This window comes from Pipistrellus hanaki (genome assembly GCF_964339955.1).
Source record: "Pipistrellus hanaki genome assembly, chromosome: 5".
In the NCBI taxonomy this organism is placed as follows: domain Eukaryota; kingdom Metazoa; phylum Chordata; class Mammalia; order Chiroptera; family Vespertilionidae; genus Pipistrellus; species Pipistrellus hanaki.
The window spans coordinates 72,292,851-72,416,526 of record NC_140507.1 but is presented as its reverse complement, the minus strand read 5'-3'; the positions used below and the strand labels follow the sequence as shown (position 1 = coordinate 72,416,526).

Genomic DNA, 123,676 nt, shown 5'->3' with positions numbered 1-123,676 from the left:
GTGTGGCTTAGTGCCAATAAAACTTTATTTATAGACACTGAAATTTGAATTTCATATTGTTTGCATGTGTCATCCTATATAATAAAGAGCTAATATGCTAATTAGACCGAACAGCAGAACCACCGTCCAGACGACCTTCTGGACAAAGCCGGGGCTTTGAGGACCAGCTGGGCTGTGAGGGGCTGCCAGGGGCTGCGAGGGCCGAGCCCCTTTCATGAATTTCGTGCATCGGGCCTCTAGTGAAATATAACCGCCCCCATCATTTAAAAATATAAAGTCATTCTTATTTCAAGGGCTGTACAAAAAGATGCAGTAGGCTGGATTTGGCCCATGGGCCATAGTTTGTCAATCTATATACTACATATCCAATAAACGTTTTAAAATATTTTAAAAATCAATTTCATAGAGGAAGGAAGGGTAGATAAAAACATTAATGGTGAGAGAGGATCAGGGATCAGTGCCTCCTGCATGCCCCCTACTGGGGATCGAGCCTGCAACCCAGGCATGTGCCCTGACTGGGAATCGAATGGGTGACCTCCTGTTCATAGGTAGATGCGCAACCACTGAGCCAGGCCAGCCCGGCTCCAATAAACGTTTGTTGAGTGAAGTAACATTTCGTGTCCTGTTAAAACATATACCAAATTGATTAGCATGACAATGATGTGCTGTGAATAAACAAATGGGCATTGACGTATTTCTTATTAAAGTCACACATACTGAAAATGCTGCTGAATTAAGTAAAAGTCACATTGGATTTTTTTAAAGTAAGTCCTAAAGGACTTTTAGACAGCTTTATTGAGATAGAATTAACATACCATACAACTTACCTGTTTAATGTATACACTATTTTTTTTTACAAGTTCACATGGCTGTGCAACCTATCAACTTTAGAATACAATAAATTTTATAGTATTTTATCCTCCCCCAAAATAAGTCCCATCCTCATTACCAGTCAGTCCCCTCTTCCCCACTCCTCCAGCCCCTGGCAACCACGAGCCCACGTTCTGTTGTGGATCTGCAGGGCTGGCTCCTTCTTAGGCCTCCTTGGCTTGCAGATGGGTAACTTCTCTCTGCGTCCTCAGTGTGCGCATGTGCCCCGGTGACCCTCTGTGAGTCCAAATTTCTTCTCCTTTTTTAAATACATTTTTATTTTTAAAATATATTTTTATTGATTTCAGAGAGGAAGGGAGAGGGAGAGAAAGATAGAAACATCAATGATGAGAGGGAATCATTGATTGGCTGCCTCCTGCATGCCCCCCGACCAAGGACTGAGCCCACAACCTAGGCATGTGCCCTTGACCAGAATGGAACCCAGGACTCTTTAGTCCACAGGCAGATGCTCCGTCCACTGAGCCAAACCAGCTAGGGCTGCCACAGCTTTTTTATCCCCTCATCTACTGATGGGCACGTAGGGCTGTTTCCAGATCTTAGCTATTGTCAATTGTGCTGCTATGGACATAGGGGTGCATGCATTCCTTGGGATTGGTGTTTCTGATTTCTTAGGATATAGTCTTACAAGCCATTCTGACAACTGTGAGGTGATACTTCATGATCGTTTTAATTTGCATCTCTGATAGTCAGTGCCTTTGAGCATTGTTTTTCTTTCTTTTTTTTTTTTAATATTTTTTAAAAATATATTTTATTGATTTTTTACAGAGAGGAAGAGAGAGGGATAGAGAGTTAGAAACATCGATGAGAGAGAATTATCAATCAGCTGCCTCCTGCACACCCCTCACCGGAGATGTGCCTGCAACCAATGTACATGCCCTTGACCGGAATTGAACCCGGGACCTTTCAGTCCGCAGATCGACACTCTATCCACTGAGCCAAACCGGTTTCGGCTGAGCATTGTTTTTCATATATCTCTTGGCCATCAGTATGTCCACTTTGGAGAAGTGTCTATTTAGGTCCTTTGCTATTTATTTATTTATTTATTTATTTATTTATTTATTTAAAATATATTTTTATTGATTTCAGAGAGGAAAGGAGAGGGAAAGACAAATAGAAACATTAATGATGAGAGAGAATCATTGATTGGCTGCCTCCTACATGCCCCCTACCGGGGATCAAGCCTACAACCTATTCATGTGCCCTTGACTAGAATAGAACCCGGGACCCTTCAGTCTGCTGGCTGATGCTCTATGCACTGAGCCAAACCAGCCAGGGCTCTTTGCCCACTCTTTAAAACTATATTTTTATTGATTTCAGAGAGGAAAGAAGAGAGAGAGAGAAAAACATTAATGATGAGAGAGAACCATTGATCGGCTGCCTCCTGCACACCCCCTCTTTGCCCATTCTTATTATTTTTTTAAAGTATATTTTATTTTATTTTATTTATTTATTACTTTTAAAATATATTTTATTGATTTTTTTTTTTTTTTTTTTTTTTTTTTTTTTTTTTTTTACAGAGCGGAAGGGAGAGAGAGATAGTTAGAAACATTGATGAGAAACATCGATCAGCTGCCTCCTGCACACCTCCTACTGGGGATGTGCCCACAACCAAGGTACATGCCGTTGACCAGAATCAAACCTGGGACCTTTCAGTCCACAGGCCGATGCTCTATCCACTGGAACTGAAGCCGCAAGGAACCCCAAGCAGCCCCTGGGGTCATGTTGATAAGACTGCCCAGAGCTCTCAATGTCCTCCCCGCCCCCAGAGGCCACCAATGAAGCAAGGAGAAGGGTTCTTTTTGGCACCTTAGATACAACAGGCTGAACTCCAACAGTTAAAAAAATAGGATCAGGTTTAATGCTGAAGCTGCTGTGAGGCCACAGAGGCATCTCAGGGCGGGACCCCGGGGCCCTGCGATGCCGAGCGGCGAGTATGTACAGGCGTCCTCGAAGGAAGGGGTCGCGCGGCGTCCTGCTGGGCCGCCGCCAGCCTGGCCGTCCTGTGGCCGGATTGTCCGTGTGTCCCTCCAGCCCGGGCTCGGGCCCCTCCTCCGGCCCCGCTAGGAGGGGTTCAGGAGTGAGTTCTGAATCTCCTCCAGGACCTGGCGGAAGAGCTCCTCCCGGGACTTCATGCCGTCCAGGTACACTGCAACCAGAAAGGCGTGCTCAGGGCGGGGCCTCCGGGGCTGGTGCCAGGAGGCGGCGGCCGGCGCCCAGGGAGCCGGGCGCACAGGCCCGGGGGAAGCTGACAGAGCCTCCGGGGTCCACAGCAAGAGGGACTGGCAGTGAGACTCGAGGAGGGACTCTTCGGCTCCCCAAATGGTCCCCCCGGGGAGGGGCTGGGCTCAGTCTCCCCAGGGCCAGGCCTCCTCCTGCCCAGGGCCTTACCGACTTCCACACCGTTGGCCTCCATCTCCTGCTTGTACTTCAGGTACATGGGCCACACGTGGCCATCGAAGAGGCCGGGGGGGTCGGGGACCATGTAACTCCGGGTACTGGGGAGGAGATCGGGGGAATGAGTGATGCCCGAGTTGCCCAAGGTGGTGCCGTGAGCAGAGCCTGGGGATGTGACCTTGCCCACGGATGGTACCACAGGGGCCATGGCTGGGGTCTGGGTGCCCCCGCTTCTGCCGTTTTCACCCCCTGAGCCTGGGAGGTGCCTCGGGCAGGGCAGAGGCAGGCCCTGCCTCCAGGCGCCTGGCTGGGGCTGCTGGGACAGAAGTGCCTGCTGGCCGCCAATGTGGCGTCAGGGTGGCCTGTGTCCCGGGGGCAGCGGTGGGTTCCTGGTCCCCCGGGGACCCAGCGGGGACCCGCTCACCTCCTCCTCCACTTGCACTCTTCGTAGGGGACGGTCAGGAAGTATCGCCGGCTGTACAAGTCCACCAGCGGCCTGGGGGGCGGGGGGACACACACGGTCAGCCTACGGGCCTGGCTTCACAGGGGTCAGGGGCACAGATCCCCACCGCCGCGGCCTCCAGGGGCTTTCCTGGCTGGGGAGGAGGGCTGGGGTGGGGCTGGGGGCTGGGCTGTTCGTGTCGGGGTCAGAGAGGGGACCAGCACTGGCCAGTCTCCTGCGAGGCCCAGGAACACCCCCACAGCAGCCCCCAATTTGGATGGGCCAAGAGAGGTGCTGCACCCTGGCCAGGGCCACACAGCGAGGCTGCTCTGCCTGGGAGGGCGGAGTGCAAGAGGGAGGACTCTGTTTCCCCAGGACGTGGGGGTTTGCCCCAGACCTCGGAGCTGAGCCCGACCCTGGGGGGGGGGGGGGCCGGCCGCCGCTCACGCGTAGCTGTACAGCAGGAAGCCTTCCAGAATGAGGACGTGGGTGTCTGAGCTGTCCGGCTGGACCCCGTGGGCGCGGGCGAACTTCCGGGGGTTGCTGATCCAGGCCTGCACGGTGCTCAGCATGGCCTCCATGTCCAGCGACTCCAGAACTGGGGGCGGGAGAGCGGCGTTGGCAGAGTGGGGGAGGGGGGACGGTGCAGGCGAGGGGCGCGGGGCCGCCAGCCGTCCTTACCATCCCACTGCTTGAAGCCGTCCTCCCCAACGGCGATTTGGTCTTGGGGCTGAAACAGAGGAGCCCGAACCCCGGGCTCAGTGCCCGCCTTCCCGCCCCCCCACCGCCCCGGGCTGACGGGAGCTCGGTGGGCCCCTCGGCTCCTAGAGGGCCCCCCCACAGGGCGAGGGGCCCGGGGCCCGGCCGGCCTGCCCTGACCCTCTGCCGCCGATGCTTACGGCTCTGAGGTGCCCGGTGGGGCTCAGGCTGGCCCTGGGCACTCCCCTCCCCCCCTCAGGACTCTTGGGACCAGGAGGAAGGAGACTGTATATCCATCACCTCATTAACCCTCACCCTCCAGAAAGCATGGAGGGTGGGCTCAGCCCATTTTGCAGATGGGAAAGTGGAGGTGCAGAGGCAGAGAGGGCCTGGAAGGCCACAGGGGCACTGGCCTGGTGGCACCCCCCCTTGGGGAACTGCAGTGTCTCCATCGGTCTAATGCCAGCCTGACGTGCCCGGTGCCTGGCAGCTGCTCAGGAAGTGAGAACGCCCATCCCTTGCTCTCCTGGCTGGGAGGGGTCTGTGCCCAGCCCGCCGAGGGCAGCCGAGGACAGGGCAGCCTGGGGGACCCTCCTGAGCCCAGGCGGGGCAGCCACCTTGAAGAAGTCGTCCTGGTGGATCACACAGCAGTTGGGCAGCACCTTGAGCAGGCTGTTGGTCAGGGTGGTCTTGCCGCCGTTGGTCATGCTGTGGGGACATCGAAAGGGTGGGGTCTGAGCCGCTTCTCCCGCCCTCACCCCCACACCCCAAGTCAGACGCAAACACAAACACGGAACTGTGGAACCTTAGAGCTAAGAGGATACTGTTATTGGCCTAGAATCTCAGGAGGCCTTCTAAGCAGCGCAAAGGAGCAGAGAGCTTGGAAACAAATCGCCAACAGTCTTGGCTGCAGGACCATCCTGAGCTCAGAGCTCATGTCAGCGTCTTTGCAAACCCGGACGAGGGAGCCGGAGGAGGAAACGGAGATCCAAGCACGCTTTAGCCCCAGTAGGCCTTTTTTTTAAAATTTTATTTTAAAGGTCAGAGTGTTAAAACGAGTGCAAACCGGTGGAGGAAAACATTTGCAATAGAAACACCAGTAGTTCACTGCAAAAGTAAAAGAGGCGCTCAGCTTTATGAGCAGGAAAAGAAAAAGAAAAAAAAGCAATGGTAAAAGCAGGGTGACCGCTTGTCCTGCTTTGCCAAGGCTGTCTCTGTTATTAGCACCGGAAGTCCCGAATCCTGGGGACCTTCAGCGGCAGGGAAAGCAGGGCGGGGGAGGGGGTCCCCTGTGGCAGAGGGAGCAAGACTCCGGGCTCCCGGAGCTGACAGAGGACATGGAAGGGCAGCTGAGAGACCTTTCTGGAAATCGGTGTCCCTTCGACCTTCTGTGTTTACTCTAGGAATCAGGGGCAGAGAGCCAGGTGTGGGACAGGGGAGAGCTGCAGCCGTTACAGGGCTGACAGGAATGGGGACCCTGGGACATTAAGGGGGAGCAGTTTAGAACATCCCGGGCATTCATTTGGGTCCTTACTAGAGGACACACCTGGCACTCATGGTGGCTAAAGAATTGGCAGGGCCTGGAACAAAAGGAAATGCTTTAAAATTTAAACTGGCCCTGTCTGCGGAGCTCAGCTGGTTGGAGTTTAGTTGGAAACACCATGGTTATGGGTTCAATCACGCCCCCCCCGCACACCCCCCCCCCCCCCCCCGCACACCCCATCAGGACACATACAACAACCAACCAGCTAATGCATAATGAAGTGGAACAACAAATCTCTCTCTCCATCTCTCTCTCCTTCCTCTCTCTAAAATTTAATTAAAAAGAAGTCTGAACCAAGTGAGGGAATGGGGCCAGGGCAGCTCCCTTGCTTAGGCGAAATGCTCCCCTAGCATCTTCTTAAAAGGCCTGATTATTGGCGATAAAATGGAGATTTTTCATTTTATTTTTCATATATATATATATAATTTCAGAGAGGAAGGGAGACGGGGAGAGAGCTAGAGACATCAATGATGAGAGAGAATCATTGATGGGCTGCCTTCTGCACGCCCCGCACTGGGGACTGAGCCCCAAACCCGGGCATGTGCCCTGACCCGGAATCGAACTGTGTGACCTCCTTGCTCATAGGTCCACCACTGAGCCCACACCAGCGGGGCAAAATGGAGGCTTTAAAAACCCCTGGGGAGCGAGGCCCCCGACTGCCAGATGCTGCCAGAAATCCCGCCGGATGCCATTCTGGGGGGCCCACCTGCCCGGGTGTCTGCCTCCAGGTAGGTGTCTCCCCACCTTCCCGGCCCCGCCTGCTGGAAGAATCTGTCTGGGCTTCGTGCAGTCTTCTCTCCCCACTGGCGTTGGGTTTACACTGAGCAGAGTGGGGGAACGTGATTTCCGTTTGGAAATTTAAAATCGGGCCTTGTGTCCAGCCAGATGGGCCGCCCAGCCACCAAGCGCACAGGCCCCGCTCCCGCAGCCTGGGGCCCCAGGCAGCCTCCATTCCCCCCCTGCGCTGCTCTGGCCTCTGCCCACCCGGAGGCGCTCACCCTCCGATGCCCACGATGCACTTCATGTCCAGGCGGAGGGGCGGCGGGGAGCGGCTCGGCCTGCCGGATCCCGGGCTCTGGGCTGCTGTGGGCTCACTGCGCGGCGCTGCGTCCCGGCTTCATTGAGAAAACCGGGCGCCTTTATAGCCCCGCAGCCCGGGGGGCAGCCCAGAGCCGCCACGAGGGAGGCCCCGCGCGGCCAGCTGGCAGCAGGGCCCAGGGGTGGGGGCAGGCCCCCCTCCCCGCACCTGTTCCCGCTGGCTGGAAATAGCTCCACGTCGCCTTTTGCCTAAATTAGTCAAGGGCCAGCCGGGCGGGAGGGGGGCGCGGGTGGCTGTCACCCCGGCTGCCTCCTCCCTCCTGCCTCCTCCTGCTCCCTTTACTCTCCTCTGCCCCCCTCCTCCTCGCCAGACCGCCCACCCCTCGTGGCAGATAAGGCGCCACACAGCCTCCCTTCCTAAAAATATCCCGCCCGCCTGTCCTCGGGCCTGACCCTGACATTAAGACTGGTTCTGGTGGCGCTGGGGAAAGGGACCCAGTGCCTGCCCGCTACCCCCCACCCCAACTTCATCACCAGCTACAGCAGCAGTGCCAGCTCCCACCCCAAACCCCCCTGTGCTGGGAACTTCCCTCTCCTGGGCCAAGACGGGCTTGAGTTCCGAATGGCCAGTGCCAAGGTAGCTGTGCTCCGGTGACCGGCCCGTCAGGAACGCTCAGCGTGACAGCGGCCGCTCACCCGGGGATCATGTGAGGCCGGAGGAGTCACTGGGTTTGGCCTCCCGCCTCTCAGCGGCCTGGGGAGGGTGGGTGGGGCGTGACCTTGCTGCATGGAGCTCCGCGCCCCTGGACGCGAGGGACACCCTCGCCCAAGTTCAAACAGCTGCTCCCGGACAGCGCTGGGAGGTCCATCTGGACCGAGGGTTCTGCCCGCCCTGCGATGGGCCCAGCCCCCCAGCCGTCCTGTGTGACCTTGGGTGAGCCGTGTCATCGCTCTGTGCTCAGTGTCCCCCCAGTACCACGAGGGCTACCCTAGTGGGGCATAGGCTGTTTTTTTTTTTTTAATATATTTTATTGATTTTTTACAGAGAGGAAGAGAGAGGGATAGAGAATTAGAAACATCGATGAGAGAGAATCATTGATCAGCTGCCTCTTGCACACCCCCTACTGGGGATGTGCCTGCAACCAAGGTACATGCCCTTGACCGGAATCAAACCTGTGACCTTTCAGTCCACAGGCCGACGCTCTACCACTGAGCCAAACCGGTTTCGGCGGCACAGGCTGTTTTTATCGTTATTGTGATCTATATCAAATGGGGATTTGGTCTCAGTCCCAGCACTCAGCTTCTGAGTCCCCTGTAACTGGCTCAGGGAGATGAGGGGGTACCTTTTGTGATAATAGGTGGACTTTTGTCTTGATTCCTGAAACAGCTGCAGAATGAACGATAAAGACGAAAGAGGCGTCTTTTGCTATTGATCACAAGTCCTTGTGACCACCCCCTGAGCGTATGCGGAGGCTGTGGCCTTGGGAAGGCCCTGGTACTGCGGGACTGCAGGAGGAAGCGGATGGCGGGGGGGGGGGGGGGGGGGGGGGCAGCGTGCGGTAGAGGGTGGAGCTTTCAGGGGAGAGGGGCTGGGGATTCAATCAGCCCACCCGTGTGACGCAGCCGCCACAGAAACCCTAAGTGAAGGGGCTGGGGCGCCTCGCGGTGGGTGAGCACAGCCGCGAGCCAGGAGGTAGTGCCGGGAGCGGCAGCCCTTCCCCAGACCTGGCTCCGTGCGCCTCTGCCGTCTGCTGTTCCCGAGCTCCCGTCCTAATAAAAACTGCTCATCTAGCGAGTCAGCTGTTTTCCCGAGTTCTGTGAACTGCTGCAGCCAACGGTCAAACCCGAAGTGGGGGATGTGTGGGAACCAGATTTGTAGCCAATGGGACAGAAGTGTGGGTGACCTGGACACCCGCTACCTTTGATCGGCTTCTGATGGGATAATTGTGGGGTTTGCACTACCTCTGAGCAGTGTCAGAATTAAGTTAAATTATGGGACATTCAACTGGTGTCTGCCAATAACTGCAGAATTGTTTGGTGTGGGGAAAAGCCCCCACATCTCACGTCAGAGGGTTGGTGTTGAGTGTAGAGAGGAAACAGTTTTCTCATCCAGTAGCAGTAATAATGATAGTGATGCTATAGTAATTAATAGGATGTATAATTATTCATGCATATATAATTAATATATTATTATTAATAGCATTAATTATTAGTATTAACTGCTGACTGGGTTGGATTCCAGAAAGGATTAGGGGCAGGAAATGAACTTGAATCCAGAGAGGCAGAGTCAGAAGGGGCATTGGGAATAATCCATTGCCCCCCCTCTCCAGCTGGAAGCCACACAGGACAGATGATGGCTCAAGGTCACCCAAGGTCACCCAAGGTCACCCAAGGTCACCCAGGGCATGGAGCTGCTGAAATTTTCTTCTCTGAAACTCACCCAAGCCCGGCCAGGGCCACAGCCCTTAGAAATAGGCAAAACCAGAAACTTCTGTTCTCAGTTACAGTTTATTTCACATAAAAATCCCCCCAAGTTTATGGAAATGATGTTCTCACATCACAACAGTAACCATAATGAATTGTTCTTTTATCTTTAAAAACCGCAAAACTTGCCATGGGGAGGGTGGGTGTGTGGACGTTGGCTTTGGGACAGGGCTTAGGGCGAGGCCATTCACTGTTCCTTATGACAAGGGACCCGGGTCCTTTGCATCTGGGCCCAAACTGCCCCAGGATACAAATCTTTGCCGACGCCAGTTCAGAGGGAGGGGCAGCAGCCTGGCCGGGCGGGGTGGCCGTGTGCAGAACATCTCACGCCTGCGGGGAGGCTGCTCAGGGCTCTCTCTGTCCTGGAAGGACTGCTGTGGCCGAGCTGGGGTCCGTGGCTCTGCTTGCCCAGGGGTTGTCTGTGGTGCTGGTGGCCGGAGGGGCGGCGGCGGACCACGGCGAACCTGTCGGACTGTGTGGCCGGAACCTTTAGCCTGCAGAGTCCTCGAGGGCTGATGGGTCAGCACCTTTGTCCGACTAGAGCAGTGGTTCTCAGCCTTCCTAATGCCACGACCCTGTAATACAGCTCCTCATGTTGTGGTGCCCCCCGACCATAAAATTATTTTCGTTGCGACTTCATAACTGTAATGTTGCTACTGTTAATGAATCGTAACGTAAATATCTGTGTTTTCCGATGGTCTTAAGCTCTACAGCAGCGGTTTGCGACCCACAGGTTGAGAACTGCTAGCAGGGTGGCCTAAGACCATCGGAAAACAGATATTTACATGTCAATTCATAACAGTAGCAAAATTACAGTCATAAAGTTGCAACAAAAATAATTTTATGGCCGAAACTGGTTTGGCTCAGTGGATAGAGCATCGGCCTGCGGACTGAAAGGTCCTGGGTTCGATTCTGGTCAAGGGCACGTACCTTGGTTGCGGGCACATCCCTGGTAGGAGGTGTGCAAGAGGCAGCTGATCGATGATTCTCTCTCATCGATGTTTCTAACTCTCTATCCCTCTCTCTTCCTCTCTGTAAAAAATCAATAAAGTATATTTTAAAAAAAGGAAGAAAAAGAAAAGAATTTTATGGTTGGGGGTCACCACGACAGGAGGAGCTGTATTAAAGGGTCGCGGCGTTAGGAAGGCTGAGAACCACTGGTCTGTAGCCTCTGCAGGCATTTACTGATCCTGGGATTGGGTAGAATGAATTGCTTCCCATTCCTGGCTCTCCCCCTCCGCCCCCCACCCCTTACAGCAAGGCACCTGCCTTCCAGGCGCTACTGCCTTCACTGCGGTGGGAGTTCGGGCCTTTCAGGACCAGGTCGGTCTCAGATGAACAAAGCCGGCCACCTGAACCTGCGCTTAGGGCCTGGGACAGAGGGCCTTTCGCCGGGCGGGCGGCCTAGAGAGGCCCGTCCCCCAACCCCTGCCGCCTCAGGCTCCAGGTGATGAACCTGGCCCCTGCCCGTCATGTGACATCCGGGAAAGAGAGCAGAGCTACAAATCAAAGACCCCACGGGGCCCCCACACGTCCTGGCCTCTTGAGGGCCATGCTGGGTCCCAGAACACGCAGGCCCAAAGTATCCCAGAAACCTGGCGTTTTCCAAGGCAGGAGCTGCTGGCGTTGGGACAATTCCTTGATGTGGCAAAGCGCTGGGCATCCCTTTTCTTAGTGCCAAATGCCACCAGCTCCCTCTTGTTGTTGGGACAGCTCCACACGCAGCCCCTGCCATGCCAGGCCAAGAGGCATCAAACATTTCCACCGAGGCAGAGAACCTCATGCTCGGAAACCGGGCTGGCTCAACTGAACCTCGGTGACAGCCAGCTAAGAAGCCAGCTTCAGAGCCAGAAACAGGCGCCCGGGGTGTGTGCCTGCCCAACTTCTGCCCAGATTCACAGAAATAGAGACTCTTAGGGTTGGAGCGGGCACAGAGGACCGTTTCCTGCAAGCACAGTCCAGCTTTTTCTCAAATTCTCCCAGAGACGGGGAACTCACTACCGCTAGAGGCCACCTGACCGGTGTTTGGACCACAATACAGAAGTCTGTCTCCTCTGAGCACAAGGGGCTGGAGCATCCAGCCCCCTGGAACGTACATCCCCAGGTGACCTTCGAAACAAACCAACACCAACACCCGGTTTCTTCCTCTTTCTTGGTCTGTGTTTCCAGGATGAGCCTGTTTCAGAGTCAGCTTCTCGGCCTCTGCTCTTGGCGGGAACCCACGGGGCACACCCCAACTCCGTGCTGGGGGGGGGGGTTGGAGAAGTGGGGACTGCGCGTTCCCTTTGGAGGGAGGGTCGGTGGCATGTGCAGTGACGGGGCTGGAGAAAGTTCTGGGCTGAGAGGGTGTGTGACTGCCACAAGGATGACCGGCGGCAGCTGCACTTGTGCTGTGGGCCCCAACGCTCCCTTGTCGACGACAGAGGAGGAAAAGGGGGCCAGTCAAACGGAAAGCCGTGAGGTTGGAGATGCCCGGGTCACAGCTCTGTCGGGGGGCTGAGCTTCCCGGCCAGATGCCCAGGATTGCGGGAGCCATTCTGGGAGGAAAGGCACAAGAACGAATTCCAGATCTGGCCAGGGAGCCGGGGGGCATCTATGGCTCCCTCCTGGGCCAGGGTCAAGCAAGAGAAGGGCCTTACACCGGTACGTTGCGGAGTGGGCTGGGGCTCTGTGGCCAGAAGACACACGGCCACGCCCTGTGCTTCTCTCTCTTCGTGGCTGTGAGCTCATGAGTCTGAAAAGGCGGAGGGGCTGAGAACTGGATTCTTTCCCAGAATGCATTTCTACTGCATCATTAAAAAAAAAATGTTTTCAAGCAGCTAAGAAGGATGCTGGGTTTCAGAGATGGTGGAGGAGACAGGCACCCTCGAGGACTGGGATTCAGGATGAGGTGGGATGAGATCCAGGGCCAGAGGGCATCAGACAGAGGTTTCTTGGCATCTGGTATTTTCTTCTGTGTTTTTCTCTGTTCTCTCGTCACCTCAGGACATGCTGGAGAGGGGAAAACACAGGCCACATTATTATTAATTGTATTTTATTTGATTTTTTATAAGAGTTTGAGTCAAATTGGTGACATATGCTGGGAAGCACACTCTCAAACGCTCCCTATTATTATTATTTATTTTTAAAAATGTATTTTATTGATTTTTTTTATAGAGAGGGAGAGAGATAGAGAGTTAGAAACATAGATGCGAGAGAAACATCGATCAGCTGCTTCCTGCACACCTCCTGCTGGGGATGTGCCTGCAACCAAGGTACATGCCTTTGGCCAGAATTGAACCTGGGACCTTTTAGTCTGCAGGCCGACACTCTATCCACTGAGCCAAACCTGTTAGGCCCTATTATTATTTTTAAAGAAAGTGGAACTACTGTTCCATGTACTTGGAATCCAAAAGAATGATCTAATCTGGCTTTGGCAACACCCTCAGTAGCAAGAGTGGCACCTGTCCTTCAAGGCCTGCCATCTGCTACCCACTTTCCAAGTATGGTTCTGAAGGGAACCTCTCTCTTGGTGCCCTGGCAGAACAGACCTCAGAGCTGGTGCTTCCAATCAGACTGGAGGGAAACTTCAACCCATCTACCCCCAACCCTGTCCCACATCCATCCATCCATCCATCCATCCATCTACTCACTCATCCGTCCATCCACATACCCATCTAACCACCCACCCACCTGTCTGTCCATTCATCTATCTGTCACTCTGTGTAATTCCTTCTTTTATGTCTTTAATCCTTTCTACCTGAGGATACCCAGGAGGGGGGTCTAATTCTGTTCATTATTGGATCTGTCGACTCACTTTCATGGTGGATGATTTCCTTGTGTATGTTATGTCTCCAGAAGGCCTGGAATGAGATGGTCTTTTAAAAAATGCATTGTGAACTTGCATTCACTTAGTATCCCCTTGGCAGTACTGGTCTAAGGTTGTTTTCGGTGTTTATTTCTTAGCGTGGGGCTTCTTGTGTCACCTGCGTAGCATCAGGGCAAGTGTCACAGATGTGGGAGAAGGTGTGGTCAAGGATTAACCCTGCACATTCCAAGGAAAAGTGTGGCTCCTGCCTGGCTCCTGGGAGGCCACCTCTGAGTCCTGGGAAGGCCCTGCCTGATGGGAGAGACTTTGCTTACCTGGGGCCTTGACTCGTGTCCGGTAGTCTATGCCAGTGATCGGCAAACTCATCAGTCCACAGAGCCAAACATCAACAGCACAACGATTGAAATTTCTTTGGAGAGCCACGTTTTTTAAACTTAAACTTCTTCTAAAGCCACTTCTTCAAAATAGACTGGCCTAGACCGTGGTATTTTGTGGAAGAGCCACACTCAAGGGGCCAAAGAGCCGCATGTGGCTCGAGAGCCGCAGTTTGCCGACCAGGGGTGTGCTAACAGTGGGATTTAGGGTGGGAGGTGTCAGAGTGACCTCTGGAGGGGCTGGAGAGGAAGGGCAGTTGGCTGTGCGTGTGACTGAGCCCGGGAAACTCCAGTGAGTGTCCCCGGTTGGTAACACTGTGTGTCGCCCACATTTTTACGGGAGAAGGAAGGGCTGTCCTGTTGCTGCCTTGCACCTGACTCCATCCTTCCCCTGGAGTAAGCCGTCACCACGAGCAGAGCATCTTTGCTGAGCTCTGAGTCGTTCTCGCAAACCACTGAACCCGGGGGTGGTCTTCAGGACCCCGACCCCGAGAGGGCTTTCCTGGCATCCAGAACCCAGCGGGCACACTGAGGTGGCTGAGGGCAGACCTGTGCCCTTCGGCTGGGGTGGGCTCCACTCAGAACGTTTCAGAAAACGGCGCCAAGACCACCCTGCTTCCTACCCACCTTGTTTCCTGATTTTCTGTGGCCGGAGCGGACCTGCGGAAGAGGGAAGGAGTCTTAGCATTGCTTGCCTATTAGGGGGAGCCTGGGCATTTGCCTGGGAGCCCCATGAGGGCTGACCCAGCCTCAGCTTCATCGGGGACAAAGCCAGTGTCAGCGTGTGTCTGCTGCGTGACAAATGAGCCGGGACAGGCAGTCGTGAGATGGGCCGAGGCCTTCACTGATACAAAGCAAAGCCATTGATGCTGCTCGGGACCCACCGGGTCTGGAGAGGCCAAACACAGCCACAGGGACTGGCACAGAGGTCACCTACTGAGATCTTCCTCTGAGAGCAAAACTCGGTGGTCCCTGTGCTTGGCTTGTCCTGGATACAGGGAAGAGGAGGGAATGGTCCCAAGATAGACCCATTGCCCTTGGGGACCTCAAGGGCAAGAGAAGGAGGGTCTCACCGGGGTCACGTGCAGGAGGCAGACCCGACAGAGACAGGGAACGTGGGAAGGACTTCCAGAGGCGAGGGGGGGGCTGGGCCAGGCCATTTGTCTACACGTCCCTGGGCGAGGCGCTCATTCCGTGGGTATTTGGTGGATTTTAACATAGGAAGGAATGGGAGTGACTGCTTAAGGGTCTCCCCCTGGGCTAATGGGAGGTTCTGGAACTAGGAGAGGTACTGAATGCACTAAATGGTGTACTTTATTTTTTTATTTTTATTTTTTAGAACTAAATTATTCTTTTTTAAAAAATATATTTTATTGATTTTATACAGAGAGGAAGGGAGAGAGATAGAGAGTTAGAAACATCGATGAGAGAGAGCCATCGATCAGCTGCCTCTTGCACACCCCCTACTGGGGATATGCCCGCAACCAAGGTACATGCCCTTGACCGGAATCGAACCCGGGACCCTTCAGTCCCCAAGCCGACGCTCTATCTATTGAGCCAAACTGGTCCCGGCTGTACTTTATTTTTATTTAAAAAAAATATTTTTATTGTTTCAGAGAAGAAGAGGGAGAGGGAGATAGAAACATCAATAATGACAGAGAACCACTGATCAGCTGCCTCCTGCACACCCACTAGTGGGGATCGTGCCCACAACCCTGGGCATATGCCCTGACTGGGAATCGAACCGTGACCTCCCAGTTCATAGATCGATGGTCAACCACTGAGCTACACAGGCCAAGCTAAATGGTGTGTTTTAAAATGGTTCATTGGATGCTGTGTGGGTTTCACCTCAATTAAAAATAAACGAGTGAGGAGAACCCAGGAGAAGGGAAGGGCCTTATGCCGACAAGTAACACGTTCTGTTTCCACGCTGTCCAGCACAGGAGCCCTCAGCCCTGACCCATGGCCAGGGAGATGGAGGAGCGAGCTTCCAAATGTTATTTACTGTTCATTCGTTTACATTTAAATAGTGGCCTCTGCGCCGAAACCGGTTTGGCTCAGTGGTAGAGCATCAGTCTGCGGACTGAAGGGTCCCGGGTTCGATTCCGGTCGGGGACATGTACCTTGGTTGCGGGCACATCCCCAGTGGGAGGTGTGCGGGGGGGCGGCTGGTCGATGTTTCTCTCTCATCGACTTTTCTAGCTCTTTATCTCTCTCCCTTCCTCTCTGTAAAATATCAATAAAATATATTAAAAAAAAAAAATAGTGGCCTCTCAAGTGGCCCCGATGGGACAGCTCAGGGTGGAGGGAAAAGTGACCCCAACATGGAGCATCTACGGGGCTGGGGGTGGGGGTGGGGGTGGGGTAAGCATCCTGCTGGCTGGTCCATGCCCCTGTGTGTGCTTCGTCATCCTGGTAACATCGGGATCATGGGAGCACGCTAACATCGTGACCACTGTTATCGGCCGTTCTGGTGGCCCGCAGGCCGGCGGTGTCAGCTCTCGTCCGGTCACCGGCCCGTTTACCTGTGCTCCGCGGGCGCCGCCTCCGGCCTCTCCTCCGGCCTGGGCAGGACCAGCTCCGGCTGCGGCCTGGCGCTGCGGACACGGAGAGGAGACAGGGATGACGAGGTGGTTGGATGGAGGGGGATCTCGGCTCCCACGGGCCTCTCTGACCTGGGAGCAGGGAGGTTTTTGCTGCCCCCAGGAAATTCGGGGCCCGGGAGGGTGGTGAGGAGTGGTCTCGCAGGGGTTGATGAAGATGAGGCAGCTGTGAGGGAGGGGGACGGGGGAGGGGCGAAGACCCTGAACCATTCCTTCTGAGCGTTTATCTTGGCGTGTCCCCCAGAGGCTTCTACGCATGGGCTCCACGGATGCTGGCTCCCCTGTGCTAGACGCCAGAGGTGGGTGTCCTGCTTGTGTTAGTCTCTATTCCTGTTCATGGCTAACGCTTGGCAGATAGGAGGAGTACAACGTCACCCGGCCCTGACTGCAGGACCCGCTTCCCTCACTGCGTGAGGGGCCCCTCTTTTTGCCGTTTAAAGAGACCCCTGGACCAGGAATCTCTCAGTCGCCTCTGGGTCCCTGGATCCTAGCACAGAGCCAGGCAATGATACCTGCTTCCCGCCTGTGGAAAGCCCAACTCTCTCACAGATTTGCTGTGTGGCCATGAGCAGGTACCTTGCCCTCTCTGAGCCTCACATACCCCGGCTGTAAGATGCTGTTAGTGTCCTGGGCCTGCCTGGCTTTTGAGGGGCAGGAGACGTGAAAGTATCCAGGCGATGGGCTAAGTAAGGGCTCTGTAATTGGGTGGGACCAGAATAGTCTTGAAGGTCTGGGACATACTGGATCTTATAATGAAACATGAGCCAGTAAGGTATGAAATGGGCATGTCTGGGTCTGTTGTGGTGAGTGTGGGGCTTGTGTTTCCTCTGTAAAGGGAGACCTAATAGATATCATCGTGACTAGAGGCCCAAGGCACAAAGATCGGTGCAAGAATGGGTCTCTCTTCCCCTGGCTGCCAGCACCGCCTTCACTCTGGCCGGAGCCGCCTCTCCGCCTTCCCACGCTGCTCAGTGGCCCAGGGCAGCCCGAGGTGGAGTGGGGCACTTGCATCCTCCTGTCTGTGTATGCAAATTAACCCACCATCTTTGGTTGGGTTAATGTGCATACTCACTCCTGATTGGTTGGTGGGTGCCACGAGGTACAGTCAATTAGCATGTTACTTTCATGAGTGTAGATTACCATGAGCCCACCACTTTTGCAAGTGGGCTACACTGCTCCTGATTTTTCACTGTAACCCCCAAGCTCACTGTGAACTTTGTATCTGCCTAATGTCATTCTGTGACTCAGTAGGGAAATCTGGATTTGAACTCGGGTCTGATCCCACGTTCTCCCTGAGAAGTGCAGGGCCTCTAGTGTGAGGTTGGTCCCTGCAGAGCCAAAGCCATTGGCTGCTCCCCACACGCAGGCCCAGCTCAGCGCCAGCCCCCGCCCAGCCCGGACAGGGCCACTCTGCACAGACCTTTCTCTCCTGGCCTTGAGCCTTTCCTCTTCGTACCTGGAAGAGAGGGGGAGCAGCCTGTCAGACAGCCCTCCTCCCGTCCGCACACTGCCCGGGCGTTCTGGACATACACCAGGCTTCAGAGCAGAAAGCACAGCCGCAGGGGGCAACCTGCCGCCTTTCCACGTTTCCTGCAGCTGCTTTGCAAGCCCCCGGGCAGGGAGTGTCTGTATTGCTGATGTATCCCAGCACCTGGTGTTGATGCGACTCAGCAGACATTTGGCCTGACCCAGTGACTGAACTGGGCCGTGATAAAGCTACACACTCACTGATGTGGGTAGGTCTACACACCCCTCCATTGGGGCAAAATACTTCTGTAAAGGGCCGGAGAGTAACTGTTTTCAGCTTTGCAGGCCAGTCTTGGTTGCACCAACTCAATTCAGGTATAGCTTGAAAACAGCCCTAGGCCATCTGTTAAAAAAATGGGTGTGGCTGTGTGCCAATAAAACTTTATTTATAAAAACAAGCTATGGGCTGTGTTGTGCTGGCCTTGCCTAGCACTAAGTCCCCGGGCCCACTGTACTTCCCAATTTCACACGTTTGTTCACTGGTTCCCTCGGTCCTGCTGCTCTCCCGCTCACGCCTGGTTCTTGGGCAGCTGAGTGGGAACCTGAGGAGCCCTGGGGCATTGAGGGTGCAGGTGGGGGCACTCACAGGGCGTGGGGACACTCACTGTAGCACGCAGTCCGGGATCTGCACATGCTCCATGGGGATGAGCTGCTCCAGCTCTTCCAAGCTGTGCACATACTGGATCTTGTTGATGAACTTGACGCTGCCAGGAGGAGATGTGGTCACCCGGAGCCAGAATAACCCAATTCGAGGATGCCCTGAGCACCTTCGCTCAAATCTCCCTCCCCACCCAATGCCAGTCGCCTCCCTCTACCCCTAGTGGGGTGGACAGAGCAAGGCCTGGGGTCTCCCTGGCAAGAGGAGAAGGGTCCTGGCCCTGACCCCCACCAAGCTGAGGCGCTTGTTTAAAGGAAACAAAGAGGCAAGAGGTTCTAACAGACTGAGCGTTCTCTTCATCCACCTGAGAATGCTCCTCTGCGTTCCTTTCCCAAGAATGCTCTCCTGGCCCTCGTCCCCGCTGGGGACACCAGCTGTCACGGGCGCAGGAAGGCAGCGTGGGACTGTGACTCACCCTCCATTCTTTCGGGATGAATGGCTTCATCCTGGCCAAACCCGGACGCAGGCTGCTGGACCGGGCTGTGCTTTGTCACCAGCACACTGCTTTGAACTCACCGTTATTAAAACGTATTTTTTCAACTTAAATCTAGTCTTGGTGATGTGTAAAATATACTTTTTTTTTTCCAAGGGAAAAGAAAATATTTTAACAATGTGAAATGTAAGGCCAAGAGAATACAACAGCACAATAAAGAAGAAAACAGCCCCAGCTGGTCTGGCTCAGTGGATAGAGCGTCAGCCTGCGGACTGAAGGGTCCCGGGTTGGATTCTGGTCAAGGGCACATGCCTGGGTTGTGGGCTCGATCCCCAGTGGGGGGCATGCAGGAGGCAGCGAATCAATGATTCTCTCTCATCATTGATTTTTTTTTTCCATTGATGTTTCTATCTTTCTCTCTCTCCCTTCCTCACTGAAATCAATAAAAAAATTTTTAAAGTTTGCTAAATAATAAGTTTAAAAATAAACAATAAACAGAAGAAAACAATAATAATAATATAAAAAAGATACAGCGATAAGTCTATAAGAATATCAAGATTTATATCATAGAGCACCGGCCAATAGACTGAAGGGTCCCAGGTTTGATTCCGGTCAAGGGCATGTACCTTGGTTGCGGGCACATCCCCAGTAGGGGGTGTGCAGGGGGCAGCTGATTGATGTTTCTCTCTCATCCACGTTTCTAACTCTCTCTCCCTCTCCCTTCCTCTCTGTAAAAAAATCAATAAAATATATTTTTTAAACATTTCAGCTCCAGCTCTCTGGCATTCAGTGGTGAGCTATGCAGCTCACAGTGCCCACAGGGAAAAATAAAGCAGTTTTTTCGCAGAGGCCCCTGGTAACTGATTGGGAAAGACAGTTTTCCCATGGGGAGTCACAGGGCAGCCTTGTGTACCGGGATGAACAATGCCAACTGCTTTTCTGCAGTTCAAATGCATTTTTTTTATTAAAAAAATTATCCTCACAGCACGAGGCCTCCCTCCAGTTGGCGTGACAGAGGGTAAAGGGTGAATAGGCAGAGAGCGAATCTCAGACCTGTCTCACCAGGCTTGTCTGCTCTGTGCCTGAATGTGCCCGGGTTCCACAGGCTCAGGGCGGACTGACTGGATTTGTTAGGAAGGATTTCTTTGTGGTGCTCAGAGCCCACACCTGCTGCTCTGAGTGCTGGTCTAAAAATACAGGCAAAACTTACGTCATGAGAGTGTGGTCCCACCCACCATGCCCATCACTGCAAGCAGATACCCGCATCTCCACTGTGAGCCGCTGCCTGCCTGTGAGCTGAGCTTCCTGCCTCGTGTTGGGGCGGGGGAGGGGGAGCGCGGTCACCGGGGAGAATCCCAGCTCAGAGGCAGCACATCCCCAGCCTTTGATGAGCACGGAACACGGGGTTTTCTTGGAAATTATATCACAGAACCTCAGGGTTGGATTGCAGGTCAGAATTGGTCTCCATTTTCCTCAGCTTTTCTGTTACAGATTTTTAAAACTGACTTTTAGAGAGAGGAAGGAACAGGGAGAGAGAAACATTGATGTGAGAGTATAGCTTGGCTGCCTCTTGCACGCCCTTCTGGGGAGCCAGCCCGAAGCCCAGGCCCTGACCAGGAATTGAACCTGTAACCTTTAGTGCCCCAGATCATGTCCAACCAACTGGGCCACACTGGCCAGGGCCACTTTCCTCAGCTTTTTTCTCCCTCTCTCCTCTTTTTTTATTTTTTTAAAATATTTTATTGATTTTTCACAGAGAGGAAGACAGAGGGATAGAGAGTTAGAAACATTGATGGGAATCATTGATCAGCTGCCTCTTGCACACCCCCCACTGGGGATGTGCCCGCAACCAAGGTACATGTCCTTGACCGGAATCGAACCCGGGACCCTTCAGTCCGCAGGCCAATGCTCTATCCACTGAGCATACCGGCTTCGGCTCCCCTCTTTTTTTCTTTGAAAGCTCAAAACAAGATCCTCAAACTTTGCCATGGGAATAGCAACCGAGAGTGAATGAACGATCTGCCTTGGAGGATGGGATATGGAGGCCAGAGGCAGTTCCGTTTTGCCCAGTGGGTTCATTAGCACAAATGATCCATAGTTAGTGTTATTCACCTGCTCTCACTGTTATGAGTCCTTGAGCACAGAGTGTCTGAAGTGACCTCCTTGCAAATCCTTCAAGGCAAAGTATGGGCCCCACTCTTTTTTCTTTCTTTCTTTCTTTCTTTCTTTCTTTCTTTCTTTCTTTCTTTCTTTCTTTCTTTCTTTCCTTCTCTCTCTCTCTCTCTCTCTCTCTCTCTCTCTCTAATTTCAGAGATGAAGGGAGAGGGAGAGAGATGGAAACATCCATGATGAGCGGAAATCATGGATCGGCTGCTTCTTGCACACCCAACACTGGGCATTGAGCCCACAACCTGGCATGTGCCCTGACCAGGAATTGAACCGTGACCTCCTGGTTCCTAGGTTCACGCTCAACCACTGAACCACGCTGGCTGGGCTGGGCCCAACTCTTAAACGCATCACAGATTCTTAGTTGGGAAATGTGGAAATGAAGGATTTTGGCTCAATTCAATGTTCGGCATGACATTAAGTTAAGTGTACATTCGGTTTGATGTGATTGACTAAGGTATGTAACGCCAAATTTTGTTTTCCTTGCTCTGTTTTTCCAGGTGCTTCTATCTCGTGCAGCCGAGGGCAAGCCCAGCAGGCCTGGAGGACCCAAACCCTGCACATTGCAAAGAAAGAACTGGCTCTTGGTACTCGTGGGAGATCAGCTACGAGCTCAGAATTGTCCTGCCTGGTAAGATGTCAGGTTACCCGGGGCCTCAAATCCTGCCGTGTAGTCTATGCCAGTGGTGTGGTGTACGGCGGGGGCCTTGAGCCATGTGACGTCAGTGTGATCTCTGGAGTCGCTGAAGACCGAGTGAGTTCGGCCACCTGGTGCTCCGTTCCCGTGTGACTCAGCCTGGGAAAACCCTGGACACCGAGGCGAGCTGCCTAGCTGTCACCTGTGCTTGCCGGGAGAAGGGCTTTTGGCACAACTGGGAGGGGCTCACTAACTGGAAGCTCATTTCCGGTTTCTCCTAGACTCCCACAGGCACGGGTTTCCTTTGCCAATTTTAACCTTCATCCTTGCGCAGTAATAAGCCGGAACCATGGGTATCACAGCTCTTCTGGGTCCCGTGAGTCCTTCTGGTAAATCATGGATCCCAAGCGGGGGCGCACGTGCTGGTTCACTGAATTATTGGCCAGAAGGTCAGACCCTCTGGGCATCCTAAATGGCTCCTCCACAAATTCTGGAGTGAATGGAGCTGGGCTCCCGTCTCGGGGAGTGTGGGGGGCTAGTGGCCTTGCTGTGTGACTCTGGGTGAGTTCCTTGACCTTTCTGAGCCTCAGTTTCCTCCTCCGTGAAATGTACACGGTTTACACCAGCGTCTCAGGGTTAAATGTTAAAAGGGATCCAACATTCAATTTGGGATGATTGGTTATTATTATTATTCAATATGGGAGAGCTGATTATTATTTTTCTCGTGTTTGCCGCTTAATAACAACGCCCGTGACTGAAAAGTGTGTAAGTTAATAACACGCCCTTAGCACGGAGGAGCTGGGAAATGCAGATTAAAAAGAAAGACACCACCCACGCGGTATCCGGAGGCAGGTGGCAATCTCACCTGATGAAGGGGCGGGAGATGGCCAGCACGGTGCGGATGAACCAGGACGGGTGGACGATGATCAAGGACTTCAGGTTTTTCCGTAACCTGCGTGGGAAGGCGGGGGAAGCAAGAGGGGCTCCTGGGGCGAGCCCTGGGGAGGAGGGGCTGCCTCCTCCGTGCTCCCTGGAGTCGCCACCACCTCACGGGAGAAGGCAGAGTCTGGGGAAAGCCAAGCCCCTCGGTGGAGTTTGCAAGTGGCGGCGCTGTCCCTCTCCTAAATTAGAGTCTGAGCACTTTTAACTTGTCATGTTGAATTGCACCCCCCTTTCCCGCTTCCAAATTCATAGCCCCTAGGTCCTGAGAACGGGACACGCTCTGGAAAACAGGGTCTTTGCAGAGGGAATGATGTCAGGGGAGGTCAGACCAGAGCAGGGTGGGCCTCTAACCCATGATTAGTGGTGTCCTTGTGAAAAGAGGACATTTACCGAAACCGGTTTGGCTCAGTGGTAGAGCGTCGGCCTGCAGACTGCAAAGTCCCAGGTTCAATTCTGGTCAGGGGCATGTACGTTGGTTGAGGGCACATCCCCAGTAGGGGGTGTGCAGGAGGCAACTGGTCGGTGTTTCTCTCTCATCGACGTTTCTAGCTATCTCTCTCCCTTCCTTTCTGTAAAAAATCAATAAAAATATACATGTTTAAAAATGGTGATGTTTCTCAGTCATCAATGTTTCAATCTCTCCCTCTCCCTTCCTCTCTCTCTAAAAAATCAATAAAAACATATATATTTTTTTAAAAAAAAAAGAAAGAAAAAAGAAAAGAGGACATTTAAGACATAGACCCACACTCGGGGAGATGAAGGTAGAGATTGGGGTGAGGCATCTACGAAGCAAGGGGCACCGAGGATTGCCAGCGACCCCCAGAAGCTGGGGGAGCATGGAGCGGATGCTGCCTCGGGGCCCCAGGTTCTCCCTCCCGAGCCAGCCCCGCTCGGGGGCCCTGGCACCAGAGGCGGGCCCCGCCCCGCCCCCTCACCTCCTGTCGATCATCTGGTAGCACTTCTTCAGCCAGCTGATGCCGGGCATCCTCCGCCGGGGGGTGGCCCCGTTCAGGTACACGATCATGTAGTCCTCCGCCACCAGGAGCTCCAGGCTGCTGATGACGTACCTGGGCCCGGGGCACAGGACAGACGCCCGGTGAGCGCGGGCCGAGTTAGAAAGCCCCAGGTCCTGGGACTGAGCACCTGTGCCACCCCCGCCCGGCTGGGCCAGCCTCACCTGTTGTCCCAGCACACTCCAGGCGGGTGGATGTGATTAACGCTAGCCCACCCAGATTTGTGTCAGTGAGTATAGTGAGCACAGCGGTTACTATTTAATTGAGCACTTACTACGTGCCATGCTTTGTATGCATGGCTTCACTTACTATCTCCACTGATTCTGGGGATGGGTCTCCATAGCCCCAGACAGAGCTGGGGAACAGGCACCCACAGTTCATGGCACCAGATGTTAGGGGTCCCTCCTGGCTGCTCTGTCTCTCTCTGAGGGATTTCAGAAAATCCTTTCCTGCCCTGACCGGTTTGGCTCAGTGGATAGAGTGTCGGCCTGTGGACTGAAGGGTCCCAGGTTTGATTCCGGTCAAGGGCATATACCTTGGTTGTGGGCACATTCCCAGTAGGGGGTGAGCAGGAGGCAGCTGATCAATGACTCTCTCTCATTGATGTTTCTAACTATCTCTCTCCCTTCCTCTCTGTAAAAAATAAATAAAAATATATTTAAAAAAAAGAAAAAGAAGAAAAAAAAGAAAAATCCTTTCCTCTCTCAGCCTCTCCTTTCCCATCTGTATTTGGGGGGCTGGGTTCCCTGGCTTCTCAGGCCACTTCCGTTCTGACCTTCCACAGGTACCCCCTCATCCACAGGTACCCCCTCCTCCTCTGGCCCCCCTGGCACCAGGTCCCGCTGTGTAAGAAGGAAACCTTCCTGATAAGGACAGTGAGCAATCATGACTGACTGAGCTCTGCCTGCCATCTGCCCGGTGCTTTACACGTATGATCTGTCTCCGTCGTAATGAGACGGTACCGGAGTGTCCTTGGGCAAGTGACTTACGGCCTGTGCCCCAGACTCTGCCCCTGTGGAATGGGAGGCGCCTGCCCCGCAGGGTAACGGCGAGGATGGAATGCGTTACCACGCACGCAGCTCGTGGCCTCGTGGCGGCCACACAGTGAGTACTGAGTACACGACAGTGACGATGGCGGCCATGATTGCACCGATGAGGGCCCGTGGGTGAGCAGGGACCTCAGATCCAGGTCTGCTGGCGGCCCAGCCCCCGCCTGGCACCAGGCAGAGCCCCCTCCCAACGTGGCTCTCACAGCCCTGTCCAGCCCGGTCCAGCCGGCTGCCGGGACCCTCGGGAGGGCGGCCACTTACAGGAAGAGGTGCTCCATGAGGTAGTGGTAGTCGGGAGAGCTGCTGTCTGGGAGGAAGCAGGCAGCAAAGACGATGATGGCGCTGAGACCTTCGCCGTAGTACCCTGGGGGGAGGCGACCAGTGAGCGCCCAGGCAGAGACGGGCAGAGCCCTCGCGGAGCTCCAAGCTCGGAGCCGCCCCGTGCCCCTGACCTGTCTCTGCCTTTGGTAGGGATCGCCAGCCATCCTCCCAGGCACCCCGGTCTCATCCTCATGCGAGTTTCGCCCCCACCCACCCACCCAGAGACGAGAGCTCAGCTCCCCGTGGCTCCGGAGGAGACGGGGTGCCGAGGGCCGCTGACCCGGGCTGCCCGGCTGGAGTCAGGGGGCCCCGGGGCGCGGCCTCACCTCCGTGGGTCACCACCCTCATGTAGGGCCGGATCATGTGCAGGTCGATTCGATGCTCCTGCTCTCCGATGATCACCGTCCGCCACAGGCGCCCGTTGGCGGCGCTGCCATCCTCCGCCGAGCCGTCCCCAAACAGGTCGGCGCTGGCCCCGGGCATGTTCTTGGCAGCGGCCACGGGGGTGTCATCTGGAAGGGACGCCTGGGTGTGACGTCTAGTCCCAGCCCCTCCCAGCTCCCTCTGCTGCCTGTGGCCGCCGAGCGCCCCCCCTCCCCCTCCCCAGGCCACAGGCAAAACAGTATCCTCCACCTCACTCACCAATGGGGTCAGCCTGGGGCTGCGGTGGTGAGGGTGGGGGAATGAGGGGCCTGGTAGCCAGACGGTCACACCCAAATAACCCTTTCCCAGCCGCGGCTACAGGAACGTGCCCAGGTGGGTGTCAGGCAGCCACCCTGGGGAGAGCTCAGGTCTGCGGGCACCTTGCTGTGTGACCTCGCATGCCTGCCTCCCCTCTCTGGGCACCGTTCCTGCTCAGCCACTTTTATTTTTTATCATTTTAAAAAATTTTCATTGATTAAGGTATTGCATGTGTACATATTTTCCCATTGCCCCCCTCACCCCACTTCCCATACATGCCCTTACCCCCCAGTGTTTTGCATCCATACAAGTCCTTCGGTTGATCTCTTATCTCTCCCACCTCTCCCTAATTTTCCTGCTGTAATCTGACAGTCTGTTTGATGCTTTACTGCCTCTGAATCTGTCTTGTTGTCCATCAGGTTATAATGTTCTCTATTATCCACAAATGAGTGAGGCCATGTGGTATTTTCCTTTTATTCACTGGCTTATTTCACTTAGCATAATGTTCTCCAGTTCCACCCATGTTGCCGCAAATGGTAAGAATTCCTTCTTTTTGTGGCAGCGTAGTATTCCATTGTGTAGATGTGTCATCAGCCACTCTTAAAACATCCACCTCTTCCCCACCCTTCGCCCTGCAGGCTTCCTGCCTCAGGAAGCAACTCAGCCGTATTCCCAGCTGCTCAGGCTCCACCATCCCCAAGCGTCACCGTTGGCTCCTTCCTCCCTTTATGTTTCACACCCACCCACCCAGCGGCTCTGCGGCTCTCATCCATCCCAGGGCCACCACCGGCCGTCTCTCTGACCTGACCTGTGCTTTTGTCTTGAGATGTCAGATCAGCTGACACCTCCCCAGCAAGCCCTGCTCTGACCATCCTGAGTCCCCCTCACCCAGTTACCCCAGCTCAGGGGTCTCACCCTGAGCACTGGGGAGGTGTGGACCTGGGTCGTTCTCTGTGGGGGGCTGTCCTGGGCACCGTGGGGTGCTGAGCAGCACCCCTGGTCTCCACCTCCAGTTGTGACAACCATAGATGCCACCAGGCATTGCCAAGTGTTCTTTGGGGGGCAGAATCACCCCTCAGGTGAGACCCCTGCCCTAGGCCTTCTCCTCTCCTGCGTCGCTCATAGCCCTGATGGCCAGCTGCTATGCCCTCCTTTCTTTTCTCCCCAGCGCCTGTCTCTGGCCAGCGTGTGTGCAGGCGGCACCCTCTCTTCCTGCCGTGTTCCCTCCACACCCCGCATCGCAGTTGAGAGCTGCTCCTGAGCACATGCCCCGCAGACCCCGTGGGGCCAGTTGGAGCACTGTCTTCCGGTCTCGGTCAGCTCTGAGAACAATGTCCCCCTGAACAGCCCAGGTTTACAAGGTAACATGCATGGCGCTGCAGGGGCAGGTGGACCTGGGGGTGTCCCTGAGCCCTGAGTTGGGGTACCTGCCTCCCTGAGCCTGTGGGGATGGAGGAACTGCTCCACTGAGCTGGCCCCGGAAGCCAGGGGGCTGCCGAGGGCGATGGGGGCCAGGCCGGGCCGTGAGCGGACCCGGGGCTCCCTCACCTTCCCACTCCAGCTCGTTGCCGTTCCCCAGGAACTCCAGCGAGTCCGTCTCGTCGGGGGTCTCGATGTCGTCCACGTTGATGTCCAGGTCGTCGGGGGTGTCCAGGAAGTCGTCCGACAGCAGCGAGCCCTCGCTCTGGTCCAGGGAGATGTTGATCTCCGGGGCGACCAGGGTCTTCCGCTTGCGGTGGGCTCCGCTGAAGTTCAGCGTGTTGGGAGGGGCTGCGGGGAACCAGGAAATCAGACACAGAACAAAACAGGGGGCTTCTTCTTTCTTCTTCCTCCTCTCCACTCCCTGACCCGGTGGGAGCTGCACCCCGCGGTGTGGTGGGCTCACTCCCCATAGTTAGTAAATGAGAAACGGGGAGCACAGAGAGGTTGGGTCACCAGCTCAAGGACACTCAGCGTCACCACTGTGCCCACTTCATGACAGCGCCCACCTGTGTCCCGCCCGCCACAGCTGCTTCGCTGGCAGGCCTGGGGGCCGAACACCCCCCTTTCCTGACGGGCCACTCAGGAGCCACAGCCCCGCACATTTCCATGGTCTTGGGCAGAGCACCCCTCTGCACGAGCGGAGACTCACAGGATGTGTCTTCTGCTGGGCTGCCGAGCGCGTCCATCCCCGTCTCTTCCCGGAGCGGCCTGCGAACCGGGCCAGGGGGGCGTCCATCACCAAGCACCGGAAACCCGCAGCCGGAGCATGGAGTTCAGACAACAACAACAACAACAACAACAACAACAACAGCGCCCTTTTAGCTCTGGGAATTGTCCGCACAAAATGCATCTGTGCATCAGCACAGAGCATCAGAGAGCCCAGTGCCGGAGGGCTCCCTGCAGAGAACGTAATGTATGTTGTCTTTCCATCAGGGAACTGAAAGGGGGGCTGTTTAGATTGGGAAGGACAGTAGAATGCTCTTTCCTTTCCTTTTCAAAAACTCTTTATCCCTCGCCTCTGTTCCTTGCCAGTGAGGACCTGATACCCTTTGCAAGGTGGGACCTACCCATGCTTCTTCCTTTTCCTCCCTCCTTTTGTCCATTCACCACACAGTGAGTGTTCGCGGCGTAACCACTCCCTTCCAGATGCTGTGATGGGCTTTGGAGGTAAAGGGTGAATCAGATGTTGCCCTGCTCTCCCGGAGGTCAAAAATAGAGCAGAAGCCCTAAGAAAACGAAGACAACCCACACGCGAAAGCTCACAGTAACATGATTCACAGCAGCTAAAAAGTGGGAACAGCCCAGATATCTATCCGTCGATGAATGAATAAACAATGGCCACACGACGGAATAGTATGCAGCCATGAAAAGGAAGGAAGCACGGACTCAGGCGGCAACATGGATAAACCTTGAAAACTTTATGCTAAGTTAGAGACAACAGACACAAAAGGCCACCTCGTATGTGATTCATGTATGTGAAATGTCCAGAACAGGCACACCTCGAGACAGGGAGTGGGTGAGTGGTTGCCAGGGGCTGGGGGAAGGTGTGTGTGGGAGGCGACTGCTGAGGGGGACGGGGCTCCTTCTTGGGGTGATAGAAATGTTTGGAACTAGACAGAAGGGATGACTGCGCAACATGCGAGGGCACCAACTGCCGCTAATTCGTGCATTAAAAAGGGTTAATTTTATGTTATGTGAATTTCACCTCAACTGTTTTTTTTTGTTTGTTTGTTTGTTTTTAAATATTTTTAATTGATTTCAGAGAGGAAGGGAGAGATAGAAACATCAATGCTGAGAGAGAATCATTGGTCGGCTACCTCCTGCATGCCCCACACTGGGCATGTGCCCTGACTGGGAATCGAACCGTAACCTTCTGGTTCATAGGTTAATGCTCAATTGCTAAGCCCTGCTGGCCAGGGTCAACTGTTTTTGTTTTTGTGTGTGTGTGTTTTTATTTATTTATTTATTTATTTATTTAAAAAGTATATTTTATTGATATTTTACCGAGAGGAAGGGAGAGGGATAGAGAGTTGGAAACATCGATGAGAGAGAAACATCGACCAGCTGCCTCCTGCACACCCCCTACTGGGGATGTGCTCACAACCAATGTACATGCCCTTGACCGGAATCGAACCTGGGACCTTTCAGTCCGCAGGCCGACGCTCTATCCACTGAGCCAAACCGGTTTTGGCTGTGTGTGTGTTTTTAAACAAAAGCAAGCTTCTAATAAAGTCAGAAGAAGGTCTTAAAGAGGCATTTAATGTACGCACTGCTCTGTTCCTCTTGTTCTCAATATGGGGGAGAGATGGGGCTGTGGACTCAGGACTCGGTCCAGGGTCCTGGGTGCAGGGAGCACACTGCCCACGGGCAAGGTGGCCCCAAAAGGCAGGCTGTTGGCAGATGCACCACCTCTAGTTCCATCTCGCCCACACAGCACTTAAAAACTTTATCTTTGCTGTGGTATCAGAGGTCTGACAGAAAAACCCCAGCTTTCTGTCTTTTCTTGAATCAGATCTGCCTTACACGTGGCGGGCACCACCAGGAGCTGACGGGCCGCCTCTCCTGTTCGCTGGGTGTTGGAATGTTTCTTCCAGCCCCTTCTCTCATTCCTGCTGCCTGCCCCGCAGCCTGCGGCGTCGGAGGCCGCCATGCCTGCTCTGGAATCAGCTAGGATCGTAACTCACCCCACGCGCAGGGCATTAGTGTGTGCCAGGCTGGGTGCCAGGCGGGAATGTCCAGGGCATGTGATCTTTTCTGCTCCTCACAGCAGCCACATGAGGCAGGCAGAAGCCAGTTCCACAGAAGAGGAAACTGAGGCGGGGTAGAGGACCCCCTCCGGGTTGAAATGAAGTCGGCACAGAGCTCATTCCAGTCGTTGCCCTTTACTGCCCCCTTGTGCCCAGTCAGCACATGTGCGTCAACCCCAGGGGGGACAGCAGGGAAGCAGCCCTCTGGCCTGGGGAGGTCTCACATCGGCTGAGCAGGGAGCCCGGTTTGGCCACCCACTCCTCCGGACCGGAAACTGCACTGTGGTGCAGCCAGCATGGTCTTCCGTCCTCACCAGGCTGTGATTCAGCCTCCCAACCCTGGGCGGTGAACATCCTACTTGGCTAGATCCTCTAGCCCAAATGTCAAGGTGGGGAAAGCATCCAACCGCTCAGCGACTGGGAAACCAAGGAACTGAGTAAAACGGTGGGCATGTCTGAGGGCGCTGGAAGCAGACACCTGCTCTGCGGCTTCCAGCACTCTGCAGCTCGGTGCTTCCCTTCCTCTCTCAGCCTCGGTTTTCCTTGTCCGTAAAATGAGAAGAAGGCAAGTACCACTTCTCACTAATTTCACAAATCTCTGGGGTGCCTGGGCTCTGGGAAACGTACAGGGCTCAGATGGTAGCACACAGTTTGGGGTGGGAGGCTGGGGTGTTGTGAGGAGCTTTCTGCCAACCTGGCCGGGCTCTGCCAGTTATCTGATCAAATGCTAGTCCAGGTGTTGCCTAGGAATGAGGTAGATGTAGTTCAAATCTATCATCCGTGGACATTAAGTAAGAGACTATCCTCAAGCAACGGAAAGGCCTGAGGTTTTCCTGAGGAAGAAGGAATTCCTGTATGGCTCAGTGGTTGAGCATCAGCCTATAAACCCAGGAGGTCACAGTTCCATTCCCGGTCAGGGCACATGCCTGGGTTGCGGGCTCAATCCCCAGTAGGGGGCATGCAGGAACAGCCAATCAATGATTCTCTCTCATCATTGATGTTTCTAGCTCTCTCTCCCTCTCTTTTCCTTTCTGAAATCAATTAAAAATATGTTTTTTAAAAAAGAATTACAGCATCGAATCCAGCCTGAGTTTCCAGCCTGCCCTATGGATTTTAGACTTGACATCCCTACAATTGAGCAAGACAATTCCTTGGAACAAATCATATATATAATATCCACAATCACATATACAAAATAATATGTTAAAACATACCTATATTATGAATAAAGTATACGTATTTATATGTATAATTGTACATATATAATATAAATAAACACAATAATAGTATATATTAATTAATAATATGTACAACCATACAAACATGTATTATATAGGTAATGAAAGCCAACTGGTTCTGTGTTTTTTCTTAAGAACCCTGATTGATACAAAAGGGAAGGAAGATGATAATCAAGTAAATAAACGGATGAAGAAAGCAGGTAGTTGCAACAAGGGAAATAAGCAAGATGAAGGAGGAGGGGGCAGGGCGCAGTCAGGGTGGCTAGGGAAGGCTTCTTAGCCCAGGTGACTTTTTGTTGCTGTTGCTAATCCTCACCCGAGAATATCTTTCCATTGATTTTTAGGGAGAGTGGGAGAGAGGGGGAAAGACAGAGAGGAACATCGATGTGAGAGAAACACATCAATGGGTTGCCTCCTGCACAAGCCCCCATCAGGGCCAGGCTGGGGAGGAGCCTGGGCTCTTGACCAGAATCGAACCCAGGACCTTCAGTCTGCAGGCTGGCGCTCTGCTCTGTCCACTGAGCCAAACTGGATAGGGTGAGCAGGTGACTTTAAAAAAATATATATACATTTTATTGATTTTTGTACAGAGAGGAAGGGAGAGAGATAGAGAGTTAGAAACATTGATGAGAGAGAGTCATCAATCAGCTGCCTCTTGCACACTCCCTACTGGGGATGTGCCCACAACTAGGGTACATGCCCTTGACCGGAACTGAACCTGGAACCTTTCAGTCCGCAGGCCAACACTCTATCCACTGAGCCAAACTGGTTTCGGCATGAGCAGCTTTTGAGTGAAGGCGAGAGGCTGGCATCATGGGAAGACCGAGGAAGGGGCATTCCTGCGGAAGGCACAGCAGGTGCGAGCACCCTGAGACCGAACAAGCTTGGTGAGCTGCTGGAACAGATCAGAAAGCTGAGCAGGGTGTCAGGAGCAGAGAGAGCAGCGGGGAGGGGAGAGTGGGTGGGGAGAAAGGCAGGCCCCAGGGCAGGTGCTATCCTGGGAGTGGAAGGAGGTCATGAGGCTGAGGCGCCTGGCACAGTCCAGAGAATGCGATGGACATTCCATAAATGTTCCAGCTTACGCCGGAGCTGGAGAAGCCGACTCAGCAGGACTCTGGGCTCCTGGGAGGAGAGGCCCCGGCTTCTGACAAGGGCAGAGCACATTCCCACCCTGCCGGGCCACAGGGCTGCGGCTTTCCGGGCAGCGAGACCTTGTTACCTCCCCAAGTCCCAGGAAAACCTCCAGTTACACAGACCAAAAGCCTTCTGTGAACCGAGGTGGATGAGGTGGCTCTCGGCAGGGCTTGCTCTCAGCGACGGGCAGCCCTGCGTATGCAAGGCACACGGTGTGGCTTCCTCCTTCTGCAGGGAGGTGTCCCCCCAGGAAGGCAGCTCAGTTCCTAACCCCAGTGCCTGTGAATGTGACCTGTTTGCAAATAGGGTCTTTGCTGATGGAATTAAGTTGAGGTCACACTGGATGATGGGGGCCCTGAATCCAATGAGTGGTGTACTTATTTTTTTTTTTAAGTACAGTTTCTTTTTTTTTTTTTTTTTTAATAATATATATATTTTTAATTGATTTTTTACAGAGAGGAAGAGAGAGGGATAGAGAGTTAGAAACATCGATGAGAGAGAAACATTGATCAGCTGGCTCTTGCACACCCCCTACTGGGGATGTGCCTGCAACCAAGGTACATGCCCTTGACAGGAATCGAACCCGGGACCTTTCGGTCCGCAGACCGGAGCTCTATCCGCTGAGCCAAACCGGTTTCGGCGAGTGATGTACTTATGAGGAGAAGAAAACGTGGATACAGGCGCACAGAGGAGAAGGCCATGTGGAGGTGGAGGCAGAGGCTAAAGTGATGTGTCCACAAGCCAAGGACTGCCAAGGACTGCCAGCAGGCACCAGCGGCTAGAAGAGGCAGGAAGGATTCCCCCTGGAGCCTGAGGGCCTCAGAGGGAGCGTGGTCCCACCGGCACCTTGATTCTGGATGTCTAGCCTCCAGCCTGGGAAAGAACCCATTTCTGTGTCTTAAGCCATCCAGTTGGCGGGGCTTTGTTACGGCAGCTCCAGGAACCTCATGCACCCTCTCAGGGTGAATAAAATCCCTCACCTGGAGGTCACGGTTTGATTCCTAGTCGGGCACATGCCCGGGTTGCAGGATTGATCCCCAGTGTGGAGGCAGGGGACAGCCGATCAATGATTCTCTCTCATCACTAATGTTTCTATCTCTCTCTCCCATCTGCTTCCTCTCTGAAATCAATAAAAATATATTTTTAGATAACCCCTCACGTGGGCATCCCTCAGGAGGTGGCATCTGTGAACCCTCCCACCTCATCCCAGCTGGGCTCTCACCCTGCGTTCCTTACCAGACTGAGGTCTTCCTTTGCCCCAGTGCCCTGGCACACCCTGCTCCCTCTGCCTCCAGTGCTGCCTCCTGGTTTTAGCTCTTCCGTTAAGATCAGGGCTTCAGCAGAATAAAAATGTATAAACCAGCAGAACCCACGGCCACTTGGCTGGTGCCTCAATCAGACATCTGCACCTGCACCTGCCTCTCCGGAGCTGGGAGGCCCTGGTCAGGCCCTTCTCCACCCTGGTTCTCCGTGTCTCCGCTCCGTCTTCCTGCGGCCCCATCCTGCCCCGCGGCCTCCAGGCCTTTCTGTGTGCTGCTCTCTCGGCTTGGAATGTGCAGCCTTTGCTGCTCAGACCCCACCCAGGAACTCCCAAGGGCCAAGAACCCACCTGCAATTTCTCAGTCTCCACCCCAAACTTGTGAGCACCTCATGAGGGTGGCTGTCTTTTTCTTCTTCTTTTTTTTAAAAAAAATACATTTTATTGATTTCAGAGAGGAAGGGAGAGGGAGAGAGAGAGAGAGCGACATCCATGATGAGAGGGAATCATTGATCGGCTGCCTCCTGCACGCCCCCTATTGGGGACTGAGCCTGCAACCCGGGCATGTGCCCTGATGGGGAATCAAACTGTTACCTCCTGGTCTGATGCTCAACCACTGAGCCTCCCCAGCCGGGCTGAGGGTGGCTCTCTTGTTCTCGTGTCCCCAGCGTTTCACCCAGGGCCGGGCATAGTTGGTGCAGATCATTAGACTGAATTAAAGGAGAAAACTAGGCAGTGAGAGAGATCATCCCCAGGCTGCCCTCACCACAGACCCCATAGGATCTGCAGGAGGGCAGGAAGCGAAGGAAGAGATTGCAAGATAATGGCAGCAGGAGGGGGCTGTGGGCACAGGGCAAGCGCTCCCACAGCCGCTGAGAAGCGTGGCGACACCCGGGGGAAGGGCTCACTGAGCTGGAAGAAGTAGAATTGTGGGCTGTCTGGCATCAGACAGAGGTCCTTATGTTGAAATGCAGCTGGACTTAGCACCAAGGAGCTGCACTCATTCCTTCCAGAACGAGGAAGACAGCAGCCGTGGCCAGGGCACACCACCCCCCAGGCTGCACAGCGCGGCCACTATCTTGCAGACACTGACCTACTGCAGGAGAGAGGGACCCTCTGCAGCTGGGGGAAACTTACTTGGAGTTAACATCTGCAACTGCAATCAGCCCCATTTTAAAATATATATATATATATATATATATATATATATATATATATATATATATATTTTATTGATTTTTTTACAGAGAGAAAGGGAGAGGGATAGAGAGTTAGAAACATTGATGAGAGAGAATTATTGATCAGCCGCCTCTTGTACACCCCCTACTGGGGATGTGCCCGCAACCCAGGTACATGCCCTTGACCGGAATCGAATCTAGGACCTTTCGGTCCGCAGGCCGACGCTGTATCCACTGAGCCAAACCGGTTTCAGTCAGCCCCATTTTTGTCTCCACAACACTGTGGAGAGGGGCTCTCTTTTAACATATTGGGAGGGGGCGGGAAAAGGTACCAGAGATAACAAGATACAAACAAATAGGAAAAGCCCAACCCGCATGGCTCAGGGGCTGAGCACTGACCTATGAACAAGGAGGTCATGGTTCAACTTCCGGTCAGGGCACATGCCCAGGTTTCAGGCGTGATCCCCAGAGGGGGTGTGTAGGAGGCAGGCAATCATTGATTTTCATCACTGATGTTTCTATCTCTCTCTCTCCCTCTCCCTTCCTCTCTGAAATCAATCAAATATATATTTTTAAACAACCTAATAGGAACAATACTGAGGGTGACAAAGACTCTGGGCAGCCTTCATCATTTAGACAGCCCATCTCAACCATCCAGCCCCACACACCTCATTGAGTCCTCACAGCTTCCTGAGCTGGGGATGACTGCCCCCATCTCACAGACAGGAAAACGGAGGCACCAAGATGCTTGAAGAGTTGCCCAAGCAGGCCCGGAGCAGCCGGGTCTTGTGCGGCCAGGCCCGGAGCAGCGGTTGACAGGCTGGGAGCGGCCAGGCCCGGAGCGGCCGGGACCGGAGCAACCGGGCCCAGAGCAGCCGGGTCGGGTGCGGCCAGGCCTGTAGCAGCAACAGCCAAGTCCAGAGCAACTAGGTCGGGAGCGGCAGTGACCAGACCCGGAGCAGCTGGTTGTGGAACGAACCAGAGCAACAGCGGCCAGGCCCGGAGCAGCCAGGCCCGAAACAGCTCGCTCCTCGCCTGTACCTGCCCACGGCTGCCTCTCAGACATGGCTGGAAACTTTTGCGGGAACTTGAGGGTCTGCTGAATCAAGTGATGAAGGCTTAGATCTGGATGTGTTGAGTTAGTATAGCGCTGGGGTGTTGATCTGTGAGTGCCTTGGGTGGGGCCTGGTGAGGCTGGTTGACCTATTTGAAAATGTCTTTTGTGTGAAGTGTATCATTGGGCATGTGGAGGTATTATTGATATGAGAAAATGCTAAGTAACAGATTTACTATCTGAAAAGGGATTTACTATCGGGGAAAGGGAGGGAGGAAGAGACTGAACATAAACTGTGCACCTATGGATGAGGACAATGGGGGATGGGGAGGGGGCAGAGGGTGGGGTGGGAACCTGGTGGAGGGGGGAAGAAATGAGGAACCTTTGTAATAATATGAACAATAAAGATTGATTTAAAAAAAAAAAAAAAAAAAAAAAAAGAGTTGCCCAAGGTGCAAGCCGTTGGGGTTTGAATCAGAAGGTTCTCGAAGTCCAGACCCGGGAGTGCTTTGGTCTCAGCAGAGGCCAGAGAGGCTAAGACTGATCGAAGACCTACCGGAACCCGGATGTTTGGTGCTGGAATCACCCCATCTGATTCCACTTTGTATGGGAAACAGACCCCTCCCCTGCAACAGGAGCAGGTGACTGCTCTCAAAGCCACCTCTTGTCCATTTGGGAGCCTTTTTATTTTATTTTTAAAAAAATATATATTTATTGATTTCAGAGAGGAAGGGAGAGGGAGACAGAGACAGAAACATCAGTGATGAGAGAGCATCATTGATCGGCTGCCTCCTGCATGACCCCTCCTGGGGAATCGAGCCTGCCACCCGGGCATATGGCCTGACCGGGAATACAAACCCGTGACCTCCTGGTTCCTAGGGCGATGCTCAACCACTGAGCAACACTGGCTGGGCTGGAGTCTTCCTAACCACATCAGGACTTCCCTGCTAGAAAACGATCCTTAATTTGCCCAAACTGCCAAGTCTGGGTGCCAGGAGACCCCTCCCCAGGCACCAGCCCTCCCTATGGTAGAGAGTGGAAGAGAAAGGCTTATGGGAGGGAATGTGGAAAGGACGTCCTGAAGGTGAAAGAGCAGGAGGTTGGCCCTAATGCAATGGGCATCTCTCACCCAAAATATCAATACTTCTCTTCCTGGAGACAAACTGCTACAGACGACGGTACTGGGCAGACAAGAGATGCAGCTCTTCTGAGAACTGGCACCTCTCGCTATAAAGAACCACACACACCTGTGCACACTATAGACTGAAAATGGCTGGCTTCGGGACAGGTCTAAATTCAAATTCACCCGGGGCTCACGCCCTCCACATCGCAGCTCCCACTTGGATGCCGTCAATAGGGAGTCCAGGACCTCCCACAAGCCCGGTCAGCTTTTGAACGGGAAGTTGTAAAAAGTGTATCTCGGACCATTTGAGGCCCATATTCTATGTCGGACTCAAACCTGCGTCCCGTTCGTGCCTGTTGTTCATGAGCCTGGCTTCTGCCCTCACTGCTCTTGCCAAAGGATTTCTGGAGCCGGAGAGCCTCTTTAAAGTCTCTTTCCCAGGGTGAGCATGTTCAGTTCCTTTGACTCTTCCCTCCCAGATGGTTATGTAACTAACTCTTGGTCATCGTCTCCTGGGGGTAAAGTCCTTGCATTAAAGGGGGAAGGAGATGAGTGGTTGTATCCAACCAATGAAATAGGGAGCCTGTGCTGAAGATAGTTTGTGTTATACAAGCAACGCCTCGCTGGAGGAAAAATCAGAGGGAGGGAGAGAGAGAGAGAGAGAGAGAGAGAGAGAGAGTGAGTCTGGTAGTTCTTGCATGTCAGCAGTGGATGCTGCCCAGGGCTTTCTTCCTACTTGTTTTTTCCTTCCAGTGACTGTCATTCATTCATCCTATCTATTGAGCACCAACGGTTTGCCAGGCTCTGTCCTCATGCTGGCATACAGCAGTGGTCAAACCTCTCGTGGAGTTTTCCCTTTGTAGGGAGGGAGGGAAATGGACTTTAAAAAAGAGAAATATATAAAATGTCTAGTGTAGTAGATAGTATGGGTCTCCTACAGCTGCTATAATAAAGTACCACAAACTTAGTGGCTTACCCTAACACACATGCATTCTTGGATGATTCTAGAGGCCAGAAGAGAGTCTATTTCCTGCTTTTTCCAGTTTCCAGAGGTGCTCGCATCCATTGGTTCATGGCCCCTTTCTCCCATGACGCCCATCTGTGACTTCCATCATCATAGCTCCTACTTCTGTAGTCAAGTCTCCTCCTGCCTCCCTCTTACAAGGACCGCCTGGACAACTCAGGATCATCTTCTCATTTTAAGATCCTTAACGTAATCACACTTGCAAAGTGCCTCTTGCCATTAAGGGAACATCCCCAGGTTTCAGTGACTAGGGTGTGGGTGCCCCTCTTCAGAAACTTGGGAGAGGGTGATAAGGGGGCCAGGAGGTCCTCTCTGGGCAGGTGGCCTGTGGGCAGAGACCTGAAGGAGATGAGGGAGGCATGGGTGTTTGGGGAAGAGTGTTCCAGGCAGAGGGAACAGCCAGTGCAAAGTCTGAACGTCAGAGGCAGCCAGATACGGGTAAGGAACTGGAAGGAAGCTGCTGGGGCTGGAGGGACGTGAAGGGGACAGACAACGATGGGAGTAAGCTCAGAGAAGCAGGCGGAGGCTGAACCCCAGGTTCTCTGTGGGGTGGGCATTTGCCCCAGGGGTTGAAGCAGGGGTATGGCTCACTCCCTCTGACTGCTGCAGGTGAAAATACACTATCACCCGGTTCACGGGATCCCAGGTAAGACTATTGTAAAACAGTCCATGAAATGGGTTTGCAAGAATGTTTATAATCCTCAAAATAATGTGGAAATGGGAGCTTTTCAGGCATAGGAGGTGGGGTGGAAATCAGTCTTTTTAAAAATATATATATTTTATTGATTTTTTTACAGAGAGGAAGGGAGAGAGATAGAGAGCTAGAAACGTCGATGAGAGAGAAACATCGACCAGCTGCCTCTTGCACACCCCCCACCGGGGATATGCCCACAACCAAGGTACATGCCCTTGACCGGAACCGAACCTGGGACCCTTCAGTCCGCAGACCGACGCTCTACCACTGAGCCAAACCGGTTTCGGCGGAAATCAGTCTTAAATAATGTAGCAAATATTCATTACGGCCTGGCCTGGTCACCGGGCAGTTCTGCACCCCACGGCGGAGAAGGCTGGGCCCACTCCCTCCCCGGTGACACAGAGACCCGGGGGCGGTACCTGGGAAGATCTTCATCCTGCCACTCGTCCTTCACCTCCACGTTTTCCATCCGGAGTGTGGCTTCAGTTGTCCCCATGGGATCACGTGTGGCTTGAAGAAGGGATGAATTCTGAAGGAGAGCCGTGGATGGAGGTGTTACTGGACAATTATCATCATAACAACCCCTCACCCATGTCCAGCATTTCAGATCCATCTGCAAAGAGCTCTTGCGCCCATCGTTTCATTGAATCATTGCCCAGCCCCATGAGGCTTCCCGTTTCACAGGCGATAAAGCAGAAGCATAGAATCTACGAACACCCATGTGGGTCTGGAGTTTGAACCCAGGCGAGAGACTGAGCTCCTGCTACATGCTCCCCTCCCTCTGAAGCTCTGAAATTCACCTTCCCCGGTGCTCATCACCCTTTCATTATCTTAGTCTTCAACTGGGAAACCATAGAGCAATTGAACTCATTTATACTAAAGTGTTGATGACTGATATACTTGAGCTTCCTTGCTGGGATTGACATTTTCAAACAGGACCTGGTCAAAACCAACCTACTCTCTGCTCCAGGCCACCTACCATGTCCCCTTATCGCCCCCCTCAAAGAAGAAAATCCTGACAACTTGCTGACCTGAGGGCTAACGAAGGCAGTGTGGAAAGTGACTGGGGTTGGGAGTCAGGATCATAATTATTACCGACCACAAAATGCCAGTTTGTTTGTCTTGTTCTAGGAGCTGGCTGAGGGCAGGGGCGGGGTGGATACAGCACTCCAGATGACGGCTTAAGTGCTGGGCTGTCTGGGAGCGGAGCCAGCTGCTGAGTGAGACTGAATTAGGGTATAACCTGGGGTATGGCAGACTCTCAGGCCATTCACCCCTCCAGGCTTCAGTTTCCCTGTTTATAAATGAAACCTGTGCTAGAAATAATCTCTACGATACCTTTTGGGCATAACAGTGCAGGATCGTAGGACTCAAATGACATCACAGGTTCTGTGTCCTTCGGTTCTCTTCTAGGGGCAATTCTGAACCCCCCCTCTACCCTCCCCCACCAGCAGGGAACACGTGGCAATGTTTGGAGGCATTTTTGGTTGTCACAACTGGAGGGGGGTTGCTCCTGGGACTGAAAGGGTGGAGGCCAGGGATGATTCTCAACACCCGACAGTGTCCAGGATATTATAACCTGGCTCCCAGCGCCTATAGATCTGAGATTGAGAAACCCAGGGCCTATAGATCTGAGATTGAGAAACCCAGTGCCTATAGATCTGAGGTTGAGAAACCCAGGGCCTATAGATCTGAGATTGAGAAACCCAGTGCCTATAGATCTGAGATTGAGAAACCCAGGGCCTATAGATCTGAGATTGAGAAACCCAGGGCCTATAGATCTGAGGATGGGAAATCATGCGCAGATTTGTGAAAGGATTTCAGGCATGGCTTTGGCTGTCATTATAGAGGGCCTACTCTGTGCTCGCGTCCCATTCTCCCATTCTCCAAACAGCCCCAGTGTTATCCTCACTGTGAGTGTGTAAGGTCCCTCACCCCCAGCCAGCTCCTCACCTTCCCTGTTGCCCAGCTGCCTCTGTGGCCTGGTGCATGGCCAGCAGCTCAGGTGTGACATCCAAAGCCCTGCTTGCACTGGACCATGGTCCCCGGAAAGGGCGAGGGCCTGCGTTTGGGATCTTGGCTCAGAGAGGGAGGACCCAGAAGGAGCCTGAGACAGGTGAAGGCCAGGCAGGGAGGGAGAGGATGGCTGCAATTTGAGCCCTCTCCCCACTTCCGGGAGAGTTTCTCACTCCCTCCTTTTCACTGTCCTCAATGTCGTCATTCATTCATGGACAAGGGACAGTGAGACGCAGTTGGCCAAAAAATGAATAAGAATCTTTCTGACGGTGTGGGCAACCACGACCACCCAGAAGCTACGGCAAGTGAACTACAGCACAATGGAACAAGGGAGTGGTCTTCTGCGCCAGTTTTCCTTATCCTGAGTTGGGTGTGTCCTCGAGCCCCCAGGAAGGATCCCCCAACCGCCCCCCTTCACACACACACACACACACACACACACACCCCTACAGCCCAGCCCCTGGACCTACACACGTTGCCCCAAGATCCTCTCCCTGTGGGTGTGGGTAGGCCCCCTAGGCCCTGTCCCCTCCCACTCTCCCATCCTGACTTCACATTTAAGAACGGCAATGAGGCAAAGGCCAGGGGAGCGGGGAAGCGTTCCTTGGTGCGGTGGTGCTGAATTATTAGCACATCACATTCAAGTTCAGGGAGAGAGGAATCTGCCTCAACCCCCGCCCTTCCTCCCGCCCCACAGACAAGCCTTTATGGACACACTCTCGGATCCCTCTGCCAGATCGCTCCCGGCGTTATAAATAGGAAAGGCACAGAGGTGGCAGATGTGGACGTTTTGGTCTGGCAGGAAGCGTCCCGGAGAGGGGCGGAGGGTTTTATCCGTCTCACCCCCAAACACAATATCCTGAAAATGGTGCGATTCTCTGCTTCCAGGTGAGCGCCAGCACGGGAGGGGGACGGGAGGTGTGCATGCCGGCGGCGGGCGGAGAAACGGGTGGGTCCCCACCCCAAGAGCCAGGACCGTGGCTCTCTATTCCCACCAGCCCCACCAGCCGGGAGGGGGTGGCAGCAGCAGCTGCCCGGGCACCCCTCCCGGGCAGGGTTTGGGGTGTGGGGGGGAAGCAAGGTGGGCTCACCTCCGCGGTGAGAGCTGGTTACCGCCGAGGCCTCTCCCGGTTACGCGCAGACAAAGGCGAGCGCGGCGCCGCCGCAGCCCGGCATCCCTCGCCTCCCCCGCCGGCCCGCGGGCGGTCAGAGCATCCGAGGAAGATGCGCGCAGGGGCGGGCTCTGCATCCAAGCAAGGTCACCCCGGGCGGCTCGTGTCCGGGGGGCGGGCAGCGGGTGCAGCTAGCGGCCGGCTCCCCCTCGCCCGCAGGCGGCTGCGTCCCCGGTCATCGCCGTCGCAGCCGGTGACTCTCAGGTGCGTTCCCTCCCCGGCTCGCCGCCGTCAGAGGCTCGGCTTCCGTAAGGCGGTGAATTACGCCGCTTTTGTGTGCGGGGTGGGCCGGTGGGGTGGGGGCAGGGCTGGCCCAAAAGCACAGCCCCCGCCGGCGGCCGCGGCTCCCCATTGGCTGGAGGGAGCCTTTCCAGGAGCCGCACCCGCCGCAGGAGCGGAAATGATTTTCCCGATGGCGCATCGCAGATCTAAAAACAAAACAAGGGACCCACACACACAGAAACCAATGGCGGCGATGGCCTCATCCCCTCCACCCAGAGGAGAGGAGGGAGGAGGGAGCGATGTCCCCAGGACCCGTTCGGCGGCGCCTCGGCCGGCCACTCCCCATGGATGGAGCCGAGGACCGGGCGGGAGGCGCTGGAATCGCCCCGGGCACGGGGGCTCGGCCGCGGGGGGAGAGGCGCTCCTCGCGGTGGTGCACTGCGGTGACCTTGACCTGGAGGACTTCGGGAGGCAGCGGCATGGTGGAGGGCTCACCGCGCATCCGCTGAAATCAGACCAGATGTGGGTTGGAGCCCTGGGTCCGCTTCAGTTTCCTCCTCGGTGACATGGAAAATGGCCCTGGCCTTTCAGCATGTAATGAGATGGTGCAGGGAGAGTGGGGCTAACTCGGTGCAGGGGCATGAGAAAGGCTGTGTACATATTTCTTGCTTACTGTTTTTTTGTTTTTTTTTTAAGTAATTTTAAAAAATTTATTTGAGACAGAGAGGAGGAGGGGAACGAGGAGAGAGAGAGAGAGAGAGAGAGAGGGAGGGAGGGAGAGAGAGAGAGAGAGAGAGAGAGAGAGAGAGAGAGAGAGAGAGAGAGAGAGAGAGAAAGAAACAGAGAAACATCGATGTGAGAAAGAAACATCCATCCGCTGCCTCCTGCACCTACCCTGACTGGGGATGGAAGCTGAAACCTGGGCATATGCCCTGACTGGGAATCCAACCCGTGACGTTCTGGTGCACAGGACTGCGCTTAACCCACTGGGCCATCTATTATAGACCAGGCTCTTGCTTACTGTTTATTTTTAGACCTGCAGCAGGTTGGGGGGAGGGGTGTGCATGGGAAGATATCCCAGGGCAGTGAAGATGTGCGGTAGACCCTGAGGACTGAGTAGGAGTTAGAAGGATGGAAAAGGGAAAGGCATTCCGGACAGAGGGCTGTTTGAGAAGCCCAGCCCCTCCCCCATGAGAGGGCGCCGGGAGCTGTCCGTGGTGCTGCCGCAGCCACCCGGGAGCCCAACGTGAGACCTAAGCTTGGTGTTTGGTGTATTTCAAATTGCGCTAAAATATGTCTAACAGAAAATCTACCATTCGGGTTATTTTAAGTGTAAGGTTAAGTGGCATTAATTACATTTCACAGTGTGCAACTATCATCACCATCCATCTCCCAAACCTTTTCATCTTCTCAAACTAAAACTCTTGCCCTGGTAAACACTAACCCCTCTTCCCATTCCCCTGTCCCCCATAAGGGAAGCTTCTTGAGATCATAGATGTTGGAGTTTGTTATTACTGAATCTCTAATTCCCAGGCCAGTGTTTATGACTGGGAGCGATTCTGCTCTCCCCCACACCCAGGACATTTGGTGATGTCGATGACATTTTTGGTTATCATGACTTGAGGGATGCCAGCGATACTGGCATTGAGTGGTTAGAGACCAGAGATGCTGCTCTACACCCTACAATAGACAGTCCTCCACAATAGGGAATTACCTGGACCCAAGTATCAATGGTGCTGAGGTGAGAAACCTGCCCTAGAAGAATTCCTGAAACATAGTTGGTGCTCAGTGAAGTTTGTTGAAGCATTGAAATTGTTAAACCTCCTTAAGTCTCACTTTCCTGGTTTGCAAAGGAGAGTAATACAAGTACATTTGATCCTCAATGCTTGTTGTTTTCTTATCTATGAACTTGCCTACTGAAATTTATTTGTAACATTTGCAAACCCCAAATCAATATTCATGGCGTTTTCTTGGTCGTTTGCAGGCAGCCCAAAGTGGTAAAAAATTTGAATGTAGGTTCCCATCTGCCCTGTCTTCTTATTTCAATCCAGACTGTAAATGATGCTGCGGGTCTTAATCCAGCATCTAGAAGGGGGGTTCAGGAATCTGGAAAAGGGGTTGCTATAAAGTAATCAAGAATCAAGATATGGAACATATTTTTGGAAGGCATTTTGGGGAGCCAGAGAAGACTTAGCTAAAGAAACCAAGTCCTCCTGTCTCTCTGGACCCCTTGCTTTTTATTAACACAAATTTTCCTAAACCAAGGTACAAAGGCCAAGGTTTAGTATATAGAATCCATTGTGAGACTGGGGAACCTACCTACAGCTATTCAGGTGTTTGGCCAGTAGAAGGCAATGACATGTAGATTGAAAGCCCTCAGCTGTCTGGCAGCAAGTAATCATTTATGCATCCTTTTCAGGTTTGGGGAAATGCCGTCAGATGAATCAGCCCTCCTGACATGCTGGAATTAGCTTCTGGAAAATGACTTCCCTCTTTGGGGTTTATTTAATGCTGTGCTTTGCATTTTTGTGATTATTGTGCTTTGCATTTTTGTGATTATTTTTGGTGATTTCACTGTTTATAATGGCCCCAACTCATGTTGCTTAAGAGCTGTCTAGTGTTTCTAAGCACAAGTAGGCTGGGATGTGCCTTATGGAGAAGATATGAGTATTATATAAGCTTCATTCTGGCATGAGTTATAGTGCTATGGGTTGTGAGTTCAATGTTAAGGAATCACAATGTAGATTAAGATCTCCTTAAACAAAACATACACATAAAACAAGGTGATGTACTGATCACTTGATAAAAATGTTGCGACCAGAGGCTCACAGGAATCCAATCCTATATATAAGGCTTACAAGCAGTGATTCGGTGTTTGTACTAACTTTATAAACGAGAACTACTGCCAATAACGAGAACTGATGTATCTACTTATGAGGGCTAGTGTGAGGACTAGTTATGATGGTGCAGGTAAAACATTTCAGCATAATGCTTGCAGTCAATAACAGGAAAAGAGGTATTATGCAATCCAGGGAAAACAATTAAAACAGCTCTGCTTTTGTATAAAGCATGCAGCCTTCATCTAGTTAGAGCTGCAGAGATTTGGAGGAAGGCCATGTACGAGTATAATTACCACGCTGGACTTTAGCCAGCACATGGAGGGAGAACTGTGCTTGGCAGATTGTTCCTCGAGGCCACACATGGTCATACAGACACAAATGGAAGAATGCCATCCGCTAAATTACCCAAAGGGCTTTTTTTGGCACCCTGGGCTTACCATGGTTTCTGTCCAAGAATTAACTGGCCCCCTGCTTTCTTAAATTAAGGGGCAAAAGAACACCACCCCATCACAGTCAGTAAATGTACTTTTTTGGCCTTTCATAAAATTAATTTAAAGAAATTGAAATAATTTTAGAATCCCATTTGGTTATAAGAAATAACAGAGAGAGATCCCCTGTACTCTTTTCCCTCCATTACCCAATGGTAACATCTTACAAAATTATGTTACAATTTCACTATTGCTTTTGATAGTCAAGATTCAAAATTTTTCTATCACCCCAGAATCTCTCATGTTGCCATTTTATAGCCACTTCCATTCCCCTTCTCCTGTCCCCATGTCCTTAACCCCTGGAAATCACAAATATGTTCTCCATTTTTTATAATTTTAACCTTTTAAGAATTTTATGTAAATAAAACCATGAGAGTAGGTATGTAGCCTTTTAGCATTGGCTTTTTCCACTCAGCATAATTATCTAGAACTTCATCCAAGTGGCTGTATGTATTAAGAGTTTATTTCTTGCCCGGGCCAGGTAGCTCAGTTGGTTAGATCATCGCTCCCAATATGCTAATGTTGCGGGGTTTAATTCCTGATCAGGGTTCATATAAGAATCAACTCTTTTTCCCTCCCTTTTTTTCTCTCAAATCAATCAATCAATCAATCAATTGATAATAGAGAATTTATTCTCCATTGATAAGATATATCTAGAATAGGAAAATCCATAGAGACAGAAAGCACATTGGTGGTGGCCAGGAGCCGTGTGTGTGTGTGTGTGTGTGTGTGTGTGTGTGTGTGTGTGTGACTGCTAATGGGTACAGGGTTTCTTCGTGGGATAATAAAAATGTTCTGGAGTTAGTGGTGATGGTGTCACAACTCTGTGAAGTTACTGAAAACGATTGACTTGCACATCTTAAATGGTAGGGTGTGTGAATTATATCTCAATAAAGTTGTTATTAACCAAGAAAATACCATAGTTGTAATTAGCAATTTGGTTATGATCTGCTTCCCTGATTCCAAGTTCTTTTAAAAATATATATATATATTTTATTGATTTTTTTACAGAGCAGAAGAGAGAGGGATAGAGAGTTAGAAACATTGATGAGAGAGAAACATTGATCAGCTGCCTCCTGCATACCCGCTACTGGGAATGTGCCCGCAACCAAGGTACATGCCCTTGACCGGAATCGAACCTGGGACCCTTCAGTCTGTAGGCCGACACTCTATCCACTGAGCCACACCAGTTTCGGCTGATTCCAAGTTCTTGAGGACTGGTACCTTGTTAGTCTTGCTCACTGCTGCATTCCCCAAGATGATCTGGCCTGTGTCAACTGATAATCATTGGCATTAATTCAGTAGCAATAAGAACCCCAAATTGGGGTGCATTGAAGAAGGAAACTTTATTCAGTGCAAAACAACTCAATTGTGATACAGCACAGCTGTGAAAACAGCATAATTTGGGATAGCCCTGGGGCCAGGCCCCTCTCTAGCTAGACAGCTCTTCTCTGCTCCTTGCTACCCTGCCTGGGAAAATCAGTGAACATCTCTGATGGAAAGGAAAAGTTAGCTCTCTGAGCCAATGGAAAGTGGCTTATATGGACAGAGGTCCCCACTCCTGGTCCCTGATGCAAATGAAGACTCCAAATCCTACTAGTTTGATTGGCCCAAAAGGCACTGTCCTGATTGGTCAGAATAGAGCCACTGTAGTTGATCAGAGATGGCACAGCTCTGATTAGATGGGGAAAGAAAGACTCAAGCCTATTGGTTGAAATAGGATTCTAGGAACTCCTGTATAAGTGCTGGTTCAGATGGCAGAAATAATGCAGGCAGGTGGTTCAGTGCAGGCCTCTCCCTGAAGCACAGTTTGCATGAGAGGCCTTGTGTAAAAATGGCTGCTAGGATTGCTCTATCATCTATCTATCATCTATTTTTGGTAATTTGAGCCCTGTAAGCCACCAGGAGCCCTTCTTGATATCTTCTTTCTCAGGGTCCACACCTGTAATAGGTGGGGTCAAGAAATATCTTTCAAAATTTATTTCACTTAGTGTAGGATTCTCCACATTAGCACTAGTGACATTTGGTCAATAACAGGAAAAAAGGATGTTCTGTAATCTTCCTCCTAGGGGGCCACTCTGGACACTGTGGCGTGTTAAACGATACCTCACCCCCTCCATTCCTCTCCTCAGTCATGAAAACCACAAATGTCCCCAGGACTACCTAATGTCCCCTGGGCACATCACCATGGTAGAAAACTGCTAACTTAGAGCCACTAAATTTTAAGTGTTGAGTGGGGCAGTGCTTGGGATGAGAGGCCAAGAAAGAGGCCAAGAAAGAGGCCAAGAAAGAGGCCCATGAAGCAGAGAACCCCCAAAGCTGAGTGGTTAAAGGGAAGGCGGGGCTCCGAGATGGGGCTGGGCTTGAGCCCAGACTCCCCACATTTGGGTGGTCAAATGGAGGCGGGGCTCTGAGTAAGGACCCTGGTTCAGGGCATAGAGCTGGACTCAAGCAAAGACTCCAGATGTGGAGCAAGTTGCAGGGTCTCTCAGTCATGGGTGGGGCCTGGGAGCGGGGTGGTGTCAGAGCCAGAGTCCTCGGAGGCGGAGCCGAATAATAGGCGGGGCTTAAGAAGGGGCGGGGCTAGAGCGCGGAGCCAATCCCCAGACAGGGAGTAGGAAGGGAGCAGGCGCGAGCCGCTCGGGGGGGCGGGGCCTGGGCTCTTCGCGGGTACGAGTGATTGGCGGCCGGGTTACGTCACGCCCGAAGGCCCCGCCTCCCGGCGTCTCGGAGAGGAGCTCCCGCAGCTCAGCGCGGGGCGCCTGTTCGCAGTTCAGGTAAAGGTCTCCCTCAGCCCGGCCTGCGGAAACCGGAAACCCCGCCTCGAGGACCCGCGGGTTGGTTTCTCGGTCGGAATCGGGCGGGACGCAGGTGGGGGGCCCGCTCCGCTGAGAAGGCCGCGGGGCCGGAGGCCGAGGCCCGGAGTTGTGTCTGTCCCTGGGAGAGCTGAGGGGCCCCTGGCGTGGGAGGGGGTCCTGGGTCTGTCAGGGATGGACAGTGAACTGTCCATCCCCTTGACAGACCAGGGGAGAGGGGAGTGGCGGTGAGGACCTGACCCCTGCTTGGGAGGGAAGACCTCCTTGGGAGGGCACCTGGCCAGGCAGGGGTATGTGGGATGCTGACCCCGGAAGGTCAGGGGCTTGAGAGAACACGGAGACCTGGGAGGCTACGCGAGAGAGAGGCAGAGGCGTGGGGCGGGGGTGGCCTGGACATAGCGCAGGACCTGAAATCCAACAGGAGAGCGGCACCTGTGGCTTCCGGGGAGGGGGAGCAGTTTGGGCGGGAACAGCTAGGACAGGAAGGGTAGAGGGTCTTGGGACTTTGAAACTGAATGGAGTAGGTGCGAGGGTATTTGAGATCTGGAAAAGGGACCCAGGCGTGTGGGAGGGGAGGAGAGAAGGGAGCCTAGAGAAGAGCTGGGGCCGGGTGGCAGGCAGGCCTAGGAAGCAGCCAGGCGAGGGAGGCTCTGTGGGTAGAGACGGGGTGGGGGGGCGGGGGGGTAATCTTATGTCACAAATGTACAAACTCTCCCCCACACACCCACATTATTCTTGGAGCATGCTGCTGTTTCTCTTCTTCAGCAATCAAGACCAAGTGCCAGGCAGAGGCGCAGGGCTGGCATTCCTAGGAGGCAGTGCCTCCTCCCGTCCTTTTCATTTATCACCCTTTTGCCAGTTTCCAGCTGGTAGCCTGGCAGAACCTCTTGGGCCAGTTTTTCACAGACCCTGAGGAGCCAACCCCGGGGCCAGCCCCCCTTAGGCAAGGGGGAGATCAGTGTCCCTTCACGAGGGGCCTTTGCTGCAGGTGTTGTTCATGCTCTGTTTCAGCACTCTGCGGACAGATGAGGTGAGGGGAAATGTGGGTCAGTGGATAGACTGAAGGGTCTTGGGCTCCATTCCGGTCAAGGGCACATGCAGGGTTGTGGGCTTGGTTCCCCAGTGAGGGGCATGCAGAAGGCAGCCGATCAATGATTCTCCCTCATCCTTGATGTTTCCATCTCTCTCCCCCTCTCCCTTTCTCTCTGAAATCAATAAAAATATATTTTAAAAAACCATTTGGCTTAATTATATTTTAAGGAAAACTTTTCGGATGAACAATGCTATCTTAGATGCTATTACAAATACATTTGCTACATTTCAAATATCTGAAGTGTGGATTTTGAATTTTCATATTTTTTTCTGTTTCAGAACCAAAAGTCAGCTCATCAACTTTGGAGCGTAAGTAACTTCCTAATAGAGATTTCCCCCCCCTCCTAAACTTGTTCTGTTTCTGATTTTTTAGTTTTGCCATATTTTGTCTTTGTTTGGATTTACCAAGGTCTATATTTAGAATTATCAGAACAAATACATCAAATTTATTTATTTAAAAATATTTTTATTTCAGAGAGCAAGGGAGGAGAAAGAGATAGAAACATCAATGATGAGAGAGAGCTGAAACCGGTTTGGCTCAATGGATAGAGCGTCGGCTTGGGGACTAAAGGGTCCCGGGTTCGATTCCGGTCAAGGGCATGTACCTTGGTTGCGGGCATATCCCCAGTAGGGGGTGTGCAAGAGGCAGCTGATCGATGACTCTCTCTCATCGATGTTTCTAACTCTCTATCTCTCTCCCTTCCACTCTGTACAAAATCAATAAAATATATATATTTTTTAAAATGATGAGAGAGAATCATCATCAGCTGCCTCCTGCATGCCTCCCCTTGCTCTCCTCCCCGCCAATCAGAGATTGAGCTTGTAACTCAGGCATGTGCCCTGACTGGGATTGAACCATGACCTTCTGATTCTTAGGTCGATGCTCAGCCACCGAGTTACACTGGCTGGTCGCAAAAACATCAAATTTAAAAGCATTTTCAAATAGTTAAAAAAAAAATTTTTTTCACATGAGTGTAGTTGGTGTTCTTTTGTGTGGTTATAGAGGTAAGGGGACAAAGTCTGTTCTGGGTAAATAACTGAGTAGTCCTGGAAAAATATGGAAAACATGTAGAAAGAGCATTTGTAAACCTGTATTCATTCTTTTTTATCTTGTACTAGAGGCCCAGCACACAAAATTTGTGCATGGGTATGGTCCCTAGGTGATCAGGACCATCTTCCCCAGCTGCTGGCAGCCGGCCTCACCCCCTGCCACCACCCACCCCTGGTTCCCTGTTTGCCATCGGGATCAGAGCCTGACGGTGGGACAGGGGAGAGAGAGTGCTGAGAAGTCAGCTGTTCCTGCCCACTTGCCAGCCCCGCCCCCCACCATGGGTCGTCCTCTGTGTGTGGGGTGACCAGTGGGGTCAGGGCCTTGGCCTGGTGCCGCCCCCATTCCCCACCACCCATCCCTGGTTTCCCATTCGCCATCAGGCTATGGGAGCCTGCCTGCGGGGGGAAAGGGACTGAGAGGTGGTCACTGCGCCTCATAGTGACTCGTTGAGTGGTTGTTCTGGTCACTCTGCTGTTAGGGTCAATTACCCTTTTACTATATAGAACTAGAGGCCTGGTGCACCAATTCCTGCACTGGTGGGGTCCCTCAGGATGGCCTGCGGGGATTGGGACCAAGCTCACACCCCCACTCCCAGCCCCAGCTGGAGCCTCCAGTCTCGCAGCCCCACAGCCCTGCCTGGCACCCTGCCTTGGCCTGGCGCTGCCCTCTCACCTGCTCCACTATCCTGCTGTGGTCCTGCTCTCCTCGGGGCCCATCGGGGCCGGCAGTGCCTCCACTGCTGCCTACTGCCAGTGCTGGGTTGCCTATGCCCGCCATGTTCTGCAACGCCCCCTGGTGGTCAGTGCACACATTATAGCAAGCGGTTGAACTCCCAGTCTTCTGGATTAACTCCCAATGAGACAATTTGCATATTAGGTTTTTATTATATAGGAAGGAGTGGTAAATTGAAAGTTTGTGAAACTTCAAATTAGGGATTACAGGTGGCCCTATAAGGGCCAGTCCTATATGTAAGTGAATTGAGTCTAAGATGATAGAGAATGTATGAGGGCACAGAAGAACTAAGATAGACCTTACAACACACACACCCCACCTGTTGTCGACTTGGGGGTTCAAACCTAGTTTGGGGAGCCTTCCCATTTCCCCAGAGAACACCAGTCCCCTTTCTCTATGAGACCCTCCAAGTTTTAAATGCCAGCACCGAATTTAGATGATGTGGGCTTAATGACTCCTGCCTCCACTTTATGATCTCTGCTTTATGTTTTTAAAAGTTTAATCATGGCCTGGACAGTATGGCTAGTGATTGAGCATTGACCAGTGAACCAGGAGATCACGGTTTGATATACAGTCAGGGCACATGCCCAGGTTGCAGGCTCTGTCCCCAGTGTAGGGCGTGCAGGAGGCAGCCAATCAATTATTCTCTCTCATCATTGATGTTTCTATCTTCTCTCCTCTTCCTTCCTCTTTGAAATCAATCAAACTATACATATATATATGTAATCATGAAAAGATACTGAAGAAGATTTAGATACATTTGATAATTAAAAGATATACTACATATCCCAGCAAGTTGGAGGAGCTCTCCATTTTGACTGGTTTTAGTCGATTAATTTGATACTGTTTTTGTTTTTTTAAAATATTTTATTGATTTTTTTACAGAGAGGACTAGAGAGTTAGAAACATTGATGAGAGAGAATCATTGATCAGCTGCCTCTTGCACACCCCTTACTGGGGATGTGCCCGCAACCAAGGTACATGCCCTTGACCGGAATCGAACCTGGGACTTTCCAGTCCGCAGGCCAATGCTCTGTCTACTGAGCCAAACCGGTTTCGGCGATTCTGGTTTTTTTTATTTTTTATTGTGTTAATATCAGCTTTTGTTTTCATCACTAAGAGAGCTTAATCATCAAAGCTGAGTAATGCTGCATAAATCAGAACAAAATTAGGAAACTGACAAATTGGAGAGGGTTTTTTGGTGGGTTGTTTTGTGTGGGTGTTTTTTTTTTTTTTTTCCCATCTCTTTTTCTATGTTTATAATGCCTTAAATTTGAAGTGTGCTGTTTATTCATAGAGTATTTAGAATCTTGGAAGGAAAAGGCTTTGGTATTATCCAATGTCTAATTGGTTGGTAATTGTTTTCTTGTTCTGTTTCATACTAGGGTATCTGCCAGAAATTCTCTGCTTATTCTTCTTATACTTGTGTTCTATGTTAATTTTATTTATTTAATTTTTTTTAATATATATATATTTTATTGATTTCTTACAGAGAGGAAGAGAGAGGGTTAGAGAGTTAGAAACATCGATGAGAGAGAATCATCGATCAGCTGCCTCTTGCACACCCCCTACCGGGGATGTGTCTGCAACCAAGGTACATGCCCTTGACCGGAATCGAACCTGGGACCTTTCAGTCCGCAGGCTGACGCTCTATCCACTGAGCCAAACTGGTTTCGGCTATTTATTTAATTTTTTAAAATTGATTTCAGAGAGGAAGGGAGAGGGAGAGGGGAAGGGAGAGGGAGACAAAGAGGGAGAGGGAGAGAGAGGAGGAAGAGGGAGAGGGAGTGGGAGAGGGAGAGGGAGAGGGAAGGAGAGAGAGGGAAGGAGGGGGAGGGAGGGAGGGGGAGGGAGAGAGAAACATTAATGATGAGAGAATCATTGATCAGCTGCCTCCCGCATGCCCCCCATTGGGGACTGAGCCTGCATCCCAGGCATGTGCTCTTGACCAGAATTGAACCTGGGACCCTTCAGTCCGTAGGCTGACATTCTATCCACTGAGAGATTTCTTTTCTTGGGGAAGATATTTTGCTCTGGCAAGCTTTTCCCCATAAAGGTAAGTTGCATTTGTGCTATATTGCTGTCCATTTGCCTTTTTAAATTAATGTATCTCCCCCCACAAAAATTAATTAATGTATCCCAAGTGCCTCATTTGACGCTATTGACTAAAGATTGAGAATTGCTTCGATTTGATTCTGTAGCGTTTTGTGTTTCACAAAGTCAGTTCCGTTCACTGAGGTTTACTCTTTGATGAGGTTTGTTCTCCAGGAGCAGAATGAGCTATAACATCCAAGACTCTTGTAATTATTGTTTTTAAAAAGCCAGTGGCACCCTAATCCGTTTGGCTCAATGGATACAGCGTCGGCCTGCAGACTGAAGGATCCCAGGTTCCATTCCGGTCAAGGGCATGTACCTTGGTTTCGGGCACATCCCTAGTAGGGGGTGTGCAGGAGGCAGCTGATCAATGTTTCTTTCTCATTGGTATTTCTAACTCTCTATCCCTCTCTCTTCCTCTGTAATAAAAAATTAATAAAACAAACAAACAAACAAACAAATATATATACACACACTGAGTGGCCAGATTATTATGATCTCTGAACACTTAATAATCTGGCCACTCAGTATATATATATATATTAGAGGCCTTGTGCATGAATTTGTGCATGGGTGGGGGCCAGCCAGCCTGGCCACAGGGAGGGGACATGGCGGTTGGCCGGCCTGCCTGCTGGTGGAACTCCTGGTTGAGGAGACAATTTGCATATTAGCCTTTTATTATATAGGATATACACTGAGTGACCAGATTATTATGGGTTCAGAGATCATAATAATCTGGCCACTCAGTGTACATATAAAGAGCCAGTGGCTTCTTTTTATCTTTGAATGTCATTGGTTGAATCCATGGTTGGTAGTTCCATGTCTGTTATACTTGCTCATGAAAATCTCAGATTGGCTGTCTAGTCCTCCTCTGTTGACACCAGAGGGGCACATGTTAGACCTGTGTAGACATGTCTGTGGAAGTGTTTAAAGCAGCAGGGGATACCGAAACCAGTTTGGCTCAGTGGTAGAGCATCCGTCTTGGGACTGAAAGGTCCCAGGTTCGATTCCGGTCAAGGACATGTACCTGGGTTGCAGGCACATCACCAGTAGGGGGTGTGCAAGAGGCAGCTGGTCGATGTTTCTCTCTTATTGACATTTCTAGCTCTCTATCTCTCTCCCTTCCTCTCTGTAAAAAATCAATAAAATATATTTTTAAAAATAAATAAATAAATAAAGCAGCAGGGGAGGGCTGGAACCACAGATGACCCCTTGCCATTCCTGAAACGCTGGCCATTCATCACTTGACTGAGGTTCACAGCAGCAAGAAGGCATGCCGTATTGTTCCTGGTTGGGAATTCTTTCACTGCTTCTGGGAGGGCGTGTTCATAATGCTTTCTCTTCAGATTAACCAGTATAATGTCACCAAGACAGTTATTAAGCACGCGATGAGCAGGGCTAACCACATAGCCACCCTCTGAGTGGGGGCCATATTTCTGTTCAGAAAGATGGGAGAGAATTCCAGAAGTTTCCCTGCCAAGCAGAATCTGGCTCACCCTCAGGCTCAGGAAAGTCACCAGTCTCGGAACCCCTGTCTTGGGAACACCAAGCAGCCTAGTGGCTCTGTCTTGAGGAGCCATGTGGCTCTGATTTGGAGCCAGAGACTCGTGACTACATTTAAAGAAGGTTGCATGTGGGCTTGGAGGGGAACAAAATCCTATCACCCTTCCGAGAGCCCAAGGATTTAGTTCACCGAACCCTTTCCAGTATGTCCGATGTTTTCTGGGCTCTCTGGATCTGAAGTGGGCGTTTCACATGGAGAATCCACATGGGCTTTCGTGGTTAAAAAGAAAATTCTGCTGTTAAAAAAGAATTGTGATGGGTATGAATGTATAATATATAAGTGTTTTGAATATAAAACCCTAGTGCACCAGCATGTAAAATGGAATGATTGCTGGGTGAGTAGGTGTGTGCATACACATAAGTAATTACATGTGATCTTACTGCCAATAAAATAGATCTGAAAATATCCTCCCTGATGAATGTCCTTAGCGACCATATTTAGCAGTGGGTGTCATACTTCACAATGCACCATCCTCGCTATGAATGTTATTCCCTTGGTGAAGTAGTCACAGATGCTCCGTGAAAACTGAGCTAAGGCCGGGATGCTGGAGCTTTTCTCTCAGCACTGCAGAAGAGCTGGTGTTCGGTGTGGAGATTTTGATGATCTAAATGCTTGGCATTTAGATTTGATCTCAGGTAAAGTGTGGTTCTTCAGAAGGTCTCTGCGTGCTCTCCAGGGACCACAGGAGCTAACTGTCAGCCCGGCGATGGGTGCAGCCAAGCGCAGCCTCCGCAACAGGCACCCACTACCAGGAGGCACAGCCAGCCGGCGGCCCATCCTCCAGTTACAGCCAACCCCCAGCATCCTTTGTCCACCCTGCCTTCCTCATCCTCACCCTCCTACAGCTTTGCCTCCGCCCGTTCACAGGTGAGATGGTGGTTTCTCTGAGCATGCATGTGGGTGAAGCCTGTTACTCTGTTTGCTGCAGAAATGAACACAATCCTGGAAACCAACCCATTTTCCTCTGCTTCTTAGGACTAAGCTGCCCAACCTGTGACATGTCAGTGTGCTCAGCAGCTGGTCCTTACGATGCTCCACTGCTCCCCCACAGATGCAGCCTCCACCCCCGCCACCTCCACTCCCAGAGCCTGAGGACTTGTCCCCGGGGGGTGCTCAGGGAACAGCTCCAGTGCCAGTTCTGCCGCAGCTTCCCCATAAGCCACCAGTTCCCACCCGGCTGCTGCACCCCCCGCTTCACACTGTGACATCAGCAAGACCCCTGTGCCGGCGCCCAGGTCAGCCACCCGCGCCTAATGCCTCCCCTCCCTGTCCCCTGTGGCCAGCCAGAGGTCAGGGTTGGAGCCTGCCCGAGAGAGGCCTGTTACTAAACTTACAGCCTCAAGTGTGCATCAGAAGTGCCTTAAGATTGCCCTACTGGTGCTTGAGTGGGAGAAACGAGAGCAGCACAGCACTCTGTTGGCCATAGAAACCTCGTCTCAAACGCCAGGGTGAGGGGGCTTCTCTGAACGTTGGGGAGGGAAAGCAGTCAGTGGCCCGTCCCCGAGCAGTGAGGGCCCAGGCAGACACGGCTAGTAGTGGGTGCGCCCCTGCTGCGTGGCTGTTGGGGCAGGGCCGTGGGTGGATTGCATCGGGCGCGAGGCCACATGATGGGTGTTGTCTCTCTCCTGAAACCTTGATAGAACCAATGGGACGGCAGCACCATTTCTTCCCATGGAGCCTGGGATAAACCCAGGTGCTGGGGTTCTCTCAATCCGGCCCTAGACCTGCCCCCTCCCACCTGCTGGGAGCAGCCGCAGGCACACCCTGGTGCTCACCGTGGACAGACTGGGCTCTCACTCTCATGTGGGTCCTAGGAGATTAAGGTGGGCTCCTTGAAGCCCCACCTCTGGTCCTGCTTCCCTCAGGGGTGGGACACACCAACAGATACTAGAGGGAAGTGATGGCTGCCACGGGACGCAGTCTGAGTGGTTCAAAAACAGGATTGTATGCCAGGCACTCCATAACGGCTCCACGTGCATTGCCTGATGTACCCATTATGACTGTTTAACCTAGATTTTGTCATTGGTTCCAATTTGCAGATGGGGAAAAAACGAGGTGAGGCAAGGCAAAGTCCCTGGCTCAGGCCTCCCTAAAGTAGTGGAGGCAGGACTCGAACCCAGGTCTCCGACCATCTCTGCTCTTTGATCCCATGAGATGGGAAGGGGGCTTATTTTATTTTTAGAATCAGTAACACTGTGTTTTGAATAATCACATGATACTGAAGATAAAATCATATAGCATATCTAACAACAAAGAAATATTGGGTCGGCAGCTAAGTAATTGCGGATTTTTTAAAGAAAATCAAAGACAATTTTTTCATGGAACTAAGTAACTTTATTCTGTAATGTATTGCCCATTTTGATCAATGACCTTTTGCCATCTTTCAGGCAGCATCATAATCCCACGTTCAAAAAACTTCTGGTTTTTATTAGCAAAAAACTGAATCAGGTATGATTTGACATCATCATCATTATTGAAATTTTTACCATTCAAGGAGTTTTGCAAAGATCGAAACAAAAAGTAATCAGATGGTGCAAGGTCAGGACTATATGGTGGATGTGGCAAAACATCCCAACCAAGCTCCATTAATTTTTGCCGAATGACCAAAGATGTGTGTGGCCTTGCATTGTCATGATGGAATACAACACCTTTTCGATTTGTCAATTCGGGCCGCTTTTCTTCAACTGCATTGTTTAATTTCGTTAGTTGTTCAATGTAGACATCAGAATTGATCGTTTGGTTGGGTGGTAAGAGTTCAAAGTAGACAATTCCTTTGTAATCCCACCAAACTGATAACAAAACCTTCTTTTGATGAATATCAGCTTTTGATGTTGTTTGAGTTGGTTCACCTGGCCTGCTCCGCGATCTTTTCCGCTTGATATTGTTGTAAACAACCCATTTTTCATCGCCAGTTATCAGTCGTTTTAAAAATGGATCATTTTCATTACGTTTCTTTAGCAAATCGCAGCTGCTAATGCGTTGCGTTAACTGTGATTCTTTCAGTTCGTGAGGAACCCATGTATCGAGTTTTTGAACATAGCCAAGTTGTTTTAAGTGATTTTCAATGCATGTATGTGATACATGAAGCTTCTCTGCAATCTCACGTGTTGTACTGTGACAGTCCGAATTGATTATTGCTTTGATTAGGGCGTCATCAACTTCAACTGGACGACCAGAGCGTCTTTCATCTTTGAGTGAAAAATCACCAGAACGAAATTTGGCAAACCAATTTTGACACTGCCGTTCTTTTAAGGCTTCGTCACCATAAACAGCACATAACTTTTTATGAGCTTGTGATGCGTTTTTCCCTTGCGGAAATAAAAAAGCAAAATATGACGAAAATGTTCCTTTTGATTTTCCATTTTTCAACGAACGCCAAACAAAAACTACAAAACAGATCAAAAAACTTTTTTTACTGATTAACAGCTGAATAGCCAACTATCAAATACAAAATGTGTTTTACATTTGTACTACGTCTGCAAACCTAAAAATTCAACTGAAGCCATATATGTGTGAAACCCGCAATTACTTAGTTGCCGACCCAATAGCTCTCCCCCCAGAGACTCACTGGATTTGTCTAATGGGCCAGGTTACCTATGCCCCTTGGTCCACCTGATGTCTCATTGTCGATTATCTAAGGGCTGCTGTGGGGTTTCCCCAGCCGGTGGCCTGCAGCCAGGGGCCTGCACCCTCCATGGTTGCATTCAGATTGGCACCAAGCACTGTGGTCCTTATGACCCAAGCCGACAGGAAACATCCTTGCAGGGCCCTGTATCCAGCTGGCCAGTGTCACACGGGACTGGAAGGGGCTGCCGGAGCCTGGTTTGCATTGCATTCTCTCCTTCGCACTGGCTGACTGGAAGCAGGTCCGCCTGGTTTCTGGCCGGAGCAGGTTGTATGACACAGTTCTTCCAGGGCCTCCCGAGCCACAGCAGTGGCTGCAGACCCCTAGAGGGGACACTGGCACACCCGAAGTCAGAGAGGCCGGGACACCTGCCCACCCAGGGAGGCTCTGTGGAAGCCTCTGGAAGCTGCTGTGACTCGCAGGCCGTGGGCCCGGCTACGTGCAAGAGGTCACCTCGGCCATCGTTGTGTGCCCTGCTCCTTCTCTGGGTTCTGGTGGGCCTTTCAGGGGCCAGGTTTCATGACCTCAACCCGTTCTCCATCTCACATTTACACACACATCCCTGGCCGACCTCAGTGACTCATCCGGAACTTGCTGGAAGGTGCAGGCACCGGGTTTCAGGTCTTAGAAGGAAGGTCGAGGCAGACAGCGGCATTTCTTGCTGAGCAGCCCCCTTTGCTGTGGGAAGGAGGGTGGGAAAAGGAATTGGTGCCCTAGAAAGCCAGGTGACCGCGTCACCCCATGGCATGTGATTCCGGGGCATTAGGAGCCAGCGTGCGCCCTCCTCTGCGTCGCCCAGAGCCTGAGCAGTGGCCCCACGGGCTTGTCTTAAACAGCTTTTTAGAACTCAACTTCTGGAGCTTCTTCCAGCCACTTCCACAGTTCCCAGCCCCCCGGAGTTCATCCAGAGATTGCATGTGGCTAAAACGAAGTGCAAGCAGCAGCATTTCTTTTCATTTTTGTGTTTTTGTTCAACGATCTTGTTTTGTCCTGTGCGAAATAACCACACCAGATAGGACTTCTGCACTTCAGACCTGGTCATTTAGCAGTTAAGGAGATGAGGTCCATAAAAGCCGCAACAAAAAGATAAGGGCGCACGATGGGCAGAAGTGGAGACAGGGCAAAGGCAGGAGCGCCCAAGGGCAGGGCACGTGCCAGAGGCGGCTGAGCCAGCGGAGGAGAAAGGGCGCCAGATGGTGGTAGAGGTGAGCTCAGCATGGGAGGGCGTGGCTCCTCTGAAAGCCGCTCTTTGGAATAGCTCAGCAGACAGGAAGCCTTGAAGGTTGTGCTGTCACTCCTCTGGGCCACCCAGGAAGGCTCAGCGATCCCTGTAGTTTCCCGAGGCCCCTGTTGTCACACCTCTCGGGGGTCCTCAGGTGTCCGTCTGTCTGCGCAGGCTGTGATTGGATGGGAACCTTTGGTTTGCACCTTGCTGCGGGAACAGGCCCACTGAATTGGCAGAAAAACCTCTGGCTTGGAAATGTAAGAGTGTCACTACAGGGGAGCCCCCCAGCCCCCCTCAGCCCCGAGCTTCCTGCAGCCATCAGGGGAGGCCCTGGCGTCCTCACTGAGTCACCACCGGTGGGTCCCCGTCACTCCTCAGCTCCACTCCCCATGTCCTGCTGCCCCGTGTGCTGCACCTCTGCAGAGCTGACATGCCTCCTGTCCCTGCCCACGGGGCTGGGGCCTCAGCCAATGTAACGCGTGCCTTTCCTCACAGCCCACACAGCGGCCGGAGTCCCGTGATGACCGCTTGTGCAAGCACGCCAGCATCTAGCCCACAGAGGGGCTCCGGGCTGCCCGGCTGTGCTCACTCGGCGGCGTGTGCCCGACACATTGGCGGAAAAGGGCAGGCGCCCAGAGCAGGAGGGCGGTGATCGAGGTAATGGAGTTCACCCTCATTCTCCCAGGCCCAGGCGTGACTTGGAGGAGGTGGGAGTTCCCACAGGAAGTGGCTCCTCCTCTGAATGGCTTTGAGCCTCTGAGAAGCAGGGACTTTCCAGCCGGAGGGCAGTAAGTTCGCGGAGTCTCTAGCCTCAGGGCTGGGGCCCCAAGGTTCAAAGGGAGTTACAGTCGCAGTTGGAGAGCTGTTGTTCAAGACCAGAATTTACTTTTCCCACCAAAGGTGCATCTAGAAACAGTTCACAAAACAGGAACCACCTCTGTTGGCTCACCTACAAACGGAGATGCGTGTTTTCTGCTCTGACCCCTCCGCCTCTCAGTGCGGAGGCTGCCCTGGGTGACCTGCTGAGTCACCACTCAGGCCCCGGGGTTAGGGGGAGGCAGAAAGTCCCTGAGCCCTGTAAGGAGTCGGAATAAACTAAAATAATCCAAGAGGGAGGTAGCTTTCCAAGTCCTTTCTCTCTGGGTGGCTTTTCATTTTCTTTTTTAAATTGTGGTAAAATACTGAGAGCATGAAGTTTACCGTGTTAACCATTTTTATGTGTACGATACAGTGGTACTAAGTACATTCACAAAGTTGTGCAACCATCACCCACCACTTATCTGTTTCTAGAATTTTTCATCATCTAAAACAGAAATCTGTCCCCATTAATCCTGCCCCCCTGTCCCAACCCCGGCACCCTCCTTGCACTTCCTCTTTCTGGACATTTCATGTAGGTGGAATCACGCTGTTCCACTTCAGTTTCTCCTCACTATAGTGTTTGCTCTCACTGTGAGTTACAAAGCGCCACCATAAAACGGCCTCCCCGCTCAGCCTAAGCATGCAAACCTCCCAACGCGTTACATCTACTTCTTCACCCTCCTAGCAGGGAAGACAGGAGTGCAAAGAAGACATTTTTTCTTTTTTAAAATATATTTTATTGAGTTTCCACAGAGAGCAAGAGAGAGAGGGATAGGAAGCCAGAAACATCGATGAGAGAGAAACATCGATCAGCTGCCTCCTGCACACCCCCTGCTGGGGATGTGCCTGCAACCAAGGTACATGCCCTTGACCAGAATCGAACCCGGGACCCCTCAGTCCACAGGCCGACGCTCTATCCACTGAGCCAAACTGGTTCTGGCAAGAAGACATTTTTTCATCTCTCCCTTGGCACCCTCACGAAGACAAAACACAAGACTGCAAAGTCTGAGCGGGAGGTCCAGCCTAATGCTGAGGTTTGCCTGGGCCGTTCTGCTCGCTCGCAAATCCCAGAGAGATGTTCTTCAGCTCCACTACGAGAGGCCAGGTCTGCCCTCTGAGCCTGTGCAGATGGGCTGGGCGCGTGGAAGCTGCCCAGGGGCGTCTATATTGCAGACAGAAAGGGTGCCACCCTCAAATCTCCACTCGTTTTCTGATAAAAAAAAAAAAAATCCCCCCTCAATGATTTGAAGTTTAAAAATTAATAGTAATTCTTCCTTTTTATAATCCTCACGTGAGAATATTTTTTCCCTTGCTTCTTAGAGAGAGTGAAAGGGGAGGGGGAGGAGAGAAAGAGAGACATCAGTGTGAGAGAGACACATTGATTGGGTGCCTCCCACCAGGTGCCAGGGGCTGTGGATTGAACCCATAATCCAGGTACGCTCCGTAGACCGGGAATCAAACTTGAGATCCCTTGGTGCGCAGGCTGACACTCTAACCATTGAACATACCAGCCAGGGCAAAAATTAACAGTAATTCTTTAACATCATTCAATATCCAGTCAATGTTGACATTTCCACTCGTCCCATAGATATCATGTTGTTGTTTTTTTGTTTGTTTGTTTTCTGGTTTGGTTTCTTTGTTCTCTAGTTTGTGTGAATTGGGATTCAAATTGGTTATCAAACTTCTAAGTTGCGTATCTGCAGGTCTCCCCCCTCTCCCCCCCCCCGCCCCCCCCGCCCCGCTTTGCCCCCGTCCCATGTTCTGTTTTCTCTGCTTCCCGAGTCTCAGTTGCAGAGTCTGGTCCTTGTTCTCTAATCCAGATTCTGCAAATCTAGACTAGGGGTGTCGAACTCAATCAGAGAAGGGGCCAAAATCTAAAATCCAGCCTAAATCGCGGGCCGAATGGTTTACTGAACAGTCATAAACTGACAATGTCATAAACTGACAGGGAGTGCAGTGATGACAGCGCGGTGCGGGCCACATTGCAAGGCCTGGCCGGCCGGATTTGGCCCGCGGGCCTTGTGTTTGACACATGTGATCTAGACCAATCCCTGGTCTAGATTTTGCCAGTGGGCTGTGGTCCCCGAATGGATAAGAATATACAAACACTTTTTTTTATAAAAAGGTTGTCTCCTCTCCCTAGAAATGTCACAAAGAAAACAAAGTGGTGATTAGTGGCAGCTTCTGGAGCAGAGATGGGACATTTGTCTAGATATCTATCATGTGAGGGTGCCCCAGGCACCAGTCCTGGGAACCGGAGCAGAGGACGAACCTAGTGGGCTGCAGAGAAACAGGAGGGGCTTGGGGCTAGAGCAACGATTTTCAATCATTGTGCTGCAAGAATTTAAAACATGCAATGCCTGACTGTTTAATCAGGGGCACTGACCTCTTTTCCCTTAGGTTGTTAAAAAAATGACAACAGCCAACACAGTAATAGCCCATCAGGTGTAAATGACCTGTCTTTAACCATAACTGTATAGATCATATAAAAGAGTTGCATCTTACTGGTCATGTTGAATAGTAAGGTTGTGTCTGATTGGTTAACTTTTTTTTTGTTTTGTTTATAATTGAGGATATGTTTTTTATTGATTTATAATAGAGAGAAAGAGGGGAAAGAGAGAAACATTGATTCCCGTATCTGCAGCAACCCAGGAATGTGTTCTGGCTGGGAATCAAACCTGCAACCTTTTGGTGTAAGTGATGATGCTTCCCCCAACTGAACCACCTGGCCAGGGCGATTGGTTATTTTTTGGACCAGAAATCCTTGTATACAAGTATAGGCACTTGGTTTTTTAAAAAGTCATCTGAAGCAAAAAGGATAGATAATTACTACTATTTATGTTTTTATAAATCAATCAAATTTATACCTTTTTTGGCCAGATCAGCAATATATATATATATATATATATATATATATATATATATATATATATATATATATATTGCCCTGGCCAGTTTGGCTCAGTGGATAGAGTGTTGGCCTGGGGACTGAAGGGTCCCAGGTTCGATTCCAGTCAAGGGCATGTACCTTGGTTGTGGGCACATCCCCAGTAGGGGGTATGCAAGAGGTAGCTGATTGATATTTCTCTCTCATCCATATTTCTAACTCTCTAACCCTCTTCCTTCTTCTTTGTAAAAAAATCAATTATATATTGATATATATATATATATATATATATATATATATATATATATATACATACACACACACACACCACACACACACACACACACACACACACACACTTATATTTTAGTGTGCCACAGAGTTTTAGTTTATGTGTGCCATGAGATGAAAAAGGTTGGAAATCACTGGGTTAGAGCACAAGGCCTGAGAGGGAGTGGCGGGAGAGGATGGTGGCATGGAGCCCAGCAGGGCAGGCTGGGGGCCTCAGACCAGGTCATAGCGTGGGTGTCCTGTCCTGCAGAGGGCCGTGCCGGAGGTTAGATGTGGGGCAGACGCTATGTCAGGCTCACCCTCAGAAAGCCGGCCTACTCTGCAGAGAGCGAGCCTGGGAGGCATCCCCCTGAGGACGCTGTGGCCTGAGCACCTGGATGGGCCTGCTCGCCAAGGGTAGGGATGGGAGTGAAGTGACACTAGAGATGGCTTAGAAGGTGCCCAAACCCAAGGGCTGGCCAGGGTGCCACCAACTGGCTGAGGACCAGGGTCACTGCGGTTGCCATCATTGGCCTTTTTCAGAATGCGGTTTATCAGAAAATAGTAATCACCACCAGTCCTTACTGAGCACATACAGGGTGTCGTCGTCCCCGCCTCCCCAAAAACATACATACACAAATACACACATACACATACACACACACACACACACTTTAACAGCTGATAGCTCAATTTTGAAAATGAAATGTATTTTACTAAACACTGCCTTTATTTAAAGTGTGTAAACATTTTGGTCTCCAGTGCTGTTCTCAGATACAGCTTCTCATGTCTCCTTTAGTCAGGTGCACTCTGAGAATCGGGACTCAGAAAGGCCTATTTCACAGATGAAGAAGCTGAGGCTCAAAGGGCCCAGCAAGCTGTTGGCATTTTCAGACCCAGGGCAGGGCCACATGCTCCCTTTCTCCCCAACCCTCCTCTTACGCGTGCATTCTTGTGTTTGCCTTCACAGCGGTGTCAGCCCCTCTGCTCGGATCCTGAGAGCCGTGATGCGGGTTGGCCTGGCCAAAGGCCTCCTCCTTCGGGGAGACGGGACAGTGCACTGATCCTGCTCTGCTCCCAGAAGCTCACCCGTGCCTGCTGCAGAGGATCACGGAGCAGCTGCCCAGACAGGTCCTGGGAAGGTGGGTCACCTCAGGATCCCAGGGTCCACAGGATTGTAAGAAACATGAGTGGTTGTCTTTATTAGATACAAACCAGTTTGTTTGTATACCAGCTGCCAGGAGACAGAGGTGGTTCCCTGTAGGGTGAGTTCAGGGAAAATGTAAATGTCCCGCCACGGGAATGGTGACCGGCCTTGGGAAGGGTAGGTGGTCAGTGACGCACCGGCACGTCTGCTGCCACACTGATGAGATTCAGGGGAGAGCAGCCGGGGAGCCGAGACGGGAGCCTGTGGGAGGTGGGCTGGGTTTCTCCGTTCGAGCAGTTCCTCTTCGCAACCAGAGTACATTTCACAGGATCACTGGGGAAGAGTAAGATCAGGTCATGATTGACATCGATCATCTTAGGTTAAAGCGGTCAGTCCCAGGGCGGGTTCTTCCTGCTGTGCCGAGCACTGTTCCTGCAAAAATGCAGCTTCCCTCCTGCTGGCTTAGTGAGCACGCTGGTCAGGAGCAGATAAACAGACACGTAGCACCCTAACTCATTTATCGGCTGTGAGGACATAAAGCCTGATGGCAGGTCCGGAGGGAGGGAGCCATGTCCAACAGGACGGGGAGTATGTTTGCTGACCGAGGATATTTAGGCTGCTTCCAGGGTTCTGCATTACCATTGAGGCTGCACAAAGTCAATGGCCTTGTACACGCTGCTCCACACACGTGGGAGCTCAGCCGAGGGCAGGGTCGGTGGGTAAGTGTTGCCAGGTCAGCCTCCACCCACAGTTTATAAGCTGCCCGGCTTTGCCAGCCCAGCTGCCCCTCTGACTTCTCACAGGTGATTATGGTGCCTCGTTATAGCTTTAATTTGCTTCTCTCACTGTGGGGGCATCGTGTCCTGGTGTAAAAAGGGACACTTCTGTTTCCTTTCCTTCCAACTATGTGTTATATCAGTGGCCAGTTGTTGCTTTTTAAAAATTTATTGTATTGCTGTCCTTGTTAAGGGCATTTTTTACATGTGAAGGCACCTCATATGCAGGTTTGTCTGAGTGTGTACTGCTGGAGGGCAGGGCTATGTCTCAGTCCCATGGAGGCCCCAGACGCCCGGCACAGGGCCTGCCACCTGACCACGTCCTTGCTGCTTGCACCTGTCTCTCGGCTGGAGTAACTCGGCCTAGTGTTGTGTTTGTACCTCACAGATGGTGACGGAGGACAAGTAGAGGTCTCCTCTGACCTGATGCCAGCATCATCATCTCATCCTGTGTCTGTCACCTCTCCCCTAATGTCGTGGACAGAGATACATCTGGGCCCTTGTGTCCAGCCCCCTCCCACACTCCAGGTGGCTTAGGGAAGCGTCTGACTCTGCTCTGGGCAGGGGGAGAGGGTTGAGGGTATAGCCTTCTAGCACTTCTGTCAGCCCCGGATGTCACTGCTCAGATAAGAGCTGGGCCTCAGGGCAGCGGAGGAAATGAGCTGGTGACAGTGTCAGGCAGGCTCAGAACCAGGCTGTGCGTGTGCTCCTGGGCCCTGCTTGTGCAGCACCATGCTCCTCCCTTGCCCAGTGGAAACTTGCCCAGTGGAAACCAGTTGTGCCAGGTCCCCAGGAACTCAGATTGTCCATATGTCTGCAGCAGAGGCCACAGCAGAGGCCACAGCAGAGGTCATAGCAGAACTTGCTGTCCTGGCACTGCTTGTGTGAGACATGAGTGTCGGGGGCTTGAGTCACATGGCATTGCCCAAGAGTGTGGGAGGGGTGTTGCGCCAGGCCAGAGGGCAGCAAGGGCCTCGAGTCACCACCACCCGGTGAAGGCTGTGCCAGAGAAGCACCCTGAGGCTCATCGAGCCTGGAACCTCCTGGAACAGCCCCTAGGACCATTTTCCAAATTCCATTCATTCCTGAACCCTCTTCATGATTGTTACTTACTGCCAACATTTTTCTTTAAGCAATTCACTTTTAAGGCAAAATTTAAAAATATATATTTGTATTGATTTCAGAGAGGAAGGGAGAGGGAGAGAGAGAGAGAGACAAACATCAGTGATGAGAGAGCTGCCTCCTGCACGCCTCCTATGGGGATCAAGTCCGAAACCCAGGCATGTGCCCTTGACCAAAATTGAACCTGGGGCCCTTCAATCCACAGACAGATGCTCTATCCACTGAGCCAAACTGGCCAGGGCAACACTTACATTTAAAAAAAAAAAAAAATATATATATATATATATATATATATATATATATATATATATATATTTGTTTTTAATTTTTTTATTGATTTTTTTACAAAGAGGAAGAGAGAGGGATAGAGAGTTAGAAACATCGATGAGAGAGAATCATCGATCAGCTGCCTCTTACACACCCCCTACTGGGGATGTGCCCGCAACCAAGGTACATGCTCTTGACCGAATCGAACCCGGGACCTTTCAGTCTGCAGGCCGATATTCTATGCACTGAGCCAAACTGGTTTTGGCAACACTTACATTTTTAAAGAGGAGAACCTATGAATATCTCTCAAACATGGAGGCCTATGTTATCAATGATGGGATGTGTTCTAATCAGATCCACTTTCTCCTACTTATTTATTTATTTATTGTCTAAAGTTTACATATAACTCCTTTTTCCCAATTGACACCCTCCCCCCAGCCATTCCCATCCACCCCGGGCAAGCCCCCACCGCCCCAGTGTCTGTGTCCATTGGTTATGCTAATATGTATGCATTCAAGTCCTTTGGCTGCTCTTTAACCTCCCCCCCAACCCCCACCTCTGCCATTTGTCTCTGGACCAATTCTTATTCATCAAATTATATTGATCAACCCTGACTGGTTTGGCTCAGTGGATAGAGCATCGGCCTGTGGACTGAAGGGTCCCAGGTTCGATTCCAGTCAAGGGCATGTACCTTGGTTTTGGGCACATCCCCAATGGGGAGCGTGCAGGTGGCAGCTGGCATCTAGGTGGCAGCATTGATTCTCTCTCATTGATGTTTCTAACTCTCTATCCATCTCCCTTCCTCTCTGTAAAAAAATCAATAAAATATATATTTTAAAAAATTATATTGATCATTATATTCCACATATGAGTGAGATAATATATTTATCTTTTCCCCACTGGCTTATTTCGCTTAGCATAATGCTCTCTAGTTCCATCCATGCTGTTGCAAATGGTAAAAGTTCCTGCTTTTTTATAGCAGTGTAGTATTCCATTGTGTAGATCAGTGTTTCCCAAACTTCTCTCATGATGAGAATCACCTGGTGGAGTTGTTAAAACACAGATTCCTGAATCCCAACTAAGAAGTGCTAAACTAGAATTTTTGAGAACATATAGGTAAAATTGCATACCTAACTTAGTGCTCTGTATATAACATCTGTCTTAGAGCACTAGTTAAGTATACAATTTTACCTATATGTTCCCAAAAATTCTAGTTTAGCACTTCTTAGTTGGGATTCAGGAATCTGTGTTTTAACAACTCCACCAGGTGATTCTCATCATGAGAGAAGTTTGGGAAACACTGGTATAGATGTACCACAATCTTTTTTTTTTTTTTTTTTAATATATTTTATTGATTTTGTACAGAGAGGAAGGGAGAGAGATAGAGAGCTAGAAACATCGATGAGAGTCATCGATCAGCTGCCTCTTGCACACCCCCTACTGGGGATGTGCTCGCAACCAAGGTATTGATACATGCCCTTGACCGGAATCGAACCCGGGACCCTTCAGTCCCCAAGCCGACGCTCTATCCATTGAGCCAAACCGGTTTCGGCTAGATGTACCACAATCTTTTAATCCACTCATCTGCTGATGGGCACTTAGGCTGTTTCCGAATCTTAGCTATTGTAAATTGTGGGTATATCTTTTCTGATTGGTGTTTCTGCTTTCTTGGGATATAGTCCTAGAAGTGGGATTACTGAGTCAAATGGGAGTTCCATTTTTAACTTTTTGAGGAAACTCCATATTGTGTTCCGCAGTGGCTGCACCAGTCTGCATTCCCACCAACAGTGCACGGGGGTTCCTTTTTCTCCACATCCTTGCCATCACTTGTCATTTGTAGATTTGTTGATGATAACCATTCTGACAGGTGTGAGATGGTATCTCATTGTTTTGATTTGCATCTCTCAGATGATAGTGACTTTGAACATATTTTCATATGTTTCTGGGCCTTCTCTATATCCTCTTTCAAAAAGTGTCCATTTAGATCATTTGCTCATTTTTTATTGGATCGTTTATCTTCCTTTTGTTAAGTTGTATGAGTTCTCTGTAAATTTTGGAGATTAAACCCTTATCAGAAATATCAGGTGAATATGTTCTCCCATACAGTGGGCTTTCTTGTTGTTTTGTTGACAGTTTCTTTTGCTGTGCAGAAGCTTTTTATTTTTATGTAGTCCCATTTGTTATTTTCTCCTTAATCTCCATTGTCCTAGGAGCTGTATCTATAAAGATATTGCTGCGACATACGTCTGCTATTTTACTGCCTATGAAGTCTTATAGAATTTTTATGGTTTCTCATCTTACATTTAAGTCCTTTAGCCATTTGAGTCTGTTTTTGTGTATGGTGTAAGTTGGTGATCTACCTTAATTTTTTGCATGTATCTGACCAAATTTCCCAGCACCATGTATTATTTTTTAATTTTTTCAATAATGATGGTATCATTCTTTTTTTCGGCCCCAGCATCATTTATTGAGGAGACTGTCTTGACTCCATTTTATGTTCTTGCCTCCTTTGTCAAATATTAATTGAGCATAATGGCTTGTAACGGCTTGGGTCAATTTCTGGGTTCTCTGTTTTGTTCCATTGGTCTATATGTCTGTTCTTGTGCTAGTACCAGGCAGTTTTGAGAACCATGGCTTGGTAATATAGCTTGATATCTGGTATTGTGATCCCTCCAACTTTGTTCTTCTTTCTCAGGATTGCTGTGGCTATTCGGGGTCTTTTTTTTTTTATCCAGATGAAATTTTGGAGAGTTTTTTTTCTAGATCTTTGAAATATGCCATTGGTATTCTAATGGAGATTGCACTGAAGCTATAGATTGCTTTGGATATATGGAAATTTTAGTGATATTGATTCTACCAATCCATGAACATGGTAAGTTCTTCCATTTATTTATGTCTTCTATCTCTTTTTTCAATGTCCTGTAGTTTCCTAAGATCTTTTACATCCTTAGTGCCCTGCCCTGATTCCAACCCATCAGGTTAGTGCCAGGAGGTGGCCAGGCCTCTGTGATACCTCCTTACTCTGTAGAGGTCAAGAGTGGGTGGGAGTTAGAGAAAGAGCTGGGAGGGGCTGCCTGTCCTGGGGTTCCCGAAACCCCCAGCTGAGCCCACAGAACCCCAGTGGGAGGGGAACTGGCCACGCGCTCTCCTCAAAGGCAGCGTCCCCTTTTCCATCCTGCGCGGCCCAGGCCATGGAGCTGCTGGTGGAGAAGGCTCTGCGCAGTGCCACGGGGCCCCTGGACGCCATGTGAGGGGTCCTGGAGTGTGTGGCCTCGGGGACACTCCTGGCAGGTCAGTCCCCATCAGCTGGGGAGCCCAGAACACGAGGCACATGGCAGAGACAGGGTCCTAGTGAGGTACAGGACCCTCTCACCAACATTCAAGAACAGCGTCCAACCCAGACGGAAGGAGGGACTCAGACACCCCACCCTCTACCCCCAGAGGAAAGGACCAGCCCAGTAGCAGGTGGAACTCACTCACTGTAAAGGAGGCCAAGGTCCAGCCAGATGGGGCAGCAAGGGTCCCACCCCGACTGTCAGCTGAGCACTCACTCTCTGGTGCAGCCCTGCTTTCGGGAGGCCTGGCTGTCCAGGTGATGGCCCTCGTGGGGATATTTCTGAGGGAAACCAGCAGACACGGATACAGGCTTGAGCGGGGATGTTCACCCCAGTGTGGTTTATGGTCGCAGAGTGGGAGAGAAGCATCTATGCGCTCATGAGCTGTCAGAGACGGGTGCTGTTTTCCAGCCCTTTTAGTGACACGGGATGCTATCGTGCGAAGTGAAAGGATTGAGAGCACATTGCACCTGAGGTGTGAGCCTGTTGTGTGACAGGCAGAGGCAGGAGCACCACAGGGCAGGGCATGTGCCCGAGGTGGCTGAGCCAGGGGAGGAGAAAGAACTAAAACACACGCACGCACGCACGCACGCACTCACCTGCAGGAAGGCATTCTGCTGGCTGTACTTCCCAGTTAGAGGGAGGCATGGCCCAGGTGAGAGGCCTGCAAAGGAGACCCTGTAACAGCTAAGGGCCTGCTGTGGCCATGGGTGCAGAGGGTACAGACACACACACACACACACACACACACACACAAACACACACACCGTGCCGGACCCTTTCGGGCCCGGCGGTGGCAGTCTTTCACAAAGGTGCTCTATCTTGTTTGCTACCCCCACCCCCTCACAAAAATGGGCCTGGGTTCTGGGATCCCCATGAGAGAGACCAGATGGACGCCCTCGAGTCCATGACCCTCCAGCAGCGGGAAGACATCACAGCCAGTGCCCACGTAGGATGGCCAGCCCCTGTGGCTCCCCAGCTACGGGCCAGCTCAGCCAGGCTGTGGGCGGCACCCTCGACCCAGACTTCCCAAGAAATGGTCTTGGGTTCCGCTTCCCTCCCCCGCAGGGAGAGTGGCAGGGAGCAGGCCAGCTCTGGACCCACATAGGCTGGAAGGATGGGAGAAAGACAACGGGCGAACCCCAGCCCTAAATGAGACGTTACAGAGCAGCTCCTCTGTAAGCAGGAGGCACTCAGTCGTCGGGGAAGATTCAGGTCATAGATATTCCCAGAAGGGTGCAGAGGAGCGCCCAGCTCTGCTCCTGTCCCCACAGCAGGGATGGGGTGGGGCCCAGCTCAGGCCCTGCAGACCCCAGCTGAGGGGCCCGTCTCTAGGCTGTTGGAGAGGCAGGTTGGGCCCAGGTGCACCCTGGGGATTGGCCCTCAGGCCCCTCTCTCTGACCTGCCTCCCTAGCCTCCAGGACATGCCCCAGTGATTTCAAGTCCACACACAGCGAGAGGGGCTGTGTGATGGCCCCGCCTCCCAGCAGGACCTCTGAGTGGCTACTCCATAGAAACATCAATAATGAGAGAGAATCATTGATTGGCTGCTTCCTACATGCCCCCAATTGGGGATCGAACCGGCAAACCAGGCCACAGGTGTATGGATGGGAGGACACAGGGCGGGTGCTGCCCTGGGGCTCTGCTCAGGTATAGCCATTTAGGCCATTCCCACGCGGGCTCCAGGGGCTGCAGAGAAGCCTGCTCCCAGAGACACGTTCATTTCCCACATGTCCAGTCACTCACGGGACCCCCTGGCCTGGTCCAGGCGTACAGAGTGAGACCATTAGCAGGAGGTGGGGGCTCAAAAGACTTCCTGAAGGAGGGGATGGCCAAGCTGAGTTGGGGGTGCTTAATGCCTGCAGAAACCACCCCCCCACACACACACACACACACACCAGGAGTTCCCCTGAAGTTTCCCCAAATCTTTATAAAAAATCTCAGGGGCTCTCTCTCCCTTCCTCTCTGAAATCAATAAAAATATATATATTTAAAAGCCTGGCTGATATGGCTCAGTGGTTGAGCATTGACCTATGAGCCGGGAGGTTCAGTCCCCAGTCAGGGCCAGGTTGCAGGCTCGATCCCCATGGGGGGCGTGCATGCCCAGGTTGCAGGCTCGATCCCCATGGGGGGCGTGCAGGAGGTAGCTGATCAATGATCTTTCTCATCATTGATGTTTCTGTTTCTCTCCCCGTCTTCCTTCCTCTCTGAAGTCAATTTAAAAAAAAAATTTCAGGGAGAGTAGTGGGGCTCAGAGACACCTGATCACCACCTGAGCTTCTGACGGTTTGGAGCCTATAGGACATCCCAGGAGGGGGGTGAGATGGCACGTGCCCCCAGCGGAAGTGGCACATGTCAGTGTGCACAGAACAGGGGCTGGGAGGCAGCCAGGCCCCCTTCTCAGAGCCCGGCCAAGGAGCATAAGGCAGACCCCAGCCTGGTTCTAGCAGGCGCATTATCCACCCAAAACAGGAAGTGGCCGGGGCCTGACTACTCCTGCTTCCCTGGGAGGGCAGGCTGCTTGCTTTTGCCTCTTCTGCCTCCATCCCTTTCTGAGGGAGCACTCCTCCCTGCCTCTTACAGGCACCCGGACAACACCTCTTGGCTGGTCCTGGCCACAGCCACAGACAAAGCACAGGGGACGGGCCCAGGCATCCTTTACCTCCATGGGAGCTTCACCTTACACACCTCTTTCTTTAATCCTGGTTCAGCGACTGCCATTCACCCACTGCCCAGGATCGCTGCCACCACCACCTGCGGGGAGTCCTTCTGCGTTCCTTTGTGCTGGGACAAACCATCAGGAAGTCCCACTTCCACTCTCCATCCACACTGTCACTCTGCTGCTTCCACCCTCCATCAGCAGGAGCTCTGGCTAAAATTCAGAACTGCACTCAGGATAAAACCCCGAATCCCAGGGAAGCCCCCACAAGAACCCATCTGCCACTCTCCCTCAGTAACTCCACTCAGGCCCACCAGCCTCCGCTTGTCATCAGACCAGCCAGTCTTGTTCTGCCCCAGGGCCTTTGCACACGCTGTTCCCACTGCATAGCAAGCTCTTGCCCTGACCTGTATGGCCAGCGACTCCTTCCTTCAGATCTCAGCTCAGATGTCACCTCCTCAGAGAGGCCTCCTTGACTTCTTCAGCCTGTTATATAACTGATTAGAATCACTTGGTATCTGCCTTCCTCCCAGGATGTGAATTCTCTGGGGGCAGGAAGCATATCTGCTTTACTCATCTCAGTACCCACAGGTCTAGAGCAGACCAAGTACACAGTAGTAGCTCAATAAATATGTTAAAGGCTTGAAGTCATGTTCAGAGGCCCAAACACAGGTCTCTTCATAAGAGGAATTTGCCTCCTAGAGGGTTGGAAGACATCATTTGTTTCTGTCTTGTCCCAGGAAATGACTGTGGCAGCCCGGCCCAGAGACAGGGCAGTGGCAGTCTGATGGAGGGAGGGGAGAGCGGGTCTATTTGTGGGCGAGGATGTGGCCGTATGAGTCACCGCCTCACCTGTGTGGGAGCCCCGTGTGCTGCTGCTGTGACCGCGCAGCATTTGCAGGCTGACTTCCTCCCTCCACCCTGCCGAGGCAGCTCCTACTGCCCTCCAGCCCCATGCCTGGCTCCGGGGAACATGGATATATCTGCCACCAGGTGGTTTAAGGCCAATTATGTGGACAGAAAATGAATCTGCCCTCCACCCCCCGCCAGCAACTCTAAACAAAAAACAAAAAACCCACACACCAATTTAGGCAAATGACAGCAAAATCAAGCAGTCAGTGGTGTATTCCGTCCAGATGGATGAACCGTCTGGGTGATAGAGCTCCCTCAAGACCTAAAGAGGGGTCATTCCTGATCTTTCCTCTCCAGCCCCCTTCCCGCCGGCCAGAGGACTCCAGAATAGGCTGGCAGGAAGATGCTGGACCAGCACCCGAGCAGCCAGACTCCCTCGAAGGGGGAGAAGCACCCTGAGACGGTGACGCAGGACCTCAGCTGCAGGATGCTGGCGGGCGAGCCAGTTGCTAGGAGACAGCAGCGAGTGTGGGAGAGATGACTTGAGAAGTGTGAGCAGGGCTGGAGCTGAACCTGGCAGTCCAGGGACGGAAAGAAAAAAAAAAAAAAAGGAAGGGCAGATCCCTTGGCTTCATCTGCCAAGTCACTAACACAGACAGCAGCCGGGAAACGCGTCGCCTGATCCAAAATAAGTCACATTCAGGGGACGAGGGAGCGTCTCCAGGGCGTGGCTGGGGGCAGTGGCTTGTGTGGGATAACACTGGCTCCATCTTCTCCTTGAGTCCCTGTTAGTTTGGCTTCCGGGGCTGAGATGTTTCAGGTAAGTAAATTAAGGCTGTGCTGAGCGGACAAGCTGGAGGCCCCGTGTTTCTCCTCAAGGTGGAAAAGGCATGGCGGGGGAGGGGAGTGATAGTTGAGGGGGGATAGCACCCCGTTTATATCTGCCCAAGTTTAGAAAAAGAAAACGTGTTTGTCCCCCCATGTCCACAGCAGCATTATTCACAATAGCTTAGAGGTGGAAACACCCCCTGTGTCTACAGACAGATGAGCAGGTCAACAAACTGCGGTCCATCCAGACAATGGAATATTCTTCAACCTTCAAACAGAAGAAGGTTGTCTGTGTTAGTGAGTTGGCAGATGAAGCCAAGAGATCTGCTCTTCCTTTTTTTTTTTTTCTTCTCTGTCCCTGCACTGCCAGGTTCAGCTCCAGCTGAAGGAAGCTCTGACCCATGCTACAATGTGGATGGACCTAGAGGACATTATGATCAGTGAAATAAGCTTTCTCCCATCATTTTGGCTATTTCGAAGAGAGGTAATCTTTTTAATTGATTTCAGAGAGGAAGGAAGGGGGATATAGAAACATCAATGATGAGAGAGAATCATTGATCACCTGCCTCCCATGTACCCCATCCTGGGGATCGAGCCCACAACCTGGCACACACCCTGACTGGGAATCGAACCATGATCTCCTGGTTCGTAGGTCAACGCTCGACCACTGGGCCACACTGACCGGGTAAGAGATAATTTTTAATAACTGCATTATATTCCACAAAATGAACATATCCTGATGTGCTTAAGCATTCCCCTCCTGTCAGACAGTTAGATTATTTTCAAAAATTATAAGTCACAATGCAGCAAAATGTTCCTGAACAGTGGGGATTTTGTTTCTCGGTCGAAGGGCATGGCCAGTAGAATGAAAAGGCATTTGAAACCTCGATGTGGAAAGTACTGTTCCATGAGAGCTTTGCTAGTTTCCCTCTCAGGATAAACGAAGGAGCCCCACTCCCCACACTCGAGTCAGGACTGCGCCTTCTCATTTTAACAAGTACTTTTCTGCACAAAGATATAAGTTTAACAGGTTTCCTTCTGCCATTTTTTTCCTCCACTGCTGTTCTTACATCTCATTCATTCAGCCGTGCTTGTTGAACACCTGATCTGTGCCATGGACACTCGTGTCTTCCCTGTGCCTCTCGCTGAGGGTGCTGAGCTATTCACTATTCAGTCAGCAAACACCACTTCCTTGGGAGAAACCGAAGATGAACCACAAGTTGTCACTCCATGCATGGAGGGTGCCTCCAAGCCCTGGTCCCAGGTTTGGCTCTTTAATGTCTTAGCTGAGGGGTATCAGGACGGCTCACTTCACCTCCTTGAGACGATAAAACTGGATTAAAACTAGCAGCACCAACTTGCAGAGAACTCAGTAATAAAATGCATTTTAACTCATGCTGCGAAGAAAGGCTCAGCCTCAGGGACCCGGCTTGGTGGAGGGCAGGTATGCGGGTGAAAAGTCATGCAGGGACTTTTCTGTCTCTCTATCTCTCTCCCTTCCTCTCTCTCTAAAAATAAATTAAAACATATTTTTAAAAAAGTTACGAGGAATGAAAGACACAACAGAGTCCACTGAATGTCCAGCACAAGTGAAAATAGGCCCCAACCAAGCCCACTGTAGACGTGCAGGATGAGGAGAATAAGGAGATTCCACAAGCTTTCAGAGAAAGGAAAAACACACCCACAAGCGGGTAAAGCGGAGGACGAGGAAGCAGACAGCTTCAGATATCTAACTGCCCAAGACTGGGAGCTAGAAGCCATGAGGCAAGAGAAATTAATCACCACCCAGAAGACGGTCCTCAGCCAAACCACCGATCTCACCGGAAAGTGGAAGGAAACCCTGTCTGGAAATGCCCAGGGTGGGGGTGGGGCACACATTCTCAAGACAAGGGCACAAACCAAGAAATAGGGAGACCTGGGCTGAGGCCAGGACCACAGCGGGGCATAGCCAGCCCTGAGCAGGGAAGTTCGTTCCATTGGAGAGGCTGGGGAGAGAGAGGCTCAGACACACAAAACAAGGGCGGCCACTAGCTCCAGGAAACCCTTCTCGCCCGCCCCCCCACACGCACACACACCAAATCCTAGAAAATAAAAGGGTTCTTAGTGTACATTGCTCCATGTGAACAATACTTACATAGAATAACATAAGCACTAAATATTCATTAATCCAAGAATTGTGATAAAACTATTGTGAAAGCCATATGCGTAAGAGAGCTAAATCTCTACCTTCAGGAGTAGGAAGTCAGAGGACAATGTCCAACTGATAAATCAAGAGATATGGCCCGGCTGGCACGGGTCAGTGGTTGGGCATCAACCTATGAACCAGGAGGTCATGGTTCAATTCCTGGTTAGGGCACGTGCCTGGGTTGCAGGCTCGATCCCCAGTGGGGGACTTGCGGGAGGCAGACCATCAATTATTCTTTCTCATTCATTGATGTTTCTCTCTCTCTCTCTTTCTGAAATAAATAAAAACATTTAAGAAAAAGAGATATGCAAAACATTATTTTGATATATGAAAGCAAATGCCAGAGAAACAGCCAATAGAAAGAAGCGCCAATGGCAGCCCTTCGGGAGTGGGACATACATGCTTTGTTTCAAACAGTTTTATAAGCTTAGCACAGTCTGAAGTATACAGCAAAACACTACAAGTATTGCTGCTATTAATTTCGATGAGAAGAAAACATACGTCCCCTTGAGGGGCTCATCGCCGCGTCAGCTAGCTTTATACAGCGGAGAGCACTTGAGAGCTTACTGCAGGCCATGAATATCCACACATTTAGATTAAGAAGTGCACCTACAAGATCAAATAAATTCTAAAATGTGCCTATTAGAAAAAAAGACAGATTATAGGGGAGCAACTACAGCCCACCACCCACTGTTTTTATGAATCCATGAGCTAAAAAGGCTTCTTCACATTTTTAAGTGGCTGGGGGAAAAATCACCTCAATATTGCATGGCATGTGAAAAGTATTTGAAGTTCAAATTTCAGCATCCATAAAGTTTTATTGGAACAGTCACACCTGTTCACATACATGTTATATTAATGGAAGCTTTTGTGGGACAAAAGCAGAAGAGTAATCCAGCAAGAGATCACGTGGCCCTTTACAGAGAGAGTTTGCCACCTCTTGAGTTAGAGGATGAGGGTTGGGGGACAGAGGGTGGAGAGGATCAAGGAGGAATCCTGAAGAGGAACATAGGGAAAAGTCCTCTGACAGGTGGGCCTTGCCTTGTGGTACCGTATGGATCCCCCGCACTTCTTCCTGAGTCTTCATTCTTTCATGTGATTCTATTCATTTGTTCTGTGAGGGCCTACTGTGTGCCAGACTCCAGAGATAAACGATTGCCCAGGCCAGAGCTGTCTCTGCCCTGGCTCACGGAGCATATGTTCTGTCACGGGGTGTGAGGCAAGGCAGGAGGACTGTGGACAAGAAGAAGTGAGAGAGGGTGATGGGTGGTCACTGTGAGTGCCTTGGGAAGCCAGGAAGTGACCTGGACCCAGTGCCCACAGCGCGAACCTGCGCGCGGGGCGGGGAATGATGTGCCCGGCTCCACCTGCAGCACACGGGAGCCTGGGTGAGGGATGTGGGGGCAGAGCAGACACTTCCCCCATCAAAGGTAGATCGCCTCTGGCACCCCAAAGCAGGTTTCCAAAGCAGGAGGGGCTCCTTGTTCCACAAGTGGAGAATGATCCCGCCGACCACAGGTCTGAGTGCAAAGCCAGCCATACAGCACTTTTCCTCGAAAGAGCAGATTGCTCTGCTGAGTCCCCGAGTCCCCTGGCAGCGAGGGAAAAGCTAAATTTAAAGACCAGGTAATTGGGACAGTCTGATCTGGCCTCGGGCTCCAGCTGAGGATCCAGCACCACCAGCTCAGCCATCCACACACCTGGCTGCAGCTGCCCTGCCCTGCCTGCCCTCCACATCCAGAAAGCATAATTATGGACACCTTCTCTTTGGGCTCTACCATGTGCCCCACACTTGCGGTACACTAGCATGTGAGCCCTGGGCCGGACAGGCCTGGGTGCAAAGCCCCATCTACCACTTCCTGTGATCTGAGGTCGAGCTCAGCACTCTGTCAGCGTCAGCTTTCCCATCGCACGAGACTGCCTGCCTCACAGGTGACAGGCACTGCTCATCTCACCCCTCCCCAATACTCATCGGCTTAAAAAATACGTCCTGAGCACCTACTGTGTGCCAGGTCCTGAAGTCACAGCAGTAAACCATACCATCCAAAGTCCCTGCACTGAGGAGCTGATGTTCTAAAAAGGATGCAGTCAGTAAACAAGATAAACAAGTAAGATATATGGTCTATCAGGCGAGGAGAGGAGGGAGAGAAGAAGGGAAGGGTGGGCGGGTTGAGACATTCTGTAGAGCTGCTGGTCCCGTTTTCAGAGTTAGCCATTCACTTGGTTGCAAGTGGCAAACATGCCCTCCTGACCAAGCAAAAAGCAAACACTTGCTTCCTACGCGACACACAGAATGAGCTCCAGGTGTGGCTGAGGCAGGGATTTGAATTCTCCCTGTGAGGTGCCGTCTCTCTCTGGCCCTAGGATCTGCTTCCTCCAGGCTGGCTCTTCTCAGGCAGGCTGCTGGGCTCCGTCGCCAGGCCAGGCCCATGCCCATCACACAGGAGAGGAGACGGAGGGCCTCCAGAGAGGGGTCCTTCAGGCACAGAAAGGAAGTCTTACTCTGAGAAAGGGAGGAGGCAGGGGTCTGAAAAGGCTTCATAAAAATGGTGCCCGTTGAGATGAGCATGGAAGGATGAGGTGGAGGAGCCCGCTGGGCGGGGGAAGTGCATTACAGGCAGAGGACAGCAGTGCAAAAGTATGCAAATTCCTGTGGTTTCCAGACTGCTGGGGGTTTGGTGGGAGCGGAAACGGACCAGTCCAGAGAGGCCCCCGGAGGCCAAACATGCAGAGCCCGAATGCCAGACTGCTTCCGGCTCTGTCCCGCACGCTGGGGAAGCTGTGAGAATTTAAGGCAGGGGAGGGCCACAGGCACATTCTCCTCCTTTGGTGACAAAACGGAAGGTGAATGGTGGCAGGGAGAAAACCTAGAGGCAGCCGGAAAGCCAGGGAGGAGCTGCTGTATCACCAGCCAGACCCAGATGGGTGGCCTGGGGAAGGTCACAGATTTTCTGGAACCAAGTTGACAGGACTAAATATGGAGGGAGAAGAGCCTGGGACGGGGAAATTCTGGGGTCTGATCCGATGATGTGGCTACCAGCTGGCTTCAGGCAGGTGTGAGGGAGGGGAGAGTCCCCAGCTCTTGGCAGCAGGCAGGAGACACTGGCGTTGCCATGTCTGGGAATTGGAATTCAACGTGGTCAATTCTTGGATGCCTCCAGGGACAGGAAGCTCACCCCTTCAGTAGTTCTGACCTAAATAAACTATGGACTCAAATTTTTTTAAAAGTATATTTTATTGATTTATTTACAGAGAGAAAGGGAGAGGGATAGAGAGTTAGAAACATCGATGAGAGAAACTTCGACCAGCCTCCTCTGCACACTCTCTACCGGGGACATGCCTGCAACCAACGTACATGCCCTTGACTGGAATCGAACCTGGGACCTTTCAGTCCGCAGGCCGACGCTCTCTCCACTGAGCCAAACTGGTTTTGGCTGGACTCAAATTTATACCTTAAGAGTTAGGCACAGCCCAGTGTGCCCCTGTCCACACCTTGGGGGGTTCCCTGGGCCCTGGGCAGCCCTGGGAGATTCGGGCACCTGACACTGTCTCCTTAAGTCTGTCCTTCCCCTGTCTCAACACTTCTGCCTTCTCTGACCGTGGGACGAGGACCCCTGAGCGTCCTGGGGAGGGTGTGTTACTCGGCCGCGGAGTACCCACTCACAGAGGGAGAAGGCAGCCGGCTCAGATACTCTTCCGGCCTCTCAGACCGCGTCAAGGAGAAAGCCTCCACGGGGTGCCAGGGCATCTTAACATCTTGGATGCTGTCCTTGCTGAGCGGAGAGAAGGCAGGCCTCCACCGCGGGGCCTGGGGCCGCAGAGGCCGGCCGTCACTGGTGAGAATAGAATGATGCTGTCGGCCTCTGCTTTGGCTGTTTGGATGCTGCGTTTCTATTTCTGGCAAGTGATGATGGTTTGCCTTATATGGCGGGCCTTCATCACCTGACAGATGCCAGCTGCAGGCGCCCAGCCCCATGCTGGTGGCTGGGAGGCAGGGCTGGGGGCGGGGCCGGGACCATCCCGCAGCCGGATCTGCGGAGCAGGAGCCCTGCTCCTGAGGGCTGTTCGCAGAGGCTCCTCTGAGCAAACACTACCCCCCCCCCCCCCAATAAACTACACCTCAGGCAGGAACGGTCCGTCCACCTCTCCTCCCGCCACTCCCCTCGCTGAGGAGAACCCCGCGGCCAGTTGGAGGGGCCCCTCCTGCAACTTCCCTCTCCCGGGCGACGCCAGTGGGATCGTTTGCACCGTCACATCCTGGCAGTGGCAGCTTTCAACAACGGTAGATTTTAGCACTTTAATCGTTTCCTTGCTTTTTGTGCATAGTATTCCATCACGTGGATGTTCTGTGATTCTCAGCAGTGATCCACTATTCCCAGAAACCCCGCGATGCCCTGGAGGCATGGCCACCAAGCCCTGTGGAGCAACAAGGCTAAATGGGGAGCCAGGTTATGTGGGTACCTTCGTTCATCGCTCTCCCGAGATGAGCTCTTCCAGGGGGGCTCCTGCATTAGAAGGAGCCGCGAGGGAGCCCGCAGAGCCATGCTCGGGGGCAGGCCCAGGGCATGGTCATCCGGGGCCCCTCCCGCTGTCCTGTGAAGGGAGGCCAGCGCGGCCCAGCGGGGCAGGAAGAAGTGGAGGCGCGGACCGGGGCAGCCCTGCCTCCCGCGCAGCTGGGCCGGCTCCGGCCGTGATTCTCCAGAGGAGGCTGCTCCACCTGGGTGAGGCCTCGGTGCCACAGGGCATTGTCCCCTCCGGCTCCAGTCTCCCTTACTGATGAGGACGGTCGGTCGTGAGAGAGCGGTGGGCATATGTGGAACGCTTCCCCTGCGCCAGGCACCAGCAGCCCTTTACAACGACAGGTAATGAATGAATGAATTAAGTGAACTCTGCGGTCCCAGCGCCCTGCAGAAGAGGTGACTGGGGGCGTTGGGATCGCAGAGTTGCTTACCTCCCCGCCACGCCGCTCCTTCCCCCCCTTCCGCGGGGCGCGCTGCGGCACCCGCTCGGAGCTCCAAGGCCTTTGCCTTCGGGCATGGGGGGTGCGGGGAGGAGGAGGTGCGCGCCGCGGCCTCGGGCCAGGAAGCGGTGCGGAGCGGTGACCGCCTCCGTCCCCGCCCGCCCGGCCTGCGGGAGGGGCCGGCGGCGCGCGGAGCGGATCCCGGAACGACCGGCGCTAGGACCCGCGGGGCCTCCGGGCCGCAGTCCCCGGGCCCCCACCCCAGCCCACCTCACCCCGCCCAAAATGAGGAAACGGAGCAACTTGCTCCAAGTTGTGCGGCCAGGGCGGCCTCGGGGTGCGCAGCCGGGGCGCCCGGGCCTGCCGGGGGGCGGGGGCGGGGCGCGGCCCGGAGACGCCCTCTGAGCAGGTGAGCCGGCGCCGGCGGCGGGGCGCGGGGTGAGGCCCCGGTGCGGAGGAGGCCCCCGGGGGACCGGGCGTGCACCCGGGGGCCGGCGTGCGCACTCGTGTGCGCGTCCGGGGCGCGGCGGGTCGGGCAGGGGCGGCGGTGGTTAGGGGCGGCGGGGCGGGTGGAGGGTGTTTTCCGGGGGGCAGGGGTGCGCGGCTGTGAGCCCCCGGTGTGTGTGCCCCCGGTGTGTGCATCCGCGCGTCCACGTGGAGGGAGGTGCGCGGGTGGCTGAGATGCGTGTGCACGGCCTTGCGCGCGGCTCTGTCCGGGTGGCCCAGCGTATGGCGCCCAGGTGTTCCTGTGTGTGTGTGTGTGTGTGTGTGTGTGTGTGTGTGAGGGTGGAGGGTGGGTGGGGGGAGGGAGACACAGATACGTTTCCAGATGTCTGAGCTCCTGTGTGCGTGTGTGTATACATTTGTAGATGCGTGTGTACACCTGTCTTAGGGGGGACGTGCCCTTGCTTGCATACCTGCGGGTCTGTGGTTACCTGTGTCCACGCCTGGTGTGTGTTTCTCTGTGTGCTTGTGTGTGCATGGATCCGTATGTGTGTGAGTCCATGGAGGGCTGGGTATTTGTGGGGTTGCACACTGGAGAAGCAGAGACTCACCCTGGAACCCGCCCCGCGGGCCCAGCCACCTGCGGTGGGGTCGCTGGGGGAGGTAGGGGCAGTGAGGGCGTTGGGATGGGGTGGGGGGATTAGAGAGGTTCAGCGGGCCAGGCCGATGAGCTCAGCAGGGCTGCGCTGCCCCATATAGGGTCAGAGTTTCTTGGCAATGACCTTGAATCGTTCCATATTTCCCTGCCCTGCTCTTCCAGAAAAGAGGAAGAAACAGGCGCGATGAGGTGGCACCGAGCTCCCCGGGCGCTGTGTGGGCTGCGGGGGCCTGAACCAGGCGTGCCCCTCCTCCCGGCCTGTGGCCACTTTGCTCTGTGCCCATGTTGGGCCTCAGTTTCCTTTCTGGAACAATGGTAGGGCCAGGCGTCCCTATCTCCTCACTGATGTGTAAGGGCTTTGACTCGGCTGAGGAAGGCCCCTCGGCAAAGACCACCTTCCCGAGGGGCTGGGAGAACCGTGTTTATAACGCCCCCCCCCCCATGCCTCTGGCTGTGCCTCCCCTGGCCTGGCTGGCAGTGCAGTGATGGCCCCCGAGCCCCCGCCCGGCTTGAATCTGCTCTCCAGTGGTCTTTGCCCCCCTCCAGGTGAGCCCTGGCTTTCTCCAGGCCTGGCCCTCCGGCCCCTCTCAGCCAGGATGCCCACAGTGAGTACCCACACCCTGGATGCCCGTGGCCCTGGCCCTGGCTCAGCTCAGTCCAGGCCCTCAGGCCCTCAGCTTCAGGGGAGGGCGGATGACTCTGACCCACGCCCCCTTTGGCGGATGTCTTCCGGGTTTGCTGCCTTTTGGTGATGCATCGCCTTCACCTTCCTGACCTGTCCTGGGTGCCCTCTGTTTGTGAGGGATGCGTCTCTGCTGGCTGCTCCCTTGTCTTATCTCCTCTTCTCCCTCACTCTCCTGTCTCAGTCCAATCTTCCTCTCCCTGGGGCATCCCCTTCGTGTCACCTTTGACCCCTTCCCTCTGCCTCCCACCCAGAGGCGCTGGGCCCCAGGCACCCAGTGCATCACCAGGTGTGAGCACACGCGCCCGAAGCCTGGAGAGCTGGCCTTCCACAAGGGCGACATGGTCACCATCCTGGAGGCCTGTGAGGTGAGCTGCGGCCAGAGGGCCTGGGGGTGGGACTCAGTCAGGAACCACCGCCCCCTCCTGCCCCCAGACCGACCCCCGTCTCCCTCCCTGGCAGAGCAAGAGCTGGTACCGAGCCAAGCACCACGCCAGCGGGCAGGAGGGGCTGCTGGCGGCGGGCGCGCTGCGGGAGCGGGAGGCCCTCTCGGCGGACCCCAAGCTCAGCCTCATGCCGTGAGTGGAGTGGCGGGGCTGGCCCAGGCGTGAGCGATCGGAGGCCCGGCCGGCCCGGCCCAACCGCCCTCCCGCCGCCGCAGGTGGTTCCACGGGAAGATCTCGGGCCAGGAGGCCGTGCAGCTGCTGCAGCCGCCGGAGGACGGGCTGTTCCTGGTGCGCGAGTCGGTGCGGCACCCCGGGGACTACGTGCTGTGCGTGAGCTTCCGCCGCGAAGTCATCCACTACCGCGTGCTGCACCGCGACGGCCACCTGACCATAGACGAGGCCTCCTGCTTTTGCAACCTCATGGATATGGTGGAGGTACAGCTCCGGCCGGAGTCCCGTGTTCCCCAGGCCCTGCCCATCCCCCAGCGGATGGACATGGGGACCCCCAGAGCCACATGCTCCCCAATGCAAGAAGGAGCCGGTCCCCTGGACCACCCACCACAGAGGTGGTCCGAGCTCTCTGGGTTCCACTTCCAGGCACTGGGCGGCTCCTTTGGGGACCTCCACGTTGACACCAATCTAGAGATGCCCCTGCCATCCTCCCCTTACCCGCCCCCCCTCCCAGTTTGCATCTTTCCTGTCCCCATGGAAACCAGCCCAACACAACGTGTGGGAACCAAACCCCTCTCCTCATGAGCTCATGCCCACCCTGTCCAGAGCCCACCCGGAAGGGAACAGGATGAGGGACGCCCCGCACCCTGGGGTCGGACTCACCGCCACCTCTGCCCCTCCCCGCCCTGCAGCATTACAGCAAGGACCAGGGGGCCATCTGCACGAAACTGGTGAAGCCCAAGCGGAAGCAGGGGGCTAAGTCGGCGGAGGAAGAGCTGGCCAAGGGTAGGGGCCCGCACCCTCTCTGCCGTGTTCGCTGCCTGAGATGGAGTGGGTTCCACCTCTGCTGCTTCTCCCACGTCCCCGTCCTCTGCCCCGTCACCCGAGCCAGAAACATGGCCCAGACCTCCACCCACCCACCCTCCACATGCCCTTCATGCCCCCTCCTGGCCTCTCAGGCCACCTCCTCCCCTCAGACCACCTCCTCCCAGGGGGGCAGTCCCCCTGCTTCCTGACCCGGCCCCTCTGGTCCCAAAGGCAGTTTTCACCCTGCAAGCCCACCCACATCGCTCCCTGCTGAAAGGCGGGGCCCTGCGGCTCCACCGCCTTCCAGAACCTTCCCTTGTGGCTGAGCCTTCTTTCCTGCTTCTTCTGTGGGCCCCTCCTCCATTCACCGGTCCTCTGTGACTCATTTCCTCTCATGCCTCCGTGCTGTTGTGCATTCGGTTCCCTTCGGCTGGAATGCTTTTCCAGCTTCTGTGTAGTGAAATCATCAATCCTCAAGTCCCAAGGCAAAAGCCCCCTACTCTAGCCACCCTCTACAGTTTGTGGAACCTCTCGGCCATGATGTCTCCCTGGAAGCATGCATTTCTCCTGGGGAAGTCTGGACATCTCGGGGATGGCGCCCGGGGGTGGGGGGAGGCTGGTGTGGAGGGCAGGGGCCTGCGTTAGAGGAGAGAGAACCCTGGCCTGCCGAGACAAGACAAGCGGTCAGGGAGGCCAAGCACAGCTTATGACTCGGAGCACAGGAATCTTTCCGAGGTTCCAGAAGCTTTACTGTTCTCCACGCCAATTGTATTTTGCTCAGTGTGTGTCCTTGGGAGGCCAGAGGTAAAGGACTGTAAAGGGAGGAGTATTTAAAGGGACACTGCCTCCAGGTAGAAGAGACGGGCGCCCAGAAGGGTAGGCTCTGTTGCCTTTGACCACATACCTGGTATCAGGAGCGGGCTGTGTCAGCCATGCCCTTTGGACCATGACTGGGAATAGCCGCCACCCAAACGGGAGACACCACCCAGCACCCAGCTGTGGGAGACACCCTCTGGTCTCCAGGTGGCGCCCCTGCTGGGAGGGGCCGGGAAGCCTGTCACCTCTCTGACAGGCCTTTGCCCCACAGCTGGCTGGCTACTGGACCTGCAGTATTTGACCCTGGGAGCGCAAATCGGAGAGGGGGAGTTTGGAGGTGAGTAGGGGCGTGGCCTGGTGAGCTGGAGGAAGATGGGGGCTTCAAGTTTTTGGGGTCACAGAGATGAATTCACATCCATGTTTAATACCTACTCACTCCGCAGCTGAAGGCAAACCACTCCCGAGTCTCGGCTTCCCCCTCTGTGAAAGGGGTTGACAACAGTTGTTGGGAGGAGTAAATAAGCTCAGGCAGACAGCCCGTGACTGCGAACCCCTCACACCCGCAGCCTCCTGCACATGCTGGTCCTGTGCTTGGAAAGCCATTCCCTGAAATGATGATTCTGGAAGGCTCCAGGGCAGGGGTTCTCAGCCTTTCTAATTCAGTTCCTCATGTTGTGGTGACCCCCAACCATAAAGTTAATTTCGTTGCTACTTCATAACTGTAATTTTGCTGCTGTTAATGAATCCTAATGTAAATGTCTGTGTTTTCCGATGGTCTTAGGCTCTACAGCGACCCAGAGGTCGCGACCCACAGGTTGAGAACCGCTGTTGTAGAGCCTAGACCATCGGAAAACACAGATATTTACATTAGGATTCATTAACAGCAGCAAAATTACAGTTAGGAAGTAGCAACGAAAATCTGCACAACATAAGGAACTGTATTAAAGGGTCACGGCATTAGGAAGGTTGAGAACCACTGCTCTAGAGCTTAGACCAGGGGCCTATGGACTTCTCTCTAAAGGGCCGGAGGGCAAATGTTTTTGGCTTTGCAGGCCAGACATCTGTCACATCTGCTCAGCTCTGCATTTGTAGCAGGAAAGCAGCCCCAGGTGATAGGTAAACCAACAGGAGTGGCTGTGTGCCAATAAAACTTTATTTACAGACACTGAATTTCCCCCCTCTAATTTTCATGTGTCATAGAATAACATTTTTTTGATTTTTTGAACTATTTAATAATATAAAAACAAATAAGAATATAAAAACCATTCTGAGCTCATGGGCCTTGCAAAAGCACAGGATGGAACTGGATTTGGCCCTAGGGACAGAGTTTGCAGCCCCCTAAATCCTCTTTGGTCAGGGGTTTGGGGGTTTGGAGGGTTTCCGGGCCCAGGACCTGCGGCCGTGCTGGTGCACATGGGGTCAGTGTGATGGGTATGTCCCTCTGTCTGTCCACCCCACCCCGCAGCCGTCCTGCAGGGCGAGTACCTGGGCCAGAAGGTGGCCGTGAAGAACATCAAGTGCGATGTGACAGCCCAGGCCTTCCTGGACGAGACAGCCGTCATGACGTGAGTCCCCGGTGGGGCTTGGGCGCCCTGGGGGTGGGGGTTCTAGCCGCGCCTTCACCCCCTCCTCTGTCGCCCACAGGAAGATGCAGCACAAGAACCTGGTGCGTCTGCTGGGCGTGATCCTGCACCAGGGCCTCTACATCGTCATGGAGCACGTGAGCAAAGTACGGCGGGCTGAGAGGCGGGTGGGGGTGCAGGTGGGGCTTGGAGAGGCAGCCAAGAAGCCTCGAACCCGAGCCCCATGTCTTCCTCCCTCCCCCCCGCCCCAGGGCAACCTGGTGAACTTCCTCCGGACGCGGGGCCGGGCCCTCGTGAACACGCCGCAGCTCCTGCAGTTTTCCCTGTGAGTGGGCCCCGGTGGGCGGGAGAGGGGCTCCCCGAGGTCAAGGAGAAACGCAGGAAGGAGCCCGGCCTGGGGAGGTCAGAGACTCCCCTCCCCTCCCAGGCACGTGGCCGAGGGCATGGAGTACCTGGAGAGCAAGAAGCTGGTGCATCGAGACCTGGCCGCCCGCAACATCCTCATCTCGGAGGACCTGGTGGCCAAGGTCAGCGACTTCGGCCTGGCCAAGGCCGAGCGGAAGGGGCTGGACGCCAGCCGCCTGCCCGTCAAGTGGACAGCGCCTGAGGCGCTCAAACACGGGGTGAGCGCCCCTCTGTCCCCGGGGACCTGGGAGCCCCAGCTCCACAGCGGGACCCTGGGCCGGTGCCTTGGCCCCCCTGAGCCTCCCAGGGGAATGACGTGCCTCCCCAGCGAGTCCTTGGCCCATCGTCGTCCTTTTTAGTTTCCATCTGGTCTGTCTTGTGTGTGACCCTGTCTGGGCCCGTCTCCTGTTTCTGGGCTCAGTGCGGAGGGCAAAGAGAACCAGCCTCCTCCCTGCTCTACACCTGGCCTGCCCATGGGCAAAGGGGCCAGGACTCAGGGAATGGGGTCTGTTGGGAAGAGACCGGAGAGGGCAGGTCAACCCAGGGGGACTTCCTGGGAGAATCAGGGACTGGAGCCGAAACCTTGAAGGGTCCTCCTCACCCTGGTCTTGGGCCCCACAGAAATTCTCCAGCAAGTCCGACGTCTGGAGTTTCGGGGTGCTGCTCTGGGAGGTCTTCTCATACGGCCGGGCTCCGTACCCCAAGATGGTGAGCTGGCCTGGGTGGGGGAGGCACTGGGCTCCACGCGGGGCCGGGGCCACAGCCCCGAGCCCCAGCCCACACGGCTGTGCCCTCTGCCCACAGTCGCTGAAGGAGGTGACGGAGGCCGTGGAGAAGGGGTACCGCATGGAGCCCCCGGAGGGCTGCCCAGGCCCTGTCCACACCCTCATGAGCAGCTGCTGGGAGGCGGAGCCTGCCCGCCGGCCAACCTTCCGAAAACTGGCCGAGAAGCTGGCCCGGGAGCTGCGCAGCGCGGGCGCCACTGGCCCCGGCGAAGGACAGGACCCCGATGGCTCCGCCCTGCCCCGCAGCCAGGAGCCTTGACCCTGCCTGGTGGGCCGTGGCCCCCGAGGACAGACAGTGGGGCCTCCGGGTGGGGACACAGCCGGGCCTAAGGAGGCTTGGGCCCGCAAGCTGCCCGCCTGGCTCACAGCGCAGAAGCAGGCCTTTGTGGGGGCTTGGGCAGCCCCTGGCTACCACAGACCCACGGAGGAGGATTGGTGCCTCGATAAAGACTGGTTCTAAGAACTGGGGGCCTCTGAGTCTCTCTCTGCGACCCCCAGCGTCGTCTTGGCCCGGGGGGTCCACACTGCCCCCATCACTCAGCTCGGGACAATCAACCTGCCAGTCGTCTGCCCACTGAGGGGTCTGCCCAGCCATGACCCACTGGCAGCCGCTGGGGACACAGACCCCTGGGGAGATGGACCGGGAGACTCTCCAGGCCAGAGATGACAGCCTCCCCGTGGGACCCCCCCATCACCCACAGCCCCCCCATTCCTCCAGCTGTCACAGCCCAGCCGGCTAACCCCGCCACCTGGAGCCCCGGGAACACCCAGCGGAGCGCCTGCCAGAGCCCTCCCTCTTGTCCTCTCTGGTGAGGGGTCTGGGCTCTGGGCTGGCGCCCCAGGTTCCATCTTGGCTTACCCCTTAGCTGTGTGGCCCCAGCAGGCCCACTAGGGGGCTTGGTCCCCTACCTGGGCCCACCTATGATCAGGAGTCTTGGGGGGAGGAGTTGTAAGGACCCAGAGTGGGGAGAAGGTGAGGGCTGAGTGCACACAGCTGGTGCTGTGACTCACCATCTTGGTGGACATTCGCATCCAGACAGCCTCTAGGATGCCTGGCGGGGCTCTTGGGACAGGCTGGATGCTGTCCCACCCAGGACCCCCCAGGCTGGAGAGGAAACACCAGGCCCCAGTATGCCCTCTCACCCATGCTGGCCCACCCACCTTAGCTAGAAACGTGCCCCGAGTTACACTGCTCTCCCACTAGCTGCAGGGGCTGCTAGTCCTTCTGACTCAATTTCCCCACCAGCACCTGACAGGGTTCAGTGATTCTTCCTAAGGGAGGAATAAAAGGTGGGAGGCTAGAGAGGCAGAGAGAGAGAGAGAGAGAGAGAGCGCACGCGCGCGCACACACACACACACACACACACACCCCTCCCTCTATACACACACACACCCCTCCACACACACACACCCCTCCCTCCACACACACACACCCCTCCCTCTATACACACACACACACACACACCCCTCCCTACACACACACACACACACACACACACACACACACACACCCCTCCCTACACACACACACACACACACACACACACACACACCCCTCCCTACACACACACACACACACACACACACTCTGCCTAATCCGGTTTGAGGGACTGCTAGTCCCTGGGTCCTGCCCGCCCCGCCCCCAATCCGGCCCTAAGCTGACACAGCATCTGCACCGTCAGCCACATCCTGCTAATCAAGAAAGCACCTGCACCTGACCGGGATCCCTTCTGCAGCCTCTTAACCAGTGAGGCCAATTAGCTAATTGGGGCCTGAGAGAACTGAGCAGCTTGTTAACGTTTTAACTGATGAAGCAATTAGGGGATTACCTGCGGCCCCACAGGACGCTCCGGGCTGTGGAGCGCAGGGCCTGTCAGAGGGCCTGCTGAGTCCTGGGAGGGCCTGGGGACCAGGGGCCGCCCTGCCGCCTGGGCTCAGGACCTCTTCTCTGCGGCCTGCGCGCCTCCCGGCCTCAGCCCTCGCATGGCACAGGGAGCCCTGGCCGGCTCCTCCTCTGAGGCCGCCGGTCCCTGCAGTTGGACCCGATTCCTCCAGGGCCATCACCCCTTTTCTGGGGGCAGGGAGGTGCCTGACACTGTCTCTTTCTCCATGTGTGTCTCTCCCAACGTTCCAGAAAGATCTGCTTTCTCTTGTAATCGCTCCCCAGGCCATCTGAGGGCCTGGCCTCCACTAAATCCAGCAACCAATTTTCAGGCCTCCCCTTGGCCCCTCCTCCCCCGGTCCCTCCTCCTCTGGGTTTTTGGGGCCCCACTGCCTGAGCCCCCAGGCTTCTTGGATTGGGAGGGCTGGCCAGCCAGTCTCAGGGTCGTCCCCTGGGTCCTGCTCCAGCTCTCCGGCCACTAGTTCTGTGACAATCCCACCCCCCTCCTATCTCCAAAGCAGGGACTCATCCAAAATACGGTCTGTGTCCCTCCCCTGCTCTACAACCTCCCATGGCTCCCTAGCACCCCTCCCCCTTCACGCCCCATGTTGTCCAGAATCTGCAGCCTTGCCCTCACCCCCATTCTGATCACTTTCCTTAAAAGAGCACCCCCCCCTTTACAGCCCCCTTCCCTCTCCTGCTTGAGCTTCCTCTCTTTACCCCTCACCACTTGACACTATATTTTACTTATATAGCTGCTGGTCATCTCCCAACTAGGATGTCACTCCAAGATTTGGGTCTGTTTTGTTCACTGGTATACAATTAAGTGCTCAATAAATGTTTGTTCACATCTCAAAGCCCAGCTAAATGCCCCTAAGCCATGCCCTGTTCAGGGGCCAAGGAGCCACCTAAAGATGCCTTCAGCCTTTGGGGCTCTGCTGCCGCATCTCCGCTGACATGTGAGTCTGAGGGCCTTTTTCTGCCCCCACGGATAAAACCAGGAACGGCGGGCAGACACTGAGCACTGACTGCGCCGACCACAATGTGCCCTTTCCTTTAACACCTCACCGAGTCCCACTAAGAGCTCCAGGGGGTGGGCAGGTCCCGGCGTCCGTGTCTTACAGCCAGGAAAACAGCCCCAGAGCCTGGGAGGCCCTTGTTGCTGTCCTACTGCAAGGGGAGGAGGACCCAGGTCCACAGGGTCCCCTCAACCCCAGCCCCTCCCCAGTCCTCTGCCTGCCTGGCCCTCCTCCCTCGGCGGCTCAGGGCAGCCAGATGGAAGGAGCCACCTCAATTAATCACCTTGTACTAATCCCCGCCCTCCCCCCCCCCCCCCCGGGCTGGCTGGGACAGGCCACTGGGCCTGTGGGCACCTGGGCTGAAGAGGGGCTGCCAGGGTGGTGCGGGCTGAGCAGGTGAGCCAGGCAGGCACCGGGGGAGCAGGGAGTGCAGGGAGCCCCCGAGGGCAGAGGACTGGGGTGAGGAGCACTGCACGGGAGCAGGGTCCCCGCCTGCTTTCCTGGGATCCCAGACACCGGGGGAGGCAAACAGAAAGATGAAGACGGGGAGAGAGGGGAAGTCAGGGAGAGTTCCCGAGGGAAAGAGGAACAGAGGTGGGGGACAGAGAGGAAAGTCAGAAGGGAGTGGAGACAGAGAGAGAAAACGAGGCAATCTGAAATCGACAGACAGGACTGTGGGGGGCAGGATGGACGTAGGACATTGTGAGGGGAGAGCCCTGCACATCACACCCCAGACCCAGAGGTACGGGGCTCCCCGCCCGCCCCAGCTGGCAGTCCCTCCCTGTCCCACCAGGAGGCGGCGAGGAGCCATGCTCGGGGGTCCCGGCGAGGGGCCGGCGGCCGAGGGCGGGGGGCTGGCCCCCTGCGAGGAGGCCCCGGGGAGGAAGCACCGGAGGAGCCGCACCACCTTCACCACGTTCCAGCTGCACCAGCTGGAGCGGGCCTTCGAGGCCTCCCACTACCCCGACGTGTGCAGCCGCGAGGAGCTGGCGGCCAAGGTGCACCTCCCGGAGATGCGGGTGCAGGTGAGGCCCGTGACCGGGAGGGAGCGGAGCCAGAGAGGGACCCACGGGGCATGGGTGGAAGAGGAACGGAAGGTGCCAGAGGAGGGGACTTGGGGCTGGGGCTATGACATCTGAGTGGGAGTCTGCCAGCTAGAAAGGAGAAAGGGCATTCTTCTAGGCACCCAAACAGCATGTGCCAGGATGTGCAGGGGTTAGGTTAGAAGTCTGCCCATCGAGCTGGGTGAGCTGGGTGGAAGGCGAGCAGAAAACGAAGCTGAGGAAGAGCTGGTGGAGTTTGCACTCCCTGATCGAAGGCGGGGAAGACCGGAGGGGCCTGGTTAGAGAACAGTGAGGAGGAATGAGGGTCCGGAAAGTCTTAGGTGATGCGACGGGCGTGAGGCAGGGCCTCTTCTCTCAGGACAGCCTGAAGCACAATAAGGAAGCACGGCTCTGCAGCAGGGAGGCAGCCAGGTCAGACAGCAGGCAGAACCTTCGGGGCTTGGAGGCCAGGGAGGGACATATGGACATGGGACCCCTCCCCACTGCTCTGGGCTGCAAGCACCCTCTTGCTGCTTCCAGGTGTGGTTCCAGAACCGTCGGGCCAAGTGGCGGCGCCAGGAGCGTCTGGAGTCTGGCTCCGGGGCTGTGGCAGCCTCGAGGCTCCCGGAGGCCCCAGTACTGCCCTTTGCCCACCCTCCAGCCATCCCACTGCCTCTGGAGCCCTGGCTGGGCCCCGGGCCACCGGCCAGGCCGGGCCTCACGCACCTGCGGGGCCCAGCCCCGGGGCTGCCGGCGCCCGGGCCGCACGCCTTCGGTTCGGCCTTCCTGGAAGGCTGCGCTCTGGAGGCAGCGTCCATTCGGCTCCTGGCCAAGGAGCATGCACAGGCTGTGGACAGGGCCTGGCCATCGGTGTGAGCCTGGTGCCTACCAGTCTCCCTCTCCGGCCAGTCCCGAGGGCCTGGGATGCCAGATCCAGGCCAAGGTCACGGAGCAGCCCACCAGCAGGCCGGTCTATCGATGAGGAGAGACTGCCCATCCCCACTCCGTCTGTGGCCGCCCAGGCCAGGTCCCCACGCCACCTCACCCTGCCTGTCAGGGAGACTGGACAGGAGGCGGCCATAGGACTTCCAGGCCAGGGAGGCGGGCTCTGGGTGGCCTCAGGGAGGCTCTGCCCCTCCTCAGGCCTCAGTGCCCATCTGTTTCAGGGAGGTGTGTGGGTGGGTGGGTTCGGAGGCTCTGGGACGCTAAGGCTGTAATCGGGAGCCACCAATATCTTAATTCTTCGAGTCCAGGAGTCTAAATCCCTGCTAATCCTTCCCCAGCACAGCCACCCAGCTCTCAGAGAAACACCTAACAGCAGAGCAGCTCAGGCCCAGCTGCTTCCTCCCGGTGTGCTCCTGGCCGGAGCCCACCAGGTGAGGACCTGCCCATTTTACAGGGAGGCAACCGAGATGGGAAGCCAGTGTCCGGAGGCCACAAGCCAGCAGGGACTCTCACTGCCTGACCCCGTGGCCCCAGGCATCACTGGGTCCCTGCTGGCTCTGGAAGCAACTGGACCCAGGCAGGGGCGAAGGGGGACCAGGCTGAGGCTGGCAAGTACTGCCCATCCCTGTCCTTGTTCCCTCCATGACTCAACGTGTGGCTCACGTCCCCATCGGCCAGAGACCGTTACATCTCCCAGCCCAGCGAGGGTGGGCTGGGGCACGCACGGGTGGGAGGGCCAGCATTTGTTCTGTCCAACTCACTTCACTAATTCATCCATCCATTCATCCAGGAAGCAAGAGGGCCCAGGTTTGGCTCAGTGGGTAGAGCGCTGGCCCGCGGACTGAAGGGTCCTGGGCATGTACCTTGTTGCAGGCTTAATCCCTGGCCCCAGTCAGGGCCGTTTGGAGGCTTGGTTGTGATGTGTTTCTCTCACATTGATGTTTCTATCTTTCCATCCTTCCACTCTCTCTAAAAATCAGTATCTTCAAAAAACATCCTCGGGTGAGGATTAATGACAACAGCACCAAAAAATCCAGTAAGCGATAGGGACACACACTAAACAAACAGATAAATATTCCTGTCCTAATGGACCTGCCACTCCAGTGGGAGAGACCAGATGCACAATTAAAAAATAAATAAAACGTAAAACGCCAGCTGGTGGTAAATGCTAGGGAGAACACCGGGAAGGCGAACGGGAGTGGCAGGTGGTGCAGTTTAATATTATGGGAAGGCGGCCTCACGGAGGGGCCTCAGAGCACAGACCAGGAGGCGGCGGAGGAGGGGGCCATGGGCACACGTGGGGGAGAGTGACCCAGGCAACAGGCACAGCAAGTGCAGAGGCACCGGGGCAGGACCCAGGGGGGATTAGAAGGGCTTGAGGAGCCTCTGTGCCACATGGAGCAGAGTGAGGAGAGGGAGGTGAGGGCAGGGAGGCGATGGGGGCAGGGCAGGCGGGCTGTGGTAGTTACAGCTTTGATTTTTACCCTAAGAGTGAGTCATGGGAGGGCTGGGATGGGCCGCATGCCCAGGGCAGACACCTGGGAGGATAGTTTTCAATAATCCCCTTGGCAAAGTCCTCCTGAGCCGATAGAGGTCATTTTCCTGGGACCAGGCAGAATTAGCTGTGGGTCCCCACCCTGTCCAGCCAGCATGTGGGCCCAGAGGCCGAGGGTGGTGCCAACCCTCCAACCCATCCTCGAAGGAGAGGCTGAGGCCACAGCAGGGAGGTGGGACCTCACAGGCACTGCCAGTGAGTTTCCCCCAGGGCCTCCTCCCTGGGACCCTGTCTTTGAGACCCATCCCTCACAGCCAGGCGGGCAGGAGCTGGGACACCCAGAGCTGAGGCTCTCACTGGGGCTGTGGGTAATGTTCACAGAACCCCATTTTCTGGGGAGACCTGGGCAGCAGTGGAGATGGACAGGATGGTTGGTAGGCCCATGTCCCTGGGCTCAAGCGAGTGGCCAATGAAGAGAACCCCCGTGACCTTGGCAGGAAGGAAAGGGAAGTCCCTTCCATCTGGCTAGGCTGGCTGCACTGGGTAGGAAGGTGTCAGTCAGGAACCCTGGAGCCACCCCTGCCCTAGAGAACTTCCTCCTGGGGGCCAAATGGACACAGAGACAGAGAAGAGCCACACAGCTGAATTCTGAAGCATCTGGATCCAACCATGCCTGAAGCTAGCTCTATCCCTGGACAATTCAGTTCCTGAAGCTTGGAAATTCAGTTCTGCTTCACATGGTTTGAGTCAGGTTTGAATCCCTTGCAACCAAGAGAAGTTTTGGTAGAAAAACCTCCCACTTGAGGGGCTGAGGCCTCCCAGGAATCGGGTGAAGCAGCCCAGTGAAGCCTGGAGGAGAAGCTGGACCTACGGAGCCCAGCCAACCACTAGGTGCCCACCTCCCTGCCACAGGCTCCTCTTCCCAACGGCCCAACATCAGACCGCACTGAGTAGCATCCGGGACCGGCCAATGACAACCCCCCAAGAGGTCTTTATTGGTCCCCACGACCGTGACCCAGTTTCACTGTGGAGGCCACAAAGAACACAGGTAAGAAAAAGTCCGTTTTCTCCAGGAAAAGAGTCTCTCATGGGGCAGGGTGGGGAGGTGCTGTGCCCCTCTGGGGTCCTCCTCTGGGGCCTGTGAGGTCCTTGTGCGTCAGGGTGCTTCGGTCCCTCCTCCACTAAAACTTTTTGTTCTTGCTCAGCCGGTTGTGGTGCCACATGTTGTGTTTCCGCAGCAGCCGCCAGTGCTCCCAGGTCTCAGGGTCCAGCTCCTCCAGCTTCTTGGGGGGGCCCACATTCACCTGGAACAGCCTGATGGGGGATGGGCAGGAATCAGGGCTGCCCAACAGCCATTCACAACTCCTGGGCCCCAGGTTCCTGGGGCAGAGGCAGTGCCAAGGCCCGGGCAGGCCTGGGTCCCGGGGCTGTGACCTCAGGGAGGCCCCTCACCATCCCTGAGCCAGGTTTCTGGCTGTGGAACAAGGGGGCACCTCCATCCCAATAGTGCTGATGTCTGAGGTGGGCACGTGCCAAGCCTTCTCCTGCCCCCGGGCCACTGTCCATGCTGTGCACCTGTAATGCCTCCCTCCCGCTCAACCTTTCTGCACCTTCCCCAGCTTTAAGGATCAGCAATTGTCAATGGTGTCCATGTCCTGCTAATAATCTCAAGGCTAAGAGCAAAACTGAAATCTCTGCAGCCCCCAGGACCTGCCAAGGCTGGGTTCCATGACCTCCCTGCCCTATCTACCCCTACTCTCCTCCTGGTCCCTAAAAGCCAGGTACAGTACTGCCCCAGGGCCTTTGCACTGGCTGTCCCCTGGCTGTTAAAGCTCCTTCCACCCACTCAGGTCTTCACTCACGCAGTGCCTCCCGGGGGAAGGCCTCCCCCAAACCTTAGACGTGATCAGCCAGGCTCCTCCGCACCTGGTCACCGGTTCTCCCCACTCTCCAGCCTGGCCCACTCACCACTCGGGGTACTCGGCATCCGGCTTCAGAGCCACGTCCTGGCCCTCCTTGTAGATGTTAACGCCCATGGCATGCGTGGTGAGCCGGACAGGGTCTGTGCACACCTCTGGGTCCTTCAGGTCCTCACTGACCATTCCGCCGCCTTTGCCGCCTTTGCCCCCCTTAACCACTGGAGTGGGGAGGAGAGAGAGTTCAGCCCCACTCAGTCCCGCTCTGCGCCTTGGCGGCTGGCCTTCCTTCCCGCCCCCCGTCTCTCAGGGTGGCCCCAGACCTGGCTGGCCCCTGTCTACTGCACTCAAATGATTTTAAGTTGGACATGGACACTGCAGTAAATAACACTGATGCTCGGAGTGACCAAATCACTCCTTTTCCATTCTATTTTGATTCTTTCTGTTTATCTCACAAAGAAAGTGCTGCTATGTCTCTTTAAGACCTAACATATATTTGGCAACTCCTTCTTTCAACAAAGATCAGGCATGGTGGTAGCCAGCTAAAATTCAAATAACTTTGTTTTGGTTTTGCTTAAGTGGTTAATACTTGGACCCCACTGCACCCTCGAATTTCTGGTGATGACGTGCAAAAGGTCACACGGTCATCTAGGGCAGTGGTCGGCAAACTCATCAGTCAACAAGAGCCAACTATCAACAGTATGACAATTGAAATTTCTTCTGAGAGCCGAACTTTTTAAACTTAAACTTCTTGCCGGGACCGGTTTGGCTCAATGGATAGAGCATCGGCTTGGGGACTGAGGGGTCCCGGGTTCGATTCCGGTCAAGGGCATGTACCTTGGTTGCGGGCATATCCCCAGTGGGGGGTGTGCAAGAGGCAGCTGATCAATGACTCTCTCTCATTGATGTTTCTAGCTCTCTGTCTCTCTCCCTTCCTCTCTGAATAAAAATCAATAAAATATAATAAATAAAATAATAAACTTAAACTTCTTCTAACGCCACTTCTTCAAAATAGACTCGCCCAGGCCGTGGTATTTTGTGGAAGAGCCACACTCAAGGGGCCAAGAGCCGCATGTGGCTCGCGAGCCGCAGTTTGTCGACCACGGATCTAGGGGAAGAAACAGCATTGGGACGCAAGTTCCCGACCTCCTCCCCCCCACCCCCACCCCAGAAAACAAACCCACGCCTGCGCAGTGAAGCGCGACTGCTCCACGTCACTCACACCGTCATCACAGGCTGCTCAGCTTCAGGCCGGTGCCAGCTCAGAGACCAGCTGCGCCCTCCGCCCCCCAACTGCGCCTGCGCGCGTAACCTAGCGGCAGGCCACTGCACGTGGGTGCCTGGATTCTAAGAACCACCTCCGCGACCAGCGCCTGCGCAATACAAATTACCCCATGTCCTCACTGCTCCCATTAAGGTCTCTTAACGCAGCTCACCTGGTTTCTTGGCATAATCCCGCACGAGAAGTCTTCCAGGAGCGGCGGGGGCCGGGAGCTCCCGAGGCCGCCAGCCGGCCCAGGTCCGGGTAGCCCCGAGTAAACGTCTGGCCGCCATGACGCACGCCGGCTGCCGGCACGTACACGTTTTTTGAGACGTCAGCGGCCAAAGGGTGCTTGAGAGAGAGAGGCTCCTAGAGGTTCCTGGGAAATGTAGTATTTCAGCCTAAGGCCTACATTTTTTGTGTCTTATTTAAACTTTTAATAGCTGTATTAGTTACTGTATGAGGCGATTTTAAAGGGATGTTTCATGGACTTCTTGCCCTTCTTCGGTTACTTATTTACTTTAAAAGGTCACACCTTATACATTCCTGATTCTATTCAACGCACAAATACTCAAAGCCTGAAAGTCATTAGATAGTAACAGGTTCATATTCCAGCCCAATTGTTAAATCCTTAACCGGCTTGATTTTGTTTAATCCTCACAATTACGAGATATTACGTCTCCTATTATTATTATTACCAAGTTATAACTGAGGAAACTGAAAATAAAAAAAGATAAATATAATTGGGAAAACCAAGGTTCAGGGAGGAAACGTTAAGCCAAGATGCGTCATTCGGCCTCCCTACTGTAAGCCAAAAGGGGAATCTGTAAACAATTGGGTCCCCACGCTACTTACATTGTCCTAGAGTCTAAAGAGACAATCTATCATTCACCATTAGTATTTTCCAGTCTCATGTCTTCCCATTGGAATAACGACCACAGTCGTAGGAAACCGGTAGCGATTATTAACCCCATTTTGCAGCTTAAGGAAACAGGCCCAGAGGCCAGCCCCGACTCCCACGCTACGTAAATGGAAGCTTGGGATTCGAACTTGCAGTTCTGATACCTGGCGCCCCCCGCGCGGCGAGGTTGGATGGGAGAACTACATTTCCCAGCAGGCTCTGCAAGGGAGCGCATGCCCAGTAGGCCGGGAGCGCTGGGCAGCTATATCTGCCGGCGCCCTGACCAGGAAAGGTGAGCGACGGCGGCTGGGAAGACCCTGCCGGCCTGGGGTGTGGGACCACTGCGGGGTGAGGCCACCTCGGTTTGCGAGGTGAGTGTCTTGGAGAGGCAGAGCGGGGTCTGGGGCCGGCCCCTGCGGCCTCGGGTCTGAAGTCTTGAACCTTGGGTCTGCATAAGGATTGGGTTTGTAGCTTTGGACTCGAGCTGTCTTTACACCGGATCTGAGGTCCGGGTCTTAGTCTGGGGGTCCACCTTGAGCGTGGCATTGGAGGTTTTGAGATTAGGGTCGGCTTTTTGGTGTTTCGGGTCTCTAGTTTTAAGTCTGAGGTCCTGGGTCTAAGTCTTGGGTTGGGGTCTTGAGTCCAGGATCTCGGGGACCTGCCCATGTTGGGTCTGTATCTCTAGCCTGGGTACCAGTCCCGGGGCAGAAAGACTTGGAAGAGTAAGGGCTGGGGTGATAATGGGGAGAAGTCAAGGTTGACAAGTATAAGGGAATCCCCCTGGGGTTTGGAGCCCATAATGTCACACTGCTTTACACAACTGCTCATTCTGCGCCTCAGTTTCATCATCTGTAAAATGGAGATCATAGCAGACCCTGCATTTCAGGATATGGTGGGATTAAATGATGTGTTATATATAAACAGCTCCCAGCTAACACCTAGCACCTGGTTGGTACCCAGGAAGTCTCACCTTTTAATCTCTTTCAGATGCTGGCCTGAGCCTGGATCCAGACCTTGAATTCCTGACAACTCCCCCATCCCCTCCAGGGCCTCTGGCCATGGACTTGGAGGAGCCCAGGGACACACCTGCGCCCTCTCAGGACCACAGTCCTGACTGCCAGTGGGACCCAGTGCCGGGAGGCCCATGCAGCCCGAGTCAGATGGAACTTGACGGGCCAAATATTCAGGATCTAGTGCAGCAGTTTGAGGCTCTGCCGGGTGATCTTGCGGGCCTGTCCCCAGAGGGGCCTCCCTGCCCCCTGCACATCGCCACCGGTCATGGCCTGGCCTCCCAGGACGTGGCTGATGCCCATGGGCTCTTGTCTGCTGAGGCTGGCAGGGACGACCTGCTGAGCCTTTTGCACCTCGAGGAGTGCCCTCCTTCCCCGTCTTGTCCCAAGGAGCCTCCAAACCCTGCTCCTCACCTATTACAGCCCCCTGAGGACCCGGATGGGGACACTGGTTCCTCAGAATGGGCAGAGGGAGCCTCTGCTGAGCAGCATGGCCGCAAGAGCTCGAGCAGCTCCCCGGAACCCTGGCTGGAGACGGTCCCTCTGATTGCTCCTGAAGAGCGGCCTGCCAGTGCCCAGGTAGTGCTCGCCCCAACCTCCAGACCTTCTCTGCTGCCGGGAGCCAAGCCAGGGGACTCAGTCCTGCTCCTCTTTTATCTTCTTCTAGAGCCCCAAGACCGCGGCTTCCTACCCTGCCTTCCAGGAGGGTGAGTGCCCCGCCCACGCTGCCCCCAGGAACCTAGGGGTTTCAGAACAGCCTGAATCAGCCTCCTGAAATCTGACTCAGCGTTTGCCAATAAGGAGTTGCCTCTAGAGAGGCTGAGAATGGTTTTCCGTTGATTCCCCGAAGGCCTGAGAGAAGAGATACAGCTGTGGGGGTGTTCTAGAACGCGTAGAAGACAGTAAGGCAGGCTGGGGTATCTGTGGCACTCTGTTCTAGAGCAGGGGCTGGCACATTACCATCTGTGGACCAGCTCTGGCCCACAACCTGTTCTGGTAATGTCTTGTGTGCTACGATGGCTTTTGTATTTGTAAATGCTTGGAAAAACCCAAAAGAAGAGCACCATTCCTTTGACACATGAAAATAATAATGCAATTCAAGTTTCTGTGTCCACAAATAAAGTTTTATTGGGACACCATCATATCTAGTATTCATTTATATATTGTCTGTGGTGGCTTTTGTGTTGCAACAGAGACCACCTGTCCCACAAAATGAAAATAATTTACCGTTTGGCCCTTTGTAGGAAAGTTTGCTAATCCCTATTCCAAAGGCTTTGGAAGAACCAGTTTTGACCACCAGGAATATTCTAGAATTTTCCCCAAAACTATCTGAGGCTCTATGTCAAAAGCAAATTCTGAGATTGTAAGAAGAGGAGATGGTTTAGGCCTATAGTTCCAATAAGGTTCTAGAGTTGTCGGTGGAGTTATAACTCACCTACAGAGTTCCAGAACTGGGCATTGTGGTTCTAGGTCAGAGGAACCGGGGCTCGTGTGTGTTCTGGAATGGTACGCAGAGCTGTGTGGTTCTATTCAGACTGGCAGTTCTAGAACCATCGAGTGACTCGAAAGTATCTGTGGCACTAGACCAGTAGGAGATATTCTAGAACTAAGCAGAGTTGTCCACTTCTAGAGCAGTCATCAGAAAGTTCTAGAGTGGTGCCATACAATATAGTGTGAGCTATATATGACTTGAAATTTTCTAGTGATGGCTCTGGCTGGATAGCTCAGTTGGTTAGAGCATTGTCCTGATACTATGCCAAGATTGTGGATTTGACCTCCAGTCAGGGCACACATAAGAATCAAACAATGATTTATAATGAATGCATAAATAAGTGGAACAGCAAAATCATTGTTTCTCTCTCAAATATATAAATTTTTTTAAAAAAATTCTAATTAAAAAATAAACAGGTAAAATTAATAACTTTTATTTTTTAAAATGTATTTTATTGATTTTGTTGTGTGTTTTGCTTTTTTTTTTTAACTGAGAGGAAGGGAAGAAAGAGATAGAGAGTTAGAGAGTTAGAAACATTAATGAGAGAGAAACACCGATTCAGCTGCCTCCTGCACACTCCCTCCTGGGGATGTGCCCGCAGGTACACACCCTTGACCGGAATTGAACCTGGGACCCTTCAGTCTGCAGGTCAATGCTCTATCCGCTGAGCCAAACCGGTTAGGGCAGTAATTCACTTTAATTAACCCAATGTATTTAAAATAACATTTTAACATATAGCTAACATTTTACAATTATTCTACTTTTTGTTCATATTAGAGCTAACTTCCAGTGTGCATTTTGTATTTAACAGCACATCTCAGTCCAGTCCAGCCACATTTCAAGTGCATAATGCCCACTCATGCCTGGTGGCTATAATGCTGGATGATACAGTTCTGGAACCCCAGAGCAGAGTTGTCTGTTATTCCACAATGCTTAGATCATGAAGGACAACAGGCAGAGATATCTGTAGTTTAAGCTCACACACAGGAGTGGGTTTACTTCACTGGGGCCTATACCTGTGGTTCTAAAACAAAAACAGCAATAGCTGTTTGGTCATAACATTCTAGAACTGCTGACAGGGCGGTTGTCTGTTTTATGTTGCTCAGGAGATTCTAGAGCCATGGGGGCAAAGCCTTATGTGCTTCTGGGCTGGTCTGGGGGCGTTCTGGAACCATGCCCAGAGCTGTTTGTTTCTGGGTGTTCAAATAATTCTCAGAATCAGTGAGTGCATCGGCGGTCATGAATTATTGATGGGGATTCTAGAACCATAGGGAGAGCTAGCTGATGCTGTGATGATTAAGAAGTTCTGGAATCATGGAGTGGAAAAGTCTGATTCTGGAGTGATGCAGGTTCCTAGAACCCCTGACAGAATTCTGTGGTTTGAAACTCCACTCTGTGGAGTTCTAGAGACATAACTCAGAGCCTTTTGGGCTTGTGGACAGCATGAGGGGTTTAGATTTCTGAAGAGGTGTCTCTCCCCGAGTGGGCAGTCCTATGACTGCGGAGCACAGGTCAGTACGGAGAGGGGAGAATTTCATGGTTAGAGCTAATTGCCCCAGATTGGTTCAGGGTGGATTCCAGAACCCCCCGAGTGGAACTGACTACAGTTCTATAGTGTTGCAAGTTTTAGAAATGGGAGTGGGACCATCTGGGTCCAGTGTAATCATGGAATTCTAGAAACAGTGTGGAGGTTTCTGTTAGCATTAGTGCTGGGTTTTTGTTTTTTTTTTTTTTTGTGTGTGTGTGTGTGTGTTTATTGCACATGTGTCAAACACAAGGCCCGCGGGCCAAATCCAGCCCGCCCAGGCCTTGCAATGTGGCCCGCACCGCGCTGTCATCACTGCACTCCACTGTCAGTTTATGACATTGTCAGTTTATGACTTTTCAGTAAACCATTCGTCCCGCGATTTAGGCTGGATTTTAGATTTTGGCCCCTTCTCTGATTGAGTTCGACACCCCTAGTTTATTGGTTTCAGAAAGTGGAAGGGAGAGACAGAGACAGACACATCAGTGATGAGAGAGAATCACTGACCAGCTATCTCCTGCATGCCCCCCACCGGCTATCAAGCCCACAACCCGGGTATGTGCCCTGACCAGGAAGGGAACCGTGACCTCCTGGTTCATAGGTTGATGCTCAACCACTGAGCCATGACGGCAGGTGACTGGTGCTGGTTTTGGATCTAGCTGTGCTGCTGGCCTCACAAAAGCCTTCCTCTGCCTGGGAACTGAGACGTGGACAGAGCTGGCTCTGGAGTGCCCGACCACACGGTTCTAGATTTTCGAAGGCCAAGCTGCCGGTCTGTGTCTCCCGCGGGCGGGATAGCTCTGGGAAAGTGGGCAGACCTGTGTGAGCGGTACCAGATCTGCAGAGGGTAGACCTCTCTGTGCTTCCAGACTATGCAGACAGCCAGAACCCCGGACCGGACCCATGAGGGTGGCCCTGCGGGCCCGGGCTCTCGGGCTGACCTGCCTCCGCTGTTGCCCTCAGTATCAGGTCCCTGTGACCACGAAGACCTCTGTGATGGTGTCATATTCGGGGCCAAATACCTGGGCTCCACCCAGTTGGTGTCCGAGAGGAACCCGCCCCCCAGCACCCGCATGGCGCAGGCCCAGGAGGCCATGGACCGCGTCAAGGTGAAGCCAGGGGCTGGCAGGAGGGTGGGCGGGCAGGCAGGCTACAGACTAGGTCCTCCAAGGCCCGGGAGCCCGCTGGGGCAGAGGCCGGGTCTCTGGGTTCCTCCACCTCCCCCCTCCCCCGACAGGCCCCCGACGGGGAGACCCAACCCATGACCGAGGTGGACCTCTTCGTCTCCACCAAGCGGATCAAGGTTCTGATGGCCGACTCCCAGGTACGGGGCTCAGGCCCAGTCCCCGGTGCGTGGGGGCTCCGCGGAGGCCTCCGCAGCCCGCCCAGGCCCCATCTCCCACCTCCAGGAGGCCCTGATGGACCACGCCCTGCAGACCATCTCCTACATCGCCGACATCGGCAGTGTGCTGGTGATCATGGCCCGCCGGCGGCTGGCCCGGCGCCCGGCCTCCCAGGCCCACGGCCACCGGCTCTACAAGATGATCTGCCACGTTTTCCACTCCGATGATGTGAGCAGCCGGCCCCGGGGTCCGGGTGCCCCTGCCTCCTGCGAAGCCCCCCTGGCCACGCTGTTACCCCCTGCCCTCCCTAGATCCTCAGTGCTGGCCAGTCTCTCCACCCTCCCATGGGTCCCACATGTCCCAGTTTCCCCCTAAGACCGTGAGACCGGTGCCGAATCCCGAAACCTCCCCTGCCCCAGGCCCAGCCCCCGCTTTCCGAGTCAGTGGCTGTGTCCCCAAAACCCTGGGACTCTTGTCCCAGGTGGGTGTGTGGACTGGACTCTGAAGATGTCAGGGGCCGTGGGGGAGCAGAAGGAGGGTGGGACACCCCCGGGAGACGCTGCCCATGCCCCGCAGGCCCAGCTCATCGCTCAGGCCATCGGCCAGGCCTTCGCCGTGGCCTACAGCCAGTTTCTGCGGGAGAGCGGCATCGACCCCAGCCAGGTGGGCGCCCAGCCAAGCCAGGGGGCCGTGGGCTCCGGCTTCCTCCACAACGGGGACCTCGACCACTTCTCCAACAGCGAGAACTGCAAGGAGGTGAGCGAGCGGGTGGGCCGCCCCCTCCCGGCCCCCTCCGGGCGGCCCTCATGCCCCGCCCGTGTCCTCTCCTAGGTGGTCATCGAGAAGCGCCAGGGTGAGGGCTTGGGCGTGGCGCTGGTGGAGTCGGGCTGGGGGTCCCTGCTGCCCACGGCTGTCATTGCCAACCTGCTGCATGGGGGCCCTGCGGAGCGCTCGGGGGCCCTCAGCATTGGCGACCGCCTTACTGCCGTCAACGGGACCAGCCTCGTGGGGCTGCCGCTGGCCAGTGTCCAAGCTGCCATTCGCGTGAGTCCTGGGGGCCAGGGGCCAGAGGGGCTGGCTTAAGGGCCTGCCTCCCCATGGGTCTGGGAAGGGTACAGAGGTATCCACTCGGGACGGGTCTCTGGGACCCAGTCCGGAAGGGACATGGTAGAGCCCTACCAGCTGTGTGCTTAGGCAGACAGGCTGGCAGAGGGGAAGCACCCACCCAGGGTGACCGCCCTGGTGCAGGGGCAGGATTGGAGTGCAGGCGGCTAGTGGCAGTGCCAGCAGCTTTCCCTGCCTGCCAGGAGGCAGCAGGTGTGTTCTGAGTCTTGAACCTTGTTGCCCAAATAGGGAAAGTGAGGCTCAGGAACGAGGAGGGAGCTGGCCAGGTCAGAAGAGTAGGTCTGACAGCCCACACAGCGTGACACTAAGTGCCTGCAACCCTGCCTGATTGCACATTAGAGCTTGCTTTTGACCATGAGGACACTGAGGCCCAGGGAGTCAGAGGTGAGAGGTCACACAGCTCTGACCCCGAGGCCACCCGACTCCCATCGGTGTTCTTAACTGCTTCTTGAGGGGTCTTCTAGAATCTAGAGCCTTGACTCCAGATCTCCATTTTCCGGGTGGGTAAACTGAGGCCCAGAGGAGACTGCAAATTGCCAAGAGGTCCAGCAGCCACCTCCCACCCAAGCCCAGCTAGGCCAACAGCCCCTGTCCTGCACAGGAGGTCAAGTCGCAGACGTTGGTGACCCTCAGCATCATCCACTGCCCGCCCGTCACCACAGCCATCATTCACCGGCCCCACGCTCGTGAGCAGCTGGGATTCTGCGTGGAGGACGGCATTGTGAGGCCCCGGCCCAGAGCAGTGTTGGGGGTGGGCAGCCCCAAGCATGGCCCCCTGAGCATCGTGACCCCTTCCTGTCCCGTCAGATCTGCAGTCTCCTCCGGGGTGGCATCGCTGAGCGTGGGGGCGTTCGCGTGGGACACCGCATCATCGAGATCAACGGGCACAGCGTGGTGGCCACACCACATGCCCGTGTCATTGAGCTGCTCACCGAGGCCCACACCGAGGTGCGTGGGCAGTGGGTGGGACCGGGGGTGCCCTCCCACCAACCCAGGCCCACGCCAAGCCCCTGCCTCCTCTCCCACCCCCAGGTCCACATCAAGACCATGCCAGCCACCACCTATCGCCTGCTCACGGGCCAGGAGCAGCCTGTATTCTTGTGACCAGACACCGCCCCCCACCACTGTGCCTTAGCCCCGCCGGCCCTGGACTCCGGTCCTTGGCTAGCTGGGGCCCCCGAGGATTCTTGGCTCTATATTATTTTCTGATGTAAAAAAAAAAAAAAAAAAAAATTAAAAGCTTATCAGATGGATCAGGTCTCTGGTCAGGGTGTGTGGGGTTAAGTGCGGAAAGACAGGACTTGGCTCTAGCACCACGTCCTTCCTGGAAGCCACTAGAAGCCAGTGCTGTGAAAATATTTATTAGAGACCAGGGGGAAGGAGCAGGGTTTGAGGTCCGTATGGGAAACTGAGTCCAAGAGCCTGGGAGGGAAAGGGAGGATGGCCAGCTGCCACCTGGAGGGGGTCATAGGTCGGTGGCTGGGCCCCAGTCGTAGCCATCTTCATCAGAGGACTCCGCATCTCGGGCTTGTGTAAACTTCCTCCTCACAGCTTCCCGCGCATATGTCCTGGGGTCAAGAAATAGAACAGAGGCTGCGAGTGAGGAGGGAGTGGACTTACCTACCGCTCACCAAGGCTGACTACGAGGCACGCGGGGTGTGGACAGAGATGAGCAAGACGGGGCATGTGGGGTTGGTTTATTAATGAGCTCCTTCACAGCCTTCAAAGCCCTAGCTCCAATGTCCCCTCCTTCAGGAAGCCTTCCCAGAAAGAGGATCCCGTCTCCCGTGGCTCTGGCTCTGTCTTGCCTGCCAGAATAGGAGCGCCTCGGCAGAGCCGGGTTCGAGGTCTCCTTCACCACCACCCAAACCCTGAGCCCAGAGAAAGGGTGAGGCCCCCGACCTGAAGCACAGGGCTCTTACCGCATGCTTTCCTGTCGCCACTGGCCCTGCGGGTGGTAGCTGTCCACCTTGGAGAGGGAGGAAACAGGTTAACCCTGCCCCCAAAGGGTGATAAGATGGGGAAGCAACCCCATCCCACTTCCCCACCTTTGCCCAGGCAATGCGCCCGCAAGCTTTCTTCTTGCCCCACCACAAGTCTACTACTCATCCCCAATTTTATTATTATATTTTATATGTTTTTTAATTGATTTCTTAGAGGAAGGGAGTGAGAGAATCATCAATCGGCTGCCTCCTGCATGCCCCTTAATGGGTATCAAGCCAGCAACCCAGGCATGTGCCCTGACCCGGAATCGAACTGTGACCTCCTGGTTCATAGGTTGATGCTCAACCACTGAGCCACACTGGCCAGCTCATCCCCAGTTTTAAATGAGAAAATAGGCTGGGACAGGGAAGGCCTTGGCTGTCACCTAGCCTGTTAGCAGAGGGGGAATTGGGTTTCCCATCGGTAAAGTTCTTCAGAGGACTACTGTCAGGAGTTCCTAAGTGAGTTCGCACATGTGAAGTGCTTAGGGTAGTGCCTGCCCCTACGTAGGCTGCCATGGTCAGTTGAGCAGGCTGGGCACTGCACAGCCCCAGGGGACACCAGTCCAGTCGAATCGTAGATTTGTACGTCCTTACACTTACCTACGGAGGGTCTGAGGAAGGGTACCTGTGTCATACTCACAGGCACTCCAGGTGCTGAGGCAGCCCCACGCAGAATAGGAATATACGTTATTAAATATCCAGCTGTGAGCAGGGCTTGGCTAAGTGTGCCAAGTTGAAACAAACACCCTGTGATGCCAAGACTTTTTAGCATCTGCCTTGTATCCCAGATAAGGAACTTCGCGCACAGAGATGGAAATATTTGCTCTAAGTGATCCAGCACGGGTCTGATCAGAGAAGTTTCTGTTTGTTACATCATGGCAGAAAACAGGGTCCCCATGTGTCTGCACCAACCCCAGACCCTGGCCGGGCCACCCCTACACCCTGCTCACCTGGGCCTCTCGGTGGCCTGAGGCTCTCCCATGATCCCGCAGGCTCGGGGGTTCCTCCACCAGCACAGGCTCCGAGGACCGGTCCAGGGCTGGTGCTGGGGGCCCCTCGTCCACGTCTGTGTGGGGCCCGCCCTCCCCGTCCGTGTAGCCCTCGCCGTCCGTCTCGTAGTCGCTGTTGACGCGGCTGTCACAGCTCAGGTCCGCGGAGCTGTCGTTCAGGCCACGGTGAGGGAGGTCCAGGTTGTCCTCCAGGGAGCCATCCAGCTGTGGGGGGTGGGGGGGTTGGTCTGGCTCAGCCAAAACCCCCAGCCCAGGCCCTCCTGCATCTCAGGCCAAACCCAGACCCAGGACACCATCTTTAAACTCCAGTCTCAAACCAGGGAAGACCCTTGACCCTCAAGTTGAGGCTTAACTCTTGACCCCTGGGTTGAGTTCTACCCATTGACTCTTTGCCAGACCCCCCCCCCCAAAATTTGAGTTAAGACCCAACCCCTGAATCCATCCCCAATCCCCAAATTGAGTCTCCCAATCCCATCTCACTCAGGTCAGATCTTGGCCTTGGCTATGCCCCTGAGCCCTCCCCTGCCCCTAAGCCCACACGGAGGCTCCACACCCCGGCGGGTACCTGGTCCTCGGCTGTCCAGATGGGCCGCATCTGCTGCTCCCGGATAATGGCCTTGAGCTCCTGGTACCAGTTGTCGCTCGTGCCTTGCAGGTGGATGGTGGCTGCGGGGAGGGGGCATCAGTGCGGCCGGGACTCGGGCCAGACCCGCGGCCGGCCCGGGCGCCCCTCCCGCTACCTGTGAAGAGGTGCTCGCTGTGCTTCCACAGCTTCTGGGCCTGAGCGTAGAGGCGGCGGGAGCTGCGGCGGGAGGCTGGCGCCAGCCACTGGCGCAGAGCCTTGAGGGCCGAGCGGCTCTCGGGGGCGCAGAAGACCACGATGGGGTAGTACTGCACGTAGTTGAGGCGCTCCACTGCAGAGGGCGTCACGTCTAGGAGAGCGTGCTTGTCCTGGGCAGGGCCCATGGTGGGGGCGGTGGGAGAGGACGAGGGTGGAGAGAGAAACACGCCCGGAAGCAGGCCGAAAGAGACAGGTGAAGAGTCAGAGGGAGAGGGAGGGTCAGGTCAGAGTGGATTCCAGGCCAGCATGGGGGAGGTGGGATAACCCAGGCCACGGTGTCTGAGGCCCAGAGCCCCAGTTGCAGTCTCTCTGCCTCTTCCCGGGGCTGTGTGTGACTCTGGGCAGGCTGTCTCCCTCCAACCCTCACATCACAAAACCGCTCCCTGGGAGACCACTCGCAGGGGGTGGGGAGAGGACAGAGTGGACCCTGGGCCTCAGGTTCCCCTCCGTGAGACGGGGCCCTGCTTACTTTCTCCGCGATCACCCGCACCGTGTCCAGTTTGATGATCTTAGAAGGCCTGTCAGTCCTCAGCACGCTCTCTGCGGAGAGGCAGCCGGCAGCTTCAATAGGGCAGTTCCCTGGCCCCGCAAATTCCTGTCTGTCTGTCCCTCCCCGGCTCAAGGACCCAACAGGGCTCCCCATTGCCCTTGAAAAGATCCTAACAGCAGCAGCAGCATCTCCCATTGCCCCACACTGCTGACCTGTGTCCCCTCCTGACTGCTGACCTGTGTCCCCTCCTGACTGCTGACCTGTGTCCCCTCCTGACCTCGGCCCTCTCCTCCTCCTGAGGAGGGTGGCTGTTGCTGGCCCATCTAGCAGATGCGGAAACAGCCTCAGGTCGAGAGGTCACCCGCTCAGAGTCTGGAGCCAGTGGTGCCAGGGACAGGAGCCTGATGCAGAGTCTGTGCTCCAGACAATCGCTCTCCCAGGCTTGGTCCCAACTCTAGGCCTTTGCTTGGGCTGTGGTGACTCAAAAGAAGCTCCTTTGGCAGCTTAGCTCGGTGGATAGAGCATCAGCCTGCAGACTGAAGGGTCCCAGGTTCGATTCCAGCCAAGGGCACATGCCTGGGTTGTGGGGCTTGATCCCCAGTAGGGGGCATGCAGGAGATAGCCAATCAGTGATTCTCTCTATCTCTCCTTCTCCCTTCCTCTCTGAAATCAATAAAGGCTTTCTGTCTATGGATCTGACTCCTCTAGGGACCTGTAGTGGAATCACATAGTATCTGTCCTGTGTCTGACTTATTTCACTGAACATAATGTCCTCAAGGTTCATCTGTGTTGTAGCAGGGGTCAGAATTTTCTTCCTTCTTAAGGCTGAACAATAGTCTATTGTCTGGAGGGCCCACATTGTCTTTATCCGTTCATCCGTTCATCCGTTCATCCGTTCATCCGTGCCTGGACACTGGGCGCTTCCGCCTCTTGGCTGCTGTGAATAACGCTGCTGCGAACCTTCATGCTCAAGTGTCTGCTTTCAGTTCTTTCCGTGGGTCACAAAAAGTTAGCTTCTTTTCAACCATTTCAACTATGTAAATACCATTCTGAGCAGGCTGTATAAAAATCGCTAATGGGGCCGAAACCGGTTTGGCTCAGTGGTAGAGCGTCAGCCTGCGGACTGAAAGGTCCCGGGTTCGATTCCGGTCAGGGGCATGTGCCTTGGTTGCAGGCACATCCCAGTGGGGGGTGTGCAAGAGGCAGCTGGTCAATGTTTCTCTCTCATCGACGTTTCTAGCTCTCTACCTCTCTCCCTTCCTTCCTCTCTGTAAAAAAATCAATAAAATAAAATAAAATAAATTGCTAGGGGGCCAGATTTGGCCTGGAAGATGTAATTTGCTGACCCCAATTCTAGCTTCTTTCTGTAGTTGTTATTCTCCTTGAAGGTCCTCGTGCTCGTGTATTTTGTTCGAGGCTGTGTCTCCATAGCTCAATAAATAAATCCCTTGGACAGAGGGCGGAAGAGCTGGCACACTGGCTGTCTGGTGAGCTGTGTGAGAACTCGGAAGCTCTGTCCAGCCAGAGAGCCAGGAGTGACGGGGGACGTCTGCTGGTGGTTCCTGTTCTAACTCTTACCATCCCCACAGCGTCATTAGCAGCCCCTCTCCGCTGCCTCAGCCCAGGGGCTGGGAAAGGCTAGGAGATGATTCACCAGCAGGGTTGCCGAGGAGCCTGGTTTCTCACCTGCGATCTCAAACTGGTCAGGCATCTCAGCAGTCAGCTTCTGCATAGCAATGTCCGCCACGGGCCCCAGGATCACCACTGGGCGCTTGAAATTGGCTGCGGGGCCAAGAGACAATGACAAGAATCAGGATCCCTTTTGTGGCAAACACTGCTAGGTTCTTGCACCACCACTTTCTACCTCCCCTGTGGTATCATCTATCAATAGCCAGGCCTTTGGTTGGTCAGCTAAGACTACATCTACCAGCCTCCCTTGCAGCTAGGGATGGCCATGTGACTAAGTTCTGGCCAATGGGGTGCAAGAAGAATTAATGTGTGCAATTCTGGGTTGTATCCTTCAAGGAGAGGGGTGAGTCCTCCCCATCCTCTTTCCCCTTCCTGCTGGCTGGCATGTGGGTATGGTGCACTGTCTTTGACTACACAGGCAAAAACCCACAAAAACAAGACAAGACAAAGGAGCCTGGATCCCTAAAACTGAAGTAGCCAAACCATACTCAATAGCTTACACTGGGACTGTTACTTGAAATAGAAACTTTCTCTAATGCAGCTGTCACTTGGGGTCTCTGCTATGACAGTTGAATCTAGCTAGCTCAGTGGTCAGCAAAAGTACAACTTGAGGGCCACATTCAGCCCACTGCTTGTCTTGGAAGTTTTATTGGCACAGTCATGTCGATTCATTTATGTACTGTCTCTGGCTGCCTTCCTGCAGAGTAGAGTGGTTTGGAAAGAAACTATCTGGCCCACAGACTCTAAAACAGTTACTGGCCAACCCTTTGCAGGAAGAATTTTGCTGAAGCCCGGACTCACTGACAGACATTCTCACCAATGAGGAAACAGGTGCAGGAGAAATCTTGGCGGGAGAAAAGAGAGTAGCCAGCCCTCTCCCTGCACCTTCTCTTTTTCTCCTCTCCTTCCCGGCCTATCTCTTAAAAGCTCAATATATTCCTATTTCTGACCTTTCATTGGCTGGGGGTGGAAATTGAGTACATGGATTTGGTTTTTAAGTCTTTTTGTCTGGATGTTGGTGCAGCTGCTGAAGAGCAGCCGAGTCCTTTCTCCTCCTGGGAGACCAGCTCGCTCTTCCCATCCTCCCGCAGGGTCCCTGCACCTGGTTCTAATCCCTCCTTCCCTGAGGCTGGGCAAGAGCTCAATCTCCCCCCTTCCTGAGTCCGGAGAAGGCTGGCCCCTCCCCTTTCTTGGGTAGGGAACGGCTTTTTGTGCAGTTTTTGTGCTGGCGTGTTTTCTTTAATTGTGGTAAAATATACATAACATGAAATTTACCTTTTAAATCTGTACATTGTATTAGTACGTTCACAATGTTGGGGGACCTCCTATGCGTGGAATCACACAGTATCTGTCCTGTGCCTGGCTTCTTCCACTGAGCATAATGTCCTGAAGATTCATCTATGTTGTAGCAGGGGTCAGAATTTTCTTCGTGTGTGTGTGTGTGTGTGTGTGTGTGTGCGTGTGCGTGTGTGTGTGCCCATGCGCACACACGTGTGCATGCGCGTGTGTAGCTGAACCACGTTGTGTTTATCCACTCATCTGTCCATGGGCACTGCGTGTTTTCACCTCTTGGCTATTGTGAATAACGTTGCTATGAACCTTTATGTTCAAGTTAGTGGCAGCTTTCAGTTCTTTTCATGTATCACAAAAATTTTAAATTTCTTTTCAACCATTTAAAATTGTAAATACCACTCTTAGGCTGTATAACATTTGAAATGGGGCTCATCTAAACCAAGATGTGCTGTCAAAACACATACCAGATCTCAAAGATTTAGTACCAAAAAGAAAAAAAAAAGAAAAAAGGTTGTGAAATACCTCATTAATAATTTTGTATGGATTTGGTTAGAGCATGTTTAAAACATTATTGCCCTGGCTGATGTTGCTCAGTGTTTAGAGCACATGTGTCAAACACAAGGCCCGCGGGCCAAATCCAGCCTGCCAGGCCTTGCAATGTGGCCCGCACCGCGCTGTCATCACTGCACTCCGCTGTCAGTTTATGACATTGTCAGTTTATGGCTGTTCAGTAAACCATTCGGCCCGCGATTTAGGCTGGATTTTAGATTTTGGCCCCTTCTCTGATTGAGTTCGACACCCCTAGTTTAGAGGGTTACGGGTTCCCAGTCAAGGGCATGCACCTGAGTTGCAGGTTCGATCCCTGGCCCCAGTCGAGGCGCATTTGGGAGGCAACCAATTGATGTCTCTCTCTCACATCCATGTTTCTCTCTCTCTCTCCTTCCCTCCCTCCCTTCCATTCTCTAAAATAGGGGTGTCGAACTCAATCAGAGAAGGGTCCAAAATCTAAAATCCAGCCTAAATCGCGGGACGAATGGTTTACTGAACAGTCATAAACTGACAATGTCATAAACTTACAGCGGAGTGCAGTGATGATAGAGCGGTGCAGGCCACATTGCAAGGCCTGGCGGGCTGGATTTGGCCCGCGGGCCTTGTGTTTGACACATGTGCTCTAAAAGAATCAATGGAAAAAATATCCTCGGGTGAAGATTAACAAATATATAAATTATTTTTGACCATTTCTTTTTATAGATTTTATATGTGGCTCGCATATAGAAATTGATTCTTAAGGAATGAAGCCCTTTCCTGTCCCCGCTGTGCCCTAAAATCACCAGAAGTGGCTGTTTTGGTGGAAGGAGAGAGGTAAGCGGCTACACCAGAATGTCTGCAGGCCCCTCAGCCTGGCCCCACCTTCTCGGAGCACCACACGTTCATATGGTGGGTAGTGACCCTGCCTGGTCAGATCCGACAGGTCCTCGCGGCTCCGATGGGTGGTCTTCTTGGCTCCCCGACGAAAACCCCGTAGGCGCCAGAACTCAGCCCGTCCACTAGAGCCCGCCGAGGCGCCAGGCCCCGGCCCCACGGCCCGCTGGGCGGCCTCCAGACTGGCCAGCTGCTCTGCCCTGGGAGAGGGAGGTTAAGGAGCGCTGGGATCAGCACAATGACAGCCCCAGAGACGGCCCGTCCCAGGCTCAGGGCCTGCATCCACGTCACCTCACAGGGAGAAGGGACTCTACAGAGGGGATTGAGTTAAGGCCCCTGAGGTGGGGAGGACCCTGCATTCCCCCGGGGGATGGGTGAGAGGGGGCAACCTCATCACAGGGTCCTCATAAGAAGAGGCAGGAGCCGAAACCGGTTTGGCTCAGTGGTAGAGCGTCGGTCTGCGGACTGAAAGGTCCCAGGTTCAATTCCGGTCAAGGGCATGTACCTTGGTTGCGGGCACATCCCCAATAGGGGGTGTGTAAGAGGCAGCTGGTCGATGTTTCTCTCTCATTGACATTTCTAGCTCTCTATCCCTCTCCCTTCCTCCTCTCTGTAAAATATCAATAAAATATATTAAAAAAAAAAAAAGAAGAAGAAGAAGAAGAAGAAGAGGCAGGAGAATTATGCTTTAGTTGGCTGTGCTCAATGGTTAGAGTGTCGGGCACAGACTGAAGGGTCGTGGGTTCGATTCAAGGCAAGGGCATGCACCTTGGTTGCAGGCTCAGTCCCTGGTTCCATTTGGGGCACATGCAGGAGGCAACCAATCAATGTTTCTCTCACATCGATGTTTCTCTCTCTCTGTCTAACCCCCTCCTTCCCACTCTCTTTAAAAAACATTTCCTCCGGTGAGGATTAATAAAAAAAGAAAAAGAAGAGGCAAGAGGGTCAGAGTCAGAGTCGGAAGAGGCTGGGACGCTGGAGGAAGAGCCTGAATCGGTTCTCCTCTGGAGCCTCCAGAAGGACCAGCCCTGCCCACACCTGGATCGTAGCCATAAAGCCTTCATTTTGGTTTTTGTGTGCGTTTTCATTAATCCTCACCCGAGGATATTTTTCCATTTCCATTGATTCTTAGGGAGAGTGGAAGAGAGAGGGAAAGACATCGATTGGTTGGCTCCTGCAAAAGCCTTGACCAGGGCGGAGGATGGGGCGGAGCCTGCAACCAAGACCCATGCCCTTGCCCCTTGCCTGGAATCGAACCCGGGACCCTTTGGTCCGCAGGCCGAAGCTTTACCCAAACCGGCTAGGACTGAAGCGTTCGTTTTGCATTTCTGACCTCCAGAATTTGCGTGGATTGAAGCCACTGCATTTGTACCGAGTTTTTACACAGCCCTGCGGGTCCTGTCCAAGCGCAACTGTACCCCCCACCCTTCGGCACATCGTCCCGAATGAACCACCAACATTGTGGAGAGTGACAGAGCGGGAGATGGAGGCTGGGGAAATGGAGGCTGGGGGAGGGGGAGATGGAGGCTGGGGAAATGGAGGCTGGGGGAGGGGGAGATGGAGGCTGGAGGAAATGGAGGCTGGGGGAGGGGAAGATGGAGGCTGCGGGTGGGGGGATGGAGGCTGGGGGGGTTGGGATGGAGTCTGGGGGAGGGGAGATGGAGGCTGGGAGGGATGAGGCTGGGGGGGAGATGGAGGCTGGGGGTGGGGAGAGGATGGAGGCTGGGGGGATGGAGGCTGGGGGAATGGAGGCTGGGGGGATGGAGGCTGGGGGATTGGAGTGGGGTGGAGGCTGGGGGGATGGAGGCTGGGGGAGGGGGATTGAGGCTGGGGGATTGGGGTGGGGTGGAGGCTGGGGGAGGGGAGAGATGGAGGCTGGGGGGATGGAGGCTGGGGGAGGGGGGAGATGGAGGCTGGGGGGCAGCCGGGGGGGGGGGGGGCGCGGTCCCCACCTCCTCTGGTTGGGGATGACGCCGCGCTCCTGCTCGCGGAGGTCGCGGCCCATGCGCACCGCCAGCCACTGGCCGCCGCGGGCGCCGCTGTGCCCGGGCCCCGCGTGCAGCGTGTCCAGCACGTGGAAGACGTCGCCACGGGTGAAGCCCAGGCCGTAGGGGGGGCTGGGCTCCAGCTCGAAGTGCGTGCGGACGTAGAAGGAGTCGCCCACGCGGGACTGCACCATCTTCCGGAAGACTGCGGGCGGGAGGGGCGCTGAGCGCGGGGCGCCGCCCGGGCCTCCCCTCCTCTCCCCTCCCCGCCCGGGCCTCCCCTCCCCTCCCCTCCCCTCCCCTCCCCTCCCCTCCCCTCCCCTCCCCTCCCCTCCCCTCCCCTCCCCTCCCCTCCCCTCCCCTCCCCTCCCCTCCCCTCCCCTCCCCTCCCCTCCCCTCCCCTCCCCTCCCCTCCCCTCCCCTCCCCTCCCCTCCCCTCCCCCCTTCCCCCCTCACTCACTGTCCTGCTTCCGCTGCGTCACCAGCTCCACCTCCTCGCCCAGCGGCAGCCCCAGCAGCACCTGCACCGCCTCCTCCCGGGTCAGGTTCTGGAAGGGCACCTCGTTCACCTGTCAGGGATGGGGAGGGCGGGGTGAAGCTCTGGGCAGGGGACCCCAGCTCTTCTCCGGACCAAGCTCACCCCAACGCCGGGCCCCCGCGATGGGGGACAGCGGACGGGCAGCTGGGCATCCCAGACCAGAGCCCGGGGCGCGGGGACTGGCACCGGCGCACAGGACCGGGGCGTGGTGGGTTCCCAAGGCGGTCATGACCGGGGCGGGAAATTCTGCGACATCGCAAAGAGCCTCAGTCACCGGTCGTGACAGGGACAAAGATGCCCGGACACACAGTACCCAGGTCACAGGCACAGGGTTATGGCGGGGCCGACAACATGTGGGCCCAGACGCGGGGTCACCCGGCTCTCAGCCGACCCCGGGGGACACGGGCTGTGACAGACCCGGGAGCGTCGCCCAGCACGCCACCGCGCCCAGCGCCAGCACCTGCAGGATCTGGTCTCCTTCCTGGATGCCCTGCTCCTCCGCCGGGCTGCCCTCCTGCACCCCCGACACGAAGATGCCCACGTCGTTGCCCCCGGCCAGCCGCAGCCCGAGGCTGGTGCCCTTGTAGAAGCGGACCACCCGCGAGTCGGGGCTGTACCTGCGGGGGGGAGGGGGCAGAGGCAGGGCAGTCCGGCGTGGGCAGAGAGATGATCCCCCGGGCATCCCCAGGGGACCCGCCCCTCCGGCCTCAGTTTCCCAAACAGCTGCACAGGACCTGAGATGGTACCACCAGCACCCTGGACTGGGAAGGTCCCGGGATGGGGGCGTGTCCCGTTGGCGGACTTTTCCGAGCGCACATACCCGCGGTCCTCCGTGCTCTGGCTGCTGGGCACCCGGTAGATGTCATAGCTGCTTTGCCTGGGGGTGTCTGAAAGGGACCGCTGGTCTGGTTCCCGGCACACTGCCCAGTCCAGCCACCAAGCCTCTGCCAGAGGGGGTCCCCACCCCGTGTGTGCCACCACCCAGCCCTCCGTCCTTCCCAGGCAGCTGTCTCTGACCTTGTAGGCCCACTTTCCCGCTCTGCCTGGCACAGCCTCGCCACGTGGGATTACGACAGTCAGAGGCGGGTGCTCAGAGTCCCCACGCACTCTCCCTCCCTCCGCTTACCTGGTTCCAACGTGGTTCTGGAATCCACAGAACTTTTCCGCCAGAGCTGGGGGCTCTCCCTGGTGGGGAACAGGTTTGGGGTGAGGTGGGGGTGGGTGTCAAGGGGTGAGGTTTAGAGCTGTCATGTATCTGAACTCAGATTCAAGTCTTGGTTCTGCCCTTCCATCGCCGTGTCATAGCAAACCGATTGCTCTCCGGCTCAGCCTCGGTTTCCTGCCCTGAGCCACGGGGACGGCTGAGGGGGGTGAGGTTTCCAGGGAGGACTGGTCAGTCCAGCGTGGGACAAACAGGCATTTTATCGCTTTAATATCAGAAGTTCCAGGGGTTGCTGTGGACCACATGGTTGTGTTCCCTGCAAGCTCACATGTCGCAGCCCCAACCTCTGCGGGGACTGTGTGAGGAGGCAGGGCCGGCGGGCGGTGACGAAGTTTAGCCGAGGCTATGAGGGTGGGGCCCCGGGTGGCATTGGTGTCCTTATAAGAGACACCAGAGAGCACTCTCTCCCCAGGTGAGGACACAGCAGAAAGGCAGCTGTCCGCCAAAACCGGTTTGGCTCAGTGGACAGAGCGTTGGCCTGTGGACTGAAGAGTCCCAGGTTCAATTCTGGTCAAGGGCATGTACCTTGGTTGCAGGCACATCCCCAGTAGGGGGCGTGCAAGAGGCAGCTGATCGATGATTCTCATCAATGTTTCTAACTCTCTATCCCTCTCTCTTCCTCTCTGTAAAAAAATCAATAAAATATATTTTAAAAAAGAAAGAGAAAGAAAGGAAGAAAGGAAAGAGAGAGAGAGAAAGAAAGACAGAGAGAGAGAGAGAAAGAAAGAAAGAAAAAATGAAAGGAAGAGAGAGAGAGAGAAAGAAAGAAAGAAAGAAAGAAAGAAAGAAAGAAAGAAAGGAAGGAAGAAAGAAAGAAAGAAAGACAGCCGTCTGCAGACCGGGAAGAGGCCCCCTGGAACCTGACCCTGCTGCACCCTGACCGCAGACCCCCAGGCTCCAGAACCGGGAGAAATAACGTCTGTGTCAGTGTCTGGGCTCTGGCATCCTGTTAAACCACAGAGAAGACAGTCCCCTGCCAAACCGGCCCGCTGTGAGCAGGCTGGGCGCTTCCAGCCTTTCAGATGCTCTCCGATACACCTGCGTGGGGAAGGCATCCTTTGGGAGAAAGCCTGGATCGGGCCGTGTGTTAGCATGTACGGCATGCCTCCCATCGGGCCGTGTGTTAGCATGTACGGCATGCCTCCCATCGGGCCGTGTGTTAGCATGTACGGCATGCCTCCCATCGGGCCGTGTGTTAGCATGTACGGCATGCCTCCCATCGGGCCGTGTGTTAGCATGTACGGCATGCCTCCCATCGGGCCGTGTGTTAGCATGTACGGCATGCCTCCCATCGGGCCGTGTGTTAGCATGTACGGCATGCCTCCCATCGGGCCGTGTGTTAGCATGTACGGCATGCCTCCCATCGGGCCGTGTGTTAGCATGTACGGCATGCCTCCCATCGGGCCGTGTGTTAGCATGTACGGCATGCCTTCCATCGGGCCGTGTGTTAGCATGTACGGCATGCCTCCCGGGAAGCCTCGGTGCTGCCATTGGAGACCACATCCCCCCCGCCCCTCCACGTCCGGAGCGGATCAGTAGATTCGGAGGCTGCGTCAGAGAAACCCGCCAAGCTAACTGGCCCCCATTTGTCTGTGTGCTGGCTACCGGACTACACCCTCAAGGAGACATGCCCACGTTCCCCTCCTGTTCAACATTCTGGCCAACGGGGGGTACGTACACAGGGGAACTGGTTCGGTTGGTGTCAGGACTCCGCTGCCTGTGCTGGGGTGGTGGTGGGACATGGGATGGTGGCGCCTGAGACAGTTCTGAGCAGAGGTCTGAGATGTCTGTGGGAGAGAGGGCATCCCGTCAGCCACAGTCATGCCTTCCAGGCCGGACCCATTTCATAGAGCGGAACATCAAGGCCCCTCCCAGCAAAGGGACCTAGGCCAGCGTCAGGCTCAGCCAGCTAACCCCAGTCCTGACTTGCTGTGTGGCCTCCAGCCAGTCCCTGTCCCTCTCCGCCTCTCAGGGCGGGCACGTGGACCCCTTGGCTCTGCCCCTCACTCCATCCCTTCCCCCGGGGCTTGCCTCCGGGCCCCTCACCCTCCAGGAGGGAGCTGTCGCTGTCACTGACAGCTGGCGGGATGTTCACCAAGAACTGCTCTCGGTCCCTGAGCACCAGCAGAGTCAGCTTCCCTTCCGATTTCTCGATCAGCTGCCGTGTGTCGCTCAGCGACAGATTCTCGCTGGACACCCCGTTGATCTAAAAGGGACCAGGAAGGAAGAGAGAATGTGAGTTAGTGAGAGAGAGGGGGGTACCGGGAAGACAAGAAACACGCCATCACCGGAGTTACTGAAAACAGACATCTCCAGGGAAGGTTACAACTGGATTCCCGCTGGGAGAGGTGTCCATGCCGAGAACTAACTTCCACAAGAAGCCTAGCACGGGCCATTCCTAAGGAGCTGGAGGGGATCGGAGACAGGTCGGCGCTCGCACCTCGCTGGAAGGGAAAATTCCTTAGGAGACGCTGTGAGCACACATGAGAAATGAGTCTAGCCCTAACCGGTTTGGCTCAGGGGATAGTGTCGGCCTGGGGACTGAAAGGTCCCAGGTTCGATTCCGGTCAAGGGCATGTACCTTGATTTCGGGCACATCCCTAGTAGGGGGTGAGCAGGAGGCAGCTGATCGATGTTTCTCTCTCATCGATGTTTCTAACTCTCTATCTCTTTCCCTTCTTCTTTGTAAAAAAATCAATAAAATATATTTTTTTTAAAAAGGAAAGAAATAAGCGGAAGCCGGTTTGGCTCAATGGATAGAGCATCTGCTTGGGGACTGAAAGGTCCCGGGTTCGATTCCGGTCAAGGGCATGTACCTTGATTTCGGGCATATCCCCAGTAGGGGGTATGCAGGAGGCAGCTGATCGATGACTCTCTCTCATCGATGTTTCTAACTCTCTATCTCTTTCCCTTCCTCTCTGTAAAAAATAATCAATAAAATATATTTTTTTTAAAAGGAAAGAAATGAGTCTGATTAGAAGGAGGGAGATGATACTGAAGGGGACTGTGAGGCACTCCAGGAGGTTCCGGAAACAAACATCTAGACTAGAGGCAGGTGAGCAGCTCAGTGTCCAGGGAGGCCTGGCGCCATTTGCACTCACACGGAGAATCCTTTTCTGACTTTCTCCCTCGGGCGTGTCTGCTTTCAGTCACCCCGGGGATGGTGAGCTCTGGCCTCCCACAAACCGGTTTCTAGGGTTGGCCCCAAACAGACAATTCCTCAGGGTCATCACTGGAAATGGGTTCCTCTGGGAGATTCTGGAAGCCATCAGCTGGAATTGGCTTCGGAATCAAAAGGGGGCATCAAACAGCTGTTCGGGAGCAGAGTCTGGACAGACACCAGCTCCTCAGGCAGAGCTGCTCCTCTCAGCCTGCTCTCCCCTCAGCACCAGCCTCCTAAGGCGGGTCTGGAATCAGAGCTGTAGCCAGCTGACCCCACTAACTCTGATATTAGAAACAGACATCCCAAAGGAGGTACTAGAAACTGACATTTGGCAGTGGATTCATAGCAGATGGGGTGGAGGGGAGAAAAGGGGAAAGCCATCTCCAGCTTTTGGGAAACTGGCAGCCACACAAGTCAAATGGCTCAGGGTCAGCTCTGCTGAACTTGACCTATGACTCGGCGCCACTCATCACCCCTGGACTTGCTCTCCCTGTCCCAAGCCCCCAGCAAGAAGCCTGGGCTCAGCCCCAGCTGGTTTGGTTCAGTGGATAGAGTGTCGGCCTGCGGACTGAAGGGTCCTGGGTTCAAATCCTGTCAAGGGCACATGCCCGGGTTGTGGGCTCGATCCCCAGTGTGGGGCGTGCAGGAGGCAGCCGATCAATGATTCCCTCTCACCATTGATGTTTCTATCTCTCTCTCCCTCTCCCTCTCTGAAATGAATAAAAATATATTTTAAAAAAGAAGAAGCCGAGACCGGTTTGGCTCAGTGGATAGAGTGTCGGCCTATGGACTGAAGGGTCCCAGGTTCGATTCCTGTCAAGGGCATGTGCCTTGGTTGCGGGCACATCCCCAGTAGGGGGTGTGCAGGAGGCAGCTGATCGATGTTTCTCTCTCATCGATGTTTCTGACTCTCTATCTCTTTCCCTTCCTCACTGTGAAAAAAAAATCAATAAAATATATTTTAAAAAAATAAAAGAAAATGTAAAAAAGAAGAAGAAGCAGCAGCAGCAGCAGCCTGGGCTCACCTGTAGGACAAGGTCTCCTTCCTGCAGCCCTCGGTTCTGGGCGGCCAGGCTTGAATCTGTGATGTGCTTGATGAAGATCTGACTTCCCAGTTTGACCCCAAACTCTGTGGGGAGAGGGGGGAAACTGAGGCAGGGCCTGGGGTCCGGGCTGCCGGGTCCTCTCAGAGCTCAGCCTCCTTGCCTGCTCGTGGCCTCCCCGCTCTCAGGGCTGCTGTCCCACAGGAAGGCTCAGGCGGGGCTCCCTCCCCGTCATTCCCGGGCTGCTCCGACAGGGACGGCCTGAGAGGACACAGGGTGTCCCTGCAGGGCCTCGGGGGTCCCCGCACGAGGCTCCGGAGCGTGTTTCCAGCCTCTCCCGGCTTCCCGAGGCCCTGCGTTCCCACCTCTGTGGCCCTCCCTCCGTCCTCACCGCCAGCAGCGCAGCCTCCGCCATCCCTGACTCTCTCCCTCCTGCCTCCTAGGATAAAGTGACCAGACATCCTGGTTTTTAACAATTTGTCCCGTGTCCTGCAGGGTTTTAAAAAAGTTCCCATTTTGCCGGGACCGGTTTGGCTCAGTGGATAGAGCGTCGGCCTGCGGACTGAAAGGTCCCAGGTTCAATTCCGGTCAAGGGCATGTACCGTGGTTGCGGGCACATCCCCAGTAGGGGGTGTGCAGGAGGCAGCTGATCGATAACTCTCTCTCATCGATGTTTCTAACTCTCTATCCCTCTCTCTTTCTCTCTGTAAAAAATCAATAAAAATATAAATAAAAATAAATAAATAATTAAATAAAAAAGTTCCGATTTTTGGAAAGAAAAAATCGGAACTTTTTTAAAACGCCGCAGGACACGGGACAAATTGTTAAAAAGCGGGACTGTCCCGCCAAAAGCAGAACGTCTGGTCACCTTATCCTAGGAGGACCTGTGATGACCCTGGGCTGCTGGAGAATCCGGGTCACCCCCATCTCAGGGACCTTCGTCACCGGCCAAGTCCCTTTCCCCGTGAGCTGACCTGCCCACAGGTGCTGGGACCGGGATGGGGTGTCCTCGGGGCCGTTCCCTTGCGGCCCACGCACACCCCGGGGACCCCGAGCCCCACGGCCGCCGGCACGCACGGCCGCTCACCCTCGCTCTCCCTCCTCCGCACCAGCACCGACTTCACCGGCCGCATGTGCACGTCCTGCCGCGGCAGCCTCTTGAAGCCGGACATCAGGGCCAGCCCTGGGCCCTCGGAGCCCGCGCCCGGGCTCCGGCTGCCGTGGCGGCCGGCCCGGGGCCGGTGGGAGCGCTCCCCCAGGGAGCGGCCGGAGCCGCTGGACGTGTCGCCCTCGTAGCCCCGGCCGTGGTTGGCGTCCTCCAGCCGCCAGGGCCCGTCTTCATCGGAGTCCTGGTGCCCCTTGGTGCTGGGCAGCTGGATCTTCCGGGGACGCTTCACGGTCTGTTAGGGGCGGGGAGGGCCACCCGCTGGAGATCTGTCCCACCCCCCGGGCGGCCCTGGGGGACTCCAGCCACCTGGGCCCCCACATCCCCGCTGTGAAATGGGAACGAGAGCCTGTCTGCT

General features: G+C 54.1%; 8 protein-coding genes across 12 annotated transcripts in view; 4 read left to right on the top strand and 4 right to left on the bottom strand.

The window, feature by feature from the left end:
- Positions 1-2,726: 2,726 nt before the first annotated feature.
- Positions 2,727-7,716, bottom strand: NMRK2 (nicotinamide riboside kinase 2). Its single transcript, XM_084883622.1, has 7 exons — positions 6,968-7,716; positions 5,044-5,134; positions 4,409-4,457; positions 4,175-4,325; positions 3,710-3,781; positions 3,280-3,386; positions 2,727-3,037 (listed from the first exon to the last, which is right to left on the bottom strand). Exons 1-7 carry the CDS (start codon positions 6,991-6,993, stop codon positions 2,952-2,954), a joined length of 582 nt encoding a protein of 193 aa, XP_084739748.1. The 5' UTR covers positions 6,994-7,716; the 3' UTR covers positions 2,727-2,951.
- Positions 7,717-9,496: 1,780 nt separating this feature from the next.
- Positions 9,497-42,185, bottom strand: ATCAY (ATCAY kinesin light chain interacting caytaxin). 2 transcript variants are annotated; one of them, XM_084883619.1, is made up of 13 exons: positions 41,743-42,183; positions 39,055-39,164; positions 27,835-27,893; positions 27,252-27,473; positions 25,349-25,534; positions 24,963-25,065; positions 23,575-23,706; positions 22,563-22,649; positions 18,409-18,507; positions 17,697-17,732; positions 16,199-16,270; positions 14,301-14,333; positions 9,497-12,482 (listed from the first exon to the last, which is right to left on the bottom strand). In XM_084883619.1, the coding sequence occupies exons 2-13, from the start codon at positions 39,129-39,131 to the stop codon at positions 12,473-12,475; spliced, it is 1,116 nt and encodes a 371-aa protein (XP_084739745.1). In that variant the 5' UTR covers positions 39,132-39,164; positions 41,743-42,183; the 3' UTR covers positions 9,497-12,472. The 2 variants fall into 2 exon arrangements, with proteins under 2 accessions (XP_084739745.1, XP_084739746.1); XM_084883620.1 differs by lacking the exon at positions 16,199-16,270 and having other exon boundaries at positions 12,340-12,482; positions 41,743-42,185.
- Positions 42,186-58,295: 16,110 nt separating this feature from the next.
- ZFR2 (zinc finger RNA binding protein 2) lies at positions 58,296-80,572 on the top strand. The gene is given in 18 exon segments (XM_084885343.1): positions 58,296-58,770; positions 58,773-58,861; positions 63,934-64,004; positions 64,558-64,643; positions 64,646-64,678; positions 64,681-64,852; positions 64,965-65,049; positions 65,899-65,914; positions 65,917-65,931; positions 65,934-66,083; positions 66,331-66,392; positions 69,851-70,147; positions 70,151-70,380; positions 70,646-70,671; positions 70,927-72,341; positions 72,382-75,837; positions 80,011-80,109; positions 80,467-80,572. Coding segments are annotated over 15 exon segments (2,181 nt in total). The 5' UTR covers positions 58,296-58,337; the 3' UTR covers positions 71,343-72,341; positions 72,382-75,837; positions 80,011-80,109; positions 80,467-80,572.
- A 26-nt stretch (positions 80,573-80,598) lies between these two features.
- On the top strand, positions 80,599-89,185 carry MATK (megakaryocyte-associated tyrosine kinase). Of its 3 annotated transcripts, none has more exons than XM_084883611.1 (13): positions 80,599-81,620; positions 83,367-83,425; positions 83,757-83,870; positions 83,965-84,080; positions 84,164-84,383; positions 84,812-84,905; positions 86,014-86,079; positions 87,208-87,307; positions 87,387-87,471; positions 87,577-87,650; positions 87,753-87,948; positions 88,352-88,438; positions 88,535-89,182. In XM_084883611.1, the coding sequence occupies exons 2-13, from the start codon at positions 83,417-83,419 to the stop codon at positions 88,772-88,774; spliced, it is 1,401 nt and encodes a 466-aa protein (XP_084739737.1). In that variant the 5' UTR covers positions 80,599-81,620; positions 83,367-83,416; the 3' UTR covers positions 88,775-89,182. The 3 variants fall into 3 exon arrangements, with proteins under 3 accessions (XP_084739737.1, XP_084739736.1, XP_084739738.1); XM_084883610.1 differs by lacking the exon at positions 80,599-81,620 and adding an exon at positions 81,647-82,127 and having other exon boundaries at positions 88,507-89,184; XM_084883612.1 differs by lacking the exon at positions 80,599-81,620 and adding an exon at positions 81,648-82,055 and having other exon boundaries at positions 83,388-83,425; positions 88,535-89,185.
- A 1,187-nt stretch (positions 89,186-90,372) lies between these two features.
- RAX2 (retina and anterior neural fold homeobox 2) lies at positions 90,373-93,756 on the top strand. The gene is made up of 2 exons (XM_084883565.1): positions 90,373-92,441; positions 93,000-93,756. Exons 1-2 carry the CDS (start codon positions 91,953-91,955, stop codon positions 93,333-93,335), a joined length of 825 nt encoding a protein of 274 aa, XP_084739691.1. The 5' UTR covers positions 90,373-91,952; the 3' UTR covers positions 93,336-93,756.
- A 2,111-nt stretch (positions 93,757-95,867) lies between these two features.
- On the bottom strand, positions 95,868-98,410 carry MRPL54 (mitochondrial ribosomal protein L54). The gene is made up of 3 exons (XM_084883570.1): positions 98,252-98,410; positions 96,868-97,036; positions 95,868-96,213 (listed from the first exon to the last, which is right to left on the bottom strand). The coding sequence occupies exons 1-3, from the start codon at positions 98,367-98,369 to the stop codon at positions 96,081-96,083; spliced, it is 420 nt and encodes a 139-aa protein (XP_084739696.1). The 5' UTR covers positions 98,370-98,410; the 3' UTR covers positions 95,868-96,080.
- Positions 98,411-99,196: 786 nt separating this feature from the next.
- On the top strand, positions 99,197-106,725 carry APBA3 (amyloid beta precursor protein binding family A member 3). 2 transcript variants are annotated; one of them, XM_084883514.1, is made up of 11 exons: positions 99,197-99,348; positions 99,965-100,566; positions 100,655-100,694; positions 103,968-104,113; positions 104,242-104,328; positions 104,414-104,575; positions 104,924-105,103; positions 105,179-105,391; positions 106,074-106,193; positions 106,280-106,420; positions 106,505-106,725. In XM_084883514.1, the coding sequence occupies exons 2-11, from the start codon at positions 100,036-100,038 to the stop codon at positions 106,574-106,576; spliced, it is 1,692 nt and encodes a 563-aa protein (XP_084739640.1). In that variant the 5' UTR covers positions 99,197-99,348; positions 99,965-100,035; the 3' UTR covers positions 106,577-106,725. The 2 variants fall into 2 exon arrangements, with proteins under 2 accessions (XP_084739640.1, XP_084739641.1); XM_084883515.1 differs by lacking the exons at positions 106,074-106,193; positions 106,280-106,420; positions 106,505-106,725 and adding an exon at positions 105,701-106,053.
- A 93-nt stretch (positions 106,726-106,818) lies between these two features.
- Positions 106,819-123,676, bottom strand: part of TJP3 (tight junction protein 3) — a 34,736-nt gene continuing 17,878 nt past the window's right edge. The window contains exons 5-21 of the mRNA XM_084883479.1: positions 123,241-123,553; positions 122,136-122,239; positions 119,994-120,153; positions 119,626-119,734; positions 117,852-117,910; positions 117,546-117,612; positions 117,186-117,342; positions 116,648-116,756; positions 116,155-116,392; positions 114,191-114,402; positions 111,485-111,580; positions 109,778-109,848; positions 109,208-109,418; positions 109,033-109,133; positions 108,408-108,671; positions 107,395-107,441; positions 106,819-107,040 (exon numbers count right to left, since the gene is read on the bottom strand). Coding sequence (XP_084739605.1) covers positions 106,938-107,040; positions 107,395-107,441; positions 108,408-108,671; positions 109,033-109,133; positions 109,208-109,418; positions 109,778-109,848; positions 111,485-111,580; positions 114,191-114,402; positions 116,155-116,392; positions 116,648-116,756; positions 117,186-117,342; positions 117,546-117,612; positions 117,852-117,910; positions 119,626-119,734; positions 119,994-120,153; positions 122,136-122,239; positions 123,241-123,553 — 2,421 coding nt within the window. The 3' untranslated portion in view covers positions 106,819-106,937. The remainder of the gene's footprint in view (positions 107,041-107,394; positions 107,442-108,407; positions 108,672-109,032; positions 109,134-109,207; positions 109,419-109,777; positions 109,849-111,484; positions 111,581-114,190; positions 114,403-116,154; positions 116,393-116,647; positions 116,757-117,185; positions 117,343-117,545; positions 117,613-117,851; positions 117,911-119,625; positions 119,735-119,993; positions 120,154-122,135; positions 122,240-123,240; positions 123,554-123,676) is intronic.

What these genes read in the sequence shown, in the direction of transcription:
- NMRK2 (XM_084883622.1), bottom strand. Translation starts at nt 6,993, where the DNA reads ATGAAGTGCATCGTGGGCATCGGAGG. An exon ending in TTCCTGCTGTACAGCTACGC is followed by an intron (nt 3,782 to 4,174) that starts GTGAGCGGCGGC and finishes CCCGCCCCCCAG; the next exon opens with GCCGCTGGTGGACTTGTACA. An exon ending in GAGTGCAAGTGGAGGAGGAG is followed by an intron (nt 3,387 to 3,709) that starts GTGAGCGGGTCC and finishes TCTCCTCCCCAG; the next exon opens with TACCCGGAGTTACATGGTCC.
- ATCAY (XM_084883619.1), bottom strand. Translation starts at nt 39,131, where the DNA reads ATGGGGACAACTGAAGCCACACTCCGGATGGAAAACGTGGAGGTGAAG. An exon ending in GAGGGTGGTGACCCACGGAG is followed by an intron (nt 25,066 to 25,348) that starts GTGAGGCCGCGC and finishes GCCTCCCCCCAG; the next exon opens with GGTACTACGGCGAAGGTCTC. An exon ending in ATCCCGGACTGCGTGCTACA is followed by an intron (nt 17,733 to 18,408) that starts GTGAGTGTCCCC and finishes CCTCTCTTCCAG; the next exon opens with GTACGAAGAGGAAAGGCTCA.
- RAX2 (XM_084883565.1), top strand. Translation starts at nt 91,953, where the DNA reads ATGAAGACGGGGAGAGAGGGGAAGTCAGGGAGAGTTCCCGAGGGAAAG. An exon ending in TCCCGGAGATGCGGGTGCAG is followed by an intron (nt 92,442 to 92,999) that starts GTGAGGCCCGTG and finishes TGCTGCTTCCAG; the next exon opens with GTGTGGTTCCAGAACCGTCG.
- MRPL54 (XM_084883570.1), bottom strand. Translation starts at nt 98,369, where the DNA reads ATGGCGGCCAGACGTTTACTCGGGGCTACCCGGACCTGGGCCGGCTGG. An exon ending in GGATTATGCCAAGAAACCAG is followed by an intron (nt 97,037 to 98,251) that starts GTGAGCTGCGTT and finishes TCCCCACTCCAG; the next exon opens with TGGTTAAGGGGGGCAAAGGC. An exon ending in GATGCCGAGTACCCCGAGTG is followed by an intron (nt 96,214 to 96,867) that starts GTGAGTGGGCCA and finishes ATCCCCCATCAG; the next exon opens with GCTGTTCCAGGTGAATGTGG.
- APBA3 (XM_084883514.1), top strand. Translation starts at nt 100,036, where the DNA reads ATGGACTTGGAGGAGCCCAGGGACACACCTGCGCCCTCTCAGGACCAC. An exon ending in ACAGCGAGAACTGCAAGGAG is followed by an intron (nt 105,104 to 105,178) that starts GTGAGCGAGCGG and finishes GTCCTCTCCTAG; the next exon opens with GTGGTCATCGAGAAGCGCCA. An exon ending in TCACCGAGGCCCACACCGAG is followed by an intron (nt 106,421 to 106,504) that starts GTGCGTGGGCAG and finishes TCCCACCCCCAG; the next exon opens with GTCCACATCAAGACCATGCC.
- MATK (XM_084883612.1), top strand. Translation starts at nt 81,794, where the DNA reads ATGGGGGGTGCGGGGAGGAGGAGGTGCGCGCCGCGGCCTCGGGCCAGG. An exon ending in CCATCCTGGAGGCCTGTGAG is followed by an intron (nt 83,871 to 83,964) that starts GTGAGCTGCGGC and finishes CCTCCCTGGCAG; the next exon opens with AGCAAGAGCTGGTACCGAGC. An exon ending in CAGCTCCTGCAGTTTTCCCT is followed by an intron (nt 87,651 to 87,752) that starts GTGAGTGGGCCC and finishes CTCCCCTCCCAG; the next exon opens with GCACGTGGCCGAGGGCATGG.